A 111,857-nucleotide genomic window follows, 5' to 3' on the forward strand; every position below is an offset into this window, starting at 1 on the left:
CCTCACGCTCGCACTCCTGACCGGGCACCCCGCGGACACAGTCCGCGGCGGCCGTCGCAGCGCCCCTCAACGGCCGGCACGGCCCTTCCCGCCCCCGGAAGTGACGCGCGGCGGCTGCGGCGGCGGCGGCGGCGGCTGCGGCGTCCGGGAGGGGCCCCGACGCAGCCCAGGGGGCTCGAGAGAGGCGGCGGCCGCCGAGCGACTGGCAAGCTCAGCCGCGGCGAGGAACGCCCAGAGCGCGCGCGCCCGGCGAGTAGCGGCCCTGACGACCCGCGCCGCCGCCGCGTGCGGGGGCGGGGGGGCGCGACGAGCCGCGGCGGCGGCGGCGGCGGGAGATGCGGGCGGCTGCGGGCACCCGGCGGGCTCGGCTCGGCCGCTGGCGCCTTCTCCGGCTCCGCCGCGAGGGTCGCAGCGGCTGCCGCGCCGTCCTCGAGTTCCCAGCGTGAGGAGAGGAGCGTCTTGTTGGAAGCGGAGACCCGGAGGGAGCCCCGCGCGCGGCCTCGGTGAGCGTCCGCGTCCGGGTCCCGCGGCCGCCGCCCCCGCCGGCGGTGTGCCGGGGCGGGGTACTGGCTGCACCTCAGGAAGCGGGCGCGGGGCCGCGGCGCGCTCCCGGGGGGCCCGGCCCGGCCCGCCGGCTCAGTCAGCCCGGCCCGCAGGCGGGCTGGTGGGCGCGGGACAGACCCGCCTCGCTCCCTTCGCCCCTTATTTGGTCCCGCGAGGCCCCTGGGACCAAGGGTGGCGGTGTTTTTTTATTCTTTTCTTTTTTCGCCGGGGTGGCGGAGGGGAGGGCCCGAGGGGAGCGTCTCTGGCTTTCTGTGGTGACAGGAAGTTGGAAAGTGAAAGCGCAGCGCGTCGGTGCTCACCCGGGCCCGGACTTTGATCTCCCCGGGGGCACGCGGTCTTCCGCGTTTCTTCCTGTCCCCGCGCTCATAACCCATCCGGCGTCGACTTTCAGTTCTTTTTCTACTTCTCTCCAGCCAACCCTCTCCCCTCCTTACTTTCCGGTTAGTACACAGCTGCCGCGAGGCTTCTTTCCTGGGAAGACGAGGGAAACATCTTTTGGGGGCTGAAAGTTAAGTGACCTGGGCAGGCAATAAGGGACCTTGTTGACCGAGGTAGTCAAGAGATAAACAGTTGGCTCCCCCACCCCAACCCCCGCCCCAGGCTATTGCTACTTAAAGTTTAGGGCATTTAAAGACGACTTCGGAGTTTCATCCCTCATCGGAACGGTTCACCCATCTGGTTGGTGAATAAGATCCTTCTTCCTCTCCTTTTGCCATCTTCTACTCACCGTCCCACTGCGTGGAAAACTTGGTGCTTCAGTATTTAAGACTGTCAGTGAAAAAAAAAAAAGCCTGTGGTATTTTCTTTAAAGTGTATTGTGATTCAGTTTTCCCTCTCAGTAACTCTCCTCTCTTTGATTTTGTTTAAATGTTAAAACTGCCTAAGTGCAATCCATTTGGGGAAATTTGTTTTAAAGTTTTATTGTAATAGTACACTTTTAGTATTCTGTTGGTATAGAATATAGTTAGATACAGCAGGTTACTTTTTGACAGCTATAAAGATTTTTAACTCAAAATTCGCCTTAATACATTTTATACTTTGTATCTGTTTTACTTAAGCAGCACTCTGAATTTGGAGACATTTATTTTTTGGGTCTTAACTACTGTTTCTGAAAAATAGTTGGGCCATGGGTCACCACAGCAACTGGGCTGTGTGTATTATAAACATGTTTAGGGTGGGAAAGGTTCCATTTAGTAGAGACTTCCTTTCCCTAATGAGTTACTTCCAATATGCTCCTTCTTTCCTTTTCGCACAGGGATTAATCTACTGTCTTTTTAAGTGTGAGTTACTTAGTGTTAGTCGCTCAGTCCTGTCAGACTTTTGCGACCCCATGGACTGTGGCCCACCAAGCTCCTCTGCCCATGGAATTCTCCAGGCAAGAACACTGGAGTGGGTTGCTATTTCCTTCTCCATTTTAAGTGTTAGAATCAATTATGTTTTTCATATTTAACCCCTCAAAAATCAGATTCCTTCATTTGGATCAGTTAAGTATGTCTCTCCCTCGTTATACTGCTTCTAAAAAACTCTTTAAAACTGAAGTTTTTGGGAAAAACTGTAGTTGTGGAAACATTGAGGTTTTCATGAAAAAGTTTTCAAGAAAAAGGATTTGGGTTTCTTTTGATAAGAATAAAAGTATTAAATATTTTTGTCTCTTTATTTCACCTTTGTAATTTTAAATAACTTCTGACCTTTTTTTGCTTTAATTCTTTTTTACGGCTGAAAAAATCATTGAATTTCATATCAATGGTATACTTACAGGAACTCAAATGAAGAGGTTCAACTTATGTGTTCTGTGGTTCACCACCTTTTCAGTCAAAGAATAAACATATCAAAGTTGAATGAGTAAAATATTCCTTTAAAGTACCTGCTGAGGATGTCCATTTTACGTCTTTGTTAGTTTTTCCCAATAGAAAAAAAAATTTTTTTCCAGTACTTCAGTCCAAAACCACAGTGCCCATTTTCTTTCACAATAATTTTCTATCCTAGACACACTGTAAAGTACTACAGAAGCTTCAGCGTTTTCCACACAGTTAGGTTCTGCCGTGCAGTATCCAGCAGCTCCAACAGGATTTGGCTCGGTCCACAGTTGAGTTCAGTTCAGTCGCTCAGTCGTGTCTGACTCTTTTCGACCCCGTGGACTGCAGCACGCCAGGCTTCCCTGTCCATCACCAACTCCCAGAACTTACTCAAAGTTCAGTCCACACTCTTCCCTAATAACTGAAGGGAGAGGTAGAAATTAAACCCACACCACCTTGGGAACACTTCCCATTTGCTCAGGATGGCTCTTGTGTGCTTGTTGTGGAAATAAATTCATGGTTATTTCTGTTGTTTTGTATGTATTGCTTAGCCATTATAAACCTGCATTATAAACAAGCATCTGCAAGATAGGCATAAAAGTCTAGGATTTGGTTTGGGGAATTTTTCCAAAAATAAATGAAATTATAGGCACCAAATTTGTAACAGTCTTGATATTCCAGTTCTCTACTTGTCTGTCCTCCTTTCCCTCCTCTTCCCCTCCTTGTAGCTTCAACATCACCATAATCATCTCTCTCACACATACTCACACTGCTGTAAGCATTCTTGACATGAAGATGGTGTCTGGAAATGTAAAGACTTGAGTTCTTTGGTTAAGCTGAAATTTACTAGGGAATAGTTGTAACAGATTTAGACTAACAAATAATTGTTTAAGTGGGGAACATACACAGTTTAAAAGTAATTTACCATGACAGTCATCATTAGAAGAAAAGCCTCTCTGGTAAATTAAGAGAAATGACAGGGACCCCCCCCCCCCCCCAACTATACTATAACCCAGCTGAAGTGAGGCTCTGGAAAACTGTTTTCTAGTGAACATGGCTATTTAGCATTAAAGTAGCGCTTCATGTTTGTACCTTATTGTCAGTTATTATCTAACAATGTAATACTTAGTTACAAACGGAGGTAATGTGGATGCTCTTTTCCATCTAGGAAAGTGGTTTCCCTAGGGGACAGAGTACATGACTGTGATGAAAGAGACTTGGATTCATGGCCTCAGTTTCTCCATTAACTCTCTAACTTTGGGAGTCATCTCCCTTTTTCTTTTCTTAATTTCTCATCTCTACTTTTGGACGACAGTATCTCTGTATAACCAGCTTCAAATTTATGACAGAATAATAGGAGGACATTTTGAATGTCTCAGAAAAATTACTGAGATATTTTCCAATATAGCTCCTCATCTCTGGCCTTTTTGGAAGCAGACATAGTTGACTTAAGGATCCCATCCTTTGTGAGTTGTACATTGTTAGAGTTAGGTTTCTCAGGCCTAACTTTTGTGTTGTTTGGAGTGTTCATTTTTAACATTTTTATTGAGATATGTTTCACATACAGTAAAATTCACCTGAAGTGTACGGTTCAGTGGTTTTAGTATATTCCCAGAGTTGTATCACCACTACCACAATCTAAATTTAGAATGTTTTCATCACCCCATTAACAGTCACTCCCCTTTTCTTTTCCACACCCATCCCCCATTCCCAGCCCTAAGCAACCACCAGTCTGCTTTTTTGGCCTATTCAGATTAATAGCTGGCTTCTCTCACTTAGCCTAATGTTTTCAAGGTTCATCCATTGAACTAGCCCATATCAGTACTTCATTCTTTTTCTGGCTAATATTCCACTCTGTGGTTATATGGAGGCTTCCCTGATAGCTCAGTTGGTAAAGGATTTACCTGCAATGCAGGAGTGAAAGTGAAAGTGAAGTCGCTAAGTCGTGTCGAACTCTTTGCGACCCTGCGGACTGTAGGCCACCAGGCTCCTCCGTCCATGGGATTTCCCAGGCAAGAATACTGGAGTGGGTTGCCATTTCCTTCTCCAGACCCTGGTTCAATTCCTGAGTCGGAAAGATCTGCTGGAGAAGGGACAGGCTGCCCACGCCAGTATTCTTGGGCTTCCCTTGTGGCTCAGCTGGTAAAGAATCCGCCTGCCATGTGGGAGACCTGGGTTTGATCCCTGGGCTGGGAACATCCCCTCGAGAAGCGAAAGGCTACATTTTGCTTGTCTGCTCATCAGCTGATGGACATCTGGGTAGTTTATACTTTCTTGGATATTATGAATACCACTCTGAACGTTCCTGCTTATAAATGTCTGTGTGGACATATATTTTCATTTCTCTTGGACATATACCTAGGAGTGTAATTACTGAGTCATATGCTAACTCTGTTTGGGGAACTGCTGCAACTGTTTTCCAAAGTGTCTGTACCAGTTTATGTTCCCATTGGCCATGTATGGGGGTTTCACTTTTCTCCACATATTAGCCAATACTTATCATCTATCTTTTTTGCTTGGCTGCGCTGGGTCTTCCTTGCTGTGTTCGAGCTCTCTAGCTGTGGTGTGTGGGCTTCTCCTTGCGGCGGCTTCTCTTGTTGTGGGGCATGGGCTCAGTGTTGTGGCGCACAGCTAGTTACTCTGAGGCATGTGGAGTCTTCGGGGCTCGAACCCACGTCCCCTGCATTGGCAGGCAGATTCCTAACCACCAGGGAGGTCAATCACCTGCCTTTTTGATAACAGCCATTCTAATGGGTGTGAAGCAGTATCTTGTATGGTTTTGATCTTTATTCCCCTGATAACTAGTCACATTGAGCATCTTTTCATGTGCTTATTGGCTACCTGTATTACTTTTTGGACAAATGTCTTTTCAAATCCTTTGCTTATTTTCAATTTTTTTAAATTGTAGGAACTCTATGTATATTTTTGATGAATGAGCCTTATTATTTGAATGCTTTCTTCCATTCCAAGGATTGTCTTCTCATTTGATGGTATTGTTTGCTGCACAAAAGTTTTAATTTTTGCTGTCGTCCAATTTATCTGTTTTTATAGTATTTTAACAGAATTGATTTGATTTAATTTCTGTTCTGATCCAGTGAGATCTAATTCACAGACTGAAAACAGGAAGGTTTTGTGTATGTGTGTGTATGTGTAGAGTTCCCTTGTAGATGTTTTAGGATGTGCTTATGTATATTTGGCCGAGTTTCCACCCTAAGATTTCTTTCTTATAAACAAGATGTTTTAAAGTTTTTGTGAGGAAAATACCTTTGAGAGAACATTTCTCTGCTGCTCCATTGCCTAAACCAGTGGTTATTACTGAGATGATACTGTCCCCCAGACCGTTTGACAATGTGTGTAGACATTTTGATTGCCAAATTGGGCAGGAGGTCTTAGTGGCATCTGGTGGGTAGAGGCCAGGGATGTTGTTAAACTGCAGTGCCAAAACAGCCTCCAAGAACAAAAGAATTATCTGGCTCAAAATATCAGTAGTGCTGAATTTAAGAAAAAATGAAGTCGCTCAGTCGTGTCCAACTCTTGGGGACCCCACGGACTGACTGTAGCCTACCAGCCTCCTCCGTCCATGGGATTTTCCAGGCAAGAATACTGGAGTGGGTTGCCATTTCCTTCTCCAGGAGATCTTCCCTACCCAGGGATTGAACCCCGGTCTCCCGCATTGTAGGCAGACGCTTTACTGTCTGAGCCACCAGGGAATTTAAGGAGCACTGGCCTAGACAGAAAGATCTTAAAACTTGAGATATTGAAAGGTTTTTCAGTTCCAGTCTTACTAATCAAATAAAAGGGTCTGTGCAGGTGGCACACAATGGACAGAATAGTGGCAGAACTTGTAAATTAGGGGACATTTTGCTGAGTTTTCAGTACTGCCAACTTATATGAAAATTACATTTATTATAATGGAAACTATTCCCCCATCTCTGGCCCACGCTGAGACGCACAGAACATCTGGGCATATAAATCAACTGAGCTAGTATAGATAGATGCTGAAATGGTGGTCACCTCAGAGAATGTGACAATGAGGTTTTTTTTTTTTTTTAATATTTATTTAGCTGCACCAGGTTTTAGTTGTGACATGCAGATTCTTAGTTGGGGCATGTGTGACCTAGTTCTCTGACCATAGATCCAGCCCAGCCCCCCTGCATTGGGAGTATGGAGTCTTAGCCCCGGGACCCCCAGGAAGTCCTGACAGTGAGTTTTTAAGATAAAATTCAGTAACAGCGATACTGCGCTGGTTGGCATTCATCAGTCCTCTCCTGTAATTTATGAAACTAGCTTTATCTCATAGCAAGACTTTTCTTAGTGTGGCATGCTTAAGAGTTTGGGTGTATATTCAGATTGCCTGGGTTTAAATCTCAGCTCCACCATTTACTTGTGTGACCTTAGACAAGTTACTTAACTCTGTAACGAATCAGTTTTTTCACATATAAAATGAGGCTGCAGTAGTATCTGTCTCACAGGATTCTTGTGGGGGTGAAATGAACAGTTAACAGTCTAATACATTTGAAGCACTTAAAACAGCGTGTGACATACAGTGTTGCCTCTTTCAGCTCACTGCTATGGACAGTGCTATCACCCTGTGGCAGTTCCTCCTTCAGCTCCTAAAGGAGCCTCAGAACGATCACATGATCTGCTGGACCTCTGATAATGGGGAATTCAAGCTTTTGCAGGCAGAAGAGGTGGCTCGTCTCTGGGGCATTCGAAAGAACAAGCCTAATATGAACTATGACAAACTCAGCCGAGCCCTCAGATACTACTATGTGAAGGTAATACACATCCACCTCGAAACAAGAATTGTTCCTTCTTTTCTGTTGAGGTTAGACATACTAATGTAGTGGTTTGTTTGTTTATTAAAATAATTTTTTAATTGAGGTGTAATTGACATAATTATATTGCTTTTGAGTGTACAGCATAATGATGCATTATTTGTATGCATTATGAAATGATCACTGTTTTAGTTTTAACTCAATTTATTTTACAGCTTCAGCAGCTTGGAATTAGAATAAAAGATGTAAATGTTCTAAGTGTATTTCTGCAGATTCATATTCAGTACCAGACTCCCATGCATACATTTTATTCCCAATTGCAGTTGTTTTTAAAGAAAAAAAATGATTATAGAGTTGGAATAAGGAAAAGGAAATTTGGGATTCTTCAGCATAGATAAATTACTCTTGTTTATATCATAATTTACTTTAAAAATTATCTCATACTGTTTTTTAGGTGTACTTAATTTTTACTGTTTAGTTTAACCCAGAACACAAATTAATACCTTAAAGAATAACTGTTAATACCTAGGTTTGATTTCTTAGTTAAAATTTTTTGTTTAATTTCTAATTATTTTGAATACATTCTTGGGCACGGAAGTAAAATAAAATGCTCAAATGGAGAGAATTAGAGTGAGAAGCTGGGATCTTAATTTGTTTCACCTTTGAGTGTTGATATTATCAGCTTTCCTGTGTGGAGAGATGAGGTAAGAAACAGCTTGAGTTTCTGAGGGAAGTAGGAACCTTAGAAGTAATGTTCTAAATTCCTTTTGCTTCCTGAGGATGTGAGTGTTTTTGTACCTTTGGAGTTAAGCAATTAAAATCTTTCAGCTTTTATGCAACATATTAGTTCAGTTGTTAATAAGACATTTAAATGTTTTTAATTTGTACTCCATAATGGTTGGAACTGTGTTTGGTATGGCTGGATAAATTTGGGTGATTTTGAAGTTTTCAAGTAAACTACCTATCAAATAGAGAACCCCATTCAGTCAGCTTTCTCATGATCTTTGGGGGGTGGGGTAAAGTTTTAACAAATGCTTAAGAAAGTCTGAGTGCTTATTTTGTTTATCTACAGAATATCATTAAAAAAGTGAATGGTCAGAAGTTTGTGTACAAGTTTGTCTCATACCCAGAGATTCTGAACATGGACCCAATGACAGTGGGCAGGGTTGAGGGGGAGTGTGAAGCTTTAAGCCTCAGTGAGCTCAGCAGCAGCAGTTCCAAAGATGTGGAGAGTGGCGGGAAAGAGAAGCCACCACAGCCCGGTGCCAAGACCTCGAGCCGCAATGACTACATACACTCCGGCTTATATTCTTCTTTTACTCTCAACTCTTTGAACTCCTCCAATAGGAAGCTTTTCAAATCTATAAAGGTTGAGAATCCAGCTGAGAAATTGGCAGAGAAAAAGTCTCCTCAGGAGCCAACTCCATCTGTTATCAAATTTGTAACAACACCTTCAAAAAAGCCACCAGTTGAACCTCCTGCTGCCTCCATTTCAGCTGGCCCAGGTATTTCTCCATCTTCAGAAGAAACTATCCAAGCATTGGAGACTTTGGCTTCCCCCAGACTGCCTTCCCTGGAAGCACCAACTTCTGCATCAGGAGTTACTGCCCCTTTTACCACCACACCTCCTGTTTTGTCCATGTCCCCTCTGCAGGAGCCTCCTAGAACTCCTTCACCACCGCTGAGTTCCAACCCAGACATGGACACAGACATGGAATCAGTGGCTTCTCAGCCAATGCAGCTTCCGGAGAACTTGTCCCTGGAGCCTAAAGACCAGGATTCAGCTTTGCAAGAAAAGGACAAAACTAATTCATCGAGGTCCAAGAAACCCAAAGGGTTAGAGCTGGCACCGACCCTTGTGATCACGGGCAGTGATCCAAGCCCACTGGGAATATTAAGCCCATCTCTCCCTACAGCTTCTCTTACGCCAGCGCTTTTTTCACAGGTAACATTCTTTTTCCTTTTAATGCTACCATTTATTTTGTTTTTTCTCAACTTTTAAAACAAATCCAGAATTTATAACCTCAGTTCTCATTCTCCTACATAGTAGGTTTGCTTTAGAGAGGTTGTATGTGACCCTGTGAAAGTAACCTAATTTTTCCACTTTCTCCTAAAGAAAATAAGTATATTCTCTCTCTGTTTGGTGGAGGTGGGGGGTGGTCTTATAAAACAACAGTGACAATCTCACGTTAGAAAAGAACAGATCCTGCGGACCTTAATAAACATGGTGTGATGTTGAATAACAAGTTTTAGAGTTAGCTAACATTAGCTATTTCTTAACTTTTTCATCTCATAGAACATTTAAACACGTTACTCCCAGATCTACTCATTATTAAGGGGAAAGCATGTTTGTGACTCAGTTACCTATTATTTTTCCATACTTGAATTCATATTGGTTTTGTTCTTCTATTTGACAAAGATTGTACAAAAAACAGTTTAGAAAATACTTTGACCTTTTTCTTTTCTGGGTTGTAAAAGTAATTTCTGACTGTTTCCTCAGGATAAAATTTCAGACTTGGAGATACTTGGAATGGAGAATAGGACAATATTTGGGTTCAGAGCTAATTGTGTATTATTACAAGGATAAAACATAATCCTGATAAGCCATTTAGTTATATTTTTGGCTTGTATATTGCAGACTCCCATCTTACTGACTCCAAGCCCCTTGCTCTCCAGTATCCACTTTTGGAGTACTCTCAGCCCTGTTGCTCCCCTGAGTCCAGCCAGACTACAAGGTGCTAACACACTTTTTCAGGTAAATTACATAGAAGCTTGTCTTTTGTAACTGGGGTGTGGTAAATGAACAGAAAGGCAAAGGCAGTATCCACTCTAAAGTTAATCATTGTAAAACTTCTATTTAAAAAGTGTTCCTTAGATTTAGTTTTGAATTTCTAAGTGTTAATTTTCTGGCCCGCAAACAACTCAGATTAATATTCACAGCAGAATTTCCTTTTCATTGTTTACTATTCCATACATTTTAATTAGACTAAGAATTGTTCAATACTGTAGTAAATTTTGAGCTCATCCAATTTTTAAAATCATTTTAAATGCTGGAAATCCTCTTTTCTAAAAAAAAATGTGAGTGTGTGTATGTATGTATATTTGGGGGCATTCTCTGCACATAAATTTCCCCTTTTAACTGAGGATTTTTTTAAAAATAGAAAAAACTCTTGGGAATAGTATTATCAAATACTCCTATTTTCCTGTCAGTCAGAATTGATATTCATCAGCATTTTAAATATACATGTATATATTTTAAAAATGAGTATTGCATTACCTTTAACGAAGACCTTATTAGGAAAGATCTCATAGCTGTAAACCATTATTTTGCCTAAACTATCTAGACTTTATAACTTGTCAGCTTTCTTATATTGATTCATTCACTTATTCCAAGGTGACTCCCTGGGAGATTTTCTTAGATTTTGTATTTTTTTTTTTTTTTTTAGATTTTGCAATTTAAATTTGTTCTTTTGAAAATGGAATGGTAAGGGGTGGGGAAAGAAAGAAAATTTTTTTAATCTTTCTACTAATGCAATTATTTTTGCAAAAACTTCTAAATTGCTAAATAGAAAGAATATGGAAAATTTTCCATATTTCCTTTTATATTTTTGTTTGCCTCTCACAAAGAGATAATTGATTTATATAGAGAAAACCACAGTGCTCAAGTAGCTTCAGCCTGGAATCTCCATACAGATTTGGTCTCAGAATACATGATGGAGAGTGCTTTTCTAGGATGAGCACCCTGCAACTCTTTGCAGCAGTTATGAGATGGGCATCTCCTCTTGGACCTCTTTTTGACAGTCTGTGATTTGCTATATAATTGAATTATAGTCTACAGAGTGCATGCTGTCCTTTTCTGAACTTTCTGTATCCTTCATGTGAAGTCAAGTGTGAACTGTGTACTCTAGCATCTAAGGAAAAGTATAAATTTGTTTTTACATTCCATCAAGGTAGGCTGGAGAGTGTTAATATGTAAGACAAACATATTTTTTAAGAAAGTTTTTGTGACATCGTATTGTTCCATGATAAACAATCAGTGCCTTTGTCCTGTGAGCCACTGCAGGTGCTGTTGTGTTTTACCTCAGGGAATGTAACAGGGACAGAAAGTGACGTTTAGGATTGCATAATAGGATGATAACATGTTTTATTTTCTTTCTCAGTTTCCTTCTGTGCTGAACAGTCATGGGCCGTTCACTCTGTCTGGCCTGGATGGACCTTCTACCCCTGGCCCATTTTCCCCAGATCTACAGAAAACATAACCTATGCACTTGTGGAAGGAGAGAATTAAGGAATAAGGAAAGAGAAAGACATTCAACATGATTACATTTAAAGTGAGGGATTGATACTTCATGATGCTAATAATAGACTGTTATGATTTCTGCCGTTCCCCATTAAAATGCTTTTTAGGATTCCCTTTGACTAGGACTTTGAATAGGAATACAAGCTAGACTGTGTATAAAAATGCCTTAATTGGAGTCCAAACTCCACCTCCCTCTTTCTTTCTTTTTAAAAAATATTTTGAACCTTGTGTTAAGGAAATTTTTAATGGGGTTTAGCATCAGGCTATGCTTTGCAAGAGAATTCAGATCAAAGTTACTCCTCTTGTCTTATTGGGACCCTTTGGCAGTTATGCTTTGAGCATATTATATAAGGAAATACTAGTTAAATGAAGTTAGCCATGTCTTTAGGACTTACATATGCTCTGTTGAATACTGAAAGTGAGTTGTGCATAAGCAGTGGAAGAAAAAGAATCATTCCTATTCACACGAAGTAAGATTGGAGCAGGACTATTGGGGATATTCTGTTTTGCTGTGAAGTATAATGTATGTAAGCAACTCCACAAAAACTTATCTTATTTACATTTATTCAGAGTGGTTTTCTTAGCCCTATGTATGATCTTGACTGAATCTGAACAGAGCATGGAGCTAGTTTATTCCCACATAAGGAGATTTTTAAACCTGGGGCTTAAGGCAGTGTTTGGAACAAACAGTGAGAATATGGGGCCTCATATCTGGCACAGAAATGTCATCTGCTGGTATGATTCTACACCCATGGAATACTTATGGTAAATGATGGCTTTTGGGGGATGAACCTGGGATTTGAGAGTCTGAGGCATCTCTGAGTCAAGGATTCAATTGAAAAAACTTGAAACAACATGTAGGCGTTTCCCAGTTAAAAGATACCCAGTGTGAAGGACCTTTTTTCTGTTTATTTTATCCCATTTCCTACTGTTTATTTATCTTTTAAATTTAAAATTGTTAGAGGTTGTGATAGTTTTAATTAGGAAGATGAAAAGCAAAGTGAACTCTTTAAATCTGTAGTGAGGTAAAAATACACTTATTTCTTTGATTTTTCTTTTAATTAGAAAGTAGCAAAGCTCATCTGGATTGGATTATTCATATTAGTAATGAAAAATGTCGGCCTTCATCTCTGCCAGATTTGTGAAATGTTAGCATATAGTTGTCACTGCCAGGTTCAGACAGATTTGTTGGACCCCTAAGCTGATTTGATGCCAACATCACAGTGGAGTCTTTTGAAAAATTTGGCTTTAAACTCCAGGATTAGATGATATACTGCTGCCACCACCACCCTGCCCATTAAACTAGTCTTTTAACCCTAGAAATAGTTCCTATAATTGAACGACTTGAACTAAATGGTATATGAAAGTAGTAAAGGACTTGAGGGCTCAAAGTGACACTGCTATAAACCAGCATCTTCCAGTTGTATATGTTTGCTTGAAATTTGTTTTATACAGTATAGAGAAACTCTGGTATAAGATGTCTATGCTAATTCATTAGTAGCAGAAGGATGGTATTCAGGGAGCTGCCTTTTGTATTTGTAGTGTTGGAGACCTGTTACCATTAATTTGTGGTTATCAGCTGATAAGTTCTGTTCCTGAGATGTGCAATAGTAGTGTTGAAAGGTACTGTTCAGTAGTGATGGGGAACAGACATACTGGATTTTTTTTTCCCACAGTGAATCATGTAGTTTGCATGCTTTTTTGAAATCAGACTGCTCAGCAGCACTTTGGACTAGTTTTATTAGGTTAATTCACATTTTATACATTAGATAAGTAAATATTGATGGCTTGATTTAACTAGTATTTAAAATTTTGAAAGCACAAAAAGTATTTTATTTTGAATCAAAGGAAAAAAGCCATTGGTTTGTTTTCACAGATAGTATCTTTGATAACTAACTGTTTCAGTAAAAGGGTGCCTGGGAACCAACGGCACTATTAAAACTCCATCAAAGCAACTTCCTAGGAACCAGTTTTAGTGAGTGCTCTGCCTGTAAATCCCTCCTGGAAGTCTCTGAGAGGTGTGGGCCTTACGAGGTTGATGATGATCTGCTTTTTCTTTGAGATCAACTATTTAGGGGAAGCTGGTGTGTGTGTGTGTGTGTGTGTGTGTGTGTGTGTGTGTGTTCACGTTTTTAAATGAAATAAAACTGCAACCATAGTGAAGTGTATGAGGCAGGTTGTTCTGTTTGTAAACTACCTCCTTCCTGGGAAAGTCTCTGATTTTGAAACATCCAGAGTTCTTCTTAGCATCAAAAGGTGACATACCACTTGAGAGCAGTATTCACTGGAGAGACTTCTATTTGGTAGCTGTAGCTGGTATCCATCACAGTCACTTTGCCAGGATGGGTGCTGGTAGGCAAAAGTAGATCAAGTTAAAATAGGGGAGCAGGTTTAGTGAACTTCTGCAACTTATGCTGTGATTGGCTTAGCTTTTCACTTGCTCTGGCTGGTATCTGAATCCGTTTATGCTGGGAGGTGTTTAACCACCAGGCTGTCTGAAGGGGAAAAGGCCTTAAATTGTAGCATTTGCTGAGTCCATTCCATGGTGTAAGTGACTCCCATGAGGCTGATCTTAGGCCACCACCTTGGGGCTGAGAAGGGGTGCCCGCAGGTGGCTCAGGGCCAAACACTCAGCCAGTGAACCACTGCGTTTATTCTACCCTCGGGTGGGTTTTCACCTAATTTCTAAAATAATTTTTTCCTTTTGGTTTGTCATAGTGCTTTTGTGATGTAATATTCTTCATGGCCATATATTTGTACTCAAATAAAGGTGGAAACTTCCATTGATTTTTTAAAAAATTTATACATGATGGAAGAATCCAAAAACCCTCAAAAGATCAACCTTAAGCCTCTTAGAGTTAAAATATAGGTTTAATTTTTCTATATTTTGGTGGCTAAAATACAGGTAATGTGACTTTTTCTTTAGATTTTGATGGCCTATATAGTAAAATGGAGCCTATATAGTAAAATGGAACTGGATTTTTTTTTTTACACTGGATTTTTTTTTTTTTTACACTCAAAGAATTCCTTGAAGATTTACATACTCTATTAGAGATCAAAAAAAAAAAAAAAAAAGAAGGCTAGACTGACTGTTTAACCTATTTACATGGCACAATTTCTAGTTTTTTCATCCTATGTGTCACTTAGGTTTGGAGGGACATGCAAATCAGAGGCTTGGAACTCTGGAGCTGAAACTGCAGGCTGTCGATGTTACACTTCAGTGCCATTCACACCTGTAATTGTGTGATGTTCACTCTGATGACAATATTTCATGCTGATCTCAGAATTGTGTTATGATTCTAAAGTTCTCAAAGTCAGTTCTAATGAATTTAGGGCCATTAGAGCCACTCATTGGCATTTCAGAAAAACATTCTCTAAGCTTTTTGAACACACACCTTGATCAATAAAAGGCTTTGAACACAATCCCCTATTGCAAATTTGTGTGTATGTTCGTATGTGCTAAAGTCGTATGTATACTATAAGACACACACAGAAACAGAAATTAAGGATGATATAAAAATAAATCTTGAGTAGAAATTCTAATGTTTTTTCCTGCATCCAGTAGATTGTCTTGTGCACCCTCTGGGGCACACTCTACTCTAAAGACCCCTGACTCAGGGTATTGTTTCTCAGTCTGATCCTGGAAAAAAAGAGTTTTGGTTGTGATATATGGGGAAATCCTTTACATATTTGATCTGATTTTTATGTGAAGTCTCTAGAAGAGATTAGGAACTTTTCAGCAGAGCTTGTCATCAGCTTTCTGAAATTTCCTGTTTCTTTTTCGTACGTTGGTAAATAACCTATCACGAAATGTTTTACTATTTTTGACAGTGTGGTTGTCTGTTTCCTTTTCATATTAGGTGTGACTTTAAAATTTACTGGCCTCTCACAAATTTCTTTTGTTGTCCTTATTGTTATATTTTACCAACAATTTCAGAATTACTTAAAGTTGCTTTATTTTAAAATATGTAACAAATTCCATTTTCTTACTGCATTAGTCAGTTTTATTATTTTGGTAACATTTTGGTATCTGAAGAAATACTTTCTTGAAGAGTCTGTTCTGTGTATCACTTCATTTACTGTATATATTTTATTTGCCTGTGCCAGAAATCTAGAATTGTGCTGAGGTACCATTCTTAGGTATGTAAACAGGTATGGTGACAAGTGTAGGTCTCCGTGCAGAAGCCTGGAGCTCTGAGTGAAGGACCACTTTTCAGAATGAAAGCTAGACTCCTCACAAAGTTCGTGGTCTGTTATCTAAGGGTATGATAGGATGGAATTGAAAAGTTAATTGTTCAATTCATAGTAGTAAAGTGGAGGCCAGCCATAATTGTTTGGGGCAGGTACTCTGACCAGAGAAGTAGTTAGGTGGAAAGTGTTCTGTTAATTATCTTCCTGGTTTTGGGTCAGCAGAGTGTTTTGTTACTGTTTTTATTGCTGCTTGCATTGCCTGAAACAAGGTGCCCTGTTATTCTTCTGTGTCAACAGAACTCTCCTTACTGAGGTTGAAATTTTAATCTTAGAATCTAGAGTTCTTGTGGGTGGTGGTGTATTAAGCAAGAAAAGAAGGTGGTTTGATTTCATTTCTCGTACTTGGTGGAACCTGTTAGGATGAAAGTCGTGTTTTTACCTGTAGATGGAGCAGATCTGAGAAGGTGAGTTGTTGATGTACCATAAATGTTCCATTTGAAGCTGCCGGTTTCTTCAAGCTCCTTTTCTGGAAGGAAAAAAAAATGTGCTAGATTGACAGCCTGGCAGAAAATAGCGATTTCTAGGGTGCTGCCATCTGCACTTAGCCATTATGCAAATGGAAATTAGAGTGGTTTATCTGAGAGGGGCAAGGTTAGCTCTAAGCTTTGTGTAGAAACCAGGAGATTCAGGTGGTTGTTAACATTTTAAATGATACCTTTAACAAGAAAATTTATGAGGGATACAATCAAGCATAGTAAGTCTCTTGAACTCTAATCTTTTGAGTATAATACACACCAAGAAGTTTTATGAGGCTTAAATTTTTATTTTAAAATATTTAATGGGGAAACCAGAGCATTTTTTTCCAAGTCATTCTGATTGGCTGAGTGCCTGTGTATGTGTACTGATTATTGACTTGAGTATGTGTTTGTATGTATGTGTATAAATAAATCTATTTTTCAGAGGGAACATATGGTCATCCTAGTCTAGGATGGTTCCTAGGCTTATTTTATACTAAAACTTAAGAAAAAAATTGGCTGCACTTTGCAGTTGTCACTTTTGTAAAAATTAATGCCTTGCACATTTCCATTTTTTTAAATGCGTAGAATCATAGGCCTTAAAAATTGCTTGTCAACATTTTAGAAATACTGTATAGTGCCACATGTGACATACTTTAAGCAAAGTCACCATAAACTGTTCTCTTATGTTCATGTATTATTGAGCAAATAAGGATGTTCTTTCTAAAAATTTCTACATTTTTGTGTAAAATCCTTGCTATATTGCATTCTAAGTTTCTCAGAGAGGATGTTTATACTAGATGTAGTATTTCTAAAATACGAATCTAACCATGATTGAGCTAGTGGTGGAGAAATTCTGGCATTGTAGCCTATTTATCCTTTTGAACTATACATAGAAAGCATTCACAGAAACCTCAGAGTATCTTGGTCTGAATGTTCTTAGCTTTGCCTAGTTTCCCATCTCATCGGGGCCCATTTTGGTTCTTGTCCCCTCCAAGGATTATGAGCCCTGCGAAGACAGGCCTGGGATTTTCTGGACCAGTTTGGGGGGTGGCGGTGCCCTGTGGTTGGGCTTGACTTCTGGCTGGTAGAATCGTTCGAGCCTGCCTAGAGTTCAGGGCTGGGAACGCCGTGGACTGATATGACATTACTTGGCACTTTGGGGGCACCATTACTAGCACTGTTTTGTTTTTTAATAACTGGAAGCACTTAATGATTATTTTGTTTAATTTCAACTTAAGGATATTGAGGGTCAGGGATGTTAAGGTTTATTGTTTATACTTTCTGGAACTTAATATTTAGAGAAGGGATAAATGGATTACCCAGTGAGCCATTCTAGGCCCTGTAAGGTATGCTCTTTTGACTAGGATGCTTTAAAAAATTTACAAGCTTTTAATATTGTGCTTTTGTAAAAATGTATGACTTTTAATAATTTGCAATTGCTGGATTATACTCAACTTTGTGAATTTGCCAACTTTCCTTTCTGTTTAATCATTGTTGCTTATTGTCTATCATGTAGGGGACATAGTCCCTTCTAAGACATTTCATACTTTTTGTTTTTGATGGCAGTATTACCAAGGGTGTTTATGTGTACATTACATTCATTGCTTATGTGATAAAGGAACATATTGTATGAACTTCCCTGTTCAGTATTAGTGAAATTAAGATACATATATGTGAAATTAACTAAGATACATATATGTAAAGACAAAAATGAATACAACTAATTTTTTATCACTTGAGGCCTATTTATTTGTTTTGGCCATTCAGCCTTTTTTAGTCACAATCATAGGTATTTTTTTCACTTTTACCTTCTAGCAGTTTCATTTATCTTTGTGGGTAGAGAAGATTAAATATGAAACTCAGTCCAGTCATTTTGCTACTGATGGGCTTTGGATTGAGGCAAATACAATTTTCGACTAAAACTAGTTTTTTAGAATGAAAAAACTTTTCACTAGATAATCAAGTTGACTTTTTAAAAAAGTGTACAATCTTGTGTTTTGAAGAACAAACTAGTAATTTTCTATGAGTCCTACTGGATCTTCAAGTGTGGACATCACTTGAAAATTAAATAATGTTAAACTTTTGATTTTCACCCACTGAATCTATAAGTCAGGAAAAAAAAAAAAGAAGCATGTCTGCTATGGTGTTAACACAAAGAGATGTATCCTTTACATCAGTGTGTCTTAGTTTGCCTCTGTGGTAATAAGAACTTGTCGGGGTGCTTTCCTCAGACTTTGATTCATTCATCTGGGAAGACAGTTACTTCATTGTTTATTTTTCCCCTTGTGTCTTCTGTTGAAATCTGTCTCTCATAATATCTAGTATCCTCTACTTTTGTAAAAACAGAATACTTACATAAAATGCCAGTGCACACCTACCTACCCAAAAGACTGCATTACTGTTAAAGTGTCATTAACAACTTGTCTTGATTAACTTCAGTGTAACTTACATGAGGGAGACCTTCAAAATATTAAAACCTCATTTCTTTTTCCTACAACAGTTCAAATGACGGTAACTGTTCACATTTATTAAAATCACATCAATTGTTGATGCAACTGGAGAGAGACTGCCACCTCTCTAGCTGAGTGGTCTGACTTACCTGTTGGGAAACTAAGGGGTGTTGTCTTAAGGTGATTAGGATTAGCCAGAGCCTTAGCTCTACGTGTGTGTGGCAGAGAAATTTTACAAAATCTAGGTTGGTGAGGAAGAGCCTGCGCTGACACTTTGAGGGCTTCATAATATGCTGCTTTAAGAGGAAAAAGTGTAGTTAATACTCAGTGCATCTCCAGACAGAGTAAGAGATTGCTCTGAAAACTAATCAGGTGATCTTTGTTTTCTATTGCTTCAAGTTTTATACAAAAATATTGTTAAATTCTGTAATGATGATATGCATCTTTTTAGAAAGATAATACATTTTTAAAAACTATTTTATGTAAGAACTGACAGAGGAATTTGCTTTGTATAATGGCAAGCTGGCTTTAAGAAAGCACTGTATCAAATATACTAGTCCAAAATTCTATAGATATGTTAATAGATGTATGTGCAACTAGATATGGACAATTGTATTTTTTTAAATAAATGTTTTTAATAAAATGACTTTCTGAATTACTTCCCTCCTTTCTCATCTATTGAGGTAATCTCTATGTAAATTTCCATCTGTGCTAAATATGGATAAGGGAAGTTCAACTTTTCCAAAGGTTATCATTAAAACCTGGCCTTCAACTATTTGATACATATCTACATTAAAATATTTAAAGCCTGTGTTGAGATAGGTAGTGAAAAGGGGAAATTGTGAAATGATTGTTGATACAAAAAGGAATTAAAAGAATACTAACTGGCTAGAACAATTATTTGCTTTGTGAAATCTTTATTTTGCTTTTAAATTTTACTTAACATTTTTCAGTTCAGGTCAGTTCAGTCACTCAGTTGTGTCCGACTCTTTGTGACCCCATGGACTGCAGCATGCCAGGCCTCCCTGTCCATCACCAACACCCGGAGTCTACCCAAACCCATGTCCATTGAGTTGGTGATGCCATCCAACCATCTCATCCTCTGTCTTCCCCTTCTCCCCCTGCCTTCAATCTTTCCCAGCATCAGGGTCTTTTTAAATGAGTCAGCTCTTCGCATCAGGTGGCCAAAGTATTGGAGTTTCAGCTTCAGCTTCAGTCCTTCCAATGAATAATCTGGACTGATTTCTTTTAGGATGGACTGGTTGGATTTCCTTGCAGTCCAAGGGACTGTCAAGAGTCTTCTCCAACACCACAATTCAAAAGCATCAATTCTTCGGCTCTCAACTTTCTTTACAGTCCAACTCTCACATCCATACATGATCACTGGAAAAATCATAGCCTTGACCAGACGGACCTTTGTTGGCAAAGTAATGTCTCTGCTTTTTAATATGCTGTCTAGGTTGGTCATAACTTTTCTTCCAAGGAGCAAGCGTCTTTTTATTTCATGACTGCAGTCACCATCTGCAGCGATTTTGTAGCCCCCCAAAATAAAGTCAGCCACTGTTTCCACTGTTTCTCCATCTATTTGCCATGAAGTGATGGGACCAGATGCCATGATCTTTGTTTTCTGAATGTTGAGCTTTAAGCTAACTTTTTCACTCTCCTCTTTCACTTTCATCAAGAGGCTCTTTACTTCTTCATCACTTTCTGCCATAAGGATGTTGTCATCTGAATATCTGAGGTTAATGATATTTCTCCCAGCAATCTTGATTCCAGCTTGGGCTTTATCCAGTCCAGTGTTTCTCATGATGCACATAAGTTAAATAAGCAGGGTGACAATATACAGCCTTGACATACTCCTTTTCCTATTTGGAACCAGTCTGTTGTTCCATGTCTAGTTCTAACTGTTGCTTCCTGACTTACATACAAGTTTCTCAAGAGGCAGGTCAGGTGGTCTGGTATTCCCATCTCTTTCAGAATTTTCCACAGTTTATTGTGATCCACACAGTCAAAGGCTTTGGCATAGTCAATAGAGCAGAAATAGATGTTTTTCTGAAACTCTCTTGCTTTTTTGATGATCCAGCAGATGTTGGCAATTTGATCTCTGGTTCCTCTGCCTTTTCTAAAATCAGCTTGAACATCTGGAAGTTCACGGTTCATGTATTGATAAAGCCTGGTTTGGAGAATTTTGAGCATTACTTTGCTAGCGTGTGAGATGAGTGCAATTGTGCGGTAGTTTGAGCGTTCTTTGACATTGCCTACTTAGGGATTGGAATGAAAACTGACCTTTTCCAGTCCTGTGGCCACTGCTGAGTTTTCCAAATTTGCTGGCATATTGAGTGCAGCACTTTCACAGCATCATCTTTTAGAATTTGAAATATCTCAACTGGAATTCCATCACCTCCACTAACTTTGTTCAAGACCCACTTGACTTCACATTCCAGGATGTCTGGCTCTAGGTGAGTGAGCACACCATCGTGATTATCTGGGTTGTGAAGATCTTTTTTGTACAGTTCTTCTGTGTATTCTTGCCACCTCTTCTTAATATCTTCTGCTTCTGTTAGATCCATACCATTTCTGTCCTTTATTGAGCCCATCTTTGCATGAAATATTCCCTTGGTATCTCTAATTTTTTTGAAGAGATCTCTAGTCTTTCCCATTCTGTTGTTTTCCTCTATTTCTTTGCACTGATCGCTGAGGAAGTCTTTCTTCTCTCTCCTTGCCATTCTTTGGAACTCTGTATTCAGATGGGAGTATCTTTCCTTTTCTCCTTTGCTTTTGGCTTCTCTTCTTTTCACAGCTATTCGTAAGGCCTCCTCAGACAGCCATTTTGCTTTTTTGCATTTCTTTTTCTTGAGGATTGTCTTGTTCCCTGTCTCCTGTACAATGTCATGAACCTCCATCCATAGCATGTTTAATAGTTACATTTTTCATAGTTACATTTTTAAAGAAGTATTTAAGTCTTAATCAGACTTTTTTGTTTTAGTCCTTTGTCAGGAGCAGCTTTTGCTTATTTCCACTCTAGGCACTGTTTCTTCACATAGTTTTTCAAATTAGAAACTAGAGACTTCAGTTCATTTAGCAGATGAAATTAGGCCTTTTTAGAACTGGTCTAATAAACATGGGTGCAGGTGGGGTTAATAGGTGTCAGATCACGTTGGAGGTCTGTTTGATGTGTCCAGATTAAAGTCAGAGGAACACACTGCTCGCTCCAAGGGGCATGGTGGCCCTCGTGAGACCTCCCTTCAGGTGGTGGGCAGTGTTCCGTCAGCACAGTGGGTGGCAGCTGCTAGTGAGGCCTGCTGGAGTCCCCTAGACCAATGTTCTGGTGCCTAGAACAGTAGTCCCATGAGGGCGAATAATTGGGAAATTGGGTCTTCACCTCTTGGAGAGTCAGGAAGCCTATTAGAATACTAAAAGGTCTATGGAGTCCTTTAGGAAAAAAGCCTTGCTTAATCCACCACTTCTAACCTCTCTTGACTGCTGACACACCCTCTTTTGAGAGCCATGGTGTTGATTTTGTAATTACTTTGTATTTCACAGGTGCATCTAATGATAAACAAATATCCTAATATTGGGTAATTTTCCAGGGCTGGGATTATTATTACGTAGGAGAGAATCATTAACAGTTGTAAGATTTCATATTGATTGTCACTACAAAGCACTGCACTTGTTGGAATACACCATGTTACTGAAGGGAATCCATGAAGTTGACTTCATTTGGAATAATTTTACAGTAAGAGGGCATTACATAATGAAACATGAAACAGGAACAGTAATTTCTAGTAGCTGTGCAAGGTTAGGTGGCAAGCACTGATGTCAGGGAGGTTCCTGGGACGTCAGACTTGACTTCGTGATTCTCGTATGTTTTGAATACACCATCATTTGATAGAAAACCCTCTCTAGTCAAGGTCACCTTCTGTATCGCCAAATCCAGTGGCTGGTGTTCAGCCCATGTGGGGCCTTGTGGCAGCACTGGTTACTTCCTCCTCGAGATACTCTTCACATGCCTTCCAGGAAACCACATTCTCTCCTGAACTTCCTCCTGCTTCTGTGGCTTCTCTCATTTGCTGTGCTGGATCCTGTTCTTTTTTTTTTTCCAAACCTCTCTGTGTTTGAAAAAATCCCAGGGCTCAACATTCGATCTCTACAGTCCTCCCTGGAAGATCTCATTCTGTCCCATGGCTTTAAACAATGCTTACGTATATATATATAGGTGACCGTGAAATTTATACCTTCAGGCTTGACTTTTAAGCTCTAGATTTCATATCTATCAGCATTCTTGACATCCAAGATAGCATTGTAAAATGAACTGTCCTCAGACAACTCTTGAGCACCCCTATTGTCTTCCAGTGTTAAATGGCATCATCACATGCCCATTACACAAGTCAAATGCCTTGGGGTTATCCTTGATTCCCACCTTTCTCTCATGCCCCCCACCTGATTTATCAGCATATTGTGAGTTTGACTTTCAAAATACACTTTAACCCAGTCACTTTCACCACTTCTGATGCTACCAACATTGTCCAAGCCATCACCGTCTCTTATGTAGTTGACTGCAGCTGTACCGTTTCTGGTGTCCCCAGTTTCATTCTTGTTCCACAGTCTCTTCTTCACACAGCAACCAGAGTATCACTTCTAAACACGTAAATCAGATCATGAACCTTGCCTGCCCAGAACTAGCCCAATAACAGTCACGTGACTAAAAAAAAACAAACCCACATTCCTACCATGGCTTATATGATCCAGCCCCCATCTAGCACCCTAACTTACTTCCTGCCACTCTTCCGCCTTCCTCACCGCACTCAGCCACACTGGCCTGCTTGCTGGCCCTCAGATTCTTCGAGCATACTCAGTCTAAGGGTCCAAGGCCTTTGCACGCGTTGTGTGCCCTGCCTGACGGGATCTTCCCCGGGTGCGTGGGTGCTTGATCGTGTCTCTCTTTGGTTTCTTCATAAATGGCACTTCTTTAAAAAGGCCATCTGGAGCCTCTCTTGACATGCCCTCTTCCTATCCCCCTTCCCTGCCTTATTTTTCTCTGTAGCACGCGATTATCACTCACCCTGTGGCATGTTATTTCTCTGTGTACGGTCTTCAAGGCAGGGACTTCTCTTTCTTTGCTGTATCTGCACCTAGATCAGTGCCTTAAACCTAGTAGGTGCCAGCAAATCTTTTTAAAATGAATGAATGAATTATCTAAAAGACTTTAGTCACTGTGTCTTCCTTTTGCGAATCTGGTGTACTGATGGGTTTGATTCCAAGTAGCAGAAGGAAATGTAGGAACAGGATGATTCCACAGCACTCTGAAATGTCAAAACCCATCAACGAAGATCAGGAAAAAAGCCCTACTTTCTCTGTACCTGATATGGAAGTGTGGTATAAAAGCCTTTGGCCTCTCCTTATTCTGAGTCTGTGTAAGAGGGAAGAGTGGTTTTCAGTCCTTCCTCTGAGAATTTTACTTCTAAACTATCAGGCGTGTGTATGGCTGAGAGAGACCCATGTCAAGAGAGAGACCCACCTTCAGGGATCATTGGATCGTTTGTTTCTGCGTGCATGCTCAGTCGTGTCCAACTCTTTGTGACCGTATCGACTGGAGCCTGGTAGGCTCCTCTGTCCATTGGATTTTCTAGGCAAGAACACTGGAGTGGGTTGCCATTTCCTCCTCCAGGGAATCTTCCCAACCCAGGGACTGAACTTATGTCTCCTGCGGCTCCTGCATTGGCAGGCAGATTCTTTACCACTAAGCCACTTGAGAAGCCCCCATTTGCCTTTGAGCGTATATAAAAGGATCGATTGTCCATGATGGCTTATTAAATTTAAAATATTTTATTTTAGGAAAGATACTCTTTTAGATTGGTTTCAATCTTGTTTTTTATATTCACAAATTTAATCATGATCACTTTAGATATAACCATTGATTCTTCTTCTAAATCTGTATGAAAAGGATGTTTTCTTGGAAAAACACAAGGAAAATACAGCTGCTTTCTTCTTCCCCAGGTCAGTCACTCAGTATGGTTAGATTGCACATACATAAATTTGGCTATCATAAAATAAGTATTTATGGACATAGTTAAAACTATACCCCTGGGCCACCAGCTTTCAAAAGATTTTGAATCTGTTTGATTTACAGTAAATATATACCAAACATATGAACAGTTTCTAAGCTGCTAATGAGGGGGTTTTCAGAATAAAAATTGCTCACAGTTATTAAGCAAACTTCTGTGTCAGGCATATAATAATTGCTTTACACAAATTTACTTAAGTCTTTCAGAATTCCTTTGAGGTAGGGTAATGTTCTTTTAGAAATATCACTTTATAGATACAAAAAGCAAGGCTGGAAGGGCCTCAGTGATCTGTGCAGGGCCACGGATCCACAAAGTGAGGTCAGGGCTGAACCAGGTTTCTCTCTAGCCAGGTCCTCATGACCATGTTAATAGCAGATGGAGCTGGCTTACATGACCATGCCGTGGCTCCAAGATAAGCCTTTTAGTGTCGGGCAGGTAAATGCTCCACCTGGACAGGTTACTGAGAGCCGTGACCCACTTATTCTGTACATTTATACACATACATTTGTATTTACACAGAGGAAGTGCAGGTAAACTAACACAGAAAGCCACTGTGATGGCCGTTTCACTGCTTCCAGATGGCTGTGCACTCCTAGCTCCTCCAGGTTGCTGAGTCTGCATTCTCTCTATGACTGCAGGACTTGATCTGGACAGGAGTTGGTACTCCTTGACTGAACTGCTTTCAGTATATTGCCCAGCTCAAATTGTTCAGTCGTCCAGGTTTTGTTAAAGAACTCTGATGTGGTATAAATAGTTTTTTCCCCATGGAAGATGTGCAGTTTAAATTAGGTATTTTTTGAGAAATTCTTAGTGCTATTTCTATACCTTTTCTAAGCGATTCAGTGTCAGTAAGAAAAGCAGAAGCTCCATCCCATTCTCTCAGACAGCTTCTGGACCAATCAGCATTGGTGATTAGCAGTGGTATGCTGGTAAATGTTTATTAGATGATTCTCTAAGGAGACAATAAAGTCATGATTTTGTAGCTTTTGCCAATTTCTCACCATAAATAATCTCACCATGGCTGATCTCAAGCAACTAACCTGTTATCACTGAAAGTGAAATTGGAAAGATATATATCAAAGCATACCTTTATGTAGTATTTCTACCCTGCAGGTACAATAAATAAGCCTCAAGAGCATAAGTATAAAAAAATTAGGAAATGATGTCTTTTGAGTGAAAGTGTTAGTTGCTCAGTCATGTCTGACTCTTTGCAACCCCATGGATTGTAGCCTGCCAGGCTCTTCTGTCCATGGAATTCTCCAGGCAAGAATGCTGGAGTGGGTTGCCATTCTATTCTCCAGGGATCTTTCTGACCCAGGGATTGAACTTGAGCCTCCTGCATTGCAGGCAGATCCTTTACCATCTGAGTGCATGCGTGCGAAGTCACTGCAGTTGTGTTCAACTCTGTGCGACCCTATGGACTGTAGCCTGCCAGGCTCCTCTTGTCCATGAGATTCTCCAGGCAAGAATACTGGAGTGGCTTGCCATTTCCTTCTCTATTACCATTTGAGTAGTTATAAATTGCATTAAAAACAAAAGCAATAAATTTCTCTAATTTTAAAAAATAGCTGTGTTTAACAACTAGCTCTCTTAATTGGCTTTTATAAGCTGGTATGAGCTAGCCCAGCATACCGCTGAATTAGTGTCCCAAAGGTAGCAAGATTCAACTTTCCTTTCGATGTTTTAGACTATAGATGAACTACTGATAGCAGGGGTTGGAGGGATTTTGGATGATTAATAAGTAAAAGCACAGTCCTTTGAGCATGCCAAGGAGTAACCTGGGGTTTGTTTTGATTAATTTAAAATCTGTCTATATATAGCAATGATCATTGCTCTTTATAATTTCAACTTGTTTTTTCAAACTTCAACCAAGAGTGATCTTCAAACTCAGGGTGTGGTTCATGCAGAAGGTGGCCAATGGATGAAGCATCTAGGTGTCTTCCTTTCCAGCTGGGTATCTTGACTCACTCTCACCAAAAGTCTGAGCCAGGGAAGAGGAGAGCAACTTGAACAGCCAGGTAAACATCTAATGATTTGCCCAGGGAGGTCCGGGTGCAGAACTCAATTTAATTTCTTTTACTCAACCCAGTATCCGTGACGATGAGAACCAAAGCATTGAGAGGTGCCTCCCTCCGCTGCCACCCTGGCTTCTTCAGCCCTTCGACCTGAGCTGCTGCTCAGGACATCTTCGCCTGCCGCCCCCTCCTAGCTCTACCTCTGGTAGCTCTCCAGGCTCTCCATTCCAAGTGCTCTGTCTCCAGTAGGACCTACCAGAGAGAAGACAGGTAGCACATTGCAGCAACTCTGATTAACTAGCCCTTATGTACTCTAAGACCTTACCCAGGCATTTTGTTTCCCTGCTATTCACTGGCTCACATCAGGGAGCCGAGTGGAAAGTCAGACCTTCTAATTCTGGCAAACTAGTTGGTGGAGGCAGTTTGTTGAGACTAGTGTCTAGTGCTTGGGAAATATGTACTTCTTTTTATCTTCTGTGAACAGGGAACTCATTAAGTGTTACTCCTTGGATATTCAGCAAATCTTCCTTGAACGGTGGCTTAACTGAAGGCGCCGTGCCTAAGGTTAGATGGACCACACGAGTCCCCACCACCTCCGGCTCGACGCTGAGTGGGTGCTGACTGGGGGCCCTCACACTGATGTTTAAAGGGATCGTGTGTCCACCTACTGAGGGACCAGGCCGAGGCTGTCTGGCCCTTCAGTCTTTGTGACGGGTATTTTGCTTTCAATGATGAGGAGGAGGGTTTGACCAGGCACCTTCTCTTAAGAGCTGGCTATGTGCACAGCTGGTTCAGTTGCTGGGATTTGGAGAGCTCTGGGTGGAAAGGCAAGTGAGGTTTCAGGGTTGTGAAAATAGCTTTGGGACTTCCCCTGCCCGGGGGCTCCAGGAGCAAGACTATTCTTAGGGGGTGCCTCTGTCCTGAACAAGCTTTTCTGTGCCACTTGGCCTGAGGACTTCTTTTTGAGAAAGAGACTTGGACTGGAGTCAAACCCCAAACTGCAAAGAGATGACCAATTAGGCTGCTGGGCCAAGTTCCAGCCAAGGAGGCAGGCTCTGCCTCTCAGCACTCAGCACAGGCTGGAAAGCGATTCTTGGCCCACGGTCCCCTGGTCTGGTGGGATGCAGGAAGCCAGTTCACAGACTGTGCCCCGCTCCTGATGGAGAAACCATGAGTCAGCCTCTCCCGCTCCCTCCAGCCCTGAGAGCCCAGAGCGGACAATCGCAGGGCAAAGCAGGAAGAGGGGGAAAGGAAGCTGTAGAAAAATAAACATTTCCTTGCATTTTACTTGGAACAGAACATCATTTGTGGCGTGCTAAGATCCACGGCATCTCCCACATGCCCCCCCTGCTCTCTTTTCCTCCTCTTGTGTAGAAATAGATTCTTTCCTTACCTGATGAGAGTCCAGGGTGCATCCTGTGGAAAAACAGGAGCAAGATGTAGAAGGTAAAGGCCAAGCCACCAAAGATCACGCCACAGACCAGGAAGCTGTAGCTGCCCTGAGCCTGGAATACCTGCCAAAGGGGAAAACACAGAGATGCCGGCCATCAAAACCTTGCATGAGGATGTATTGCAGGAGGTGGCCTTCTCGGGCCGTGGCAGGGTTTTCAGTCAAGCTCAGGCCCACCACACCTACAGACAGAAACACAGGTAGGAGGGACATCTTGGCCTTGTTTCAAGGTTATATTTCTGGAGGTAGCAGAAATCCTGCTGTGTGGCAGTTGGACCTGCTGACCCCTGCAGTCCCTTTCAGCCCTCTCTGTCCTGGACCCTTTGAAAATCTCCATCTCTTCCTTAAAACTCCAATCATATTAGGTGCTTCTGTATCTGCAGATCCTGAGCAGAACTCTGCAGAGAAGATGTGTCTATATATATCTGTGTATATATATATATATATATATGTATATGTATGTGTGTGTGTGTGTATGTATATATATATATATATATATATATATATCTCGTTTTATTTTGGAAAATGTAAAACATATGCCAGAGTGTTTTATGGAGTTCCTATGGACCCATCACTGACTTTAGCAATGAGCACGTTTCCTCTGTACCCCTCATGTCTTCCTGCACTAGATTCCACTGCGGTGAACCCCAGGCATTACATCATTTCAGTGCAGAGGGTGTCATAAGGGGGAGCTCTTCCTCTGGTCTAGCAGGGTGAAAGGAGAGGAGAATCGAGAAGTGGTTAGAGGGATTTCAGAGACTGAAAGACCTAACTCTGGATGTCATTTCTGTTGGTTATTAGAAGTGTGACTGAAGCCAAGTTGCTTAATTTCTGAGTTTCAGTATCCTCTCTAAAAAGAAGCATCATAATATCTACATTATAGTCTACCATAAAAAGCAGATGGATTTTTTTTCCCCTGCTGAAAAATTGAAACGTGGGTATGTTTGAAGAGAACTGGGCGACTTGGCCCTTGATCAGGCAGGAGTCGGGCAGGAAAGCTGGGCCCTTTGTAGGGTGGCCAGAGGTGAGGAGAGGTGGGAATGGGGGGTTAGGGGGATGGAAAGGAACTCCATTCTTGGGCCTGCAGCCCAAGCCTGTCCCGGGCTCTGAGAGCTAAACATTCCCACGGGGCCCCTGGCCCTGCTCCCAGACACGGCTTGTGTTTGCTTTGGACCATGCCTCATGGCCCTTCACATCTCCAGTCCTGCATTTGGAGGCTCAGCTTCCAGGGGTGGCTCAGAAGCGGAAACAGGTAACACAGACGGAGTGGGGCCCCGCTTGTCGTGCAGGAGGCCCGGGGAAGGGACAGCCGGGTTCAGGAGGGGCTGGCTGCATCTTCTCACTGCCTGGAGGGGCGCGCCCCTCATCCCCCCCCCCCCCCCACCGGGTCTCCCTACATACCGAACCAACCAGCATCTGGAGGACCATCTCTCCAACACCCGCCCCTGTCACCAGCACTGTGGTCGCACAGCCTGAACAAGAGAGAAGGATCGGGCTTAGTGATGGCAAGTTATGGAGACACACGTCCGCTGGCATAATCCAGGTGGACTCCTGAGGTTTCTTAGACTTGAGCCCTTAACCCTGCTTGGGTCTGTCATTATATTATTTCCCTGTTCTGAAACCTTCAGTTGCTCACGATTATCTTCAGCGTTTATTCCAAGTTGCTTAGCCTGGCATTCAGGGCCCTTCCCAATGTGAATACCAACTACTTTTCCAGGAAGATTCCCGCTCTCCTCTGCAGGAAGGCCTTGCTCCCCTACACTCTCACTAACCAGCCACACTTCCAATTAATCTGGCCACGTGGCACAGGCCTTCAGAGCCCAAGCTTCAGAGTCAGACCTGGGTTTAAAGCCTGCTCCATCACCTACTAGCTATGGGACCTTAGGCAATTCCTTCCCTGTCTCTTCGGCAAAATGGGCATGATACCTCCTTGGGGCTGCTGTGTGGATAACCCTGACACAAACACAGGTGAGAGCCCAGCATAGCGCTGCCCACAGTAAAGCCTTGAAACCAGGCCGGTTCTCTGCTTAAACCCCTCACGCTGCTGTCAGGGTCAGGGCCAGATGCTTAAATGCGGCTTGCAGGGCCCTCTATCACCTGCCCCCCTGAGAGCTCAGACTGTCACACTGTCTGCTCACAATCCACCCTCCAGCCAGGAGAGACTCTTCCGTCTGCTGACCTGACACATGCTCACCACCAGCTTCTGACACGTACCTTCACCCCCTCCTGAACACTCCTCCTCCTCTTGGTCTGGAAAATTCATTCGTCATTGGAGATAGCCTTCATTATCATCTCCCCCAGCCCCGAACCTGGATTAGCTGCTCCTCTGTGCTCCCTCCGTCCCCTGCTCCCTGCTCTCGTGTAGCGCCCCCTCTGCCCGCCCTGTCTGCCAGGCACCTCCCCTACAGACTGGAAGCCCACGAGAGAGGCTACGCCTTGAATTTTAGTTCAGCGGCCTGTATCACTGCCTGTCGCCACACCAGTGTATGCTAGACAGTCAGATCAGCGTCGTCTCTGGCATTCTGGGCCCTCCTTTGTCTCACGAGAGTGCACACCTGTCTCAGCTGTTGCTCTCACACTGCTCACTGCCCTGCCTCTCCCCAGCACGCCCTTCCTCTTGGGACATTAACCACCCTGGGCCAGGCTCTCTCTAGATGGTCCGTAGCACACACGTGACTGTCTACTCTCCCCAGATATTCAAAAACCTCTCAGTACCTTCTTCGCGGGAGGTACCCTCAGGTGCTAAACCCTGAGGGTACTCAGATGACTCATCTGAGTTAACATCTATACTGAGCACCTGTGAGCACTTACGCTGTTAAATCAGGAGCTTTGCATGCCCTCTACCGCACAGAACAACCCTAAAAGGAAGGTATGGACATTCCAATTTTGCACAGAGGAAAACTGAGGCTCAGAAGGGGGGAGGAAGATGAACTGCACCAGGTGACAAAGCCAGAAGGTGTGGAGGCAAGGCTGGCCTTCAGGTCTGCTGCTGACCTCAAAGCCACATTCTTGCCTCTGTCCCTTGCTGGCTCACTTAGGGCGCATGTTGAGGAGAGGCACAGAACATGAGGACGGAGGTCTGGAGGTGGGACGAACAGGAGAGGCGGGGACGGCGGTGGGGGGGGCTCGCCTTCCCAGTGGGGTCAGAGAGGTTCCCGAGGGTGTGACGGGGCGGGGCACAAGCTGAGAGCACGTTCCCTGTGCCAAAGGGTGGAGAGAGGCAGGTGATTGAATGAGGTGGCCTGTGAGGGGAAGCAGGCAGGGCGGCTGCAGAAAGGGACAGAGCTCGCTCTGGAGGAAGGCGTGAGGGCTGTGAGCATCTGCAGAGAGTGGCAGCCCAGGAAGTGGCCCTCACCCTGGCTACACGTTACCATCACCCGGCAGCTCCAGTACCTCAGGCTGTGATGAAGCCCAGGCTCTGTTACAAGGGCTCCGGGTGATCTGAATGTGGAACCGCATTGAGAATCTCTGATGGAGGCAAATTGGAAGGCCAGGAGACAAGCCAAGAGCTGCCAAGGCATGGATGGGGGAACATTAAATGTTCAAAACATAATTATTTTTAATTAACTTGTTTTTCTGTAAAAGATCTTTGCTATGCACACTCGGGAGGCTACAGAAAGGGAAGATTAGTTGAGAATCAGAGGTTTTCAAAAAAGCCATGTCACAACCCTGAATCGGTGTAGAGTCATTGTTCCAATCCTCTATGTTTCCAACAACATCCACAAGAAAACAAAGCAAGGTGGTACTTTTACTGATAAGTTATAAAACCCTTTCCCTGAGCTATAATTTTTCCCATGCATATTTGCTTTTCCTTGAACTTGGAATTTCCAGCACATGAATGTTACACAAAATGCCAGCTGTGGGTTGGCTGGTTCAGTTGCTAAAGAATCTGCCTGCAATGCAGGAGACGTGGGTTCAATCCCTGAGTTGGGAAGATTCCCTGGAGTAGGACATGGCAACCCACTCCAGTATTCTTGTCTGGTAAATCCCATGGACAGAGGAGCCTGGCAGGCTACAGTCAAGGTTGCAGAGAGTCGACTGAGCGACTAAAGCACCACCACCACTGCCAACCACTGTGGGGAAAAAGAAAATGGGAAAGAGGGGCTCACTGCTTTGTCTGTGGTCTGAAATCCAGTATATGTGGAAAGAAGGGAGCCACGCAGGTCGGAACAACCCTGTTTGTGAGCCTTTTCCCACATTCAGGCTGTGAGGAGGTGGGCGGGGACCTTCTGGCTGGGAGACCCCGGGGAGAGGCTGGGCGCGGAGGAAGGTGGAGCTCACCTCGGTACTGCAGCGCGTCCTCGGTGTAGGCCAGCATGCTGGGGAAGGTGCTGCTGAGGGACAGGCCCAGGCTGGCCGTCCCCACGAACAGGAAGACCACGTTGTGGGAGAAAACAAGAAGCACCAGGAACGTCACCACCACGCCGACCTGTCACAGCAGAGAAGCGGCCGCTGAGGAACTAGGGAGCAGCCGGGTGGCCGCTGAGAAAGGAAGGCCGGTCCGTCTCCAGACGTGAGAAACGCCCCATGGCCCCGGGCGGGCTGTGTGACTAGGGCACGGCCCTGTGGAGTGCGCGGGAACTGCACCTTCCCCAGCGGGCGGCTGCCAAGGAAGGAGAACGCGGAGGAGGGCAGGAGAGACCGGGGAGAGGAGGGCGAGGAGCCCTGGCATCTCGCGGACGGCCTGCCGTGCAAGCTTAAGGAGCGTTCACCTGCTGCTCCCCTCCGCTTACACCAGGCCTGCAAGAGTTACCTGAGAATCGATACACTTGGCACGTTTGAAAAACGCCTAACTCAGGACTTCGCTGGCGGTCCAGCGGTTCAGAACCTGCGCTTCCATTGCCGGGGGCGTGTGTTTGATCCCTGGACGAGGAACTAAGATCCCACATGTGGTGAGGTGTGGCAAAAAGAACAACAAACCCGACTCACTCTCTTCTGTTAGCCTGGTTGACAGAAGACGCAGGATGCCAGGGCAAGTTAGCAACTCCACAACCAACTCCGCAGACTGGCGCTCAGCCGCTCCCCAGCTGCCTACCAGCCCCTCACCCTCGCCTTGCCTTCCAGCCAGGACAGAGACTCCCTCTCCCCATCTTCTTCCCTGGCCAACGGGAAGCGCCCCAAAGGCAGAAAGCGCCTCTTAGAGAACGCGGCAGCCCAGCCGCTCCCTGCAGGGCCCGGCACACAGCGTGTGTGCTCATCAACCCGTGAGTGAATGTTGAGATCCAGGAGAACATCAAGAGCAGAATGACCCTTAATTTAAAATTGAACGAAAAATAATAAAAAAAAATAAAACGGAGCGGAATCGGAAGAAACCACGGTGAATTTGAGACTTGGCAGCTGCAGCCTGTTCAGGGTGGTCCAGCTCTGGTCCCAGCAGCCTGCCCGAGAAAAGCACCTGGAGAGCTTAAAAACAGCTCAGACACCGGGTTCCACTCCACTCCTCCCCCGACTCCCTGGGGCTGGGGCCCAGGAATCTGTATATTCCAAAAGCACCTCGGCAGGGGTGGGGGAGCTGATGTGTTTGGAAATCACTTGCTGTAGGATAGTGTTTTTCCAAACTTCTTGATGACAGAACACCCCCCCACCTCCAATCCCCACCCCCCAGTGTCTGTTGAGGATATAGATTGCTAGCCCCTACCCCTGGACATTCAGATTCACCAAGTCTGAGTTGGACCCAGAAATCTGACTTTCTTCTTTAAACTCAGCACCCCTGGTGAGTTTATTGCCAGCGCCTGAGTCCCGTGGAGGCCTCCGACTTCCTGCTTTCTCCCAAACCCAGAGTCACACCCTCTGTCTTTAAGCAGCTGGCCACGTGTGCTGGAGAGCCGGGCCACCAGCAGCCTCTGTGGCCTCATCTCGGGTCACCCCCGCTCCACAGAATGGGCCCTCTTCCTCCTAAGCATAGCGTGCTGCCCTCCACCCCTCCCCTCTCCCCAGGGCTCCCCATTCATGTCGCCTCTGACCCGGTGTCCTCACAGGCTCCCTCCCTTTCTCCTCTGCCTGCAGAAGCTCATACCACCCAACTCTTGACAAACAAGCCTGTTCAGCTGGGACGTGAGTGTAATCCTCACACTGCTACATCCTTCTCACCCTCTCCCTTCCCTGCTTGAAGCCCCCATCAGCTCCATGCCCCCTGCAGTGGAAGCAATGAATCCTGGGAATTCCCACCCTCAACCCCTTGAGTTTGGCTACTACACCACCCCCACCTCCCAGCTACATTGAACAAAAGTTCTTTCTTTTAAGTCATCAGTCAGCACAAGGCCGAATCCAAGGGCCTTTCTTGGGGCTCATGATCTTTGGCTTCTATGGTGGTGCTGGTGGTTTAGTCGCTCAGTCGTGTCCGACTCTTGTGATCCCATGGACTGTAGCCTGCCAGGCTCCTCTGTTCATGGGACTTCTCCAGGCAAGAGCCTCTACATTATTTCCCAACCCTCTCTCCTCTAGAAATTAAAAAAGTACATTCTGACAGTGGATTGGACTTCCTGGAGAGGTGGCAAGTTTCCATTCACTGGGGGTATTTAGACAGACTTTTGGACCCCTTGGAAGCGGTATTATAGAGGTGATTTGAGCCCTGGTCAGAAGTTGGGCTAAACAACCTTACAGGAATCTGTAATCTGCACCTCTTTGTCATAGATGGTGGCAGGGATACACATCAGGACAAAAAGTCTTAACCACCTCTCAGGCCCAGACATCCTGCCTCCAGAGAGACTAGTTCCTTGAAGGTCATCCTACGTGCCAGTCTGGGAGAGCTGCAAGATGCAAGTTCCCAGGGCCCATTCCCTAGATGGTGCCTCTGAAGGCCAGGGGACCCCTGATCTCTGCTGGCCACAGTGCTCTGACCCCGTGGGCACCAGGGTGAAAATCGAGGATTGAGGTCAGCACTGCTTCCCTCCTCATCCCCCAGGCTGTCAGCAAGGAGCTGCTCCTGACATAGCACCAGTCACTTCCCATAGCCCCTTTCTTCCATGGGTACAAAGTCCAAGCCCCAGAGAGAGGAAAGGGCTTTTCCAAGACCATGCAAGTAGGCTGCATGCCTTGGGTTTCCACCCTGTCCACTCCAGCATCTCTTTCCTACCCTCTCTTCCTTGTACCTTGACATCCCCCCGCCCCCAACCTGGGGCAGAGTCCAGTCTGAGAAGGTGTCCTGGGGCAGGGCTATGACACAGGGTGAACGGTTCTTCTGGGTCTCCAACAGTAAAAGGGCGCCGCTTACCACATTGATGAAAACCATGGTGGCTGGCTTCACTCTGGAGGAGACAGGAATGGAGATGAGCCGGCCCAGGGTGATGAAGCCCCAGAAGAGGCTGGGGAGGTAACCCGCCACCTTGTGTCCCACGGACAGCGGCTTCTCCACCGCATAGCTGTACACGAAGGCGGAGTACGCGCCCTGTGGGAGACGGGCCCTGTTGAGCACACCTGCAGTGTCCCCAGCCGGGCAGGCATGGTCTGGGCTGGCAGGAACTGGCCCTGCTCCTACAGGCCTGGAGCCGAGTCCACCTGGCAGGTGTAGGCCTGAGCTGAGGCTGGAATCGGCGCCACAGCCTGCAGGTGGTGCGTACAGGAGCCAGGGACTCAGGAAGGTGTGTCTGGGTCCCAGAGGAGCCCCACGGGGTCCAGGCAGGCAGGCAGGCTCTGCCCCCCTCAGCCAGAGCAGAGTTTCACTACATGCCCTATTCACGAGGATTCCACAGAAGGTTTTTTGCTAAAGGAAGGGTGCTGCAGCTAAAAAAAGGTGTGTACAGGCATCTCATTTTACAGATGAAAGGGCGGGGGGAAGTGACTTGCCCAAGGTCACACTGAGCATTGGAAGTCAACCAGTTCTGTCACGAGTACTTTCTACCAGGTCATCTAGGCCTTTAGGGCCTTTTCTTTGGAGAGTCCCTCATGTGGCAACCAGTTAATCAATCAGCCACTGCAAACGGTCCTAATCTAATCCTTAAGAGATTTCTGGAAAAAGGCACTAAATAGAGTAACAGAGGTCACTGGTGGACTGAATAGCTAGCTGGGCCCAGATACTGCCTGTAGCTTGTTTACCACCCAGGCTTGGAATGTGCTCCAGGAAGCAGAAAGCCCTAGCGTCTATATGGCATGACCTCTACCTGGGGGAACAGGGCACTGCCCCTTTGAAAAAAATGTGTCCCCTATCCACAGGGTTCATGAAAGTAAAAACCAAACAATACAAAAGACCATAGTTCCAAGAGGCTGTATTCAGTTCTAGAGAGGCTCTTCCCTGGGACTTATCCTGGGTTTAAACACTTGGACCAACTGTACTAGAGGTGTGGTCTCTCGGAAACTTTGATCCACCTCCTTTCTCTCTCCACCCCTGGACTTGAGGCTCAGGGGGTGCCCCATGAAGGGCACCCTCCGAGGGCAGGCTCACCGTCAGCCCATCGGTCATGAACAGGACCAGGGCGGCTGTGATGTGGATGGCAAAGAAGGAAGAAGGGACCCCTCTGAAGTTCTTCCTCTGGCAGCAGCTGAACAGGTCCTCGTGCCCTGGACAGGACACAGGAAGTGAGGACAGGTCTCAGTTCTCTGCTTTCTCGGCGCGCCCAGCCCTGGCAGAGAGCAGACCACTTCCTGCCTCCCCCCTTCTCCACCTTCCGACGGCTCGTGAGGACAGCCCCCGTTTGTTTCACAGGGCTGTTGGAAGCAGGGCTCAGAGAGGCCAGGCAGCGTGCTCGAGGTCACACAGGCAGGGTGGAGGCGGGAGCTGCTGTCCTCTCCTCCTGGCCCGTTTGCTCCATCTCTTGCCCCTCCCCGCACCCTGAGACCAGCAGGGCCAAGGGGTTTTTCCCAGCCATTACCACCTGTGATCCACGTCCTCCCTCTGGGCGGGAGGGCTTAGCAGGGGAGCCTTGGAATGGGGCCTTGAGCCAAGGGTTCCTTAGAGCCCCCACCTGGGTGGAACTTGGGGGACAGCGAGGACACGTCTTCCTTCTCAGGAGGCTGTGTCTCCAGGGTGAGTTCGTCTGCGGACAGCAGCAGGGGCCTCCTCTGAGGGCAGCAGGCCAGCAGGCGCTCTTTGGACAGCAGATACAGCACAGCCAAGGGTACCGGGAGCTGGGGGCGGGCAGAGGGTCAGGAGAGTCTGCTCCCCGCCCGTCTGCCCGTTTCCCAGCCCGGCCTGCTGCACACGCCTCAGCCCAGCTGTGTGGCAAAGGTCTGCACGGTCCTGGGAAACAACAGCTCTTTTCACAGGGCGCCCCCTGAGAGCCAGCCCCAGCTAAGGCAGCCAGGTACCTTGACCCCTGCAGGCCTGTAATTAATTGCTACCAGACTCCAGCTGCAGTCGTTTCCCTGCACAGACAGGTGCTTCTCACACGCAAAGCCTGGACTCACACGGGGTCTCTGCTGGCACAGGGCATGCAAGAGCTAAACTCCTTTCCAGCACCCCTGTCCTGAGCGGGCTGGCAATGGGCCCTCACACTCGCTCACGCTGGCAGAGCATGTTATGCTTCAGAAAGAAGTTTGGCTTTTGTCCCTCACGGTTCTGTAAAACGTGCTGGGGGAAATCATTAAACCTACTTTCCAGGTGGGGCAACTGAGGCTCAGAGTTATCACTTAGTCTAAACCTGCTCCAGTGGGAAGGTCTGAGAGCACCGGCGTGGGCCACACAGCTGACTTGAGGCAGGCTTAGACCGGCGCCCGGGCATCCCAATCCTGACCAGTGCTGTCTCCATGCCGGGGCTGTTCTGGGTGATGTCATACCTCTCAAAAGCACAGGGGCTGCCCTCAAGGTAAACAGGCAGGGACTCCTTTAAATTGAGAAATGCATGCTACGGGCAACACACATGCAGAGCCCAGAGTCAGGTTGACTGACATTTGTGTTAAGTCGCTTAGGCTTTATGAACTCCCCAGAGCAATGAGATATGTCTCCTGCTCCTGGAGTTGCCTCCACTGCCTCCCTCAGGTGCCTTGCCTGTGTCTAACCGCCCTTGCTACCAGGAAGTCCTTCATTGAGTCTAAACTCTGCCCTTCCTGCTGCAACTGCATCCCGGCTCCTTTTGCTTTAGAAGGAGAAGCCCAGGGAGCTGTGGAAGTGTCCCAGGGGCCAATGGGCCCCTCGGGGCTCACAGGCAAGGCTGGCGCTGCCTGGCACCACCCTGGGCAAGCCTCTACCTCACCTGGAGACAGGCTGGCTCACACAGGCATTTCCCCAAGTCACCTAAACGCCTCCCCTGTGCTGGCACCTCCTTGGGGGCATCTTGGGAGCCTCCTTCCACTTATTAATGTCAGTCAGGCACACCCCAGCAACATTAGAGCCATAAACCCTGCCTGAATGGAGGAGACGGCCCCTGCCCCCAGAGCCCTGGGTCTGAGGCAGGAGGTGAGGCCCTCTCTCCGATCTGATGGGGGAAACAGGAAACCCACACGCAGAGGCCTGGGCAGCAGAATGCCTGGGTGAAAGCCAAGGGGAAACAGCTGTAAAAGAGGTGTGCTCACTCAGGTTGGGCTTCCCAGAGAGGTGGGTGGTGGGAAGAACTTCACCAGGGTTGGCTGATGTTGCCAGCGGGAACACAGTGGACCTTTATTAGGAGCCCGTGCAAGAAGCAGAGGCTCCACCTTAAAAGTCAGAGGATGCCAGGTGGGCTGGCCTGTGTGTTTGCATTTGCCCACATGCATGCTTAGCCCATTCTCTTCTGGGGTGGACTGTTTATCTTCAGACACAAACCAATGGAAAAAGTCCGGAAATCCTGCAGCAAACAAAGTGCCTCCAGTCTGTGCCTCATGGAGCAAGAGAAAACAGACCTCAGGCTTAAGCTGGAGGGACGTTCCGGCTTCCTGGTCCCAGAGTCTCAGCCTTGACATTGTACTGACAGGGCGCTTTGCCTTCCGAGGTCCCCCTTGGAGGGCAAGGCCCAAAGCGGCATTGTTCCCCAAACAATGATGGGCATGGGAAGAAAAGGGAAGGAGCAGGGGGAGAGGGGTGCACTTTTGAGGCCGTCCCGTGAGGACTCTGGTACAGGGAATGTTACAGAAGAGAAGGGAAATGAGCAGTTGATCACAGGGCAGCTGGGGGGGCTTGTGCCGCAAGTCAGGGTTCCAGCCTGGTCAAGTCTCTTACTGGCCCCTTTATCAGGCCCTGGAGCCAGTGACGATCTGACTGTTTAGTGGGACTGGGTGTCCTCAGAGGTCTCTTCCAATGCTACCAGTATGGCATCGCTCTGAGGCCTAGCCTGCCTGCCTTGGGAGGGGTAACTAGACTAACAGACTCCAAGTCAGGGTGATAAACTATGCGGCACCTCCATCCCATGGCCAGGTGGATGGCCACCTGGACTACCCCCACCCCAGCGCCTGCTCCTGGTGCTCCCAGCCATCATCCCTAAGCTGGCCAGGAGCTGGTGGGGGTTCCCTAACCTCTCCCTCTGGCCCCAGCCTGGGCTAACCTAGGCTGCAGGGCCCCGGGGGGGTTTCCAGCCGGATACGGGCCAGTCCTGACTTGGCAGAGGAGCATGAGAGCTGGGGTGCAGAGGGCCCTGGGATCCACCCCGGTCTGTCCCCGTTCTGTCCCCACCAGGGCAGCCACATCACGCGGGGTCCCTTGGAGGTCATCTTGTCCACCTTCCAGCCTCCATGGGGGCCCACCTCACAGCAGCAACGGGAGATGCCCACTAGTGACAGGACCGCGGAGGGGAGCCTGGCGTGTCCTGCAGGGCTCTGTCCCAGGGTCCAATTCACCTGCCCTTGGAGGAGAACAGCTGGTTTCCTTAGGGAGCTCCAAGGACCTGGAAGTCCACCCTGATCTCATGGCACTAAACCTGCTCACTGTTTAACCTCCTTGGAGAATCGCAATCCCAGGATGTCACAACTGAAGGGCCTTAGAGGTGATCTCCTATGACTCCCTGTGGTCAGGATGAATCCCTGCGGGTCGGCTCTCCCATCTTCTTGCCTTCCTGAAGGCACATCTCAGCCCCAGTCCATTTCTCAGAAACGGAAGAATCTGTACTGGGAGCTGGTATGGACTGGTAGGAGACTGTCCACTAGCCCTCACCCAACCCTGCCCAGGGGCACTCACGTTGATCAGAGCCATAATCCAGAAGGCATAGGACACACGGGTCCCTGCCCCGTCCTGCGAGGGCAACCCAGGCAGCGTCCGGTTGGACCAAGGCTGGGCCTCAGGGTGCTGACGGCTCAGGACCCTGGAGGCATGGAACAGGTGGCTGCCAGAGGTGGCATTGGCTGTGCTATTGGCAGGCAAGCAGCTGGCCTCAGACAGGAAAGGGTCGGCGATGAGAGGGCTCAGCAGTGCCCCAAAGCCCACAAAGAAATGGAGAACCTGGAGGGGGAGAGAATTGGCGGGGGTGAAGGCATGGCTCAGGCTTTGCATGACCCCCATTGTGGGAGCAGCAGAGGATGGGAGGCAGGAGGGGTGAGGAGTGGAGCTCCTGTCCCCACCTTCCTGCCTGAGATAACTTGGTGGCAGTGGCCAGCCCCTCCCTCACTCCCTCTTTCCCAAAGCTTAACCCTCAGCCAGGGGTTATCCCCATGCCAGAATCCACCAGGTAACACCCCAAAGGGAAGAGGGCTTGACAAAGGGCAGGGCTGGACTAGAGTCCTGGGCAACAGGGAGGAGAAGGACGGAAGAAGAAACACAGGAGGAGACGAGAGAACAGCAAGTCCTTCCATCACGCCCCTTCCCAATTTACAAAGAGCCTTTTCTTGTCAGCACTTAGATTCCTGTGACCCTTTGTGCACAGTGGTCATCACCCCGTTTCAGAGATGAAACACCCAAGTCCAGAGATGACAGCCAGTGTGGCCCAGCTGGCAGTGGTCACTCTGAACTTGACCCTGCTGCTCCTTCCGGGTCACCGTCCTGGCCGTGAGGAAGGGACACCCGGCCCGGGCAGAGGGCTGAGGGCGCTCCTCCGAGCCCCGCCCCGCCCTGCCCCAGGCCTGCTGGGGGCTCACCTGGAGGAAGACGGCGGAGTCCTTCTGGTAGATCCTCACCAGCTGCATGTTGGCTACGGTGTCGATGCAGCCCATGGCCAGGCCGGCCAGCGCCATGACAGAGGCCAGCACCTTCACGTCCCGGCAGAAGGGGATGGTGGCAAACACCAGGGAGATGGCCAGGGAGGAGGCGAAGAGGGCCCACAGCGACTGGGCCAGGCTGCCGGGTGGGAGGCGAGGTCAGTGGCGGGGGGGCTGCAGACCTCCCCAGCCCCATCCTCCACTCGCTGGGCGGATCCCCAGGGAAGCCGAGACATTCCTGTCATCCTCTGGTCGGAGGGCAAAGGGAGCTGTGGCGCTCTGTTGCTTATTATTATAGGTTGTGGGCAAGATGTCTGAGTCTCCCCTGGTGACAATCCCTGCCGCACAGGTGGTCGTGAGAACTATGTAAGGGACGTTTCACAAAGCATAATTGCTATTATTGGACTTATAAAAGTGATTTTGTATCCTTTACTTTGAACTGTTTGCTGATAAACAATTATATGCGCAGATACCTCCATCCCTCCCAGGGAAGGGGTGGGGTGAATCGGTCCTGAGCATCTCTGGGGAGCCGTGCCACGTGTGTGAGGCTGGAGGTGGGCCCGGGAGCACGGCCAGGCCCCCCCCCACACACAGAGGTTTGGGGCACGCTGGGCCCTCTGCAGGCCCCAGGCCCGAGCCACCCAAACCAAGCCCTCAGCCCAGATATCTGAGTAATCTGGTGACCCTTCTACATGCCCGCGAGTGTCCAGAAGGGAGGCCCTCAGCCATTCCCACCAAGCGGTGTCTGGGTTGAGAGCTGAGTGAGTGAACACATGCCTGGAAGCCTACGGCTTTGTCGAGGTCTTTGGGGTGCACCCTGCCCAGCAACCAGACTCTCAAGAAAGGAAGGAAGCCTCATGTTTTCTGGGGCCAGTCTGAAAGGCTAAGGTGGGGGCAGAGGGGGAGGAGAGTGGGCAGAAGAAGGTTCTGGAAGGGGGTTCTTGTGGAGGAAGCACCTCAGATTATGAGAAGTTGGAGAGCCCTAGGCACCTCCATCTGGCTGTCCAGACTTGGAAGGTCGAGGGGGTTGGTGAGAGTCAGTATTTACATGTCAAGACCTGCATTTCCAGCTCACTGACAACAAGTGAGTCAAGAGACCCTTCAGGCTGTCCTCTCCTAGGAGTTCTTGCCTCTGACCCTGTTGGCGCTCAGCTTTTCATCTCGTTCCATCTTTGATTAAATCCGTTATCAGAAGGGCTCTGCTGATAGCAGTGGATCGCTATTTCCTCGTTTTCTTGTTTGTAGGCTGGTCTACCCATGGTGACCCCTGCCAACTCCCAGCTCTGAGCTGTGTGTGAGAAGGCAAGGGAGACTGACCACCAGAGGCAAGCAGGAGGGGGCCGTGCTGCGGGGAGGCCTGCTCGGGGCCCCAGCCCCCGTCCTGCTCCCCCCACACCGCGGGCCGCAGGCACTGACAGCCGCCTGCTCCCCGCGCTTCACGTGCTTCTGCTTCCTGCTCCCTGGCGGGCCGTCTCCTGGTACTGGCACAGAGGCGATGCCCACACCTCGCAGGCTGACAGGCCTCTCAGCTCTCTTTCCACTTCCTTTCCCTGCAGAAGATTGACTGGGCAGCCTCCGGGGTAGCCTGACTTCAGGGGTGACAGGGGGTCCCCGTCTCCTCCTCAAGGTCCCCGCCTGAGCTACTCCATGGACCTGACATTCCTCACCCACCGCTTTCTGCTAAAGCACAGATGCTCCAAGTACAGAAATGCTCTCCTGAAAACATGATACTATCATTCCTGTCTTGAAAAACCTGGATGAGCATGGTTAACCAGTCCTCTAGTACAGTCCAGAGGGAGCCCGACCTGGGATCGGCGAACTGAGAGGGCAGGAGTGTGGGAAGGTGTGGGGAAAGAAGGGAGAGCTGACATCACGGCGGACACGAGAACAGCGGACACCTGTTCACGGTGTCCAAGACATTTGGCGCACACAACAAAGCTGTGAGCTGGACCTTGCAACTGGGCCTCGTGTGACTCACAAGGAAACGTAGGTCAGAGAGGGATCAGAGGCAGTTAGGAGAAGGGCTAAGAAAGCAGTGGACGGATCCCGGACCACCGCCCAGGGATGCTGACTTGCTCCCTATGCTGTGCCGCTTTCCCTGGAGGAGTGTGTGCACACATGTGTGTGCGTAGAAAGGGTGGTGCTGGGCCACAGACCCTGCTGGGCTGAGAGGGGAGCAGCCAGCAGGGAGCACCAGGCCAGGTTCTGCCGGGCCTTGGACTTAGAAAGCGGCGGCAAACGGCTATAGTCGCTAGGACTGAGTGGACTCTCTGCTGGTGTTATGGGAGCTCCAACTGCTTCTGGATAATGCTGGCTCCATCACAAGCTTCCTAAGGAAACTGCTGCCTTCTGCTCTTTGCGGGACCCACACCTGGACTGTGCCTAGACCTCCATCCCCTGAGGCGTCTGGTCTGGGGTTACTAAATAATGCCAGTGAGATGGGAATGCTTGAGGAAGGGCTGTCTTTTCACCCCACGCACCACGGCCTGGACAAAGGGACCAGAGACAGTCAGGAGGCTGATGGTATGGGGGTGACAGAGAGAAGGAGACAGGAGTGACGAGATAAAGAGTCTAGTGGGCCAGGTGGCCAGAAGGTGCGGGGTGAAATAGGCGGCTCGGGAGACAGGGCTGGGGCTCAGAAGGGCTGGGGGCCAGTGGGCAGCCTTGCCAGGCCTCTCCTCGCTCCAGTGGGTACCCTCTCACTTTCCTGTTCTAGAGAGGGACACTCAGTATCCAGAGAGGGCCCTTTTGTTCCCAGGCCCAGGGACAGGCAGGAGGGAGGGATGGAAAGAGAACTCGAGGAAAGGAAAGGCTGGAGGCAGGCTGGCCTGGGAAGTCCCTTCTGCCAACCCCGGGCCAAGCCGGGCCAGCTCCTGCCAACCCCGGGCCGTGGTTTGGGCTTACAAGCCTGCCAGCTGGGTTCCTGGGGTACCCTGGGGTGGGGTGGGGGCAGCCAGGGGGTGGAAGCCAGTTCCCAGGAAATGGGGACAGCTGCACCGCAGCGAACATCGGGTTTGCATCCCAGGCGGCCCACCCTCCCCAGCTGTTTTGGTGGGGCTGTGCCAGGTCATTCCAAAAATCAGCCTGAACAAATTTCTTTAGGGTGGTAATGTTGTTGCCAAGAAAAAAGGCATCCTAGAGACATCCTAGAGCTAGACTGAAATACACTAATTGGCCTGGTCACAATGATTTGGTCAACGGCCCCTTGCAAGACTGTGGGTAATTGAAAATTACATAATAATAATGTGGCTCAGACAGTAAAGAATCTGCCTGCAATGCATGATACCCAAGTTTGATCCCTGGAGAAGGGAATGGCAACCCACTCCAGGATTCTTGCCTGAAGAATTCCATGGACAGCAGAGCTTGGCGGGCTACAGTCTATGGGGTTGCAAAGAGTAAGACACAACTGAGTGACTAACACTTTGCACTTTTTTTCCCAAGGTCACTGCCGCTTTGGCAGCACGGATGTATCTGTAACCAGAATTTGGGTCCTAGGCCCGCCTCTGCCGCAAGGCATTGACGCTGAGCCCTTCCGAGCCTCAGTTTCTCTGCTGTACGCCGAGGATGGTGAGCGGTGCCTTGCAAGGCTCCTGTGCGGAGGGAGCGAGACGTCCGCTGGCCCCCATCTGCTTCCTCACTGGCAGCTGTCCCCCGCCACCCCCAGCCATGTGCAGCTCACCTGCAGGTCCTGGACTTTCCCGGGGGGAGAACACACTGGCCCGCTCGGCATTCAGGGTCAGAGACCTGGAGCCAGCTCCTCGCCTGACCCCCGGCCCCGCCCCTGGTTCCCGCTGCCAAGCCCTCTGGGGCGATCCTGCAAGGCTGGCCCGGAAACTGCCAGAGTGGCACCAAGGACCGAAGAGCCCTACCCTCATTTTACACATTGGGAGGCGGCCCAGACGAGATGGGTGGGAGACAGGCCAGCAGGGACCCGGCTTCTGGCCCCGACCTAGGAGAAGGCCAGGGTGGTGTCACCGCCTATCCCTCCGTGGCCTGGGTTCTGAAGTCAGTGCAGGCCGGTGGGAAGGGGGGGGCCTGGTCCCCCAAGACAGTCTGGGGAGCCCTTCCTCAGGAAGCCAGAGAGATGTCCGAGTTACTTATTAACGGCCCCACACAGAAGGTGCAGACTGGGGCGGGAGCAGAGTCAGGCCCTCTTGGCGGGCAGTACTGAGCTGCCTCCCACCTTGACCGCATGACCTTGGCACAGCTCAGCCCGGGGTTCGGCCTTGCCCAGAGGGCACCTGCGCTGGCCGTTCTGGTTCTGTGATAAGAGCAGGGGCTGCCTGGCTCCGAAACAGGGGAAGGGCTTGAACAGGCAGATGTCAGCTGGGGTCCCACCCCTGACTGCTCGGGTATGGGGAAGAATGTGCGACATTCCCCTCACAGTTCTGCCACAAGGGAGTCCCTCTGTCCACCTTGGACAAGCTCCTCCCCGAAGGACCAGGGAAAGGGGCAGAAGGCAGACCCAGGCGGCGTCAGAGGCATCGAGCCCCTCTCCACCCCGACAGGGGCAAGGGCGGGCTGCAGACTCCGCTCCAGCCTGGGTGAAAGGGCAGGGCTGACACCCAGAAGGAGGGGCAGGAGAAGTCTCCAGTAGGGTCACCCCCGCACTCACACCCCTCCAGCGGGGTCACCCCCGCACTCACATCCCAGCCCGTTCGACACCCTCTGCTAAGGCTGAGGGGACCCTGAAGCAGGAACAAGGGAGCCTGACTTGGGAGGGATCTCTAACGAGGCGGCTGCCCCGTCAGACCCAGATCAGGGCAGCACCCGGGCGTGATGACGTCCCCTGGCCCGGCGAGTGCTGGGCCCCCCAGAGTGCTCCCTGCACGCCCGTTAAGCTTGTAGTCTGCCTGAAACACTTCTCCCCACATCCTTTGCTTGCACCGCTCTCTCCTGACTTCAGGAGTCAGCTCAGAGAGGCCTTCCCCACGGAGCTAAAGTCACCCAACTCTGTAACTCCACTTCCTTACCTTATTTCCTTCATCTCACTAAAATACTCCTCCAGACTGTAAGCACCTTAGGAGCAGGGACCTGCATCATTTTCACTCTGAAAACAGGGGCTGGCTCAAGAGATATTTGTTAAATTAGTGAATTAAAGGCTAGGATGGGTTTTGAGATTTTTTTAATTAAAAAAAAATTGAGATATAATTTACATGCCATAAACTATCTATTCAAAGCACACAATTAAGTGTTTTTTCAAAAATTTATTCAGAGTTATGAACTCATCACCATGAGCTACGAGCATTTATATCACCCCCAAAAGAAACCCTTCACCCATTAGCAGTCACTCCCCATTCCTCTCTGCACGAACCCTTAGCCCTAAGAAGCTCCTCATCTACTTTCTGTCTCTAGAGATTTTCCCAACTCTGGACTTTCACAAAAATGGCACCATAAGAGTGTGTGATCTTCTGTGACGGGCCTCTTTCACTTAGCATAACATTGTCAAAGATCACCCATTTATAGGATGAGTCAGGACTTCATGCCTTTTTATGACTGAAACACATTCCATTGTGTGGACAGACCACATTTTGTTTGCCCATCCATCTGCGGATAAACATTTGGCTCCTATGAATAGCTGCCATCATGCTATATAATGCTGCTATGAACTTTGATGTACAAGTTTTTGTGTGGACATGTTCTCAGTTCTTTGAAGAATATACCTAGGAGTGAAACTGTTGGGCCAGATGCTATCTCCTGTGGAGACAGATTTTTAAATCCCAGGTCTGTGGCATGCTGGAAGGTGGACAAGCTGCTGGCGGGAGAGGAGGAGGCTTTCTAGATGGGAGACCAATCCAGGCCTGGCTCAGATAAGGGAACTGGCTTTCATACTGTGTTCCCAGGACCACAGGGAGCCAGGATCCTGGGCAAGTAGGTCAGAGAGTGGCCTGGGGAAATGTCCATGGAGACCAGGTTTCATGCAGTGGGCAGGGGAGAGTCACAGGTGGGTCTTGGGAAGGTGGGACTTGTAAGAAATTCAGAAAAAAAAAAAAGGTAGAGAAAAAGATAGTTAATAGAGCAAAGAGAAGACGAACTCAAGCCTTCAGTTAAGAGCACACATGCAGAGGAGATGCCCAGGTAAGGTGGGAAAGGTTGGGGAAGCTCTGAAAGTCATTTATCTGCCCCGATAGTTTTGAGATAAAAGGGTCTCCCAAACTGCCCAGGGTAGTAAGACAGGTCCCCGTGAAACCAGGAACAAAACCCCAACCTTCTGTCTAAATACCCACCCCTTCTTCCTGTCTGACAAGGCACATATCTACACACCCTGCCAACTAGGTGTCTTTGGGTTTTTTTCTGGAAAGTTTCCTGCTCCTGATAAGATTTTTCTAAGGAAGGTCAAGTCCAGCTTCTTCTAGCCCTAAATACACCCTTCTCCCTCTCCGCCTACATGTAGTGCCTCCTTGGAGCTCTCCGTCTATGTCAGAAGAGAGAGAGAGAGCTGGCCCCCCTTGAGCAGAGGGCTCCTGCCCTCCTCTGCGCCCACACTGACGTTGAGGCTCTCCGCGCCCAGTCCCTCCAGAGTCCCTGTGGAGGCAACCAGAAGCCCCTCGGTGCAGGCCAAGGACTGGGCAGGACCGAAGCAGGAGCCCCAGAGACAGGGCGCTGCTGTGACTCTCCCCTCCCTGCTGTGTGCCATCCCACACTTTCCCCGCTCCCTCGCAACAGCTGGCCCTCCCGGCCCAGTTTGTTAAACCAACCCCCACTGCAGAACTAGCGCACACTTGCAGAAATCACGTAAGCTGAAAAGCACTAGCGGCCTATTAGCATTTCAGCTCGCGGTGAGGCCCCAAGGAGCCCAGTCTGAGAGGCTGATTTCAGGCTGGCAGAGGTTCTGTTTGCTCTGAGGGAGGGAGGATTGAGATGAGCTGTACTGTACGGCTGTAGGTAGGTGACGACTCCTGTCTGCGCACAGGCCACTCCTGTGACCTCCCTCTACTTCCACTGAAGTCTACCTTGCTCTTAACCAAGGGACAGGATCAGGACATGTTGTCTTGCAGTGGGAGGACTGAGGTTCACAATCTAAACCTGAATCACAGATGGGACATACTCCCCCTGCCCTGCTTGACCCCCACCCATCACGTCCCAGCAAGAAGCCCCAGAAGCCCACAGTTTCCTCCCCAGGAGTGTCTGCTTAAGAACACTCAGCCCATGAGCATGGACTGTATGCCTCTGCCTGGAGAGTATACAGTATAACTCGTACCCTGCAGAGCTGAAGCTGACTACTATGAGTCAGCTCGCTTTTTTATGAAAAAGCAAGAGGCATTTCCAAACTATCTGGTTCTAGACACAAATGTGTGGGTTCATATCCTGGCCAGCTTAATAGCTGTGTGACCTGGGGCAAGTTTCTTAACCTCCCTGTGATTCAGCCTCCTGCACAAAATGGAGATAGTAGCACGACCCTATCTACAGGATTGTCATGAAGGTTAAATGAGTTGATACAAGAACATTACCAAGAAAGAAGCACTGAGTACAGTGCTTGTGTGCTCAGCCGTGTCGGGCTCTTTGAGACCCTGTCAGGCTCCTCTGCGCAAGGAATATTCCTGGCAAAATACTGGACTGGATTGCCATTTCCTTCTCCAGGGGATCTTCCCATCCCAGGTATCGAACCTGTGTCTCCTGCATGCCATCATTGGCAGGTGGATTCTTTACCACTGTGCCACAAGTAAGCCCAAGTAAGAACAGTGCTTGGCATGGCCTAAATGCTCAAAAAAGCAAGTTATTATTGCTATCATGATTGTTCTCCTTTTCCATGAGCCAGTTTCCCATGCCAAGACCCTTCCCACTGCCTGTTCAGAGCCCCTCGTTGAGTAAGGAGCCCTGAGGAAGGCACTGAGCAGGTAAGGAAGAGCCGGCCCAGTGGGTGTGTATCTTTGCTGTTCTCACAAATCCTGGCATGCCAACCTGCCATTTAGAATTATCCTCATTCCTCTTCCTGTTCTTTGCCCTACACAGGTTTCTAAAAAGTTCCAGGTAAGGGAGCTTTTGTAAGTCAAAATACTTAAAAACAAAGAGAAAAATACCCTGAATGATTTCTAATGAAAGCTGTAGGCAGAATCAGAAAGAATCTTGAGCTTTTTCTTAAGATTTTCTGAGTTCTCCACGCATCCACTCTTGTACAAAACCCACAGAAACACTAGTGTCCATAAGGACACTTGCTTCTTCAGAGGAGACTTCTTTGTTTACAAGAGGATTTTGGTCGTGGGGATAATCACTCCCGAATTGATCACGTTTGGTCAGCCGGGTGGCTTAAAGTGGCTCTCCATGTGTGGGCACCTGTGCTCTCCATCAACTCTAGGGGACCCAACTCACAGACGCCTCTATCAGTGAGCCGAAGGGCAGCGCCTTTGGCCCAGAAACCCACCCCCACACCCCTGTGGTTTTGTTCCCAGGCTTCTGCTTGTCTGAGGCCATGCAGTCCAGGAAACCACCCAGCCAGAAGCCAGGACTAGGGAGACCGCCAGCAGCCGCTGACTTGCAAGTCATCTAGCCCCTGCTGTGGGTCTCTTCTCCCCGGAGCATCAGGAGAGTGGATCCTGCTGCCTTTCCAAAGGGCTCCATGGAGGTGGCCCTGTCCAATTCAAGCCTGGAGGATGAGGCTCTGCAACGGTAGGCAAAGGGGAACCTCTGGGGGCCACGCCAGACAGAGCCCAGAGCCCTGCCCTCGGGTAGACGCCGGGCAGGAGGAACACGGGGTGGGAGAGGCGGAGGCCAGAGATGGTCACCTCACTAAGCGTGCACCTCCCCTTCAGTGACCTCAGCGCTAAGGTCCTGCCTGTCTCAGAGGCAGAAGGCTGCTGCCTGCAGGGGCCAGTGCCGGAAGCCCGGCGCCCCCAGGGGCAGGACCGCACAGGACTCACCAGCCCAGTGGTCACCCGGGAAGGGACACCCTTTGCTGGCTGCTCTGGAGCTGAGGATCTGAGTGGAGCCCGCCCCAGGGCACTCTGTCCAGCTGCAGCCAGCCCTGGCGCTGGGCAGATCCACTCCCTCTCTCGCCACCTCACTTCCAATTCCGCCCCCGGCAGCAGGGGCTACGGACAGACCTCAGTCGGCTCGTGCCAGAGGCGACCCCGCCGCCTCGGCGAGCTCGCTGCCACTCTCCCAAGGGGGGCGGGGGGCGTGGGCTGGGGTGGAATAAGCAGGATGAGGGCTGGGTCTATGAGTAAGGGCAAAAAAATAATCTAAAAGTCACCTTCAGTCCTCGGGGAGAGTTTTGGGGGGAGTCCTGGGGCGGGGGGTGGGGCGGGTGGTAGGGAGGCAGCAGCCCTCCGGCTAAGGCAGGGCATGGCTGGCTGGCGGGGCGGGGAGGGGTGGTCGCGGCCTTCCGGAGGCAGGGACGACCCCCGGCGCGAGCCCGCGGGGGGCAGAAGGAGGGCGACGGGAAGGGCCGGGGACTGGCACTCACGTCCTCTTGAAGACGCCCCCGAGGGCGCTGCCCAGCAGGAGGCAGAGCTGCTGCGAGAAGAAGACCCAGGAGATCTCGGGCAGCGAGCTGCGCGTCTGGCAGCGCAGGTCCAGCAGCGTGGGCCCCAGGAAGGCGATGCACAGGCCGAAGCTGAAGAAGACGCTCCAGTAGGTGAGCGTGGGCTGCAGGTTGCGGCGGAGCAGCCCCGACACCCGGACGTCGCAGCCCATGGCCCCGGCCGGCGGGCTCGCGGCTGCTGGTGCGGGCGCGCGCGGTGCCGGAGTGCCGCTTTGCCCGCCCGCCCGCGGGAGGGCCAGCCGGGCCGGGGAGCCCGGGGCCGGGGAGTGGCGGGGGCGGGCGGGGAGGGGCCTCCTGGCGAGGGGCCCCGCCCTCGGGCCCAGAGAGCGCCCGGGGCGCCGTGGGCACCACGACCGGGCCCGCGCCCTCCCCGCGCGGGGCCAGGCGCGGGTCTCGCCTCCTCCCCGCACTCAGATTTCCACCCTCCGCCGGCTACTGGAGACCCTGCGGGAACCACTTGTCACCCCCACCCCCTCTCCCTCCAGCTCCGTGTCTTTCCAGTCTCCTTATCCGGCCCCCCAGGGTCGGAGGACCCTGGACGCCCATCGGCGAACTGGGCAAACAGAGCCCGAGACGTCCGGCAAGGACACCGGGAGCGTGGTCTTCGGGCGCTTCTCTGAGGCTGCAGCTGCAAACCCTCCTCAGGCACCGTTCTGGCCTGTGCTTTCATGTGAAGGGACCCCGAGCCCTCTGCCCTAAACTAGGGGCTGCACTGATGGACTTCGCGCGTCCGACAGCGCCCGGTCTCCCCTGGAATAGAAGGCAAAATCTCCTGCATACGTTTTTTTTCTTGGCAGAGTATTCCTGGCTTTCACCAGAAAGGTAGTCACTCTAAGCTCAGCAGAAGGGCCGGAGACACATCTCCTTGGTGCCCTGTCCAGGTGGGATGGAGGAACACGAAGGTGTTCTTCCAGACGCATCTCTCTCCTTTCCTCCTTATTGAGAAGGGGGCGAGAGGAGGGTGGGAAGAGCAGGGTAGTGACTTGGAGGAATTCTAAAACTGTCCTCGAGGGAAAGAAAAAAAGAGTTCTGAGGAAAATTGCCTTTTTTTTTTTTTCTTCGCTGGAAGAAGTGCTGGCTGGGGGGTGGAGTGGGAGGGTGTTAAACTCCAGACTGGGAGTCCTTCCAGGAGCCTGCAGCTGACACGGGCTGTTACTCCCCCCCAGGTGGCCATGTGGCTGTTGGGTCCTGCGTGGTCCTGCTCATGAGCGAGCCAGGCATCTGTCCTGCGCTGACCTCTGGGGCAGAGCAGAGAGGCCCCTCAGGTCACCTCAACCCAGGCGCTCTGGTAGCGGCAGGAACCATGACGTCATGACCACTCGCCACCACCCCCCCCCCCCACGGGGACCAAGGCTGAAACAGGAGGAGATAAGGGGCTGGGTGTCCACATGATGGTTTGACATGTGGTGGAGGCAACCAGCCTCTCTTGCCCGTGCCGGTCCGCTCTCACTGGGCGCCCTAGCATCTGCCCCGTCTCCCAGGGTGTGGGCACCAGGCTGGGGAGCCCCAGGATCCCTCTGGCTTGGTTGGCCTATAGTTGATGACAGTTACTTGTTCAGTAGTGATTATGTTGGGCCTGCAGAGTACTTGTAATTAAGCAAAATGTTATCCTCTAGGGAGGGGGAGAAAAACAAATAATAACTGTAAACATTTAACTGAGTCCTCTCTGCCACTCTCAAAGAATTCAAGAAGCTCAGAGTTGGAAGGAGCTATCTCCAGTGGAGTCCCCTGTCCCCACCCCATCACTGCTGATAAATGCTCATCAGTACAGTGCTGGACTGATGCCTCTTAGTGACAGGGACCTCACTTATCATTTCTGGGGGTCTGCTTCCAATGAGAATCACCTCTGGTTGTAGGAAACGTTTTATGCGGAACTGAAATGCTTCTCACTGTGGCTCCCCACTGCCACCCACAGGACACGTCTAATTGCTTTGTGCATACTAGTCCCTCACACACATAATGACCTCACCCCCACTCTTGGCTTCTCCAGCCCAAATGCTTGAAATTCTTTCACAATTCCCTTAGATGGTACTTCCCAGTTATATCATCCTACTAGTTCAGCTCTTGACAGTGACTCTGGTACAGTGAGGAAGTCCACAGTGTCTGGAATGCTAGAAGCTTTCTATAACTTGATCTGGGGGGTGGTTACACAGTTGTGAACATAGAAATATTATACCCTGCCTTGAATGCAGCACCCGGTCACCTTACAGTCAAATCTTTCTGCCTTCCTTCTTTCCTTCTTTACTTTCTTCCTTCCTTAGGTGTGAGGCCCTTGAGCAGAGACAAACAAGTAAGTAACCAAGTAATAATGTACATTCTGTAACAGGAGTGCTTTGAGAGCCTGGGGGAGAGAAGCAGACATTTCTGCCTGGGAAGGCTTCATGGAACAGGTGATTACTAAACTGGATCTGGAAGGGCAAGGATGTGAAAAAGTTTTGCTCATGTGCTCTTTCTCCTCTTTCTCTGTCGCGTCTGTTTTCCAGCACCATCACATTGTCTACCTCCTCCAGGAAGCTTTCTCAGAAAAATATCTGTCTAGCTCCCAAGTCCCAGCAAGCCCCCTCCACTCCTTTTGCCCTACAGTCTTTGTAGTGTCAGCTGCTATATTTTACCAAGTGTTAGCTTCCTGTTCCTGCCACCCTGCCTCTTCCTGTGGCCAATTAAATGGTTAAGTTCTTAAGGACACAACTATATTTGCCTCTAACTCCCCACCTTTGCCTTCTTTGGGACTGAAGTGAAAACTGACCTTTTCCAGTTCTGTGGCCACTGCTGAGTTTTCCAAATTTGCTGGCATATTGAGTGTAGCACTTTCACAGCATCATCTTTTAGGATTTGGAATAGCTCATCTGGAATTCCATCACCTTCACTAGCTTTGTTTGCAGTGATGCTTCCTAAGGCCCACTTGACTTCGCACTCTAAGATGTATAATCATAAGGGATTTGATTTAGATCATACCTTAATGGCCTAGTGGTTTTCCCTACTTTCTTCAATTTTAGTCTGAATTTGGCAATAAGGAATTCATGGTCTGAGCCACAGTCAGCTCCTGGTCTTGTTTTTGCTGACTGTATAGAGCTTCTCCATCTTCGACTGCAAAAAAATATAATCAGTCCAATTCCGGTGTCAACCATCTGGTGATGTCCATGTGTAGAGTCATGTCTTGTGTTGTTGGAAGAGGGTGTTTGTTATGACCAGTGCGTTCTCTTGGCAAAAGTCTATTAGCTTTTTCCCTGCTTCATTCTGTACTCTGAGGCCAAACTTGCCTGTTACTCCAGGTATTTCTTGACTTCCTACTTTTGCATTCCAGTCCTCTATGATGAAGAGGGCATCTTTTATTTGATGTTAGTTCTAGAAGGTCTTGTAGGTCTTCGCAGAACTGTTCAACTTCAGCTTCTTCGGCATTAGTGGTTGGGGCATAGACTTGGATTACTGTGATATTGAATGGTTTGCCTTGGAAACGAACAAAGATCATTCTGTCATTTATGAGACTGCACCCAAGTGCTACATTTTGGACTCTTTTGTTGACTACAAGTCCTACTCCATTTTTTCTAAGGGATTCTTGCCCACAGTAGTAGATATAATGGACATCTGAATTAAATTCACCCATTCCAGTCCATTTTAGTTCACTGAATTCTAAAATATCGATGTTCACTCTTGCCATTTTCTGTTTGACCATTTCCAAGTTACCTTGATTCATGGACCTAACATTCCAGGTTCCTATGCAATATTGCTCTTCACAGCATCAGACTTTACTTTTACCACCAGACACATCCACAGCTGGGCGTTGTTTCCTCTTTGACTCAGCCACTTCATTCCTTCTGGAGCTGTTTCTCTGCTTTTGTCCAGTAGTATATTGGGCATCTACTGACTTGGGGAGTTCATCTTTCAGTGTCATATCTTTCTGCCTTTTCATACTATCCATGGGTTCTTAAGGCAAGAGAGCTAAAGTGGTTTGCCATGCCCTTCTCCAGTGGACCACGTTTTGTCAGAACTCTCCACTATGACCCATCTGTCTTGGGTGGCCCTACACGGCGTGGTTCATAGTTTCATTGAGTTAGGTGAGGTTGTGGTCCATGTGATCAGATTGGTTAGTTTCCTGTGATTGTAGTTTTCATTCTGTCTGCACTCTAATGGATGAGGATAAGAGGCTTGTGGACCCTTTCTGATGGGAGAGACTGGCTGCAGGGAAAACTGGGTCTTGCTCTGGTGGGCAAGGACATGCTCAATAAATCTTTAATCCAATTTTCTGCTGATGGGTGCGGCTGTGTTCCCTCCCTGTAGTTTGGTCTGAGGCCAAACTTTGGTGGAGGTAATGGCTGTAATGGTGACCTCCTTCCAAAGGACTTATGCCAGCACACTGAGCCTCCCAGGACTGCTGTAGTCAGTGCTCTGACCCCATGGAAGGCCACAGTCAACCCACATCTCCATCAGAGACTCCTGGACACTCACAGGTAAGTCTGGCTCAGTCTCTTGTGGTGTCACTGATCCCCAGAGATCAAATTTCCAACATCCATTGGACCATAGAAAAGCAAGAGAATTCCAGAAAAACATCTACTTCTGCTTTGTTGATTACACTAAAGTCTTTGACTATGTGAATCACAATAAACTGTGGAAAATTCTTAAAAAGATAGGAATACCAAACCACCTTACCTGCCTCCTGCAAAACCTGTATGTCGGTCAAGAAGAAACAGTTGGAACCAGACATGGAACAACGGACTGGTTCAAAATTGGGAAAGGAGTACATCAAGGTTACCCTGCTTCAGTTCAGTTCAATTCAGTCGCTCATTCATGTCTGATTCTGTGACCCCATGGACTGCAGCACGCCAGGCTTCCCAGTACATCACCAACTTCCGGAGCTTACTCAAACCATCTCATCTTCTGTCATCCCCTTCTCCTCCCACCTTCAATCTTTCCCAGCATCAGGATCTTTTCAAATGAGTCTGTTCTTCGAATCAGGTTACCAAAGTGTTGGAATTTCAACTTCAGCATCAGTCCTTCAAAAAAATATTCAGGAATGATTTCCTTTAGGATTGACTGATTGGATCTCCTTGCAGTCCATGGGATTCTCAAGAGTCTTCTCTAACACCACAGTTCAAAAGCATCAATTCTTTGGCGCTCAGCTTTCTTTATGGTTCAACTCTCACATCCATACATGACTACTGAAAAAATCATAGCTTTGATTAGACAGACGTTTGTTAGTCACCCTGCTTATTTAACTTATATGCAGAGTACATCATGCCAAATGCCAAGCTGGATGAAGCACAAATTGGAATCAAGACTGCCAGGAGAAATATCAGTAACCTCAGATATGCAGATGACACCACCCTTATGGCAGAAAATGAAGAAGAACTAAAAAATCTCTTGATGAAAATGAAAGAGGAGAGTGAAAAAGCTGGCTTAAAACTCAACATTCAGAAAGCTAAGATCATGGGATCTGGTCCCATCACTTCATGGCAAATAGATGGGGAAACAATGGGAAACAGTGACAGACTTTATTTTCTTGGGCTCTAAAATCACTGCAGATGGTGACTGCAGTCATGAAATTAAAAGACTCTTGCTCCTTGGAAGAAAAGCTATGATCAACCTAGACAACATATTAAAAAGCAGAGACATTACTTTGCCAACAAAGGTCTATCTAGTCGAAGTTTTGGCTTTTCCAATAGTCATGTGTGGATGTGAGAGTTGGTCCTTGAAGAAGGCTGAGTGCTGAAGCATTGATGCTTTTGAACTGTGGTGTTGGAGAAGACTCTTGGACTGCAAGGAGATCAAACCAGTCAGTCCTAAAGGAAATCAAGAAGACTCTTGAGAGTCCCTTGGACTGCAAGGAGATCCAACCAGTCCATCCTAAAGGAGATGTTCATTGGAAGGACTGATGCTGAAGCTGAAGTTCCAATACTTTCGCCAGCTGATGCGAAGAGCTGGCTCATTAGAAAAGATCCTGATGCTGGGAAAGATTGAAGGCAGGAGAAGAGGGCAACAGAGGATGAGATGGTTGGGTGGCATCACCGACACAATGGACATGAGTTTCAGCAAGCTCTGGGAGATGGTGAAGGACAGTGAAGCCTGGCGTGCTATAGCCCATGGGGCCACAGAGTAGGATGTGACTGAGCGATTGGACAGCAGTACCCTTGCCTTATGCCTCACAGAACACCTTGCAGATAACAAGCCCTGGATACATAGCTGTGAACTGAATTATTTACGTAACACCTTTTTGATTATTTTTAAATTTTCATTTACATATCTTATCTCCTAGTAATACCAGGTTTCCCAAGGGCAGAGTCTGTCTTTTGTGCTGTGTATTCAAATGTCTTGCCCTATCTAGTTACCCTGTGGTCATTCTTAAATTTGAAAGAAAACCTTGGGTAATCCCAGAGCCATTCTCTGATTGACCTCCTTGTAAATTGGAAAGAAATTACCCCTGTTTCTTACAAGCTTTGGAAAGCAGTTTGAGACCTCAAAATACGAAAAAAAAAAGTGACCTGGCAGAAAGAATGAAGAGTTCTCAGATTCTTGCTTGAAATCTATTCTTTTGCTTCTAGGGTCACCCTCTCCAGGAAGCTTTCTCTAAGTTTCCTAGGGTCCCTCCTTGGGGCTCCCAACGGAAACCATTGATAATGATCTGTTTACTGCTACTGTTTCAAGGCAAGGGTCATGGGGCTTGTTCTTCACTGGGTGCGGGGATTGACTTCTTGGTGAGAAGTGTTTGCACTACACTGATTCCTGCTTACACTTGTAAGGTTACGAGCCATAAACCAGTGGCTTGTCTTGGACTATGGATAGGTAATCTAAATCCTGAAAATACTCAGAGTGAAAGCAAACAAGATAATATAACACAGTGTGAAGTAAGAGCTAGATACCCTCACCATGATTCTTTTACATGCATCATAGCGCCCCAGATTTGTTAGTGTATAAACCTGTGGGGTACATTTTGTTTTTGTTGCTGTTTCTATTAGCTTTGAAAACCTTAAATATTACAAAATGAACAGAGAGAAAAGGTCTGATTATAGCAATCTAGAGGGGAAATCCTGGGACTTGGGCCTAATTTCATGCTTGGCAGCATCTTCTACGTGACCACGGAGCTGCCCTTAGTCCCCAGGGCCCTCTGTTCTCTGCTTCCTAGACTCTCTTAAGGCTAGGCAGGAGCAACAGAGTTGTCTCTGTTCAAGATCATTAAGCATATCCTGCAGTTCCTCTGGCTTTTCCAGGGCATGAGACTGGCCCTCCCTCACTTCTGGATTTTGTCTACTTGTCCACATCCTCACCTGGCTGGCCAGACTGTGGAAAGTGAATTGGCAGGCTCTGTCTGGGATTGGCATAGGGCAGTTGGCAAATGGCTTGGTGCCAAGGACTGACCCCGGATGACCCAGCCACCCTACCACACATGTAGCAAAGATGGGTGTGTGTACAAAGAGCCTTCTTTCTCAAGTATCCAGGTGAACTGATCTTTATTGGACGGTGAAGAAGGTGGTTGCTGCGAGGTGCCAAGAGGGATAGGAGGGACAGGAACAGGCGAAATGGCCCAGAAGCGTCTTAAAAATTAGACTAGTGGCCACACATATCCTGGAGAGAATGTTGCATAGAACCTGACATTTAGTCGGTGTCTAAAAGTGTTAGTTGAAGCTAATCTAACTTTGAAAGTTGAAAGCACTCTCTGAAATTATCTAGTGCAACCTCCCACTCAGAAACAGAATTTTATTTACAGCATCCTTGAAAGTGGCCACAGCTTCAGTGTGCTCAGGCTTGATGTCAGAAGAATCTAGTCTAAGCTATAAGACCTGCGAAAAAGTAGCCTCAGGTTTTTTCTTCTCTAAAATGTGAAGAATAATTCTTCCCTTACTGAGAGAGAATGTAGACACAGGAGCTAGTACACCAAGTTCTCATTAAATGATAATTATTATTATTGTTATTATCAACACCAATTCAAACTGATCTCCTAGTCTTGTATGCTAAAACAGTGGCTGATGAGACCAAGTCTGCCTAAAACTGAGTCCCCATTCTGAGTCCTCTCTGTCCAAAAGTATTCCCCATCTTATCCCTTCTGACCTCAATCCTGTACTAACTAAGCACTAGTCATCCAGAGTTAGAGGACTAAAATTGCTGTTGACAGTAACATTGTTAATGTACAGACTCAGGTTGCTTCTCCAGGCAAGATGAGCTAGCAGAACCCTGGGTCATGGGCCACCAGCCCATGGTGGCCCTTAGGCATCCTGACCCCTAAAACTATGAACTATGATTAAGAAATGTCATAAGATGATGATTAATCTTTTCCTTCCCCTTTAACAACCCCTAACTTAGAGACTTCCCTGATGGTCCAGTGGTTAAGACTCCGTGCTCCCAAAGGAGGGGCCTGAGTTTGATCCCTGGTCAGGATCCCACATGCCACAACCAAAGATCCTGTATGCCACAAAGAATGTCGAAGATCCCACGTGCTGAACTAAGACCTGGTGCAGCCAAATAAATAAATAAAAATATTTTTTTTAAATTAAAAAAAAAAACAGCTCCCAGTGGCAGTGGGTCTGAGGCTTGTCTCCCACTCCCCTGTTTGATGCCCTGCAATAAACTCTTACTTTGCTGCAAATGTCTACTTTCAGAGTTTGCCTTTCTAAATGGCGGGCTCATGAGCCCTTTGGCTAGGTTGTAACTTGGCTACCATAAAGGGACCTCCCGGGTTCCCCTGAAGTTAGTGCCTGTGGTCTGCAACCCTTTGCCAGTGTGGATCTTTCCTTAGCAGATCCAGCAGCTGAGGCTCTTTTGGCCAAGAAATCCAATCAGGAAAGTCCCTTTTTGACCAAGCATCAGCAACCCTAGGCAATATTCCAGGCTTGCAATGAAGGAATGGTTTTTGGATTGGAAGACCTCTATGGTAAAGAACCAGCACAATGGTATGGGCTGAAAACTTTTATATTTGTAAGTCAATGCCCTCCTAGGTCCATTGCTGGGTACTGAAGGATGAATTGGGTTTGATAAAAGTATGATCCTGGGACCTCTCTGGTGGCACAGTGGAGAAAGAATCCTCCCGCCAGTGCAGGGGACATGGGTTCAGTCCCTGGTCTGGGAAGATTCCACATGCTGTGGAACAACAAAGCCTGCACACCACAGCTATGGAGTGGGCACTCGCGAGCCCATGTGCTGCAACTAGTGAAGCCTGTACGCCCAGAGCCTGCGCTCTGCAAACAGAGAAGCGCCTCAATGAGGAGCCCGCACACCACAACCAAGAGTAGCCCCCGCCTGCCACGGCAAAGAAAGCCCACGCACAGCAACGCAGGCCCCGTGCAGTCAAAACAAAAATAAATACTTTAAAAAAAAGTATGAGCCTAAGGTTTCTTTTGGAATTGGTTTGACTTTTGTCTTATGTGTGTGCGTGTCTATCTGGCAGACATGGGAAACAAAAGTTCAGTTTCTAAACATAGCCTTTTAGGATACTGTAAAATTAGACCACCTTTACTTATGGTTCCCCAAAACTGGGTTGCTGACTTAATAAAACGTCTTTTCCGTGTTCCAACTCTAAGGGAACAAGCACTTCTAGGAGGAGCTTGCTTTTTTCTACGTATGCCTTCTCTACATGTAAATGTTCTACCAGGGCTCTCAAGAAACTTTATCTTACTCTCATCGAGACCATCTCCAACCCCTGAGACTGAGAGGGGAAAAGAGAAAAGAGACCCTTTAAACTTAACTTATTCCAACTGTTATTTATAAGCAGGTGAGTTTTATATTATACTTGATTCTTGACTAAGTTTTAAAATGAAGCTATGAGATCTCTGGTTGTGTCTGTCTATAAGTTTGTGTGTGCATCACAAATATGTCTTTACTTTTGATAGTATTATCAAAATTAATTTGTAAATAAACTATTTCATTGGCTTAAAGGAAATTAAGTACTTATTTAAATTCTCAGAAATACAAAAGAAACTAACCTGAATTAATTAAGATTCACATGATTTGTGAAATATTCAGTATTATATTGATACCCGATATTAAAGTTAGTTTAAGCTTGTTGGTTTAACTAATACAGACGTGTCTTTATTTTTTTAATATTTATTTTATTTATTTAGCTGAGCTGGGTCTTAGTTCTGGCATGTGGGATCTAGTTGCCTGACCAGGAATTGAACCCAGGCCTCCTGCATTGGGAGCGTGGACTCTTCGCCACTGGACCAACAGGGAAGTCCCTACACATGTCTTAAGAATCATCAGCATTAAATATAATACTTTTATTGTACCTAGGTTTACTGAAAGTCAAATAAGATCTTATTTCTTCCTTTCTGCTTTCTCTTTATTTAATTAAGGTATTGTTGATTTACAATACAATGTAAGTTTCAGATGTACAATGTAGTAGTGTGAAATTTTAAGGTTATATTCCATTTATAGTTATTATAAAATATTTGCATTCCCTGTGCAGTACAATATACCCTTAGAGCTTATTTATTTTGTAGCTTGGACCCCTTAATCCCTTGCCTGTATATTGCCCCTCCTCCTATCCCTCTCCCCACTGGTAACCACTAGTTTGTTGTCCATATCTTATTATTTCTGTTACAAAAATTTGTCATTAAGAAAAATACCATGATATAATGAAGTTTTATAAGCAAATTAAATGGAAATGAAATGAGAGCTTTTAGGTAAACTCTTTGGAAATAATTATGTTTTAGGAATGTCTACTTAAAAGCAGTCTCTCCAGATTTTTAGTAACTTGAAATTTTAAAGTTTTGCTAAATTAATTTAAGTGATGGAAGTTTATTAAATATCTAGGTCATTTCCAAATAAAATAAGATACTGGAATATTAATAACTGAATGTAGGCTTCCTTTTACAGGAAAGCTAAAGATAGTTAGGACTATTAATAAATATTTTGGTGCCATACTGAGATATTTTCTATAGGAAGGCATGTAGTTTTTGAAACCGTGAATAATATTTATAAGTTTGCAGTCTCCACAATGATCATGTGAAAGGCAAAAGGTTTATATGACCTGAAGAGAAACTGAGTATGGGTAGAACACTAACATAAAAGACAATTCATAACTGCTCACTTTTAAGTTTTTGCTAAAAACTAGGTTTTTAAAGGTTAAGAATTAGAAATAATATCTGTAATTAAAACTACTAAAAAGTAATAAGGAAAATATTTTTGTATGCAAGGAAAAAGAAGGTATAAGTAATGGAAATGTTTTTTGTTAAGAGAAAAGAAAGTGATTTTGCCCTAAAACTGATCATTTATAAATGCAAAAGAAAATAAGGGACAACAATATGAATATAGAAAGTATACAGGGTTTATAAGAAAAAAAGAGTCTTTGGAAGGGAATTCTACGTATGGTCAGGACTGACTAAAATTAGAATACATTTAATTGGATAAATGAATTTTAATATTAAAGCTAAGATGGTGCACAACTAGAATTTGTTTCCCTTTTATTAAGAAGACAAAATTTTCTTGGAAAATTGAGCTGCTTTTGATAACAGACTGTAAGTTTCTTTACATTTTAAATGATCTGTTATGACTTTCTGTGTTTGCCTTTGAATTCTTTTACTATCACATTGGTTAAGTAAGTAAGTACAGTTTCACAGTATATCATGATTGTATTCTTTCAAGTGTTTTTTTTTCCAGTTATATATATGAAAATGAAAGTGTTAGTCACTCAGTCGTGTCTGACTCTTTGCGACCCCATGCACTATAGCCCATCAGGTTCCTCTGTCCATGGGATTTCCCAGGCAAGAATACTGGAGTGGGTTGCCATTCGCTTCTTCAGGGGATCTTCCTGATCGAACCCGGATCTCCTGCACTTCAGACAGATTTTTCACAATCTGAACCCCCAGGGACTTTTAGTCATATCTATATATATATATACATATACATATATATATATATATATATACACAAATATATTAGCTATATATTTATTTATTTTTAATTAAAGGATAATTGCTTTACAATATTGTGTTAGTTTCGGTCACCAGTTCAGTTCAGTTCAGTCCCTCAGTCGTGTCTGACTCTTTGTGACCCCATGGACTGCAGCACTCTAGGCCTCCCTGTCCATCACCAACTCCTGGAGTTTACTCAAACTCATGTCCATTGAGTCGGTGATGCCATCCAACCATCTAATCCTCTGTTGTCCCCCTCTCCTCCCACCTTCAATCTTTCCCAGTATTAGGGTCTTTTTCAAATGAGGCAGTTCTTTGCATCACATAGCCAAGTATTGGAATTTCAGCTTCAGCATCAGTCCTTCCAATGAACACCCAGGACTGATCTCCTTTAGGATGGACTGGTTTGATCTCCTTGCAGTCCAGGGGACTCTCAAGAGTCTTCTCCAACACCACAGTTCAAAACCATCAATGCTCCAACATTCAGCTTTCTTTATAGTCCAACTCTCACATCCATACATGACTACTGGAAAAACCATTGCTTTGACTAGACGGATCTTTGTTGGCAAAGTAATGTCTCTGCTTTTTAATATGCTGTCTGGTTGGTCATAACTTTTCTTCCAAGGAGCAAGTGTCTTTTAATTTCATGGCTGCAGTCACCAACTGCAGTGATTTTGGAGCCCCTAAAAATAAAGTCAGCCACTGTTTCCACTGTTTCCCCATATATTTGCCACGAAGTGATGGGACCAGATGCCATGATCTTAGTTTTCTGAATGTTGAGCTTTACGCCAACTTTTTCACACTCCTCTTTCACTTTCATCAAGAGTCTTTTTAGTTCTTCTTCACTTTCTGCCATAAGGGTGGTGTCATCTGCATATCTGAGGTTATTGATATTTCTCCTAGCAGTCTTGACTCCAGCTCATGCTTCATCCAGCCCAGCATTTCTCATGATATACTCTGCATATAAGTTAAATAAGCAGGGTGACAATATACAGCCTTGACATACTCCTTTCCCTATTTGGAACCAGTCTGTTGTTCCATGTCCAGTTCCAACTGTTGCTTCTTGACCTGCATACAGGTTTCTCAAAAGGCAGGTCAGGTGGTCTGGTATTCCCATCTCTATAAGAATGTTCCAGAGTTTGTTGTGGTCCACACAGTCAAAGGCTTTGGCATAGTCAATAGAGCAGAAATTGATGTTTTTCTGGAACTCTCTTACTTGTTTGATGATCCAACAGATGCTGGCAATTTGATCTGTGGTCTAAATCCAACTTGAACATCTGGAAGTTCATGGTTCACACAGTGTTGAAGCCTGGCTTGGACAATTTTGAGCATTACTTTACTAGCGTGTGAGATGAGTGCAATTGTGTGGAAGTTTGAGCATTCTTTGGCATTGCCTTTCTTAGGAATTGGAATGAAAACACCTTTTCCAGTCCTGTGGCCACTGCTGAGTTTTCCAAGTTTGCTGGCATATTGAGTGCAGCACTTTCACAGCATCATCTTTTAGGATCTGAAATAGCTCAACTGGAATTCCATCACTTCCACTAGCTTTGTTCGTAGTGATGCTTCCTAAGGCTCACTTGACTTTGCATTCCAGGATGTCTGGCTCTAGGTGAGTGAGCACACCATCGTGATTATCTGGTTCATGAAGATCTTTTTTGTATAGTTCTTCTGTGTATTCTTGCCACCTCTTCTTAATATCTTCTGCTTCTGTTAGGTTCCTACCATTTCTGTCCTTTATTGAGCCCATCTTTGCATGAAATATTCCCTTGGTATCTCTAATTTTCTTGAGGAGACCTCTAGTCTTTCCCATTCTATTGTTTTCCTCTATTTCTTTGCACTGATCGCTAAGGAAGGCTTTCTTATCTCTCCTTGTTATTCTTTGGAACTCTGCATTCAGATGGGCATATCTTTCCTTTTCTCCTTTGCCTTTTGCTTCTCTTCCATTCACAACAATTTGTAAGGCCTCCTCAGACAGTCATTTTGCCTTTTTGCATTTCTTTTCCTTGGGGATGGTCTTGCTCCCGGTCTCCTGTACAATGTCATGAATCTCTGTCCATAGTTCTTGAGGCACTCTGTCTATCAGATCTAATCCCCTGAATCTATTTGTCACTTCTACTGTTTAATCATAAGGGATTTGACTTAGGTCATGCCTGAATGGCCTAGTGGTTTCCCCCACTTTCTTCAATTTCAGTCTGAATTGGGCAATAAAGAGTTCAGGATCTGAGCCACAGTCAGCTCCCAGTCTTGTTTTTGCTGACTATATATAGCTTCTCCATCTTTGGCTGCAAAGAATATAATCAATCTGATTTCGGTGTTGACCATCTGGTGATGTCCATGTGTAGAGTTGTCTCTTGTGTTGTTGGAAGAGGGTGTTTGCTATGACCAGTGCGTTCCCTTGGCAAAACTCTATTAGCCTTTGCCCTGCTTCATTCTGTACTCCCAAGGCCAAATTTGCCTGTTACTCCAGGTGTTTCTTGACTTCCTACTTTTGCATTCCAGTCCCCTATAATGAAAAGGACATCTTTTTTTGGTGTTAGTTCTAGAAGGTCTTGTAGGTCTTCATAGAAACATTCAACTTCAGCTTCTTCAGCATTACTGGTGGGGGCATAGACTTGGATTACTGTGATATTGAATGGTTTGCCTTGGAAACAAACAGATATCATTCTGTCGTTTTTGAGATTGCACCCAAGTGCTGCATTTCGGACTCTTTTATTGACTATGATGGCTACTCCATTTCTTCTAAGCATCAGTCCTTTCATTGAATATTCAGGACTGATTTTCTTTAGGTTGTCAGCATGAATCTATACCTATATATTAATTGTATTTATTTATTTTTACTTGATGGATAATTGCTTTACAATATTGTGTTAGTTTCTGTCATATGTCAGCATGAATCAGCCTTTTGTATACATTGTTCCCTCCCTCCAGAGCCTCCCTCCCAGCTCCCACTCAATTCCACCCCTCTAGGTTGTCACAGAGCCCCAATTTAAGTTCCCTGAGTCATAGAGCAAATTCCCATTGGCCATCTATTTTAAATATTGTGGTGCATATGTTTCCATGATAGTTTCTCCATTCGTTCCACTCTCTCCCCCACACCCCTGCCATGTCCACAATTTCTTCTCTATGTCTGCATCTCCATCACTGTCCTGCAAAGGTTCATCAGTACCATCTTTCTAGATTCCATATATATGTGTTAATAAATTCTCCAGGCCAGGATACTGGAGTGGGTAGCTGTTCCCATCTCCAGGGAATCTCCCCAACCCAGTGATCAAACCCAGGTCTCCCACATTGCAGGTAGATTCTTTACCAGTTGAGCCACCAGGGAAGCCCATATATGTTAATATTTATTTTCCTTTTTCTGACTTTCTTCATGCTGTATAATAGGCTCTAGATTCATCCACCTCATCAGAACTGACTCAAATGCATTCCTTTTTATGGCTGAGTAATATTCCATTGTGTGTATGTACCACAGCTTCTTTATCCAGTCATCTGTTGATGGATATCTAGGTTGCTTCCACGTCCTAGCTGTTGTGAATCTTGCTGCAATGAGCGTTTTCAGTTATAGTTTTCTCAGGGTATATGCCCAGTAGTGGGATTGTTGGATCACATGATGGTTTTATTTCTAGTTTTTTAATGACTCTCCATACTGTTCTCCATAGAAGCTGTATCAGTTTACATTCCCACCAACAGTGCATGATGGTGACCTTTTCTTCACACCTTCTCTAGCTTTTCTTCTTTGTAGGTTTTCAGTGATGGCCATTCTGACCCATGTGAGGTGAGATCTCACTGTAGTTTTGATTTGCATTTCCCTAATAATGAGCGATGTTGAACATCTTTTCATGTTGTTGTTCAGTCACTCAGTCATATCCGACTCTTTGTGACCCCATGGACTACAGCACGCCAGGCTTCCCTGTCCTTTACCATCTCCCACACTTGCTCAAACTCATGTCCATCGAGCCGGTGATGCCACCCAACCCTCTCGTCCTCTGTCATCCCCTTCTCCTCCTACCTTCTATCTTCCCCAGCATCAGGGTCTTTTCCAGTGAGTCAGTTCTTTGCATCAGGGGGCCAAAGTATTGGAGCTTCAGCTTCAGCATCAGTCCTTCCAATGAATATTCAGGGTTTATTTCCTTTAGGATTGATTGGTTTGATCTCCTTACAGTCCAAGGCACTCTAAAGAGTCTTCTCCAACACCAGAATTCAAAAGCATCAATTCTGTGGTGCATGAGTTTATCTCTGGGCTTTCTGTCTTGTTCCATTGATCTATATTTCTGGTTTTGTTCCGGTACCATACTGTCTTGATGACTGTAGCTTTGTAGTATAGTCTGAAGTCAGGAGGTTGACTCCTCCAGCTCCATTCTTCTTTCTCAAGATTGCTTTGGCTATTCTTTTTGGTCTTTTGTGCTTCCATACAAACTGTGAAATTTTTTGTTCTAGTTCTGTGAAAAACTCCATTGGTGATTTAACAGGGATTGCACTGAATCTGTAAATTGCATTTTGTAGTATAGTCATTTTCACAATATTGATTCTTCCAACCCAGGAACATGGAGTATCTCTCCATCTGTTTATGTCGTCTTTGATTCTCTCATCGGTGTTATATAGTTTTCTGTATACAGCTCTTTTATCACCTTATGTAGCTTTATTCCTAGGTATTTTATTCTTTTGTTACAGTGGTAAATGGGATTGATTCCTTAATTTCTCTTTTTTTATTTTTTGTTGTCATAGAAGTGTGTAAGAATGCAAGTGATTTCTGTGTATTGATTTTGTATCCTGTGACTTTACTAAATTCACTGATTAGCTCTAGTAATTTTCTGGTAGTATCTTTAGGGTTTTCTATTTATTAGTATCATGTTGTCTGCAAATAGTGAGAGTTTTACTTCTTCTTTTCCAATCTGGATTCCTTTCATTTCTTTTTCTCTCTAATTGCCATAGTTAGGACTTCCAAAACTATGTTGAATAATAGTGGTAAAAATGGGCATCCTTGCCTTGTTCCTGATGTTAGAGCAAATGCTTTCAGTTTTTCACCATTGAGAATAATGTTTGCTGTGCGTTTATCATATATAGCCTTTATTATGTTGAGATTCCTTCTATGCCTACTTTTTGAAGTTTTTATCATAAATGGGTGTTGAAATTTGTTGAAAGCTTTTTCTGCATCTATTGAGATTATCATGTGGTTTTTATCTTTCAGTTTGTTAATATGGTGTATCACATTGATTGATTTGCATATGTTGTAGAATTCTTGCATCCCTGGAGTAAACCTGACTTGATCATAATGTGTTGTTGAATTCTGTTTGCTAGAATTTTGTTGTGTATTTTTGCATCTATGTTCTGTATGTCCTATGTGTTGCATCTATGACCTGTAATTTTATTTTTTTGCTTATCTGGTTTTGGTATCAGGGTGATGGTAGCCTCATAGAATGAATTTGGAAGTGTTCTTTCTGGTCGGTTTTTTGAAAGAGTTTCAGAAGGATAGTCATTAGCTCTTCTCTAAATGTTTGATAGAATTTACCTTTGAAGTCATCTGATCCTGGGCATTTGTTTAGGGAGAACTTTTCTTAATCAGTTTTCGGTGCTTGTGATTGGCTTGTTCATAATTTCTCTTTCTTCCTGGTTCAGTCTTGGAAGGTTGAACTTCTCTAAGAATCTGTCCATCTCTTCAAGGTTGTCCATTTTCTTGGCATGTGGTTGCTCATAACACTCTCTTATGCTCCTTTGTATCTCTGCATTGTCTGTTAACCTCTCCTGTTCAATTTCTAATTTTGTGGATTTTATTCTTCTCCCTTTTTTTCTTAATGAGCCTGGCTAATGGTTTGTCAGTTTTGTTTATCTTCTCAAAGAACCAGCTTTTAGTTTTATTAATTTTAACTATTGTTTCATTCATGTCTTTTTCATTTATTTCTGCTCTGATATATATGATTTCTTTCCTTTTAACTTTGGGGGTTCTTTTTGTTGCTGTTGTTCTTTTTCCAGTTGTTTTAGGTGTAAAGTTAGGTTGACTATTTGATATTTTTCTTTGCCTTAAGGTAGGATTGTATTTCTATAAACTTCCCTCTTAGAACTGCTTTTGCTACATCCCATAGGTTTTGGGTCCTCATGTTTTCACTGTCATTTTTTTATAGGAATTTTTTTGATTTCCCTTTTTATTTCTTCAGTAACCTGTTCATCATTTAGAAACATTGTTTAATCTCCATGTGTTTATGTTATTTAAAGTTTTTTCCTTAGTTGATATCTAGTCTCATAGCCTGACTGCTGTGGTCAGAAAAGATGCTTGATACAATTTCAATTTTCTTAAATTTACTGAAGCTTGATTTGTTTCTCAAGATGTGGTCTATCCTGGAGAATGTTCCATGTGCACTTGAGAAGAAAGTGTTCTGCATTTTGTTGGAATGTCCTAGAGATATTGATTAGGTCCTTCTGGTATGATGTGTCATTTGAGGCTTGTATTTCCCTATTAATTTTCTGTTTTGATGATCTGTCCATTTGTGTAAGTGGAGTGTTAAAGTCCTCTACTATCATTGTGTTTCTGTCAATTTCCCCTCTTAGGTCTGTCAGTGTTTGCCTTATGTATTGACATGCTCCTTTGTTGGGTGCATAAATATTTACAATTGCTATGTCTTCTTCTTGGATTGATCCCTTGATGATTATGTAGTGTCCTTCCTTATCTCTTGTAATGTTCTTTATCTTCGGGTCTGTTTTGTCTGATATGAGAATTGCTACTCTGGCTTTCTTTTGATTTCCATTCCATTTGATGGAATATCTTTTTCCATCCTCTCACTTTCAGTCTGTATGTGTCTCTAGGTCTTTAGTGGGTCTCTTGCAGACAGCAAATATATATATATGGGTCTCATTTTTTCATCCATTCAGCCAGTCTGTGTCTTTGGTTGGAGTGTTTAATCCATTTACATTTAAAGTAATTATTGATACATATGCTTGTATTGGCATTCTCTTAATTGTTTTGGGTTTGTTTTATAGGTCTTTTCCTTCTTTTGTGTTCCTGCCTATAAAAGTACCTTTGACATTTGTTGCAAAGCTAGTTTGGTGGTACTAAATTCTCTTAACTTTTGCTTGTCTGTAAAGCTTTTGATTTCTTCATCACCTCTGAATGAGATCCTTGCCAGGTACAGTAATCTTGGTTGTAGATTTTCCCCTTTCAGTACTTCAAATATATCCTCCATTCCCTCCTGGCCCGCAGAGTTTCTATGGAAACATCGGCTGTTAAACATATGGGTTTTTCCTTGTATGTTACTTGTTGCTTTTCCCTTCCTGCTCTTAATATTCTTTCTTTGTGTTTAAAGTTTGTTATTTTGATTAGTATGTGTCTCAGCGTGTTTCTCCTTGGCTTTACCCTGTATGGGACTCTTTGTGCTCCTTGGACTTTGACTTATGTCCTTTCCCATGTTAGGGAAGTTTTTGACTATAATCTCTTCAAATATTTTCTCAGGCCCTTCCTTTTTCTCTTCTTCTTCTGGGAACCCTATAATTCGAATGTTGTTGCATTGAATATTGTTCCAGAGGTCTCTGAGACTATCCTCAATTCTTTCCATTCTTTTTCCTTTATTCTGCTCTTCAGCAGGTATTTCCGCCATTCTACCTTCCAGCTCACTCATCCTTTCTTCTGCCTCAGTTTATCTGCTACTGATTTCTTCTAGAGTATTTTTTATTTCAGTAATTGTATTGCTTGTTTCTGTTTGCTGATTCTTTATTTCTTCTGGATACTTGTTAAATGTGTTAATTGATTCTTGCATTTTCTCCATTCTATGTTCAAGGCTTTGGATCATCCTTACAATCATTATTCTGAATTCTTTTTCAGGCAGTTTGCTTATTTTCTCCTCATTTATTTGGTCTTGTGAGTTTTTACCTTGTTCCTTCATTTGCTCAATATTTCTCAGTCTTTTCATTTTTTTTTTTTTTCTGTCTTACTGTGTTTGAGGTCTCCTTTCCCCAGGTTTTAGGGTATTCCTCCTTTCTTTTGGTTCTGCTCTCGTTGGGTTAGTCTGGGCCAGTGGCTTTTGTGAGCTTTGTGCTGGGTGGTGCTTGTGCCTGTGTGCTGGTGGGGGAGGTGAGTTTTTCCCGCTGATGGACAGGGCTGTGTGGGGCGTCTGTGAGGGGTGCGTCTGCTGATGACTGGTTTCTGTTTTCTCTTTCTTGTTGTTTGGGTGATGCCAGGTCTTGGATACAGGTGGAGGCCTTTGTGGGAGTTCTCACTAATTAACACTCCCTGGGGTTAGGAGTTCTCTGGCAGTCTAGGGTCCTGGACTCAGCTCTCCCACTCCAAAGACTCAGGCCCAATCTCTGGCCAGGGAGCCATGATTCCACAATCCATTTGTTATGGCATTAAACACACAAAAACAAGCAAACACACAAAAACAACAAGAAATGAAAGATGAATCTCAGACAAATGGCAAATACAAAACCAGACAAATAATAACAAAAATAAAGGGACTCTCTCTCTCACACACACACACAATACCAAAACCATCCAAAAAGAAAAGAAAGGTAAGGAAAGAAAACAAGAGAGTGACCTGGTAAGCAAAGAAAACCAAAAGTGATATCAACCAGTTAAAGACAAAACTAACCAAAATACAAACCTGGAAACAAACAAAACCAGCGCACCAACCAGGAAATAAAGCAAATAAAACAAAACAAACTATCAAGCACAGTGAAATAAAGAAGAAAAGAAAACAATAGAAAGGCAAATTTAAATAGAAGTAAAAAAAAAGATTTATATATATTAAAGTATAACTACCAAAGGAAAAGAACAATAAGAAAAGCAAAGAAACAAGAACAAAAGCAAAAACAAAAATTTAAAAGAAAAAAAACCCCTCAGAACTGCAAAAAGCCAACATAGAGGTAAAAGCATATAAAGGAAATTAGAAGTGTGATTTTTAAAAAAGTTCTCAGAAGCTTAAAGTTAACAGTAATAATAAAATCAATAACCAAAGCAGCAGAGAAAAGAAGAAGAAAATCCAGAACCAACTGTGAAAGATGAATCGCAGACAAATGGCAAATACAAAACCAGACAAATAATAACAAAAATAAAGGGACTCTCTCTCTCACACACACACAATACCAAAACCATCCAAAAAGAAAAGAAAGGTAAGGAAAGAAAACAAGAGAGTGACCTGGTAAGCAAAGAAAACCAAAAGTGATATCAACCAGTTAAAGACAAAACTAACCAAAACACAAACCTGGAAACAAACAAAACCAGCGCGCCAACCAGGAAATAAAACAAATAAAACAAAACAAACTATCAAGCACAGTGAAATAAAGAAGAAAAGAAAACAATAGAAAGGCAAATTTAAATAGAAGTATATAAAAAAGATTTATATATATTAAAGTATAACTACCGAAGGAAAAGAACGATAAGAAAAACAAAGAAACAAGAACAAAAGCAAAAACAAAAATTTAAAAGAAAAAAACCCCTCAGAACTGCAAAAAGCCAACATAGAGGTAAAAGCATATAAAGGAAATTAGAAGTGTGATTTTTAAAAAAGTTCTCAGAAGCTTAAAGTTAACAGTAATAATGAAATCAATAACCACAGCAGCAGAGAAAAGAAGAAGAAAATCCAGAACCAACTGTAGAACAAATCAAAATATAAGGATAGAAATAAATGTTTTTCTTGGATCTCAGCTGTAAGCATCCTTTCCTCCACTGTATGTCACAGTCCACCTCCACATCCTTAAGATGCCTTCTAATACTGGACGGACTCTGGACCTGCTGTCGGGACAGCTTACTTTATCATGGCCCCACTCCTGTGTGTTCTTGCCTCCAGGGTCCACAGCTGTGAGAGCCGATGTGTTTGTTTTTGTGTGTGGGAGCTCTCATTGTCCATTTATATATTCTATAGATACGGAGTCTGCCTGTGTGGATTTAACTTTCAGCTTGTACAGCTGGTGGGAAGATTTCGATTCTTTTTGCTAGCCACATTGCCCTGGCATTCAGCTGTGGCTTTATCCCCACCTCTGCATGTGGATCGTCCACAGGAGTTTACTCCTGAGGCTGCGCTGGAGGACTTAGGTCTGCCCCAGTGAGTACCTGGTTGGAGGTGGTGCACCTGCTTGGGTTTCAGGGACCCTGGAAGTACCAGGTATGCAGGGGAGCCAGGAGTCACTGGTGCAGGAGATACGGTGCTTTTAGGGCTTGTTCCTAGCTTCTGGCAGCTCTGCCCCAGTGAGGATTGAGTGTGGAGGTGGTGCAGTTGCTTGGATCTCAGAGACCCTGGTGGTGCCAAGTGTGGAGGGATTACAGATGCCTCGGGTGCTAGGGCTATAGCACTATTAGAGTCTTTTTCTCACCTCTGGTAGCTGACATCCAAAGGGCCTCCCTGGCTGGTCTTTCTCTGCTGCTCAAAGGCCTTCCTGGCTGGGGTCTTTCTCTACTGATTTGTGTGTCAGGCACTAAAAGGGCCTGGCTGACTGGGGTTCCTCTCTACTGCTTTGGCGCCAGGCACTTAAACGACCACCCTCTCTGGGGTCTCGCTATTGGTCAGCTGCCAGGGCTGGTGGAGAGAGGAAAGCTGCAGTGATGCCTCCACCCCCTGCGCATGACTCAGCAGTAGCACCTCACCTCCGTGACGGCCTGGCTTTCCTCCAAAGGCACTCCCCACCATGATCTTCTCCCTCACATCTCCTCAGGCCATCTCCCAGCAGTCAATAGCAGACGTCCCCCTGGGATTGCTTTCCCATCCTTATGTTCCAGCTCCCAGCTGCTTCACATTCCAGGGGACTTGGGTCCCTGCCCAGGGTACATAGGGCTGCAGCAAGGATTGTCTGTGTGGTTCTCACTCCGTTCAGACTGTCACAGACCAGCTGCTGTGCTCTCCAACAGTCTCGAATGCTTCTCCTCTGTCCCAAACAGTTAGCCCGATATGGGGATCTGACCCCTGCTTCAGTTTCCCCACAGCTCAGGTGCAGCTTCAATCCTGCTCACACTCCCTCCTCTTTTTCCCTTCCTCGCTTGTCTTACCGAGTTTTGTGTGGATCTATATATTCCTTTCTGGTGGTCAGGGTCTCCTGCCTGCTCTCAGCTGGTGTTCTGAAAGATCTTCTGCATCTAAAGGTGTATTCCTGATGCATCCACAGAGAGAGATATACTCCACATCCACCTATACCTGCGCCATCTTGTCTTCTCTTGGCCAAGTATTTTAAAATTTTGTTTTCAATATTTTTGATAAACTCCCCAAATATCAAATTCTAATTGAATTTCCTTTGACCTCCAGTTAACTTTGGGATGTTTCCAAGGACCTCTGAGGCATCTGAGAGAGATATTAAACTAATTTAGGATTACTTGAAAATTGCATGAGATCATCGTCAAATGAGTAGTGATAAACATTCTTAAGTTATATTGTATAGACACAATATTAATGACATTAATATAAATACTCTATAAATTATATGAAATTTCTAAGATTTGAATATGTCATGGTATAATGTTAAATTATTTTAATGTTTTACATTTACAGAAATATATTTCTTTGTCATTGCAATGTAATCAGATCATTCTGCCATTTTAAGTCTTTTGTCATTCATGGACAGTTATTGTTTTACTCTAGTGCTCTTACAAAGATGCTTCATCTTCAAGAAGATTCATAGAAAGGACTTTTTGGCAAGTACAGATTTCTTTAGTTGTTGTTTGGCCGTGCTGTGTGACTTGTGGCATCCTAGTTCAATGACCAAGGATTGAACCTGCACCTGCAGCAGGGGGGAGCACGGACTCCTAACAACTGGGCTGCCATGGAATTCCCAAGTACATATTTCTTAATGTTTCTCTTTTTTTGGTCTGAAATATACCTGGCTTTTAACCTATGTTTCAAGCTGGTGTTAGAAGAGGCAGACAAACCAGAGATCAAACTGCCAACATCCGCTGGATCATCGACAAAGCAAGAGAGTTCCAGAAAAACATCTATTTCTGCTTTATTGACTACGCCAAAGCCTTTGACTGTGTGGATCACAATAAACTGTGGGAAATTCTGAAAGAGACGGGAATACCAGACCACCTGACCTGCTTCTTGAGAAACCTATATGAGGTCAGGAAGCAACAGTTAGAACTGGACATGGAACAATGGACTGGTTCCAAATAGGAAAAGGAGTACATCAAGGCTGTATATTGTCACCCTGCTTATTTAACTTATATGCAGAGTACATCATGAGAAACGCTGGGCTGGAGAAAATACAAGTTGGAATCAAGATTGCTGGGAGAAATATCAACAACCTCAGATATGCAGATGACACAACCCTTATGGCAGAAAGTGAAGAAGAACTAAAGAGCCTCTTGATGAAAGTGAAAGAGGAGAGTGAAAAAGTTGGCTTAAAGCTCAACATTCAGAAAACTAAGATCATGGCATCTGATCCCATCACTTCATGGCAAATAGATGGGGAAACAGTGGAAACAGTGTCAGACTTTATTTTGGGGGCTCCAAAATCACTGCAGATGGTGACTGCAGCCTTGAAATAAAAAGACGCTTGCTCCTTGGAAGAAAAGTTATGACCAACCTAGACAGCATATTAAAAAGCAGAGACGCTACTTGGCCAACAAAGGTCCATCTAGTCAAAGCTATGGTTTTTCCAGTAGTCATGTATGGATGTGAGAGTTGGACCATAAAGAAAGCTGAGCACCGAAGAATTGATGCTTTGAACTGTGGTGCTGGAGAAGACTCTTGAGAGTCCCTTGGACTGCAAGGAAATCCAACCAGTCCATCCTAAACTAGATCAGTCCTGGGTGTTCACTGGAAGGACTGATGTTGAAGCTGAAACTCCAATACTTTGGCCACCTGATGTGAAGAGCTGACTCATTTAAAAAGACCCTGATGCTGGGAAAGATTGAAGGCAGGAGGAGAAGGGGATGACAGAGGATGAGATGGTTGGATGGCATCACCGACTCAATGGACGTGGGTTTGGGTGAACTCCAGGAGTTGGTGATGGACAGGGAGGGCTGGCGTGCTGTGGTTCATGGAGTTGCAAAGAGTCAGACACGACTGAGTGACTGAATTGAGCTGAAACTATGTTTTACAGATATAAGGAAACCTTTCCCTTTATGCTAATTATGACTTATAGCAATTTAGCAAATTATTCCTTTATAAGCAAAATTGAAACATTTACCTTTTCTTTATACCTGATCCTTGTAGAAATTGGAAACTCTTAGGTTTCCCATAGTTTTAAAAGGTGAAAAAGAAAGGCCACCTTCCTACTGGTGCTGGAATCTCGAGATAGTTTAAGGAAATTGAGAGGAATTCAGCCAAATCTATAGATATCACAGACAGAATTTGATGGCAAGTCCTTGGTGTAGCTTTTCTAGCCTTGGGAGGCTTTTAAAAAGCTCATTCTGAGTTCTTGTTGTTAAGTCAGTAAGTTGTGTCTGACTCTTTGCAACCCCATGGACTGCAGCACCCCAGGCTTCCTGTCCATCACCAACTCCCAGAGTTTGCCCAAGTTTATGTCCATTGAACTGGTGATGCTATCCAACTATCTCATCCTCTGCCATCCTCTTCTCCTTCTGCCTTCAGTCTTTCCCAGCATCAAAGCCTTTTCCAGTGAATCAGCTCTTCCCATCCAGTGGCCAAAGTATTGGAGCTTCAGCTTCAGCATCAGTCTAATGAGTATTCACAGTTGATTTCCTTTAAGATTGAATGGTTTGATCTCCTTGTTCAAGGGACTCTCAAGAGTCATAGCTTTCCTGCCTAGAAGAAATCATCTTCTAATTTCGTGGTTGCAGTCACCATCTGCAGTGAATTTAGAGCCCAAGAAGAGGAAATCTGTCACTGCTTCCACATTTTCCCAATCTATTTGCCATGAAGTTGTGGGACTGGATGCCATGATCTTAGTTTTTTTAATATTAAGTTTTAAGCTGGCTTTCTCACTCTCCTTTTTCACCTTCATCACGAAGTTCTTTAGTTCTTCCCTTTCTGCCATTAAAGTGGTATCATCTGTATATCTGAGGTTGTTGACATTTCTCCCGGCAGTCTCAATTCCAGCTTGTAATTCATGCAGCAAGGCATTTCACATGATATGCTCTGTGTATAAGTTAAATAAACAGGGTGACAATAAACAGCCTTGTCATACTTCTTTCTCAATCTTGAACCAGTCAGTTGTTCCACACAAGGTTCTTACTGTTGCTTCTTAACTTGCATACAGGTTTCTCAGGAGACATGTAAGATGGTCTGGTATTCCCATTTCTTTAAGAATTTTCCACTGTTTGTTATGATCCACACAGTAAAAGGCTTTAGTATAGTCAATGAAACAGGTAGATGTTTTCCTGGCATTCTCTTGCTTTCTCTATGATCCAGCAAATATTGACAACTTGAGCTCCGAGCCATTTGCCTTTTCTAAACCCAGCTTGAACATCTGCAAGTTCTAAGATTCCTCATGAAAAGTTCCAACACAGCTAATTTAAAAGAGCCTTTGTGAATTCCCTGGTGATCCAGTGGTTAGGATCGCTGCAGGGGCCTGGTTCAATCCGTAGCTGGGGGACTAAGATCCCGAAAGACATGTGGCATGACCAATAAAATAAAATAACCTTTGCGATCAGTAACATATATGAAATAATCAGACCAAGCTTGAAATCTGACTACATTACAAACAAATTAGTCTTAATTTGGCTGTATTTGGTAGAAATGAGGGTAATTCTAGAGAAAAAGATTATGTTTCAGTAAATATTAAATTCTAGTTTTGTTAATTAAGGTCTGTGTTTATTGCCTAAGACTCACTCCCCAGACAGCTCTTTGTTGGTAAGTTACATTATTGTAAAGTTTAATTGAATTATTAAAAGTGCACTCTATGTTTGTTTCTAAAGCTTATCACAGCAATCTATCTTTGGATGAAGATCAGTTGCCCCATGACCTATAATCACGAGATTATGTATATGGGAAAGGACCTCTCCAGCCTTGAAGAAAGTCTCCTTAATAGTCTTAAGTAGCTCAACTTCAGTAAAACTGAAGGAATTTGACTCTTGACTTTGCATTTCCCATTTAAGAAGGGCCTATGCCCTGAACAGGTCTATAGGAGGACTGCTAATCCCAAAGGACACCAGCATAAAATGATGACAACAGCAATGGTAGACAGTTGACCAAAGAATCCAGACCAGACCTGTAAGACCCATCATACCAGTTCAACTGAGCTTTTTATCAACTGTATGTCTCTCCGTCAAAACTGCAAGTTATTGTTTTACTTCTAAGCATGCTATTGCCTCCAATGTTCAGGATAGAAAGAAGTTTCTCCAATGAAGTTTTCACAGGGTATAACTACCCACAACATATATCAGAGCTTGCTGGAAGTCTATTGCTAGAAGCACATGTACAATGCTTGTGCAAAAATTTGGTATAAATTTGATAAAAATATGCAGTGTATAAAACGTTTTCTGATTAGTATGCCTCTGAGCTTGTTCACTATGTCTTATTAGTTTTCTATTGATATGGATAACTAGGCAAATATCTATAAGCAAAAAGTAGGCCCAGCACCAAGAGATATGATGGACCCAGGGCAGGTAGCAACCACCCTGGCATTGAGGGACAAATATTTTTGATCATCAATACTTTCTATTGAGTGACTTCCCTGGTGGGCCAGTGGTCAAGAATCTGCTTTCCAATGCAGGGGATGTAGGTTTGACCCCTGGTCGGAGAACTAACATACTACATGCCGTGGGGCAGCTAAACCCTGGGAGCACAACTGCTGAGCCTAGGCGCCTCAGTCGGAGAGCCTGCATGCTGCAAACTACGGAGCCCATGCACTCCGGAGCCCACGTGGCACAGCTGGAGAAAACCTGTGTGCCACAGCGGAGACCGGACGCACCAGAAATAAATGAATAAACAAACACATATTTCGTATTGAAAGACTTGCAAACAAAGCTGCTTCCTCTTCTCTAGAAACTTTGACAGCTATTTATTGGGTGCCCCCTCTGTTCCAACCACGTGACATACAAAAACTTTTTGTTTACTTTTTTATTGAGATTAACTTTATATACATCAACATGCACAAGCCTTAAGTGAACACATTGAATTTTTGTATGTGTATATACATTCTCAGGTGACTGCCACCCAGATCAAGATATAGAACAGTTTCAGCACCCACCCCAGAAACAGTACTGTGAATTGTTCAGCGTTATGTCTATGAGAGTTCATTGTTTTTCATTGATATGTAGGAGTCCTTTATATGCATATACCACACTTTTTTACCCTATCTACTATTGATGGCTATTCAGGTTGTATCCGGTTTGGGACTATTGTAAATAAAGCTGTTGTGTGCATTTCATATATTTGTGTTTTGGTGGACACAAGCTTTCTATTGAGATTATGCCCAGAAATGAAATTGCCAGGTCATGGGGTTGCTTAGCTTTAGTAGATGCTGCCAGTTACCAAAGTGATAGTATGAGTACAAACCTCCTAGTTCTAGTAGCTCCACTTGCTTGCAACACTCAGCATTGCCAGTTGAGTTCATCTTAATAATTGTGTTGGTAGTATCTCAGTGGTATCCACCAGTATCTCAGTGGTTTTAATTTACACCTCCCTTGCAATAAATACTGTTCAGTATCTTATCAAATGCTTGTCGACCACCTGCATATCATCTTTTGTGAAATGCCCCTTCATATCTTCTGCCCGCCTAAAAAATTGGACTGTCTGTCTTTTAAAAACTTATTTAGGGGTTCTTGATATATTCTGGGTATGAGTCTTTTCTCTGATAAGTGTATTGTAAACAACTGCTTCTTATCTAAACCTACATTGTCTTTAATCTGGTGGCTGAAATGGTAAAGAATCTGCCGGCAATGCAAGAGACCTGGGTTTGATCCCTGGGTCGAGATGATGCCCTGGAGAAGAGAATGGCAACCCACTCCAGGATTCTTGCCTGGAGAATCCCATGGACAGAAAAGCCTGGTGGGCTACAGTGCATGGGGTCACAAAGAGTCAGACACAACTGAGTCTGAACAACTAACTAAAGATTGTGTGAGATAGGCATTATTAACCCTATATTATGATTAAAGAAACTGAAGCTCAGGAATGCACAGCATCTTGCCGAAAGTCACACACTTAGAAAATAATGAGGCTGAATTTTGGATCCAGGTCTCCTAATTCCAACATCTGACTGCTTCCCATGACACCATCTGCCTCTTATACTCTTATTTACACATCTAAGATGTGTGCTTAAGCTTATAGCTATTAATATTTTCACCCACAGGAACCACTGTTGAACTAAGTCTTCCCATTTCATTTATGAGCAGTTGATGTCTTGAATCCATGTATAAGCCTTGGTATACATGGAATAATGGGAATAACCTGGACCTGGGCGAAGGTCAGGCCTTCACTAGGTTCTGGCTCCACCCTTGGCTGTATCGACTCGGGGCCTGCCATTATAAACCCAATTGCCTTCAATGTAAAATGTCAGATTCTTACAGTGTTGTGGTGGGATGAAATGCAAGCACACGCACAACTGCTTGCAGACTGTCTGTGGGGCTGCTTACACTTCTTGGTTGCCTTGTCCTGTTCCCAAGTTTCAGTTAGTTCTGGTCTGAGCTCCTCTCCCCTGCTGCACACTTTGGGTTACAATGCAGCCATGTAGCAGAAGGGCTCCTCCTCCAGCTGTTTCAGAGGAAGGATGGCAGCTCACATTCATAATGTATATTTGCTAATACAGTTGACCCTTGAACAACACAGGTTTGAGCTCTGAGGGTGCCCTCACAGGCAGATTTTTTTTTTTCAGTAAATACAGTACAACATGATCCATGGTTTGTTGAATCCTCAGATGCAGAAACTGGGATATGGAGGGCTGACTCTGGGACTTGATTACCCACAGATTTGTATATTGACAGTGGGTCCTGGAACCAGGAATGACTGTACTCATCCAGATCATTGAGAAAATTATTGAACACACTGCACCATTCTCCACCCTTCTCTCCTGTTGAAACTTTCCTTCAGGTCTCAGATGAGCTATACATTCTACCGGGAACCCACTCGGGGCTGCCTCAGGTGCCTGCCCTGTGTCCCCCTCGTCTCCTCACCTACCTCCCTTCTTTGTGTCACCAGCTGGGGTGTCCATAATGTAGATCAACTCTCAGCTCCTTGAGGATGGAAGTCGGGTCACACATTAATTATCAGGGCATTGTACAGCAACCGTCCAGCATATAAGTGGCATTTAGAAAATATTAGCTATGCAAATATGTGTTTAATTATCATAACCTTGAATTTATGAAAAACTGAGGCAAGAAATAATATTCATAGAGGATTCCATGGGGGATATACAACTCATCTATTTAATCAGTACTTCTCAGATCTGGCTAAACAGATCCTGCTCAACTTATGATGGAATTTCAACCCCGTAAACCCAAAGTTGAAAATATTTTAAGTCAAAAGTGCACTTAATAGGGAGTTTCCTGGTGGCCTAGTGGTTAGAATTCTGGGCTTTCACCGCCATGACCAGAGTTCAATATCTGGTTAGGGATTTGAGATCTTGCAAGCCACATGGTATGGCAAAAAAAAAAAAGGCATTTAATACACAACCTACCAAACATCATGGCTTAGGTTAGTCTACCTTAAACATGCTCAGAATACTTAGATTAGCCATTGGGCAAAACCATCTAACAGAAAGCCTGTTTTAATATGTATTGATTTTACTTTATTTTATTTTATTTTATTTTTTGCCTTCTTCCAAAGTATATAATATATATTTAACAGCACATAAGACACCACTTGAGCTTCCCTGGAGGCCAACAGGAAGTATTTTCACATGTAAAAATTAAAAATTTAAACTTTCAAATCATCAATATTTTTTAAACATAATACAGACTTACAAATTGTTCAACATTAACCCATGACCCCACCCCTAGCACGAAAATCCACCCCAAATCTAGAAGTCACAGTTTTTTGTTCCTAAAAACCCCAGAGCACTGAACTTGATCCTCACTTCAAGCTGATTGCTAACGAGGCTCCTGACAGAGATCCCCGGGGAGGAACGAAGGGCGGTCGGGGCTGCGGCTCTGATCTACCCGGGCGGCACAGCTGCACCTCTGAGGTCAGGTCCCTGTGAGTCAGGCCCCACGCCAGAATCCTGGAAGGGTGAGCTGGCAGCTTCCCCAGTCTTTTCCTCTCGAAGGCTGTCCGATAAGCACCTGGGAATTGACTTTTCTTGGAAAAAGGGTGCTGGTAAAGCTGTCAGGGCCAAGGCAATAGTGAGAAGTTCAGTTCTCTGCTCTTTGGATGAACTGTGTAAAACTTTTCTCTTAAAAGACATAATGTTAAAAATATTACGAAAAAAATGTCTACAAAATCTGGAGGGCTGCCTTTTCCTCAATGGGTAAAGCTTGTGGGGTGGTGGGAAAAGAATGGAGGGCCCAGAATTGTAACTCTGCAGCAAAAAGATTAGATGGATGCCCTTCAAAACAGGTCACGTTTCCTAAGACGTCTTGCTGAAGTAGCAAGAGCGGAGGGTGACTGCATGAGCAAGAGGGGAGGGGCGCCAACTCCCGAGGGGGGGGCGTCCTACTGTGCGCCCCGCCCTAAGCAAGACTGTCAGGTTTCAGGGCGGCCGCCTCGGCCCCCAGGGCATCAGGACTCAGCCTCTGAGCCAGAGCTGCTTTCCCGACTGACTTCGATCTGGAGAGATGGCAAGTTATCTAAGCGGCTCTTCTTTTGGCGAGACTGTTCCTTCTCCTTAATCAGAGCCCCCCATGCCCTCTGCAGCTCCGAGTCATCTTCCTCTGTGCCTGGCGCCCTGCGATCCCCTTTCTTCACGTTCTTTTCTTTGGTCTTGGGTGCAGATCCTAAGCGAGTCCATAAACTACCTGACTTCTCTCGCGTATCAGAGTAGAGGCCTTTAACATCCTGCCTAGGAACACCCAGCCTACTATGTACATCAGAAAAGGGCTCTCTCCGAACAACTGGATTACTACTGAAAGCCTTTTCTGGAGAATATGATCTTTTTCCTAATCGCTGGCGTATATCTGTTTTAGTGCTGCTGCCAGCTGGCCGTGGACGTGTGTGCTGACGTTTTTCATCTAACAAATGTCTGACATCTGCAAATTTCTCAGCTGGTAATTTGTTACCAATTCGGTTTTTTATATTGCTTGTGGATAAAGTATCTGCCCTCATGGAGTTCCTGATATTTTTCAACTGAGATTCCACCTCATCAGCATACATGGTCATTTTCATGCTCTTCTTTGGCGAAGGAGTGGAAATCATCTTCAGCTCTAGATCATAGTCCATCTCGTCAGAGTCTGAGCTGCTGGCACTGGACCGCCCGGACACGCTCCGCTCCCAGGCCTGCCTGCGGGCCTCGGGCTCTCCGTGGCACTCCACCACCACCCTGTCCTCGGCATCCATGTCCTGGTCCTCCTCCTCCTCCTCCTCCTCCTCCTCAATAGGCTCCTCAGGAACGTGCACCAGTCCAGAATGTCGGTGTTTATAGGACGTCAGGCCAACGTCGTCCCCAATCAGGGCTCTCTTCTTAATAACATCCCGCTGAATGCGACGGGAATGGTATCTCCACTTCCAAGAGTTACTAAGAATTCCTTTCATGCCTCCGTAATTTGGATTCCCATATTTCATGTAATACTGACTTCTCCTAGCTGCTCCAAGTTCCTTTTTGTCATCTTTTGTAGCAAATCTCATGAATAACCTATTTCCTTTAGCAAGTTTGTTAGCTGGACGAAGGTCGTTTCTTAGCAGAGACTCTTCTTCTACCTGCGACAACGTGTCCAACTCTACATCACTTGAGTTCTCATCTTCAACTTCTCCTTCTTCAGCCTCATCGTCATCAGAACTGTCTTCCTGCTTGTCTTTTTTACTTTTCTCGGATGACTTGTCCTCATTGGCATCCTTGCTTCTTATCTTATCCAGGGCTGGCAGAGAACTCATATTGATAAGGGCTCTCGCAGCCGTCATTTCATCCAACCAAACCACATTACAGGAGGTATCATCCAACCACTCGATGTGAGCCGGAGGATATTCTTTAAAATAGGAAAAGACATCCTGGGTGCTCATCTCATCTACTCCGCAAATGTAGATTGTCTCCAGTCTCACTTTGGGGATTGCTTTCTTCATCATGTCTCGGTCCAAGGCTACATTTCTTTGGGCAAGATTTACTTCTGATCGAAAATGGAAGCGCTTGGCTCGCTGTTCCTTCTTTTCAATCGCTTCCTTGGAGGTGACATCAATTCCGGTGATGAAGCTGCCAGCCTTGTTTTCATATCTTCTGCTTGTGTCCTGGAAAAATCCATGGACAGAGGAGTCTGGCGGGCTGAAGTCCATGGGATTACATGACTGAACATGTGTGCACGAGGGTGGAGGGAGATGGGTTGGTGGCAATAAACTGGTAGAACGGGATCAGTTCCTTCAGCGAGCGCCGAGCCGGCACGACCTCCAGTTCGCCCTCCTCCACCTCCATGGGCTCCGGTTCGCCTCGGTCCAAAGCCGCTTCAGGCGACGGGAGCCCCAAGGCCGGCCCCGCCGGGGCCTCCGCCTTCACGGACTCTCGCAGGCCGCGTACGGCCGCCATCGCCGCCCCTGTATTGATTTTAGGCTGCGTCCAGTCTCAGTGTGGCATGCAGGACCTTCGCTGGGGCATGAGGGGTCTTTCGTTGTGGTGCTTTTTTCTAGTTGTCATGTGTGGGCTCTCTGGTTGAGGCGCCTAGGCGTAGTTGCCCCACTGCATGTGGGATATTAGTTCCCCGACCAGAGATCACACCCACATCCCCTGCATTGGAAGGTGGATTCTTCACCACTGGACCACCAGGAGAGTCCCAGAAAGCCTATTTTATAATAAAGTGTTGAACATATCTTGTAACTGAATGTTGTACTGAAAAGTGAAAAGCAAAATGTAACTGCATCAGTTGTTTACTTCTGTGACCCCATGGCTGATTGGGAACATTGGCTCACTGCCACTGCCTAGGATCAGGAGAGGATGTTGTACTGCATATTGACAGCCCAGAATTCACAATTCCAAGTATGGGTCCTACTGAGCACATAGCACATTGTCAAGTCAAAATGTCAGAAGTGAGCCATCTTAAGTTGGGTGTATGAATGTTAGAATAATTTGAAATCTCAAAAATGTCAGACTTTCTGGTTCATGAAGTCTTGTGTTGTTTGCAGTTTGCAAAAGGTCCCCAGGGCTTTCTAATGTGCAGCCAAAGTTGGAAACTACTGCTCCAAAGAATCCACATTTTATCAGTAAGAGCTGCTTGCATATCATGCACCATTTAAGCCCCACATTAAATTGCCTTTATTGAATTATCCATGGATTTTATGCCTAGTTTGAGCAACTTAAAAATGTGTGACTAGAGTTATAAGGGTAGGGATGTTGTTGCCAATGGACCAGTGTATGAAGATATATAGGGAAAAAGTTGTGATTCTCCTGAGCAACTGGCTTATGTTTATCTTATGGATGCTGGGAATCATCTAATTAACACTTTTCTGAACATGTCATAGCTGATGGAAAGCTCGTGGTCAAAGTCATGATCCACCTTTATCACATATATAGAATTTTATTGTTTATGTGTTGTGTGTTAACGTAATTCCTCTTTATTTTTTGTCTTTTTCATCCTCCTTTCCTCATTTTCTCCCACAATAATGCTTTTTAATTGAGATATAATTCATATACTATAAAACTCACTCTTTTAAAGTGTACAATTTGTGATTTTTAGTATAGTCACATCACTGCTGAGAGCAGCACCACTAACTAATTGCAGAATATTTTCAACACCCCCAGAAGAAACTCTTTACCCACTGACAGTTGTTCCTCCTTCACCCCTCCCCTCAGCCTTTGGCAAGCAATGGTCAACTTTCTGTCTGTGGTTTTGCCTATTCTGGACATTTCATATAAATGAAGTCATATAATTATGTAGTCCTTTATGTCTGACTTCATTAATTTAGTGTAATGTTTTCAAAGTTCACTTACATTGAAGCTTGTATCAATGTTTTATTCCTTTATCAATACTTTATTCCTTTTCATAGCTGAATAATATTCCATTGTTCAGAATGAAAGTACCACATTTTGTTTTCCCATGGACATTTGGCTTTCCACTTTTTGACTATCATGAATAATGCTGCTTAAACATTCATTTAGAAGTTTTTGTGAACATGTTTCAGTTCTCTTGGGTGTATACCTATAAGTGGATTTGTCAGATCATATAGTACTTCTGCGTTTAAATTTTTGAGACTCCTTTCTCATTAAAATTTTTTTTATCTTATTGCATTATATGTATCTCTGTAAGCCACTACAAATCCTTCTTTTTGCAAGGAGGCAGAGTATAAATAAATAAATAAATCACAAAGCACTCTCAAGCCATCTGTTTAATAATCTGTGCTAGAATTTTGCCAGGATTCTGTATTGAGCCATTTGGTCTATAGTTTCCAGAAATACCTTCTGTCTCTTTGTGAAAATCAGAACATTTTCTTATCTCCAATTTCCTCATAGTTTATCCAGGTTGTTCTTCATTCCTACTTGCAAGTTATTTCATGACCCTGTATCTAATGCATCTGAATCTGGCCCCCAAAATTCATCTGCAGTCATGTAAGCTCTCAGCTGTCTGGTGATGTACTTAAAATTTTATAGCCAAGTAATTTGTGTACATGGTTAAAAATAAAGTAGAACAGAAGAGCTTACGACGAACAGTCCCACCTCCTTCCTTCTCCCTGTAGCCCTGCTCCCAGAGGCAACTGCTTCTAAGTCTTCTAGCACTTTATTCTGGGAAGGACTTCTGGATCTCTAAACAATGTGCTTATGTGACTATTTCTGGATTTCTCAGTTTAAAATATCCTTTCTTGGTTTATAATTATAAAAGATAAGAATTTATTTCATATACATCATCAAAATAACCCTCCACCCTACTCACAACATGGTTGTATAGCTGTTTTTATTTAGATCTTCTAAATAAAATAAAAATGTGTGTTGATGACCTATGTTGCTTTAAGTAACAAATTTTTATCTTTATGTCTCATCCCATCAGCTATTGACAGTAGTCTTGACCCACTATTTTGTAGGATAAGGATATAACTCCTACCTTTCCGTTTGGCTTCCTTTCCCAGCTTCTGTCTTCTGAATGTTTATTTTAGATGATCATTGTTGATAACCTGCATGTACAATTTTCTAGTTGTAAGTAAGTCTTCTGTGCTCTGTTTATTTGTTGGCCCTAAAAGTTTAAATCAATAAATAATGTTTATATTTGTAACCATGTAAATATATTTATTGCAAAACCAGCAAAGTCCTATAATTGCATTTCTTTCTTTTATTTGTTTCAGTTTCTTATAGTTTCAGATTACCTTTCTTCTCCTTCCTCTTAACCCTTCTATTCTCTTTCCTTGCCATGATTATTTCCTTATGTTTGTTTCTAACTTTTCTGCTTATCGAGCATTCTGTTTCTGAGGTTCCTGTCTTTCCCAGGCACCTCACACAGGGCCCCCTCCATTATGTGCTCTAATTGGGGTGTGCTGCTTTTCTGCTAGACAGCTGTTGGCTGGGTGCCTCTTCTCACAGGGGCCCTGAGCTGGTCCCACTGTTTTCTCTCCCTTCCTTCCTTCTTTCTTCTGTTCCTCCCTCCCTCTGTTTTTGTTTAGGCTATTATTTTGCTACACCACATCTCAGGTAATTTCTTAAAAGGAGTGTTTGCATGGGTGAGAGATAATTTAGGAGTTTGGAATTAACATAGATACACTACTATGTATAAAAAAACAAGGACCTACCATCTAGCACAGGGAACTATACTTTATGCCCTGTAATAACCTGTAATGGAAAAGAATCTGAAAAAGAATATATATATATTCATATATATATGAATATATATATATATCATACATATGAAATTGAATCAGTTTGCAGTACATCTGAAGCTAACACTTCATTGTAATTAACTGTACTTCAATTTTTAAAAAATGGTTCTTTAGAAAGAAAGAGTGTGGTATCTCATAGATTTTCTGAGTTTCTAGCTCCTCAATGTGTTATAGCTCCATCCTCATACTTGAATGAAAGTTTGGATGGATATAGACTTCTTTGTTGAAAATTGCTTTTTTCACAGAATGTTGATGGCATCATTTCAGCTTTTGCTAAAGAGAGCCCTGAGGTCAGTTTGATTCCTACACTTTTAAAGGCAAAATTTTCTTATTCTCTAGGGAAATGTTTAGGATCTTGGCTTTATTATGGCTATTCTAAAATTTCACCGTGATGACGCTCTTATGCGGGTCCCTTATTCACTCATTGTGCTGGATCCGTGGTGTCCCCTTTACAAGCTGTTCTTCAGCTTTGAGAAATTATTTTGTTTTGTTATTTGAGAATTTCTTCCCTTCTGTTTTCTCTTTACATTTTTTTTTCCTGGGTATTTCTCTTATCCAGTCATCAAACTAATTCTCTAACTCAGACAGTAAAGCGTCTGCCTGCAATGCAGGAGACCCGGGTTCGATGGCTGGGTTGGGAAGATCCCGTGGAGAAGGAAATGGCAACCCACATTCCAGTATTCTTAGCTGGAAAATCCCATGGACAGAGGAGCCTGGTAGGTTACAGTCCATGGGGTCGCAAAGAGTCGGACATGACTGAGCGACTTCACTTTCCTTTCACTTACCTCCCAACACTTTCTCTTGAAGTTTCAGTTTCCATAATCCTATCTTAAATTTCCAGGTGCTCACATTTATTTTCTGGTTCTCCTTTCATAGCATCCTGTACTTGTTTAGGGATGTAACACTTCCTCAAATCTCCCTGATTAAAGTTATTGAAAATTCCTTTAGTTTTCTGTTCCCTAAATTATTTATCTTTATTATGGAGTATCCCCCGCTAATTTATCTGTATCTTTTATTAATGCCAGAGACTTTTTTCCAAATGTCTGATGATCATTTTCTTTTCATATTTAAGAGAGAGTCTGGGCTGGTCACGTGGCAGATTGGCAGTAAGCCTGCATCACATGGGGACTCCAGTATTAGAGGCAGAAGCCCCTGCTTTGGGGGCATTGGACTGAACCCTCCAACTGGGGATGTACCCCTGACTGCAAGTCTGCTGCTTGGGAATTGGCTGTTCCATGTACCGTAGGCCAGTCCCCCTCGCTTCAGCGGTGGCTGTGTCTCCTGCTTCCTCTACCCCTCACGGCGTCTGCAAGGCTGAGCCCCTCTGGTTCTGCAAGGATGATGTGCAACTGTCTTGCTGCCTTCTCCTCTGTCCTCCACCCACTTCGCCAGTGACCACTCTTTTCTCCATTTCTCAGCTCCTATATGTTTCCTGACAATGCTTATCTCCAGTGACTTCCCTCCTAGTCTCTTCATCATTAGGAGAGTAAAGTTTCCTCATTGCTTTATAATCATTTAGTGGGTCACAGAAGAGGTGGCAAACACATGTGGCCAAGAATCTATCTTTAAAGGCGGATCTTCAGTCCCCTCTTAATGTGTCGGTTTTACCTTTTTTCAGAGTGAAGCTCATTTTCCTTAACGTAGGAGAATGAAACAAATTAAGAGTTTTATTATTGTAACAAATATCTCTACACTTTGAGAAAAGGAGACTTCAGGGGACCCCTTACTCCTCTGCTTGCTTCTGTTTCTCCCGTCGCCTTAGTTCAGACACATTTCCACACCTACCCAGTCACCCTGTCACAGACCTTTGCACTCTCGCATCCAAATGCCATTTGTGTCTTATCCTCTCAGTTCTAAGTCCGTAACGTTTCTTACTTCACGGCTTCAGCTGCTCTGTCCAGGTGGCTTTCCCCTGCCCTGCTGGAACAGCCTGTAAGGAGGCCATCTGCCCACCTTTAACCCAGCTTCTGTATAGTCTAAGTTCAGACCTGATTTTATCCCTCATTTACATCAAAGGGAGGACATTTAAAGCAATCTGTACCACCACTACAGAAGGCTGTTTGACAACATCCATCAAAATGCTAACTGCACCTGTCCGTTGACCTGGCATTGTGCTTCTAGGAAGTTTGCCTGCATGTGGAGGGAGTTGTTTGCCTGCATGTGGAGGGAGTTATTCTTGTGCGAGATGACGTGTGTGCAGAGTGATTGGTGGCGGCACAGTAACTGTTTATAAATGCAAAGACTGGAGACAGCCCAAATGACTATTAACAGAGATTTGCTAAATAAATTAGAATACCTTCATATTGTTACCAAGCTCACTCTGCTTGCTACAGGACAGGCCAATGAATCTGAGACATGAGGTGTTGCGACAAGGAATATGACCATTTGCAAAGCTGGCTGACCGAGAAGATGGCAGGCTAATGCCTCTAAATAACCATCTTAGCCGGGTCTGGATGCCAGGTTCTTATATAGATCAGAGATGGGGGTGGGGGTGAGGAAACAAGGTTAAAAGACCATCAATCTTGCAAATATCTCCTAGAATGACAAGTTTCAAGCAGAGGATGTGTTCATTTCTTCCTTCCTGCCATCTACAGGTGGACAGGGTTCTGAAAAAAGACATTTTTAGTTTAACAGTCAGGAAAAGGGGCAGGATTCTCTGAGGCAGCTCATTATGTATGATTATAATAACAAAAACAACAAAAAGCAAGTCAAAAAACATTTCCAGCATGGAGTCAGAATTGGCTTTTCCCTGCAGCAATTCCCCACTGTCCAAGTCCATTCCACAATCCTGTGGAAAGGGAGGCAATGATCCCTCTGCTACATAAGGTGGATCTTTCTGAGAGTGTCTGCCATTGGTGCCAGTGTTCCAAGTGTTGGCATTTGTCTTCCTTTGTTCCTCTTGTGAAGTGTCTACACCTGTAGACTTCGAAATATTGAACTGTGAACCCAGGAGGAAGCATTTCAAGTTAAGGAATGTAGTGCTTTTCTACATATGGGAAGATGCAAGAGTCAGGGCTCATTTTCTTGATGTGCACCTCAGCTATCTGGGGTCTATAATCCTGTGTTCTCATATTCTGAGCTTTCTCAGCACTTACCATAGGGAGTGGCCACAGTCTTATGGCTGCTAGATAGCAGGTATTTTCCCTCAGGAGTCATCAGCTTACTTTGGAGGGCTGCAACCACTGATGGCAGGAAATTTTCCATTTTTCAGATCCTCCCCTCTTGGTGGGGTTTCCCTGATAGCTCGGTTGGAAAAGAATCCACCTGCAATGCAGGAGACCCTGGTTCAATTCCTGGGTCAGGAGCTCCACTGGAGAGGGGATGGGCTACCCACTCCAGTATTCTCAGGCTTCCCTTGTGGCTCAGCTGGTAAAGAGTCTGCCTGCAGTGCGGGAGACCTGGGTTCAATCCCTGGCTTGGGAAGATCCCCTGGAGAAGGGAACAGCTATCCACTCCAGTATTCTGGTCTGGAGAATTCCATGGACTACAGTCCGTGGGGTTGCAATGAGTTGGACATGACTGAGCGACTTTCACTTTCATTTCACTTTCCCCTCTTGCTCAGGAATTTGACCAATATTTGGGAGATACTTCGTGATCAAATTTTGTCCCACAGTGCTGGAAGACTCATTCCAGATCAGGTGAAAATTTTTGAAAAGGCACTCTAGGTGCTAAATTTTGCACCAGGCCCCATCAATAATTAAAGATCCTCTGAATTCTGTCTAATTATAATCCTGGAGACATATTCCTTTGTTGCTTCTTCCCATACCTAAATCACACTATTGCAATCATTTTATGTTACTGATGTGATTTATTTTCTCATGATGTCTAGCTAGGTAAGTTTTGTTAAAGGCCTGCTTATACACTGGGTACTGTAAGAGACAATCTTATAAATTAGACAGGATGTAAGTAATGCAGATAGTAACATTTGACAATGACACAGTGCAGCAGGGAGACAGAAAGCACAGTCTGAAAACAAGAACATGTGAAAACGATGATTGACGTCACTAGGTGTGATCCAGTCACCATCATCCAGTGACCAAAGGAGCTGTGACTGACTTAACTGCTATCTACAGTTTGATCGTACTGGCCGTGCACATTTACGGATAGCTTAAACTCCAAGACAAGTGTGTGCTACTGGCAGGGTCCGCCAGTTAGAGAGAAAAAGGTTTCCATTTTGCTTATAAAGATATAATTTACCAAGTTACTGTAAGTCATAATTAGTTTAAGGAGAAGGTTTTCCTTATAACTGCAAAATACAGATTTAAACCAGTAATCCTTTTAGATAGAAACCATAGAAATTATTTTTTAATTAATTAATTTATTTTAATTGGAGGTTAATTGCTTTACAATATTGTGGTGGTTTTTGCCATACATCGACATGAATCAGCCATGGGCACACATGTGCTCCCCATCCTGACCCCCCTCCCACCTCCCTACCCATCCCATCCCTCAGGGTCATCCCAGTGCACCAGCCCCGAGCACCCTGTCTCATGCATCAAACCTGGGCTGGTGATCTGTTTCACATATGATAATATACATGTTTCAATGCTGTTCTCTCAAATCATCCCACCCTCGCCTTCTCCCACAGAGTCCGAGAGTCTGTTCTTTACATCTGTGTCTCTTTTGCTGTCTCTCATATGGGGTCATTGCTACCATCTTTCTAAATAATAAATATATTTGTTAATATACTGTATTGGTGTTTTTCTTTCTGACTTACTTCACTCTGTATAATAGGCTCCAGTGTCATCCACCTCATTAGAACTGATTCAAATGTATTCTTTTTAATGGCTGAGTAATATTCCATTGTGTATATGCACCACAGCTTTCTTATCCATTCGTCTGCCAGTGGACATTTAGGTTGCTTCCATGCCCTAGCTATTGTAAACAGTGCTGCAATGAACATTGGGGTGCACATGTCTCTTTCAATTCTGGTTTCCTTGGTGTGTATGCCCAGCAGTAGGATTGCTGGGTCATATGGCAGTTCTATTTCCAGTTTTTTAAGGAATCTCCACACTTTTCCATAGTGGCTGTACTAGTTTGCATTCCCACCAACAGTGTAAGAGGGTTCCCTTTTCTCCACACCCTCTCCAGCATTTATTATTTGTAGACATTTTGGTAGCAGCCATTCTGACCAGCATGAGATGGTACCTCACTGTGATTTTGATTTGTGTTTCTCTGATAGTGAGTGATGTTGAACATCTTTTCATGTGTTTGAAACCATAGAAATTATAACCATATTTACCAGTTTATTCAGTCCTATGTAACTATTCCTTTTTGTTAACAGCTTTATGAAGCCATCAGTTTCCCTATTAGAATTCTTCAGTGTCTTTTCCAGTTCAGCATTATGGCCTGAAAGTCCGAAACATGTATTTATCCAAACATGTTTTTTATAAATCTTCTTGAAGAGGAGATATTTTTGCAAAGGCATCAATGTGAAACCACAACTGTCTATAATGACAAAAGACATATGAAGGCAAGTTTAAATCTGATTACAATGTAGTTGATAAAGCAACCCAGTTACTGCTGTGACATACAACACTTTCAGATATTTGGAATTATGACTGATAATATTCTACCAGGAGATAGATTTTAGGGAACTCCAATTAATCTCTAGAATATCTATATCATTTACCGTATAACTTAAAATTTATTACTCATGTGACAATACCTCTCACTTAGTTTAACATACCAAAGAAACCTAATTAGGTTAATGTCTTCCTTTGGGGAGTTTCAGGGACCTTTGTAGCATCCCAAAGTTGGCTAGAGGTAATTTGATTTGAGAATTTTTGTCAAAAGAATCTTAAAAAAAATCTTAAACCATGACAGGATCATAGCTCCCTGTGAAAAAATAGTTATTTACTTAGCCAAAGTGACAACAAAAGATTCCAAAAGCAAATATAGAACAGATCACATAAAAGGTAAAAAAAACTTAAAATATGTTATCAAAGGCAGTTTAGCATCTTTAGAAAATTTGTCTGTTTTAACAGATAGAAAAACCAAATTTATGTTTTGCACCAGCTTACTTTAAAGATTCCTTTACTCAATTCAGTTCAGTTCAGTTCAGTCGCTCAGTCGTGTCCAACTCTTTGCGACCCCATGGCCTCCCTGTCCATCACCAACTCCTGGAGTTTACCCAAACCCATGTCCATTGAGTTGATGATGCCATCCAACCATCTCATCCTCTGTCATCCCCTTCTCCTGCCTTCAATCCCTCCCAGCATCAGGGTCTTTTCAAATGAGTCAACTCTTTGCATCAGGTGGCCAAAGTACTGGAGTTTCAGCTTCAGTATCAGTCCTTCCATGAACACCCAGGACTGATCTCCTTCAGGATGGACTGGCTGTATCTCCTTGCAGTCCAAGTGACTCTCAAGAGTCTTCTCCAGCACCACAGTTCAAAAGCATCAATTTTTTGGCGCTCAGCTTTCTTCACAGTCCAACTCTCACATCCATACATGACCACTGGAAAAACCATAGCCTTGACCAGACGGATCTTTGTTGGCAAAGTAATGTCTCTGCTTTTTAATATGCTATCTAGGTTGGTCATCACTTTCCTTCCAAGGAGTAAGCATCTTTTAATTTCATGGCTGCAATCACCATCTGCAGTGATTTTGGAGCCCAAAAAAATAAAGTCTGACACTGTTTCCACTGTTTCCCCATCTATCTGCCATGAGGTAATGGGACCAGATGCCATGATCTTAGTTTTCTGAATGTTGAGCTTTAAGCCAACTTTTTCACTCTCCTCTTTCACTTTCATCAAGAGGCTCTTTAGTTCTTCTTCACTTTCTGCCATAAGAGTTGTGTCATCTGCATATCTGAGGTTATTGATATTTCTCCCAGCAATCTTGATTCCAACTTGTGCTTCCTCCAGCCCAGCGTTTCTCATGATGTACTCTGCATATAAGTTAAATAAGCGTGGTGACAATATATAGCCTTGATGTTCTCCTTTTCCTATTTGGAACCAGTCCATTGTTCCATGTCCAGTTCTAACTGTTGCTTCCTGACCTCATATAGGTTTCTCAAGAAGCAGGTCAGGTGGTCTGGTATTCCCGTCTCTTTCAGAATTTCCCACAGTTTATTGTGATCCACACAGTCAAAGGCTTTGGCGTAGTCAATAGAACAGAAATAGGTGTTTCTCTGGAACTCTCTTGCTTTTTTGATGACTCATCGGATGTTGGCAATTTGATCTCTGGTTCCTCTGCCTTTTCTAAAATCAGCTTGAACATCTGGAAGTTCACAGTTCACGTATTGCTGAAGCCTGACTTGGAGAATTTTAAGCATTACTTTACTAGCGTGTGAGATGAGTGCAATTGTGCGGTAGTTTGAGCATTCTTTGACATTGTCTTTCTTTGAGATTGGAATGAAAACTGACCTTTTCCAGTCCTGTGGCCACTGCTGATTTTTCCATATTTGCTGGCATATTGAGTGCAGCACTTGCACAGCATCTTCTTTCAGGGTTTGAAATAGCTCAACTGGAATTCCATCACATCCACTAGCTTTGTTCGTAGTGATGCTTCCTAAGGCCCACTTGACTTCACATTCCAGGATGTCTGGCTCTAGGTGAGTGATCACATCATCATGATTATCTGGGTCATGAAGATCTTTTTTGTACAGTTCTTCTGTGTATTCTTGCCACCTCTTCTTAATATCTTATGCTTCTACACACCAAGGAAACCAGATCTGAAAGAGACACGTGCACCCCAATGTTCACCGCAGCACTGTTTATAATAGCCAGGTCATGGAAGCAACCTAGATGCCCATCAGCAGACAAATGGATGAGGAAGCTGTGGTACATATACACCATGGAATATTACTCAGCCATTAAAAAGAATTCATTTGAATCAGTTCTAATGAGATGGATGAAACTGGAGCCCATTATACAGAGCGAAGTAAGCCAGAAAGATAAAGACCATTACAGTATACTAACACATATATATGGAATTTAGAAAGATGGTAACGATAACCCTATATGCAAAACAGAAAAAGAGACTCAGATGTATAGAACAGACTTGTGGACTCTGGGAGAAGGCGAGGGTGGGATGTTTCAAGAGAACAGCATTGAAACATGTATATTATCTAGGGTGAAACAGATCACCAGCCCAGGTTGGGTGCATGAGACAAGTGCTTGGGCCTGGTGCACTGGGAAGACCCAGAGGGATGGGGTGGAGAGGGAGGTGGGAGGGGGGACCGGGATGGGGAATACATGTAAATCCATGGCTAATTCATTTCAATGTATGACAAAAACTACTGTAATGATGTAAAGTAATTAGCCTCCAACTAATAAAATTAAATGGAAAAAAAAATATCTTATGCTTCTGTTAGGTCCCTACAATTTCTGTCCTTTATTGAGCCCATCTTTGTATGAAATATTCCCTTGGTATCTCTAATTTTTTTGAAGAGATCTCTAGTCTTTCCCATTTTATTGTTTTCCTCTATTTCTTTGCATTGATCACTGAGGAATGCGTTATCTCTCCTGGCTATTCTTTGGAACTCTGCATTCAGATGAGAATATCTTCCCTTTTCTCCTTTGCTTTTCACTTCCTGTCTTTTCACAGCTATTTGTAAGGCCTCCTCGACAGTCATTTTGCTTTTTTGCATTTCTTTTTCTTGGGGATGGTCTTGATTCCTGTCTCCTGTACAATGTCATGAACCTCCATCCATAGTTCATCAGGCACTCTGTCTATCAGATCTAGTCCCTTAAATCTATTTCTCACTTTCACTGTATAGTCATAAGGGATTTGATTTAGGTCATACCAGAATGGCCTAGTGGTTTTCTCCACTTTCTTCAATTTCAGTCTGAATTGGGCAATAAGGAGTGCATGATCTGAGCCACAGTCAGCTCCCAGTCTTGTTTTTGCTGACTGTATAGAATTTCTCCATCTTTGGCTGCAAAGAATATAATCAATCTGATTTCGGTGTCAACTAACTGCTGATGTCCATATGTAGTCTTCTCTTGTGTTGTTGGAAGAGGATATTTGCTATGACCAGTGTGTTCTCTTGGCAGAACTCTGTTAGCCTTTGCCCTGCTTCATTCTGTACTCCAAGGCTAAATTTGCCTGTTATTCCAGGTGTTTCTTGACTTCCTACTTTTGCATTCCAGTCCCCTATAATGAAAAGGACATCTTTTTTGGGTGTTAGTTCTAAAAGATCTTGTAGGTCTTCCTAGAACTGTTCAACTTCAGCTTCTTCGGCATTACTGGTCGGAGCATAGACTTGAATTACCTTGATATTGAATGGTTTGCGTTGGAAATGAACAGAGATCATTCTGTCATTTTTGAGATTGCGTCCAAGTACTGCATTTCGGACTCTCTTGTTGACTACGATGGCTACTCCATTTCTTCTAAGGGATTCCTGCCCACAGTAGTAGATATAATGGTCATATGAATTAAATTCACCCATTCCAGTCCATCTTAGTTCACTCATTCCTAGAATGTTGATGTTCACTCTTGTCATCTCCTGTTTGACCACTTCCAATTTGCCTTGATTTACTCAATTAAACTTACTTTAAACTTAGTCAATCTTGACTGATCACGTACAAAACCCTTTTGGGAGTCCATTTTCCAAAAATATTTCATCCCTTAACTTATTTTAGCAAAATTTTAACTTTTGAGTTTTAGAATATCTGGAGAGATCCTAAAACATATATTTCTAAAAGTTCACTCAAAACTCTTTTCCCATTTGCACTTTCTTTCCTCAAAAGTTTCTTTACATTGAATTACTTTCCTTGCTGACATATTTGCAACAAATATAATAAGATCTTATTTAGCTTATGTTAAACCTAGGCACAATGAAAGTATTATACCTAATATTGTATTTAATATGTTGATCACTCAAGACATGTCTATATTAATTACATTAACAAACTTTAAACATTAATACTAGGTACTAATTTAATATTGAATACTTCCCAGTTCTTGTGAACCTGTAATTCATTTAGCTTAATTTCTCTTGTACTTAGAATTGTTTGGTTTGTAAGCACTTTTATTTAAGCCAGTTAAATAGAGCTCTTTTACAAATCAACCATGGCAAGAAGTGAAAGTGAAGTCGCTCAGTCGTGTCCAACTCTTTGCAACCCCTTGGACTGTAGCCTACCAGGCTCCTCTGTCCATGGGATTTTCCAGGCAGGAGTACTGGAGGGTGCCATTTCCTTCTCCAGAGGATCTTCCCAACCCAGGGATCAAACCCCGGGTCTCCTGCATTGTAGGCAGACGCTTTACCATTTGAGCCACCAGGGAAGATACTACACTTGATCTTAGCCAAAAGGCCAAATCCACTGAGTGGTCTCAGTGCTTATTTCAAGATTTTAGTCCTGAGTCAGGTATAACAATGTAAAACCCATAAGTTTACAAAAAAGCTTGGATTAAAATTGGGTTTCTCATACATGGAACAAGTCAAGCTCACTTGGCTAGACAGCTAAATATTTGCAGAAAAAGGACTTAAGATTTCTAATTACCTTGGACGAGCCAACTTATAAATTATTTTGCCCTCTCTAAAATTTGAATTTTAGAAGACAGCAGAGATGAGGGTTCCTGAGAAGACCAGATAGGACATTTGCATCTCAAAGCTACAGGCAAGTTCTTCCTAGGATGACTGTGTCTACCCTTTGTTTAAGGGGGAAAGAGGTGAAGGTAATAGGAAAGATAGGCTGAGGAGCCCACCTCGGAGTTCTGGCCTCCTGGGAAGGCAGCAGCCAGAGAAGTGGGCTTGGTGATGTGCCTGAACCAGTATGTGCCTACATTGCACAGAAGTTGTCTTTTTAGGGGCAGATGCCCTAGGAGCCGGGGCTATTCTGTGACTCCCCTTATCCTGCTGTGGGCGTCTTCAAGCAGCAGCTGCCTTACTAGCTTTTAGGTGCCTGACCCATGGCACACAAGTTTAATTGAGCTGGTCCTCAGCTTAAAGGAGAAAGCTGAAAGGAGAGCCCTCACTTCCTTGGGTGATAGCTACTGTGCCACAGTGGGCTGTGGGGTCTTCAGAACACGCCAGAGAGTAACCCTGGCTGGAGTTCCTCAACTGCTTCTATAGCCACTAGCCTTCTCACAGAGGGTTTGAGAAGAGAGAAAGGAAAGTGTTGCTGTGGGGGTGGGCGGGAACCTTAGAGGAAGCCCTTCTCATTTTAGCTTAAGCAGTTAGTACTAGATGTCTGCACATTACCAAGTTACCAGAGTAACCAAAATAAACCTAAACCTAGCTAGCTGGAAAGTCACACTAACGTGACCTCTCAGTTCCATTAGGTCTATGACCTTTGTCCAAAATGCTTTATAAAAGGAGTTTTCCTTCACAGGGGAAGCTCCCCAAACTGGAGCTGAAGTTCTTCACTGTCAGTTACCCAGGGCTCCCATAGGGGAAATGGGAATTGGACATCTCAAGTCCAAAGGAGCCTCCAGATCTATTCACTCATTCTCAGGGTGTTCCTTTCCTTTGCAAAGTACTTCTAACTGCAAGATTGGTTAATTGTGAGCCATTCATGGGCCATTGCCCTTCTGATCTTAGCATATCTAATATATGCCCCAAAGAGCTTTCCTTTAGGATAGATGAAATATTTCCCATTTCTATAAGTTTGATAACACCAAAACACAAAAGAAGTTGGCAAATTTCAACAAAGACAGCAAAAATTCCAGCACTGATGCACAGAGGAACTGGTTCCCAGCTCAGGTAAGTAAATTTACCCTAAAAAACAAATGAGCTAATTCCAACTAGGTAGCCTACCCACGTCAGAACTAGTTCCCCAATGAACTGGTTCCAACTGAGGTAGAGTCCAACAATAATTCTCCTCTCCAACAGGGTACCCCAGCCAAATTTGTTTGTCCCATAAAGGAAAAATCCAAATTGAGGGGGAAATATGCTCCCAGTGTGCACACCAGAGCAACTCACCCTACAAAACCAAGTCTGTTGACTCATAACACAAAAGGGCATGCAAAGCCACAAACAAATCAACTGGCTATCAAATTGGGGAGACTTACCCTATGAAATTGAGTTCATTGACGTGTAGAAGTTGGTCAGTTCCTTGTCTCGAACTGCCAAGCCCTGGGGCAGCTGGTGCCACTTCCCAGAATCTTGAAGGAAAGATCAAGAGAGTCCTGGCAGCTACTAGGGTCTTGTCCCAATATTCCTTGACAGGAGCCAGCTAGCCTCTAGAAGCAAAGATCCTGGATGGCTAAGCCAAATTTGTTACCAAGTTCAAGCTCTCTCTGCTTGCCACATGACAGGCCAGTGAATCTGAGAGATGAGGTGTGGAGGCAAGGAATATGACTTTATTTGGAAATACAGCTGACTGAGAAGACGGCAGGCTAGTATCTCTAAACAACCATCTTAGTGGAGTCTGGATGCCAGGTTCTTTTATAGATCAGAGATGGGAGAGGTGAGGAAACAAGGTAAAACAGCCATTAATCTTGCAAATATCTCCTAGAATGGCAAGCCTCAGGCAGGGGATGTGTTTATTTCTTCCTTCCTTCCTGTCGTCTACAGGTGGACAGGTGAACAAAGGCACTTTAACAGTCAAGTAGAGGGGCAGGGTTCTCTGAGGCAGGCTATTATGTATGATTATAATAATAAAAGCAACGGAAAGCAGGTCAAAGAAACAGTTCCAACATGGAGTCAGAATTGGCTTTTCCCTTCAACAGTATGATGGAATTGTATGCAGTCATAAAAAACCAAGAAAACTTTTTATATATTTATAGGAAATGGTATCTAAGATATACTAAGTAAAAACTGAAGGATGCAAAGTAAGGGACTAACACCTGTGTAACATTTTTGTAAAGAGGGAAAAATAATACATGTTTATTTTCTTGTCTATGCATAAAGCTCCTGGAAGGTTACAAGAACATTTATTTAGTCCAAGGAGGGGAGATGCTTGGTGGGGGATGGTATGAAAGGGATATTTTCACTCTATAACTTTTGAGCCTTTTCTTTGAAAAAAATAATTTTTGGCCATGCCATGCAGCATGCAGGATCTCAGTTCCCTGACCAGGGATTGAACCCACCCCTCGTGCCTTCTGATTTATGGAGCACATGAATTTGTTGTCTATTAAAAATACACAAATAAAAAGTGAAACTCCCTCTTTATATTATCTCAATTTAGTTTTTTAAGGCATTATATTACACTGAATGATTATAAAATAACTCATGTTTATATAGTCTATGAATTCAGAATATGTTTAATATAACAAATCTTTTAACACGAAATATGTATTTTACTATATTAATTTGACTATATATTGCATGTTGTATGTATCCTACATATATTTGTTTTAAAGGTCTCTATAAGAAACAGTCTGAAAGGAAAACATCAGTGATTATATCTGGGTAGTTGACATATAGAAGATTTTAATTTTCTTCTTTATACTTTTTCTGTTTCTCTGGTTTATACTGCCAGAGGTATACTGCTCCTAATAATCAGGAAAAAATCATGTGTGCTCCCAGTCCCCTCTGTCCAAGGATAAAGCTCGGTGACCTCAGTGTGCCTTTTGAGGCCCTGCCTGTGTTTCCCTCCTCTCCTATCAACCCTCCCACTGCCCCTACAGGAGACTCTGTGACCCCTGAACAGGCTACTTGGCTGTTCTCCCGTGTCTTACAGAACTGCAACCCAGACATTAGGACCCAGCTCAAATGTCCTTCCGCCCAGACAGAATCAGTGGTGCCCCATCTGTGCTCAGGTGACCTGCTGTCTTCCTCGGGCCTGGACTCCTTAGGCTTGTGGCCCTTATTTCATGAGCAGCCCAGGTGCTGACTCAGGATGAATGCTGGGAAAGTATGGGCCCAATGTCTCCCCTGTGGCTCTCTCCACTTTCTGCGAGACGGAGGTGCTGAGCGAGTTACTGTTGGTTGCAAAGCTCACTTTACCTTGGTGTCTCCTTTCTGTTCGAGAGCTTCTGGGGATGTGATCTTGGTGTCCTGCCTGACCTGGCTGCAGTCCTTGTTCCCATCCCAGAGAACTGCACCTTCCAAACTAATGGTGAGCACAGATCAGCCCCCAGCAGTCCAGTTTGAGGGGAACTCACTCTCCCCAGGGTGGCTGGTCTGCCCCAGAGAGAGGAGGTGCTTTTCTCATGTCTGTTGGAGAAAGTGGGGCTGGGAGATGTCTCTGCCCCAAAGACTTCCGATCCCTTCCAGATGCCTTCTGAGTCTTCCTTCCCACTCCTCTCCAGAGGGAAATTGGCTGGAAGTGAAGGAGCTAGAAGCAGGAGGAGGAGGCCCTATCAGCCATCCCCTTTCTTGGAGGATTTGAGCCTGTTCCTTGTCTCTTCACAGACTCACAGACTGGTACAGAGAAACAAAGCTGTCAGAGAACCCCACTCCTTCCCCGGCTCTCAGAGTGCAGACACCTAGTGATTCACCAAGACCTGCCCCCAGTCCGCGGACAACTGATCCTGAGGAGAGGAGCAGATGTCAGATTCCTTTCAGATCCATCTATGCTTTCCCTTAAGCCTCAGCTTAAGAGATACTAACATTCTCCCCTAATCCAGCTGCTGTTGATCTCAGCCGTATCCTTATTCCCAAAGAGATATACTAAGAGGATAAATCCCAGCCCAAGAACTCAGACACTTGACCCCACTTGCAGCGTCTGCTTTGTATGACAGTCAGGGCTAGGTTGGTGGTGGGCACACAGCCCTGGAATGGACATGGCCATTTACCTATGAAATTCAAACTATTAAGGGTCTCCTCCGTGCCCCAGATCCTTCCATTAATGAGCAATAATGAGTAATATTTACTAAGTACTTAGTATGTGCCAGACACATTCTGGGTGCTTCTCCTGCATTAAAGAAGCAAATACACTTGTTATTGTTCTGTCTGATACCCAAGGAAACTGAAGCAAGTGGCCTAAGGTCACTCAGCTAATGAATGGTTTAGCCAGGGTGAACCCTCTGCCTCCAGAACCTGTACTCTTAACCTCAAGGCTATTCTGCCAGGGGAAAAGCCCTCTCAAGTGCCCCAGGACCACTTTCTTGCAGCTGCTTGTAAAGTGCACTTATTCCAGGGAAGGGCTGCAGGCCTGCCTCATCCACCCACTGGGGATGAATCGGTTTATCAGATCCTTTTCCCAGAGGGAGTTGGCAGTTGGCCTGAGAATGACCCCTGGCCTTCTTGAGATGAAGGGGGGAAAAGGAGCCTCAAAAGAGGGCTCGGTGGTCAAGGAAGAGGGGATAGGGGTCCTTGGAGGCACGCAAAGGTGATGGGGAGGAAGGGAGGAATGGTTAGGCCCCCCAGCTCAACAGAGACAACTCCAGGGAAAGAAGTCTGAGCAGCAGGGAGGGTCGTGTGGGAAGGGCCCCTGGGATTATCCCTCAGAGTGCATGCTTTTGGTGTGATTCCTGGCGTGAAATCGAGGGTTTGGGGCATGGACGGACAGAGGAGTAGAGGGGTGGAAGCAGCCCTCTGGACCTGACCGGGGCCTCAGGGTCCTGCAGGCCACAGCCTGACCCCTGACCCTCTGAGGGTGACCCAGGCCACTCATCAGAGCCCACAGTCATCATTCTGAGTTCTGACCCCCACCACCCGGCCCAGCCCTTGGCTCTCAACGGAGTCAAGGGGGTCAGTGGCAGGTGGATGCTGCTGGGAGCCCTCGGCCAGCACGGCCTGGACACGGAGGGTCAGCTCCTCCCACTGCTCTCCTGCTGCTGTCCATGCAGGGAGCCCTGCATGCTCGCAATGATCTCACAGCCATGTGCAGAGGTGGACCAGATGGCCCTCATCTGGTCTGTGAGCTGAGCTCAGGGAGGTTGTCATTTGCCTGGGAGGGCAGAGTGGCCAAGCCAGATTCAAACCCAGAACTCCACATGCTGGATGTGGCACCCCTTTCACTAATCTACACCTGTGCCCCAGGCAGCCCCCAGGGGCTGTAGCTCTGGGGCCCTCACCTCAGGAGTTCCTTTCCTCCCCAGGCCCTCCAGCCACCAGCTCTCAAACCTCTATTTGCTTCAGAATTGTCTCGGGGAACACATTTGAAACAAAATGCAGATTCCTAGAGTTCAACCACCAGGGATTCTGACTGTTGAAGCCTGGGACAGAGCCCAGGACTCTGAATTCTTAGCAAACCCCAGGTGTCTCTAAAGCAGGTTCCTGATGCAACTCTATTCGCCATCTCAGAGGTGTCTGTCCCAAGCCCTATCCCACGGTGTGTGGGGGGGCTAAGTCACTTCTTTTGTGTCTGACTCTTTGCGGCCCCATGGACTTTAGCCCACCAGGTTCCTCTGTCCATGGGATTCTCCAGGCAAGAATACTGGAGTGGTTTGCCCTACCCTCCTCCAGGGGATCTTCCAGACCTAGGGATCGAACCCGCATCTCTTTTATCTCCTGCATTAGCAGGCAGGCTCTTTACCACTATGCCACCTGGGAAGCTCCCATGGAGAGGGCCCCTTTATTCTGCCTTTGTTGCTCAGTTTTCTCTCTATGTATTTCAAATACTATGAAGGGTGATGGGAGACTGCTCTAGGCTGCAGATGGGTTCCCTTTGTCTTCCGAGGCTCCAGGCTGCTTCTCATGGGTCTAGCACATAGGCAGGGACAAGTGAGGGGACAGGACCACCGCTTGGGGTCTCAGCAGGAGCCTGAGGCTGTACCTATGTTTTAGACCAGTGTGCTGCTCTCTTGGCTGAAATCACAGAACAGAACCCAGCCCCCAAGGCAGTGTTTTCTCAACCTGTGGCTCACATGCTACAGAATCGTCTTTTATTTGGCAAAAATGCAGATTCCTGCCCCTCCCTGACTTATTGAATTAAAGTAGGGGAGAATGCAGGCCCAGAAGAAATCTGCACTTGGCCAGCAGTTGGGTCAACTCTTTCGCACATGAATGGCTGAGAAGTCCTGCTGTCGATCGTGGACTGTGTAGTGTCACAGACCTGGGTTCAAATCCCAGGCCTGCCACGAGGTAGCTATGTGTACTGGAACTAATTCCTAACCTCTCATCTGTAAGACATGGCATACTATACCTGCCTATTTATTGGTCTTGCTGTGAGGATTCAATCAGACCTTGAGAAAATTGATTCAGAGCACCAGGCATCCAGAACCTGCTCTGAAGGCACACCCGTCTAGTGGCAAAGAGGATGCAGACATAAATGCCTCCTTTGGGAGGGAGGCGCCGCAAGCTAAGAACGCTGAACGTTACTCACCCCACAGCAAACACAGAGCAGCTTTAAAACAGTTCTGACCTTGCCTTTCCTCTGGGGTGAGCTCAGGGAAGTTTTCAAGGTGACTAGGTCCATTCCCACCCTCAGGTGTGAGCCATTCCAAGTTGGGGTCAGGCATTGGCAAACCTCTGGTCGGCCAAGGTCCCTGGGACCTTCAGCCTTGCAGCAGGCTGCCAGGAACCGGGAGTCTACAAGTCCTTCCTTTCCCGGGCTCCCCTAGTCTGGATCCAAAGGAATGCCAAAACTTGTAAAAAGCTCCAGCCATTCATAGCGGGTCAGTTCCCTTGGGAAACGCTCCCAGCTCTGCTGAAAGCTTGCCAGGCGACTTGGTGACCTCGTGCTCAGCCCACACAATGGGCAGAGCAGGAAAAACATCCCGCCTGTCCATAGGCTCACATCCTCCTGGGGCCCCACCCTTCGGCTCCCAGAGTTTGGGGATGGCAGGGCAGAGGGGGGCAAAGGGATGCCAGAGCAGCTGTGGAGGAGGGGGAGCGGGTGGAGGCAGGACCAGATCTCCCCAGTTTGGCTGCGTCCGGAACCAGCTGGGCGGGTTAGATTACAAGTCAAATCTGCTTTTTCTGGCTCCTCTGCCAGTCCCCGGAGACCACCGCTTAACAGCCCGGACACCGGAATGGATTAAAGCCTGAGCTGGCACACAGAGCTATTCAGAGGGCAGTCAGCAGGTGGGCATAGCTGGTGGGAGGCCTTGCTTCGCATTTAACTGATGTGCAAGGTGTTAAACCTCCCAGGCCCTCAGTTTCCACATCCATTGAGTGGGAGTACTCGAGTATGTCCTATCTACTACCCAGGGTGTTCTCAGAGCAAAATGGGCTACCAGGCATGAAAGCACCTCAGTAACCGCAAATACACTACTGGCGTCATTATCGTAGCAGAGTGACTGGGAGTGGGCTGCATGCCTGGGGAGGCGCACCCATGAGGACAGGGCCCTCCCCAGCCCAGGCAGCTGGCCACCTGAACCCAGTAAAGAGACCGAACAGATTGGAAGCGCGGACACGTGAGTGCTGACCACAGGCAGTGAGGATGTCCAGACAGGCTTGGGGGGCGGGGTGGGGTAGGATGAGTGGAGGGGGGGCAGGGAGCGTTTACTGGAGAACTCACCCGGAGGTCACGTTTCCATACTAAGCTCTGTGTTTTTCCTTAGGTTGTGTCTATTCAGTGTGGCCTTTTGGGAAATGGAGGTTATAAGGGGCTAAGGCCCCCGTGAAGCCCTTGCATCAGCATTGGTGTAAGCCTATTTGGCATCAACAGAACTGAGCACATAGTGCTCAACGGGTTGATCAGGGAAGGCTTCCTGGAGGATGATTTGAGGCATCCTTGAAAGGAAGACAGAGGGAAAAGTTTCCCACAAAATCCTAAAGTGAAAACAGGCACGTTGATGAAAAATCGGGAGCAGGGAGGGCACTCTGAGGGCACCTACACCCCCAACCCCATCACTGCAGGGACGGGAGCCCTGGGTCCCATCACCGGCCTGAGGTCCAATATCTGGCTGAGCCGCTGCAGGAGGTGGGAGGGGATGTCCGGGTAGAGGCACGAAGACTTGAAGGAGGAGTCGCCTTCCAGGGAGAGATGATCCTTGGTCTGCTAGCAGGAAAGGAGTGCGCAGTGGGTGGTCAGACACAGGACTGGAGAGAGGGGAGTGTCAGGGCTGGGACCCAAAGGGCACCTCGCTGGGGTAGGCACAGCCCCTTAGGATGATGGTGGGAAGCCGGCAGGATGTCGTGAGGCCTCTAGGAGCACCTCTGTGGCCCAGGGCCACATTCTTTTGAGTATTCTGGGGGTGGGATGGGGGTTGGAGGAGTACAGTATAGAAACACCTAGAAATAAGACTGACTTTACCGTGTGACTAAATGGCACGAGTCTAGAGAGGTCTAAACTCAAAGTTGAGGGTCACCTGGGGGCACTCACTACCTGGGAGCAGGCAAGAAAGGGAAGGACTTGCAGAGGTGGGGTTCCAGCAAGTTCCTAATGCATCGGATATTTCATTTCAATGTTAACTCATTCTCATTCACAACTATGAACTATAAGGCCCAGAGATCCAACTCACTCTCTGAAACTTGCAACGCTAATAGGTACGCAGAGGTTGAGGAAGGGGAGGGGAGGTGCTCGTAAGTGAAAAAATCATAGGCAGGTTGCTCATACCCGATGGGGTTATCTGCATCTGTGAGTTCCTTGAGGAGTTTACTCAATTCTGAATCTTTAGCGCTTCACAGAGTGGTTTGAACCAAGGAGATTTTTAATAAATATCTGTTAAAGAAAAAAATGTGAATTTAGGTAATGGTTTGTTACCTAAATTTTAATGAGCTCCAAAGAATTGATACTTTTGAACTGTGGTGTTGGAGAAGACTCTTGAGACTGCAAGGAGATCCAACCAGTCCATCCTAAAGGAGATCAGTCCTGAATATTCATTGGAAGGACTGATGCTGAAGCTGAAACTCCAATATTTTGGCCACCTGATTCGAAGAACTGACTCATTGGAAAATACCCTGATGCTGGGAAAGATTGAAGGCAGGAGGAGAAGGGGATGACAGAGGATGAGATGGCTGGATGGCATCACAGTCTCAGTGGACATTAGTTTGAGTAAACTCCAGGAGTTGGTGATGGACGGGGAGGCCTGGCATGCTGCAGTACACAAGGTCGCAAAGAGTTGGACACAGCTGAGCGACTGAACTGAACTGAACTGAATGTTACCTGAAAATTTTGATTTAGGTAATGGTTTGTTAAGTTCACAGTACCTTGCCTGACATACCTCTGTTAGGATATGAATGAATGTGTGCGAGCATTCTCAGTTGTGTCCGACTCCTTGCAACCCCACGGACTGTAGCCCTCCAGGCTCCTCTGTCCAGGGAATTCTCCAGGCAAGAATACTGGAGGAGGAGTCGCCATTTCCTCCTCCAGGGGATCTTCCCAACCCAGGGACGGAGCCCAAGTATCTTGCATCTCCTGCATTGGCAGGTGGATTCTTTACCACTTCGGCATCTGGGAAGCCCAAGGGACATAAGAATTCTGAAACTTTGGTGGCAGTTTGGAAGGATGGGTGGGTTCCCATGGACAGACAGATTTTATTCCCTCCTGTGCTCCTACAACTCTTCCCCCTTGAGAGCAAGATGCCGGCTTCCAGCCTAGGGGACAGGCAACATAGCAAGAGCCAACACTTTAGGTGGTGCTTTTCTATGTGGCCAATAAATTCTGAGTGCTTTCCATGTATTTACTCATCTAATCTTCACACTACTCTGTGATCACCCCATTCTACAAATGGGGAAACTGAGGCACAGAGACGCCGTTTTCTGTGACCCCCAAATTAGGAAGTGATGGGGCCGGGATTCAAGCCGAGACAGCCTGGCACCAGAGCTCAACTCTCAACCGTCACGCTCCAGCGCCTCTGTCGCTTGGGAACCCCAACCTCCCTGCCTCCTCCGGTACCCTGAAGCGGGGCGGTCAGTTCCACCACCAAGCAGAGCACTTAGCAGAGGTGCAGAAGCACAGGTGGCTGAGGGTAAACGTCAAGTCATCACCTGAAGGCAGGAAGCCACACTGGGCCCTGCCGTGGGCTCCAAGGCAGCCCTCACGCCGGTCCTCATCAGCTCCAACTTTAAGAATTTCCACACCCCAGAGTCAGCCCCAGGTCTAGAAAAGCCAAGGTAGTCTGGCCTCAAAGCAAATGGCCCCACTGGATGCTCCAGGCATCCTGCAATCCAGGTGGAAGGGTTCTGCAAGCCTACAACCACGGTTGGCCACACTCCTCTTAGCATCTCTGAGGGACGCTTCTTACCTGTGGGCTGAATCTTCCTGTCCTGCTTGGCAAAGTAGAGATCTGGCCAACCCCAAGATAGCCCCTTCCTATGCAACCTTGTAAGACTTGCCAGAAAAACTGCCTGCCACTGGAATTCCCAAGTGGCCACCCATCCTCTGCTTGGATGCTTCTAGGGACAGAGAACTCAACGCCTCGGAAGGCAGCTGATCCACTAAGTAATATCGATGACCCAGTGTTTTTTATCATAAAACTCTTTGCATGTTTACTTCCCCAGCTATACTTAAAGCTCTGTGGAAACAAAACTGGGATGAGGTCATCCTAAACTCTTGCAAAATCTTTTAGGTAGAAAGTACTTAATACATTTTTGCTAATCAAGATCTTATCAACGGTGAAGAATGCAAGAAAAAAAAGTATGATCTAATTTAATCAGCTTGCAAAGAGCAGAGCAGGGATCTGAATCCAGATTCTTGTATTTTGGAGCCCTGGATGTGCAAGACTCTTCCCTGGAAACCCAGGACCCCACTGACCCCTTCTCCAGGGAAAACATGGATGGTATAAAGTCTTGGTTGTGTCTGAAGAAAAGAAAAGCAAAAAAAAAATTCTTGGTACATTTTTTTTCAAATGAACAACTCCCCCTCCCCCAAGTAACCCAGACCTCATGAGAGGAAGCAAAGACCACATCCTAACTGACACTGAGACTCCGAGTTCCTGCAAGTGGGGTCTAAGTCAGGGTCGAGCTGGTGTCCCAGATACTGGAAAGAGAGTGCAGCGTGTGGTCAGGAAGTCTTGGATGAATAATGAGTGAATGTGGGTGGGAGGAGCTCAGAGACAGGAAGATGAGGGGCTGGGCTAGAAGCTTGAGCGGGGGAGGTGGGGAGCGCTGATGGCATCCTAGAGGGCTGAGCGTGTCCCTGCCACTCGGATGGGCCCCCGAGTGACACAGCTACTGCACAGCCACGCCTCGTGCTGACCTCACCAGGACGAGGCGGACGCGGGTGCAGGAGAAAGCGATGGTGCCCGGCGTCGAGAGAACTTCCCAGGGGCTGGGGGCTGGGTGAGCAGCTAGGAGAGGCTTCCTTAAGGCAGAGGCCACATCAGATGATCCATCTCTGGACATGTGTTACTGCAGGGGGCCCCCCCAGCAAGAGGAAGGGACGGGGGAGGAGCAGAAAGGGGAAGGGGCAGAGAGACAGAAGGCACCAGGAAGCGGACAAGTGGCTTCTGCAGCCCCTCCGAGCTGCCGCCTGCCCCTGTCCTGTCTGAAGAGAGCTCTCCCTGGAACAGGGTATCACCCACAATGCTGGCGTGGCAGCTGGGCCCCCAGTGCCCAAGGCCGCCTGCTGGGTTGGTGGGGAGTCCCGGAGGGTCCCGAGGAGGGGCAGGGCAACGGCAGGGGGCCCGGCCTGTCAGCCATGCCCCCAGGTGGCCGGAGGGTGAAGGCCTGCTCCCAGCTGCCAGGAACGCAGCAGACAAGCCAGGTGCCAGCTGCCCACGTGGCCCAGGAGGGGCTGTCCTGCGAGCCCCGCGCCTCAGGGTGGCAGGGGGGGTGTGAGCGCCGCGGGGGCAGAGCCTCAGACTCGCTGCAGGAAAGGGAACGAGAGTCCCGTCTCAGGCCTCCGCTCCCAGGGCAGGCTCCTCCTCCACTCCTGAGCTCCTCAGATGAGGCCTCCCAGTGTCTGTGTGGGAGGGCGTCCCTGGATGCTACTGGCCTCTCTCAGCCTTTAAAAGCAGGGGTCAGGGGCTTCCCAGCTCAAAGTGAGATCCAGAGTCCCTCCCATGCCCCATAGGACTCCAACCTGACTATACACTGGGGTCAACTGGGCAGCTTTTAAAAACTTTTCTGATGGGGCTTCCCTCATGGTCCAGTGATAAGACTCCATGCTTCCAATGCAGGGGGTTCAAGTTTGATCCCTGGTCAGGGAACTAAGATCTGACATGCTGCAGAGGGTGTGCAGCCCCCCACCCCAATTTTTTTGTTTTTAATTTCTGACACCTGGCCCCACTGCTGGAAAATCTGTGAATTTCCAGCATGGAAACCTGGAACCGCACTTCCTACGTGCTCCCTGATGGGCCCGAGGTGCAGAACCATCCATCCCTCCGCGCATGCCCGCCCACCCGCCACCCTGCCAGGCCACTGTGCTCCGTCCAGCCCAACTGCCTCCTAGTTCATCCTCACGCGCCCTCCCTTGGGGGTCTTCGCTGGAACACTGTCACTGGGGGTCCACACAGCTCCCCACTGACAAGGCCCTGCTCTCCCCAATCTCACCAGAGGCCCCTGACCACACTGCACCATCACATGGCCCCTGACTCTGCTTGATTCTGCCTCCTCACACCTGAGCCCTTGACATAGGGTGCTTAATTTGGGTGATGCTTTCCCCCCTCACCAGAATATCAGCTCTGCAACAGCAGGGACAAGGCGATCTTGCTCGCTGCCCTGTCCTTTGGGCCCAGCACTGTGCCTGGCACGCAGCGAGTGCTTGATACAAAAATGCTGAAAGGTCATCCACACCAACGGGTCTGAGCTCCTGCCGCTGCAAAGCAAGGGTGTGGAGTCCTGCGACTCGGCGTGCTGGCTCCCAGCCGGGGCCAGGCCGGGACAAATTCCCGGGGCTGAAGGTCTGCCCTGGAGACAAGGGCTCGCAGGATGCTGCGTTGTGTCAAGACAGGAAGCAGGGATCTGAGCAGAGGTGAAGGTGGAAAGATAGCCCAGAAGGAACTGAGCTCCTTCAAGGAGGAAGCAAAGGAGGTCCAGCACGTGTCCCACACCTGGAGCCCAGCAGGCAAAGAGGGCAGTGACCCGTGGTCAGACCAGCAGCCCTGACCACTGGACCCAGCCCAGAGGGACAGCGTGACTGAGTCACAGGAAGGGCAGAGGCAGCCCCAGGGCCGGCAGGGTGGGGTTGCTGCAGGACGGAGCCCAGCCGCCCTCTCCAGCCACCGCTGAAGCCGACCTCCTGAAGCTGAGGGCCCCTGCAGGGCGCCGTGCCCTTGCGGACGGCCTGGTGCAGTGGAGAGGCCGCGGGCGCCCCAGGCGCTCCTGACTCATCCCAGGGGCAGAGGAGGGCAAAGGGTGGCCAGAGGGGGAGATGGTCAGCCGCTGCGGGGGACACTGGGCCAGGGACTCCAGCCCAGGGGCAGGCCACTGCTCGGGGGACGCTGGGCCAGGGACTCCAGCCCAGGGGCAGGCCACCACTGCGGGGGACGCTGGGCCATGGGCTCCGGCCCAGGGGCAGGCCACTGCTCGGGGGACGCTGGGCCATGGGCTCCGGCCCAGGGGCAGGCCACTGCTCGGGGGACGCTGGGCCAGGGACTCCAGCCCAGGGGCAGGCCACCACTGCGGGGGACGCTGGGCCATGGGCTCCGGCCCAGGGGCAGGCCACTGCTCGGGGGACGCTGGGCCAGGGGCTCCGGCCCAGGGGCACGCCACATCTCAGGAGAGGCATATGAGAACGATGGGGGGGCGCCCGGAAGACAGAGGCCCCAGGACACCTGGCCCGGGCGGTGGTGGTCAGGCCACCGGAGAGGCTGAGGACGGCCTTCAAGGCCTGTCTGCCCCAGCCGCTCACAACCATCACGCCACCAAGCTTCCTTCTCCAGTAACGTCCTTTTCCCACAGGCACTGATTACACATGAGGCCTGGGGGGCGCCCCCCCAACTCCACCCCGGAGCTTTCTGGGGCAGAAACTCAGAGTGCTGTGATGTCTGCACAGAGACCCCCAGAGTCCCCCCGACCCCTTCGGCCTCCAGAGAGGACAGGAGGTGCCGCAGCAAGAGCGGCCGCCCTGCCCCTCCAGACTCTCAAA

At 45.8% G+C, this 111,857-nt stretch overlaps 3 protein-coding genes and 1 long non-coding RNA gene across 7 annotated transcripts; 2 read left to right on the forward strand and 2 right to left on the reverse strand.

Moving 5' to 3' along the window:
• The first annotated feature begins 314 nt into the window (after positions 1-314).
• On the forward strand, positions 315-19,255 carry ELK4 (ETS transcription factor ELK4). 2 transcript variants are annotated; one of them, XM_070474598.1, is made up of 5 exons: positions 315-503; positions 6,923-7,138; positions 8,211-9,083; positions 9,777-9,893; positions 11,299-19,255. In XM_070474598.1, exons 2-5 carry the CDS (start codon positions 6,932-6,934, stop codon positions 11,395-11,397), a joined length of 1,296 nt encoding a protein of 431 aa, XP_070330699.1. In that variant the 5' UTR covers positions 315-503; positions 6,923-6,931; the 3' UTR covers positions 11,398-19,255. The 2 variants fall into 2 exon arrangements, with proteins under 2 accessions (XP_070330699.1, XP_020758679.1); XM_020903020.2 differs by lacking the exon at positions 315-503 and adding an exon at positions 837-1,004.
• MFSD4A (major facilitator superfamily domain containing 4A) lies at positions 13,160-51,040 on the reverse strand. 3 transcript variants are annotated; one of them, XM_020903017.2, is made up of 11 exons: positions 50,503-51,039; positions 41,040-41,238; positions 40,147-40,407; positions 37,028-37,190; positions 36,508-36,623; positions 35,341-35,514; positions 32,409-32,556; positions 29,529-29,599; positions 28,071-28,191; positions 16,069-16,155; positions 13,160-13,787 (listed from the first exon to the last, which is right to left on the reverse strand). In XM_020903017.2, the coding sequence occupies exons 1-11, from the start codon at positions 50,730-50,732 to the stop codon at positions 13,768-13,770; spliced, it is 1,590 nt and encodes a 529-aa protein (XP_020758676.1). In that variant the 5' UTR covers positions 50,733-51,039; the 3' UTR covers positions 13,160-13,767. The 3 variants fall into 3 exon arrangements, with proteins under 3 accessions (XP_020758676.1, XP_020758675.1, XP_020758677.1); XM_020903016.2 differs by lacking the exon at positions 13,160-13,787 and having other exon boundaries at positions 15,854-16,155; positions 50,503-51,040; XM_020903018.2 differs by lacking the exons at positions 13,160-13,787; positions 16,069-16,155 and adding an exon at positions 24,401-26,929 and having other exon boundaries at positions 50,503-51,037.
• Positions 50,584-78,659, forward strand: LOC139037550 (uncharacterized). Its single transcript, XR_011490437.1, has 2 exons — positions 50,584-50,673; positions 77,206-78,659. It is a non-coding gene; the product is annotated as an uncharacterized lncRNA (long non-coding RNA).
• A 2,482-nt stretch (positions 78,660-81,141) lies between these two features.
• Positions 81,142-83,891, reverse strand: LOC110128714 (nuclear cap-binding protein subunit 3-like). The gene is made up of 2 exons (XM_070474599.1): positions 83,716-83,891; positions 81,142-83,600 (listed from the first exon to the last, which is right to left on the reverse strand). The coding sequence occupies exons 1-2, from the start codon at positions 83,889-83,891 to the stop codon at positions 81,944-81,946; spliced, it is 1,833 nt and encodes a 610-aa protein (XP_070330700.1). The 3' UTR covers positions 81,142-81,943.
• Between the last annotated feature and the right edge of the window lie 27,966 nt (positions 83,892-111,857).

This window comes from Odocoileus virginianus, chromosome 11, assembly GCF_023699985.2.
Source record: "Odocoileus virginianus isolate 20LAN1187 ecotype Illinois chromosome 11, Ovbor_1.2, whole genome shotgun sequence".
Classification (NCBI taxonomy): Eukaryota; Metazoa; Chordata; class Mammalia; order Artiodactyla; family Cervidae; genus Odocoileus; species Odocoileus virginianus.

Coding starts and splice junctions, on each gene's coding strand:
- ELK4 (XM_070474598.1), top strand. CDS start 6,932: ATGGACAGTGCTATCACCCTGTGGCAGTTCCTCCTTCAGCTCCTAAAG. Junction 9,084..9,776: donor CGCCAGCGCTTTTTTCACAG/GTAACATTCTTT, acceptor TGTATATTGCAG/ACTCCCATCTTACTGACTCC. Junction 9,894..11,298: donor GTGCTAACACACTTTTTCAG/GTAAATTACATA, acceptor TTTCTTTCTCAG/TTTCCTTCTGTGCTGAACAG.
- MFSD4A (XM_020903016.2), bottom strand. CDS start 50,732: ATGGGCTGCGACGTCCGGGTGTCGGGGCTGCTCCGCCGCAACCTGCAG. Junction 35,515..36,507: donor TCATGACCGATGGGCTGACG/GTGAGCCTGCCC, acceptor CGTCTCCCACAG/GGCGCGTACTCCGCCTTCGT. Junction 16,156..28,070: donor GCACCCTGGACTCTCATCAG/GTAAGGAAAGAA, acceptor TTTTCCTTCCAG/AAAAGGAGCTTGAAGAAACC.
- LOC110128714 (XM_070474599.1), bottom strand. CDS start 83,891: ATGGCGGCCGTACGCGGCCTGCGAGAGTCCGTGAAGGCGGAGGCCCCG. Junction 83,601..83,715: donor TCGCTGAAGGAACTGATCCC/GTTCTACCAGTT, acceptor TGGATTTTTCCA/GGACACAAGCAGAAGATATG.